The following is a 130,329-nucleotide window of genomic DNA, read 5'->3' on the forward strand; positions in this document are numbered from 1 at the left end:
TATTATATATAACTTATTTTTGCATAAACTCATTTATCATGCGAAATGATAAATTCTATTAACAACGAGCAAATAATCCAGATGTGAATGAAAAAATTAGGGTTTTTTTTCATATTGTTTTAAATTGCGTCGATTAACGGAAAGTAAAGATGAGGAATTTATTATTATTATATATATTTTTAATTATTCTGTAATACATTATATTACGTTTTTTATAATGAATCAGTTTAACTATTGAGATTATCCGTCAACTATTGAGAATTTAATCAAGAAGAAAACAGTTAAGTATCTCTGTATTTAAAAAAAATACTTACAAGCACACCGATATTTTTTCCTGTTGTATAATAAAATAAACTCAATAATCTTTCATAGCTTAAGATACAAGCACTTTTAATGGTTTTTAAGTATTTTATTTTTATAGTCACCAGTAGACGTATTAGTATTTTTTAAGGCTGTGGTTCTTCATGATGTAAATTATGTACTATTGTTAATATTTTTTATCTGTACCTCAATAATTTGGTTGTGATTGTTTATGGGTGGGATTATGGTTCAAAGCAAAGAAGATTTTGTTGGTACAATAAACAGAAAAAATTGTTAATATTTCACAAAGGCCTTCATAGACGTAACTAAGTTTAATGGGAAATTCTCACAACAAAAGTATTCATTACAGGGACCATAAGCACGCAGCATTTCCAATAAGAGACGGCCAAGCGTTTACAAGTCAGGTATAATTTGCGATGAAACGAAAACTTGCTAATGTCATTCTCAGCTGAACATACGTAATATAAACGCTTTGTTACTCGTAAAATAAATCTATTAGTTTTGATTAATAAACATCACTCCACTTTCACCTTTTAGAAAAACATTCATTGTATTTTCAACTTTGTTTGAAAGTTCTTTGTTATAGAAGCAGGTGATTTTTGACGTTAATTTATTTTTGTGTACAGTTTAGTCTTTCCCATTTCGGCAACCTCAGCGGGCGTTCTTTCATAAGTTTGACTAGTAACCAGTCTGTGTGCAGCGCATCACGACCTTGGTCTCGTGTGTCTAGAAGAAGGTTAGTGGAACATATATTCAAGTTATAACATTATCTATATATATTGATGATTTAATTTCCGTCGAACTTTCTACAATAGTTCACGTATATAGTAATTTATTATTAGTTTGAACTATAATTTTTTAAAATACTACAATAATTACAGGTGGAATGATTCAACACTAAACAACCATTTGGAAGCAAGCAAAACAGCTTGGCCTGTTACACACAAAGAGTCAATTTTTCTACCTGAATTTCCAATCACAACACACTTAAATAAAGATTTTCAAGTTATTAGTGCAATAGCTAAAGGTGCTTTTGGTGAAGTTTTAAAAGTTAGAAAAAACAGTAATGGAAAGGAATATGCATTGAAGGTGCTAAGTAAATCACAGGTAAAAACTGTAACATTGTCCTAACATTATATACTTATTTCATAATTATATTTAAATCTATCATACAAATGTGTACTCTATCTGCATATTTAATATAGAATTTAAAGAGTAATACTCTCTTTGTCATTAGAAGAAAAATTTGTAATTCCTAGTATTTATAAGCTAAAAGGACACATGAAATTTGTTATTTGTAAAGTAATTATATGTGATTTTATCTTCTTTCTTCCCCTGTCTTTTACTTTTGGTTTTACTATCTAGATTCAATATTTTTTGTGTTGCACCTTTGCTACTAGTTTATAACATAAAGTTAATAGATGATATGATGATGCACATTAAAATTTGATGGTTGTGTAACATTCTTATTTACTTAGTCACTTTTTGTTAATTATGATTGAATTGTGATATTTATAGTTACTGAAACTTATGCTGATAAAATTAAATGCTAGACCTAGGTAATAAGTTAATATGGCTTTTGAACTGAAAAAGGGATAAAATAAAAGAAGTATGATAAGAATCAAAATTTTAACAACAGGTTTTTTTGAACTGTTTGATGTCCTTTTTTATAAAAAAAATTTGATCTCAATATTGATAACAATTCCAAGCCTATTCTTAGAAAATTACTTTAAAAGTTTGTTTCATAAAAGTAGGAATAAGACAAAAGCAATATTTAAATAAATTTTTTTGATATTCTCCTTTTAGATTGAAAGTAGTTATTAAGAAAATTGGAGTGATTGGTAACAAATTGTATAGCAGTAAAGGCTCCAATGGATGAAAGAATTGCTCCTTTTTCATCAAAAGGCTAAACTTTTACATCTTTTTCCAATCAATCTGCATAAAGCGATTATGTTGAAAAATGTTACATTAATCAATATTTTCTATCGGAATGTGACAGGCCAATAACTTCAGGCAGGATAAAGTGTGCATGGACAGATGCTATTCAATAATTAATTTTATTATGTTATAATAATGAGAATTTTTGTTACTTATTTTATTTTCCACATTACATAAATTTATTATTTCTGAAAACACTGAATTTGGATAGGATGTACCACATTAATTGACAGCAAATTAGCTATACATCCGTATCTATACATCTTTTATAACCAGAGTAATAACCACACTCAATAAACTGCATCTGAATCCTGTGAATGAAATTGTATGGTTTGTGTTTTATTTAAGGCAAGATGTATGGATTAGTAAAGATAAAAATTTTAAGATTCGAGTTTTTGATGCTAGTCAAACAGTTATTGCATATTGGCTGAATGCAACAAGACAAAATATTGTGATGCCAATTTTATTAACTTAATTTACTCATTAGGTGGCCTGTCTGGTTAGCCAAATGGAATGTAAATAATGCTAAATGAACTCTAAATAGGGAAAAATAAAAACTTGAATGTGGTGGGCCTGAAAACTTAATTAACAATGTAAAAAACTACAAAAGTAATATATCAATGGAGGTATGCATATCAGAATGAAGAATGTGATGAATTAGTGCATAGAACTTGGATGTTATCTGGTAAAGTTAACAAATAAAGAGTGGGGTGTTTGTTCTTTGTAAGGAGGCTGAAAGACTATCTCATAAAAAAAAAATTATAGAGTTAATAAGGACATTGTGGAAGAAGGATGTTTATTTGGTGGTGATTATTATGTCAAGAAGTGTTACAAAAGCTGAATAAAAAGGGATGTTGAGAGATTTAAAGATGAGAATGGCATTTTCATGTGGTGTATTTTTAAAAATTGTGTATAAAAGTTAAGAAATCAGTGCTTGTTTATTTTAGGTCAAATTTTAAGCAAAGTTATAACCAAAGTAATTGTATCCCAATTGTTATACATTTCGATTCTATTACAGAATAACAACAACAACAGCTAATGTAAATCAATATACAGATATTGATTTACATTAGCTGTTGCTTTGTGAATAAATTTCCCTTTATCCCTCACAAGGGCAGGCATGGGGAACTTCTCAACAATTAACCTTAAGTTTGAACACTGCATTTGTGTAGTGGTTAATGGAAACATAATAAACATCTTACCAAAAATTACTTGGCCATTAACAAATATTATTAAACTGAAAAAATAATAAAGTTACAATTTCTCATTGCCGAAACAATTCTTTAACTTATTAATAGTATGGATTTGTGTTTTAGAAGAAGTGATCTATATAGTTCATAATTTTTTTTCTTGTCTTGAAATGTATCAATTATGGTATTTATATATGTTATAAATTGTGATATTTTTCCTTAAAAATATTTTGCCTCCTTGTATTTTTATTGTCAATTATTATAATGTTTATAGGAGTATTAGTCATTATAATAATGTTTATAGGAGTATTAAAAAAAGCATGACTTAATATAAACATAGAAAACAGAAAATAAAAATAATTCAGTCTTTGTCTAGTACAAGATATGTATTTGTTCCTACAAATATATTTCTTGTGTACAAATGTATTACATATCCTCAGCAATCTGAGAGTATATATTGTCCAGAAAAATAATTTTTATGTATCCTGGGAATACATCATTTTCTCCAATCCTGTTTATAAAATTTATGAGAATTTGAATAACAATTTGACCAGTTTAATGATTTTTCTCTGTTCTTCTGTTTAGTTGTCTGTAGTTTTTATGCATACATAAACAATTATGTGGTTTAATACAATAGCTTTAGCAAGAAACTCAAAACAAAACACATATGTGAAATTAACATTACCTCTATAAATTTTGGTTAATTAATAGTAGCAATTAATAAAACCTAACTTCTGGCATGAATCTCAATTGACCTCAGATTGATGTACTATCTTAAGGATATACTTGTGTTTAATAAGTTCATGGGACCTTAGTTAAGACGGTCAAAAATGTCTATGAGTCCTAATCCTTCAATATAAGTTAGGTTGCTTAGGTTGTATAAGTAAGTAAAATTACTTGTGACTTAAGTCCTAAAAAAAGCTAACTATAAGCATATTTTGTTTTTTTTCGGCTTTATTAGCTTTTACCGACTTCGTGGTCAGAGACAGCCCGGTAGGCCCTCAGCGTTGTAAAAGACTGCTATATTAAATAATTAAAGGTCGTCAGCAGTCTGCCTCTTCGAATCCGATAAACGTCAATGCCTCTACGAGGCATAGTCACCACCTGTAAAAAATGAAACCACTGGGCTATATAATTTTTAATTGTTCATTGTTAATAAGCACTACTCACAAAATAATGAATAGGAAAGCAATATACAGAATTTCTGTAACCCTTTGTTACCTATAGATTTATTAACTTTCTATAGAAAGAACAATTCTTATAGACACTAAGGTAAACAAATGTCAATCATAAGTCTTTGGAGATAGAATACAGTTTGCTGTTGAAGATGTAAAAATGTGTGAATTTAAAAATTGATTTCTACTTAAAAATCGTTTATTTTTAGGATTATTTTTATGCACATGTAATTTTATCAGTGTCTGTTTGTTGTGACTTTATAACATACTGCACATCACATACTAATAGGTGATCAACCCGCTCGACTTTTATTATCACAGACAAAAATAATATACAAGCAAATATGTTTATAATTTTGTACATTTTTAAATTTTTTACATGAACGAAACCATGTCGCATATAATAGATTTGCAAATTTTACGCTGTTTTTTTATGAACAAAAAGGAGAATGTTCTTTGTTTAAATTTTCAGGGACGTTTAGTTTGAAAATAATACCATGAAAGTTGTCTATGGTAAACAAAATGTACCAAAAAAAAGGGTGTGAGTTAACCATCTTTGTATTGTTTTTATTTCCAGGTAGTAGCAGAAAGGGCAGTAAACCAAGTGAAGGCAGAGGCGAGCATACAGTCTGCCTGTGGACATCATTCCTTTATCGTCGGAGCTGTGTCTCGCTGGCAAACAAAGAAAACATTGTACATTGGTAAGTTATATACTTTAGTATTATCTCTAATTATTTTTAATGAGGTGATATAAGTTGTTTTACAGTTTATTTAAAGTAAGTTAGTGCCTTTTACATCCTACAAACACCTTGCATCGAGATATCAAATATATTTTTAAAAGTATATGCACATAGATGTCAATAATCGCGTCTGTCTGTTGCTAGGCTCAAGTTTTGAAATTAATAACGTATTTTGATACGATGCAGTGTGTTAATATTGTTATACATTTGCAACAAAAAATCATTACAATCAAGGAGCGTGCTATAAAAATTCTCAGTTAAAATAAAAAAAATAAAGCTATTGTGTATATGTATATAGCGAATTAGCATTCAAACCATTCATTTAATAAGGTCGCTGACGTCTATAACAAAGACGACATATTAGAAATAAACATAATGTTAAATTAAATTTTAAATAAATCAAAAATAATAAAAAAAATATTCAATGTCTATAATTTATAATTTTCTGATAAAATTATACAACTAAAAGTTATTGTTTATTTTTGTTTTTGTACGAAAACGCATTCGTCGTTATCACAGCCTATAGTCGCATACATACAGTTGAATAGTCAAGTAACATGGGAACCCATTGAGTGAAAAATAATTACCTTTTGATTTCCAGAACGCTTGATAGTTAAATGAATAACCATTAGCGACTTTAACGTATTCAATAATATTTTTAACTTCGGATGTGGCTTTATCATTAAATAGTCATTTAGTGTTTATGTAACTATGTGTTTCTAAGGTGTAAAATGTTAATGTATATACGTAGATTTGTTAGAGGGACCGGAAAGTAATGTCGTTTCTGTCGACATATTTTACACAAAAACTGATTAAATTTTACCACTCCGGCATTAAAAACTCGTATACAAAATAGCAAAAGGTTGTTGATAACGAAGGTGGTAACGAAGGTAAATATTGTTGATTCGAAATAAAAACTTGTTACTTTCCGGTCCCTCTAATTTATACAAAATATACTCTTCTTTATATATATATATAAATGAGTCTTAATAACTTAACACAACAACGTATATTTCCGATGACACTTTTATTTACGGAAAACTCGCCGAGTTTGTGGTTGCATTGTACAGATCAAAGTCTTATATTTTTTATTACACAGATGTATATAAATAAAGAATTATTTAGCCCAGTTCACGTCTTCTATGGTACTTTAAATTAGGATTCCTAAATGCATAAAGAATGATAGTACAAGCTAAAATTCTCTCGGGATTTCTTGCACTTCGTCACTCATCAGAGCGACCGCTAAGGCACCGCTCATCTGGAGAAATATTATAAGACCCCTTAGTGCTATGACCTTAAGATTTGAAAGAAATGCTATTTATATTAACATAATTATATTCGCTGTAAGTATTAATACCATTACTATTGTAATGTAATTATCTCTTAAATTATTATTATTATAATTTTGACGGGCATTAATTCAAAGTTCAAAGTGAACACTTGGGGTAGCCGTGATAATCACTGGGACGCTCTGTGACTGCTATCTCGCTCTAAATATAGGCGTATCTGTATGGCTTACGTACATTATACATATATAGATAAGTTTGTTTATTTCTCAAAAAATAATGATCTTGTTAAAAACTTTTACTTAAAAATCACGGGAGAATCTATTATAGTGCATTTTATTATTGCACTGAATTAGCTCATACTAAATTAAAGTAAAAAATGAATATGTAATTTAGAAACGGTTAGATCTATTTTGTTAGAGATCTTTTTGTAAGGACAAAGGATGTATGATAGATAATCCACAATGAAGAGATTATGCAAAAAGCTTCGCTGCAAGATTAAGAGATGTCATTGATGAAGATCAAATCAAATAGTTGTCCGTCTAATGTGGTAGAGGGACATCGCTTGTGCAACCGGCTGCAGTTAGGGTCCAAAGGGTTTTTAGTGCGACCGGTAGCTAGTAGATATACCGTAGTTAGACCCCTGCGAGGTAGATCGTCGACATAGTCAAGGTCACTGTGGTGAATAGACGTGCCCACACCAACCCGATAATTAGATATGTTAGGCCTTATATTATCGTATATCTTTTTCGTTTAATGATAATAAAAAAAAAAACGCACGATACAATTTAAACGTTTTGAAGAAATAAATTATTAGTTTTATATCATGTACGTTATTTGTCTTATTTTATTAAAAAAATATTATTAAAATCAAAAGTATAATGTAAGATATTTATCTACGAATCACATGGCTAGATGAATCGAATCTTTAAACAAAATGGCGGCTGGCTATTCGTTGTGCTGCAAAACGTGCTAGGGCTGTGAGCATAGTTTTAATCCGGTTGAATCACTGAAGAACTCGCTGGGACGATTTTTAAATTACGCGTACTTGAGGCGACAGACGGACGAATTATGTCGACGAACCACAATTACGCGTTTTTACTCGTTACGTCTGGCACTGGGGTAATCGAAATAAGACTAGGGATAGAAATAGGAAACAATGAAACAAAATTTATTCTTCCGAAAAGGCTTTGTTACGCACTTTCGAAAAGTCAAGACATTGACACAAAGTACATTTAAATAGATCGAGCAGAACCTGTTCAAAAATCGATAGTTACTCTTTTAACGACAATTTAACATTATTTTTTTCATGTTATAAATCTATTTTTCTCGTGAAATTCAGCATGATTTTAGTACTATATAAATTTTAATACAATAAAATGGTTTATTGATCAACCTTTTCTTAAGATAACATACGTTTAGAACTTTTCCAAAAGCAACAGCTATAGTTCAGAAAAAGAAATATAACTTGACAGACAGACCTTCCGCTGGTGAGAATGGCCTATCACACATCCCCTATACCTTCACGTGAGGAGAGAAATCACTGTACTGTGAATAAAGGAAAGAGCTTATTATGTTAGGTCATTTCCTCACCTTCGGACGATAACGCTTGACTTGCCTTGAACTGTTCGAGTGTCCAGACCCGGACATGGACTTGCTATAATCACAGCCTACAAACATTTTGTTTTCATCATTATGTCAGCTGATAGAAACATTTAAAGACTTCTCTTAAAAGTCGTAATGACTGGACTGTCGCTATGTGTTCAGTCCTGGTGGGAGCCTACTTATATCGCCTCTTCAGATTCGTGGTTGCCACGCGAAAACCTGTCGGCCCCAACGGCCGAACGTTTCAAGAGCGGTACGCACCGCCCACCGCCACTGCCACTTCAGACGAGGTCTGAAGTGTCGGTGATATTGATAATATACTATGTAAAGTATATTATGTAAAAAGCATAGAAAATTAATCAATTTGTTTATATTATTGCGATGTTGATTAAATATTTAGTGATAAGGAGCGACCTAATAACAAAGGTGATTCCTTCATTCGATATACGGCTTGTTATCGATAGAGTTATTCATATACGTCTACAAAAAACGAGGTCAGACTTGATTTAATTGTGCCATTGGGTTATTTTGATAACAATGATGTGCCTTAATTACATAAAGGTCATTATCAACTGTTGATTCCTAGTGTTCTCTATCAACTTAATGTTTTGCAGTTACAGAATACGTTTCGGGCGGTGAACTGCTAGCTTTACTTGAAAGGTATAGGAAGTTGCCGGAAGAGATTGTGAAGGTGTTTGTCGCCGAGATTGCCATTGCTCTAGGTGAGTATTTGATAAGCCAGTATTAAATATACTGCGTTCAATGATAACGTTGTTAAAATGAAACAATTAACCGACCTGATTAAACTTGAAGCACCAAGGATATGATATTATTAAATTGACAATATGCAGGGTGATTTGTTACTTATATTTGTAGGAGTCACTATATCCAAAATTTAATAATTTCGGAAATTATAACGTTATGAAAATATAATAAGAAACGTCTTCATAATTCCGATGACTATATATTAAAATTAGCTATTGTTTACTTTCGGTCACTGCAAACTTATAAGCTTATATATATATGTATATGTTATATATATATATGTATATATTCAGATGATTAGTCACCTTTCTGGCATAATTTCTGTCCATTGTTTGAAAATTAACTTTATAACACTTTGAACAGCACTTTTTTAGTTTATTGTGTCTTTCTTATTAGTGACGTTACTGTTGGATATATTGGCTTTATAATATATTTTTTTCCTATGCTCCATATATGGACTCCATATTTTAGATTTCTTCGTTTCAGCCCGTAGACGCTTACTGCAAGGTATAGGCCTCCAAAAATATCTATGACAAAATATACCACAATCCTCACGCTTGGCAGGCGGTCACAGTGTGGTATTATGGCATGCAGATGACGATGTTCACATACTCTGGAAATTTTTTATGAACAGTAGCAATCTCATGTGTATATATATAATAATATATAAAACCATTACCAAAAAAAAATTGTTTTCAAAGTTATACTGCGACAGTTTAACTGTAAAAGTTGGAGCACAAATTGAACTACTAAAATGTTTTGATTTAAAAGAGGACGACAGTCTGAGATATGTTACAATTTAAGTTTATATTTGAGTTGAATGCTGTTATTGTCAACTTAAATTTGCTAAAATCGTTCCTTCTTATTTCTTTCGCAGATTAAAATTTATTCCCATTATTATTTTAATATAAGGTTATTTGTGTTCAATAGGAGACCACACAAAGACACAACACTTTTAAGAGCAAAGAGCTATAAAATGGTTTGGCGTGAGATTTAAATAATTTGACTACAATATATCGCTGTATGTATTTTATTTTATACATTGCTGTTTATCTATGTTATGTCCTTATTGTGGGCTAAATCAAGTCCAAATTCGTGAATAGATTCTTTTTACAAAACACAGTCATACTTGGGTTATTCTAAAACTTTAATCAACTAAACCGACTAAATACATTTGAAGGATTTATTTAAACAAAGGATATGTTTTAATGTAACAAGTACTATATATATAACATATAATTCATGTATATGTAATGTGAGGTTTATAATGATGGTGAAAAAATTTATTATGTTAAAATTGGCAGCTACATTCACTCCTTTTACTATGCCAGGAATTGTTTTTACCCATAAAGTTTTTAATTATGATGCTTCAACAGTCTCCTCTGATTTTCACCAGAGACAACCTCTTTTACAGTTTTAATGTGGTAAAGTTTAGTGTCTGAAGCTGACGGGCAAACTTTCAAAATTCTCAACAGGCAATGTTGCGAAATAGCTATGGACATAGTCTTGACTTTGATAACAAAAATATCAGAACATATCTCGATCAGTACGCGTGTAATGTGGTGACTTTGTCAAAACCTGTTGAGGAATGAAATTAGCATATGCCCTTGTGTCTATCAATGTTAATAGCACTCAATAAACTAATCACTGTGTAATTAAGTAATGTATTGTTACACCGTTAATTATTCCTTCTAAAGTCAATGTTAAATACCAGTAGTGGCTGTTTCATATATGAATACGTTTATTTTTGTTTTAGATTTTTTACACAATGCCGGCGTTATATACAGAGATCTGAAGCCGGAAAATATACTTATTGACGAAGAATTCCACTTAAAACTCATCGACTTCGGACTTTCAAAGTGGCTGTCTATCGGCGCGCGGACAACCACTATTTGTGGCACCTTGAAGTATATGGGTGAGTACGGTTTTTTGTATTTTTTTTTTAATATTGAAGGTGAGGCAGCGTAACTAAAACGGTCATTTTCCATTTTCAGTGTGGGATTTGACTCGTTACATTATTTAAACGTGAGATGGCTCAGGGTGCTGGATCTGTGACCTATTCGCTCCAGAGACCCTTCGCCACTGTGTAACGGCAAACGACACGGGTGATTATGTCAGTGGCGACGGTTCCGCGAGCGACTTGCCTGTGACGACGGCAAGATGAACGCCCGCAGCATAGCCTTCGAAATGTCCATGGAAGGAAGGCAAGTGGACGAGGTGGTAGCGAGCATCTTCCACACCGTGCTCTTCCACCGGTCAAGTGGCAAGTTCACGTACAATAATGAAGAGAGTTACTCTATACGTACCGTTAGTTATATCGACGTGGACTGTGATTTCATCGACTTCACTTATGTCTGCTGTGAGTCGGAGGCGCTAGGCCGGTGCGTCAAGAAGGAGATATCCGAGTTCTCCGACTTACTACGCACTGCCAACTCATCTCCCCCACGCGGCTCCATCAGCCTGGAGTTCTTCCAGAAGCGTCGCGCGCGCTGGCCCTTCCAACCCGAGTGCGTGCCATGGGAGGTTTGGACAGTATGCTGCGAGCTCACCGAGTCCCGCAACGAACACGACATGCACAGCCAGCACGAGACCGTCGTCGAGATGCTCCAGGACAAGATCGTTCACATAACCGAGATCATTAATCGTCACGAGTACGTTCCCAAGATGCCAAGCCGCTCCGACGCCGATTTAATATTCGACACCTCGTATGCGGACATACAGCCGTACCTGTTCAAAATACAATACAACCTATCCGGGGCTCCCCCGACCTCTGTAGGCAACACAGTGCGGAAATTGATTCGTGATACGTTGTCATTGTGATCAATATTGTGTCTATGTTTTAGTTTTTAATCTGTTCAAATCGCACCCGTGTTTATTACTTAGTGCTGTAAATAACATGTGTAACACAGTATCAGTTAATTTAAATTGTGTGTCCTTTTAATATTGTGTATTAACTTGCACGACATCGAATATTTCGACTTATTTTAAGTCGTAGGTTTGGTAGAGGGGAGAACACGTAGAAATTACGTGTGAGAGTGATAAATAAATATAGTACTTTTATGTTACTGGCCTATTATATTAATCGTTCTGTAACCGAACTGCAATGAGTGAATTATTTATTTTGCGTTTTTACAGTACTAATGTACTTATTTAGCACAGAGTTATGTATATTTGACTGACAGCGGGGTGTCCTAACCATGACTAGTCCAATTTTAACTCATATTGTTTTCCTTTTATCGCTCGTGTAATATTTTATTTACTAATCAATGTATTTGTTTCGTGATATATACGCTAATCGTTCTTCTCTTGTAACAATAGTAGTTAATCTAATGTAAATTAGTTGTAGCATTATGATTTCAGAGCAAAGACTCAAGGCTGGTTGATGTGTCCACTCATTTTTATTGTTTAAGGTTTTTGCGATTTCTTAGGTATTTTAAGTTTTTAGCGTTTTCTATAGTTTTCGTGTTAGATTATTAACAAATGTTCATTAATAATTTTTAACTAAATTTAGTTATAACATAATTTTTAAAGTATTTTTGCTGTAGGACTGAATGTACATATCTGTATATATAATGTTACTTCCTGCCATTACTATCTCTCACAAGCTGCTTAAAAGAGGATTATATTTGCTGATATCGTGATTTGAACACAAGGAAAGATGTGTGTTTGATGTACATAACATAGTGTTTCAATCGTTTCAATAGAATCTTATTTTGTGATATTGTCAATAGCATAGCGATAGTATGTCCGTAAGAAAGTTCATTTTAAAGTTATTTCATGTTAAAATTTTAGATTAGTTATTTAATGTTTGATTAAAGATTTTTAACAATATAGACGTATATTGTAGAAACTGTATATAATGTAAATATTTATAGAATTGTCTTTCCATTCAGGTTGAGGTATTTAAGAGCTTTACAAATTAAATGTTCAGCTATGAACTTTTTTGAACAGTTGGGAGACTATTAAGTGATTTTAGAATAATTAGAGGTCAGAGCTCTAACTTTAACGTAGAAAATGGTGCGTAGAGTATTGTGTGTAATTAGAAACTTGTACTTTATCAATAATACATAGCCGCCACCAACCTTGAATCAATTCTTTTTGACGACTTGATGTTGCTTTATACATTATAAAGATTTTGAAGAAAGTATTTCAAAGCATTATACTGATGTTTATCATTCTAAATTTATATCTTATATCCAGTTCGTACGTTTCTTATGGCACCTTGAGCAAATTTTCTATGATAAAAAGTCCATCCATAATTGAACTTCTAATTTACTTTCCTACCTCATTTTGTGACTAGACATAGTGTGCTGTGCATCTCGATTGGGAAATAATTTCCTATTTCCTAGATATATTTGTCAACTATATATTCATCACCAAAGAAGAGGCTGTACATAGATTGCAACTGCGGGAACATTCAAATTATAAATCTAAATGTCTTCTTATTTTATATCCATTCGTATTTTCTTATCAGCGAATACCTTATGAAGCGTAGTTTCGCATCGACTTGTATTCTTATGCGGTGAATCCGGTGATAGGACAATATTTTTTATTGTGTCGTAATGATTATATTACGTGGTCGTTTAAGTAAAGTCGTCGTGTATGTCGAGCACATTGTAAAATATTATATAATTGCACATCCTATGGCCTTATTTGAAAGATGATTCTGATATATCTTAAATGTGTCTAATAATGGCTGTTTTATATTAGAGTTTATGGTAAATGTGATGGGAGGTATCTGTTGTGATGTATGAGTTCAAATAATGAAAAAAATTTTAGTCTTGTGATAATTTATATTATAAATATGTGAATAAATAATGAAGTATTAAAACCAAGTGTTTTATTATAAACTTCATAGTTGCCTGCGGCCGCTTTGCGAACTTAGTGAATGCTCCTTCATCACGTCTTGTGGTTGGAACTTCGTTCTTAGCTGACCTCTTTTCGGCGTAAGGAGTTATTTCTTAAAAATTTTATTCTCTAAACCCATGAATCGGTTCATTAATCGAAATCTTCACAAACATGTTCATTCATATATGTTTTTTTCTAACACCAAAACTGAATACACGTGCTCGAAAATCGCAACAAAGTATCGCTTGAACTTACTCTGTTTTACTCTTGTGGCGGATAATCCTCCACAGCCCTCTCCTGCCGCGCTTACCTAAGACGTGGTACATTGTTTTCGGAACCACTATAATTAAATTTTGTATACATAATACCTAAAAATAGCTGAACGTGGGAAGAATAAACTATTTAAATCTGAATTTTAAATATTTTTATTTCGCTACCGAACTGGACACTACGAGACTTGTGCAGTCCTTTGTTGGTTCCGCTATTTTTGGTAGTTAAGGAATGATAACTTTTTACTATCAGCGTAACCTCTTGGCCTCCACGCTAAATGCCAATTTCACGAGCCGTAATTTTCGCAATAATCGGTCGCGCGCCGTGCACTTTAACTGTCCAGCCGTGTACCGGAACTGACGCAACATGTGTATTTTTCATAACAAGTATGTTCGTGTACAACGAAAAGAATTATTAAATAAACTGTGTTTAGGTACAAATTTTATTTTTAAGATGTCCAGTGTGCAATTACAATCAATTGTAATTCAGTAACGCAATTTCAAATTCAGTAACAAAAATAATTTATTTCAAAGTATAATATGAATATTTATATGAAAATTAGTCATCTCCCATTGTATGGTATCTTTTGAAACATGTAATGGGACACGACATTTCTTACATTCCAATGTAATTTTTTATCTATTTTTATGTTTCGTATATACTTTGCAAGCACTTGTTGGATTTTTTTTCATTAGCAATGAATTTATAAGCTTCGACTGACCTTAAAGTTGCGTCGGTAGCTTCATTATATTTTCAGTATATCACCGTTCGATGATGATTCGTGCCTGTTATAATTTTGTAATGGCGCGGTTTGGAAAAACTTCAATCGCTTGTTTAATAATACACGGGATTTTGTGTACCAATTCCTAACCACGAGTCTGACTCGTGGCATTTGTTTATGGCATAAATTCTGTACCACGAGTCTGACTCGTGGCATTTGTTTATGGCATAAATTCTGTACCACGAGTCTGACTTGTGGTTTCGCTTAGGGCACAATTTTTTTATCACGAGTCTGACTCGTGGTTATAGGCTAAAGAGTTAACAAGCATAGATCAGCGAAGCTGGACTGACACCTGGAGAGATTAGGATCCCAATAATATTTCCTTTCTTCAGTAATCATTGTAGACTTATGCTTACTCTTGCCAAAACTTTAATGTATGGAAGGTACAAATAATCGTCTTGGATAGTTAGTAATTAACAGGCGGCTTTTAATCGATTTCATTGAAAAACTATGAGAGAGGCCTATGTTATCAGTAGGTAATGAATTGAAATATTTTACCTTTAATTGTTAACACATATTCCACTTTTTTAATTTTTTAAACGATTTCTATATACAGCGAAAACACCAGAATTAACACTTAAATTTCTCTGGGCCATTGACATGTGCCCAAAGTTGTATATAGAGGCCCAACAAAAAGAACTGGTTCCGGAGTTGCATAAGAAGTGATTTCATGTCTTGCCCATGCATAGATTATTTTCAAAAGTGCTTTTTCATAACAAGCCTACTTTTATTCAAATATGCAACCATAATATATCTGGTCGTGAATAAAAACGAATGTTCCAAATTCAGAGGGCACTTAATATTAATGCAATGTAATTTTTTTTCTTAGTTATAAATGTTATTTATTTGATTTTCTTTCATAGTAAAGTTGGTAATCGCAAAATCAACTATTACACAGTCATGGGTACTTGTTGTCGAACAGGATGTACCACTTGTGAGACGATGCCAATTGAGACTGGCAGTTTTTATTCCCGCCAATACTTTAATGTCGCTTATGCAATATGGCGGTGTAAAAAAAAATAATGATGTGCTTATGCAATGTCACTATTTTATCGGTTTTCTATTACAAAAAAAACTTTATATGAATTAAATAAGATGGCAATGAATGCTTCCTTTTCACTTGCTTATAATATGTATTGTGTCACAAAGTTTTTGGTAAAATAACTATGTATTATTAATGTTCGAATTCGTTATGGTGTATATATTATTTAAATCATTGAGAATATGCGACTAAGTTAGAAATTATTAACCTTATTACCGTCGATATCCACACTGTCAAAATATGTTAATATACCTCGCTGCATTAGAAGATGTCTTTAAGCTCATGGACTGGAGCGAGCTCGGCATCGTCACACACTTTCGGTTCGCCGATGATATAACTATAATGACCGAGACCTCAGTACAGCCTTCGGACAAGCAGGTTTCAAAATAAATATGAACAAAACGTATTTGATATCCAATTCTACGCTCTAAGTGGTAGACGATTATTTATTCGAGTGACTAACCAACGCTGATGGGCAACGTTTCGGGAAGCTCCGAATCATCTCGTCCAAAATACCGAAATGTTTGAAGACGAAGGTCTTTAACCAATATGTATTGCCAGTGATGATGTACGGAACCGTGACGTTTTCGCTTACTATAGTTCTCATAAGAAGACTTAAGGTCACTAAGCGAGTAATAGAGAGGGCTATGTTGGGAGTATCGCTGCGACATCGAATCAGAAATGAGGAGATCTAAGATCATGCTTGCTTGCAGTGGTGGCAGGTGGGACAAATCGCACGTGCAACCGATGGCCGTTGAGGCAAAAAGGTACTCGAGTAGCAATCACGAGCCAGTAGACGCGGCGGGAGTCGACCCCCATTAGGTAGACTGACGGCAAAGTAAAGGTCGCGGGAAGTAGCTGGATGCTCGCAGCACAAGACTGGTGTTCGTGGCGGTCTTTCAGTGAGGCCTATGCTTTGTAATTGGAGTCTATCGGATCTAAAGATATCCAAATAGATCTAAAGATTCAGCTAAGAACAGATATTACGACGTTCTACCCATAAAGACGTTAGGGTCGTTCATAAAAAAATCCTGGTCTTTGGTGCAGCTTTGTAGTCAGACGTCATACATTGAAATGATTTGAGTTTCATATATAATAGTTATATTAGATTTTAATGTAAAAATCAATTTTAATTATGTAATGGAGGTTTAATTTTATAGTCATTAAGCTTGTTAATTTTCTATTGTCCGTAGCCCCTGAAATTCTTAGCCGAGAACCGTATGGTCACGCTGCGGATTGGTGGTCTTTGGGAGTTATCACTTGCAGGATGTTTACCGATGAGGTGAGTAAAACACTTCTTTATATTAACTACTTTGCAGAATTTTGTTGTACATTGAAAATTATTAACAGTCAGTTGTGGTTATCACATCGTGTCGCGATTTTTATGCTAAAATATACACTAAAAAATCGTTTGGAATATGTTTTTTTATTTCGTAATTAATGAAATGAAAAATTATATATGAGTAATATTTCAATTTCTAATTATGTGTACTACGGATCTAGTTTTTTAATAATAAATTCATTAAGGATCGATGAAAGTGTGTTATCGAGAATTTGGAAATTGAAGGGTGAAATAGTTAAATCAATATAGAAAAAGATTAATTAATCGTTTTGAACTACCTGTAAAACTTTGCGAATGTTTTCTGCTTTATTGTAAAAAGATTAATATTAAAACTGCATTGGTAATTAAAATTGAACATAACGGATACGCATTAACGTTTTTCACAGTTACAACATTGCTAAAATTATTTAAATATGGAATCTTGTCTGGCCATAAATATTATAATTAAAATTAAACTAAATATTACTTTTGAATTTCGAATATATATGTACATATATGACATTTTTACATGACTGTTCATTGCGTTTTCTTATTTTCGCGCTAATATATTTTAAAATATAATCTGATATTAAAATGGAGCGGATGATTAATGATAAAGAGAATCGAATTGCTGTGATTGCATTATATAAAGTAGGTATGGTGCCAAATACAATTTTTAAAATCCTCCATATGCTTGGTATACGTCAATTTTTTGTATACCACCGGGCTTTTGATAGGTACGATGAAATCTCCTCTGTTTGTCACAAAGACAAAAGATTCGGCCGTTCAGGTAGTGTTCGTACGACAATTAAGCAGTAAGGAAAATAATTCGGAGAAATCCTGTTCGCAAGCAACAGATTTTATCTCGGGAGATGAAGATAGTACATGGAAGCACGACGAGTATTTTAAAAGATGGCTTTGGACTTGCAGCAATAAGAAATGCACTGGTAATTTCTTAACATATAATTTAAAAAAGAATAGAATGGTAAAATCAAAACAACTACTTAAAAGGAACGCAAAAGAAAGTCTCAGAAAAATTTTATTTACGGATGAGAAAAGTTTTGTAATTTGCAATATTTTAAGAAACAAAATGACCGCATTTATGTAGAAAGTTTTGAAGAAGATTTTCAATTAATTAAGAGAGTATCAGGTGTTAGCTATGAAAAAGTGACCGAGACATATTTTTGTTAGGTATTAAAACATCGGCACAAGTATATCAAGATACCGTTCTTGAGAAGGTATTTAAGCCGATGGTCGATAACTATGTATGGTCCTTTCAGCAAGACTCAGCGCCTGGTCATAAAGCTCAATCCAAGTCCAAGATTAGATATCTTGGTTAGAAACGAACGTTTCGGACGTCATCAGAGCTGAAGACTGGCCGTCATTATGTCTCGATATTAATCAGCTGAATTATGATTTATGGCCGGTTTTAGAGAGTAAGGCTTGCTTTAAAAGCCATTATAATTTGGAGTCCCTAAAATAAACCATACGATTGACAGGACGAATAAGTTTATTAGGATTAAAACAGTAATTATTTGGTTATAATGCGAATTATTAGCTTGTGCAGTATAAGTTTACAGTAATCGATAGTTTCATCCTACCAGTATTACCTAATATTTTGTTAAGAACAATAATCTCTCTACTGATAATGTCCAATATATAAAAGTTTCAGCTTGAAAACAACATTCCATGAGAAATAGATTTAAAAAGACCTCGCTTACATATTCATTGCAAAATAAAAATATTCTTTGTTGCTTAATATAGATAGTTTTACGTAGATTGCTAATAAATTTATGATTCGTTACAAAATGTATTTATATTTTACGTGTTCAAACTTTATTTGAGTAATTTTTGTTTGTGGTTTAGTAATATTGTTTCATTACCTTTTGTATTGCTTATTCGATATAAAAGCAATACATTTCATATTTTAATTTAGTAAACAAAATAAAGTTAAATTTAATATTCTGTCTAAGCTATTTTATATTGACGTTAATTGCAACTAGAATTTATACGACCATAATAATGTGACATATATTTATGAAAAAAAAGTACTCATTATTATAAAAAACGTGTTTATTTCTTACATTACCGGAAATTCGATAATTTACTTCATGAAATAATAATTACAACGTAGGTAATTTTCGGCTTCGCTATTTAAATAAGTCTCTAGATCTAGTGCATAGTCGAGTGGTGTTCATACGAACGCCGGTCGGCGACCGTGAATCGCACTGTAGAATGCATCACAAACACTGCACAGCGGCGCGCCGCGGGCGGAACGCGCGTGTCGAGGCACTCTGTCGACACACGCCTACCGCCAAGTGCCTCTATACCACATATTTAAGATTTGGAAGCCTCGTTTCCCTTTTTGTCGGGAACCTCCTCCGACGATTCCACACTGTCGCCTTTCTTTTCGCTGCTCTCGGCACTTTCCTCCGAACTGTCAGCTGGCGCATCGCCTGCGGGTTTCTCCTCCTCCTTTATAGCTTTTGGTTCAGCCTCACTAATTTTCGGTGAATCTGCATCAACTTGGACGACCGGAGCTTCTTTTGCAGGCTCGCTAAGTACGACTGGTTCAACCGATTTCAAGTCTTTAGATTCTTGTTTCGTTTCAGGTTCGCTTTCTTTTGGGGTTTCAATTTCTGCAGTCGGTACAGACTTTGCTTCTATGACAGGCGTTTCAACAGCTGGCTTATCATCAACAGTGTCTCTAACTACTCGCAGAGGATCGTCAACAGGAACTGGGGCTTCAGCTGATTTAGGCTCTGCGGGTGCCTCTTTTAAAACGGGGGCTGGGGCTGGAGCTGGAACTTCTACTTTTTCAGGTTTCTCTTCGTTTTTGACTTCAATTGGCTTACTTTCTTCGGGTAAGCTGGATTTAGGAGCTGGGGCAGGAGATTCTTCTTTATCATCTGAGATTGGTTCGGCGCTTTTGACTGCTGCAACGGGTAATTCTGATTTTTCTGGCGGTGAAATAGCAACGGCGTCGACTATGTCAGCGACAGCAGCAGGAGTTTTAATAGCCGATACCACGTCAATCGGTTCCTCTGGTAAAGCGGACTTGGATGTTGGCACAGATGGCTCCTCTTTCACTTCTTCTACTTTAGCTTCGGAATCTTGTTTAACTTCATCAACCACAACGGATTTTAATTCAGGTTCGTCTTTTTTCTCTTCTGGTTTCGCTTCATCAGATTGGTTTTCTACTGGTTTAGACTCCGTCTCTGCCTCAAGTGGTAACGCAGATTTTGACTCAGGCACTTCATTTTTAACTTCGGGAGAGTTAACAGCTACAGCTGGTTCCGATTTTGCTTCTTCAGGCGTTGGTTCAACAGGTGCACTTTTGGGTTCAACTTCTTGGGTTTTTTCCGAATCTTTGCTTTCTACAGCTTGTTCAGGTTTTTTTTCTTCTACAAGTGGAGCATCAGATTTAACTTGAGGCTGTACTTCTTCGACTTTCGGGAGAGAGACTGGTTCGGTCGCAATTGGTGCTTCAGGTTTTTCTTCAGCGACCGGCATGGCCATTGTGACGGCCGCTAAGGCCAAGTATAGTATCACAACCTTCATCCTGTAAAGATAAATTATGCTATTAGTTTTAGGATAAAATGATCACATAGAAATAAGTTTGATTTATAGCTTGCTAGCAAACCGTGATCACCGTAAGGCCAATGTTACGCGCAACCGCTCGACTTCGACGTTTTATAGCAATTTTCCTATTAAGAGTGAATCATCTAAGGGCGCAGGAGCGTACTTCCATCTGTTCGCGTCAAATTGAAGGTAATTTATATAAATGGATTGCACTCTATTGTAACTGCATCTGTATGTATTTATATATAATTTGGTATTTATTTGAGATTTGATATTTGTTTCACGATAACAATGAGAAGTTATATGTCTTTGAAAACTAAAGATGGCATCGCGTCTAGCGTAATCTGTTTTTTTCCGTAACATACGAAGAACCCGATCGATCTATTTATAGCGCGTAAAGTATTTGTAGGGTATAAAGCGCTATTCCAGGTCCTGTTGGAATGCGGTCTGGCGCCGATCCATAAATAGACAAGTCCACGCTTATAGAAATAACCCTTTTTTCATACTTGACTATTAATCTTTACTGCTGCACGTACATTTATATACTATATATTTTATAAAATAATTTATTTTTTTAACAAAAGTATTTTTTCTGATTTATTGATAATAACTGTACATATAAAAGAAACAAGTTGTTGGTTAAACAGAGAAATCTTGTATAGTTTGCAAGTTTCACACAAGAGGGGCACTTCCTAAAGCGTGCTTGCATGGCAGGATGCAAAACGCGCGTCAGTAATATGGATGATCCGCCAGGGCGTCATCAGAATTTTAATGCCTCATTGAATAGAATCAGCAATTAGAATGCAATGGGTATCATCACATGTGTACTGTGATTCATACTTAGAGTCGTACATATTACGTTTCAAACTAATCCGCGTTTACATGCAGGTGGTTGAAATTTGTCCTGGCATAAATAATGTGTTTCGCTGTATGCTCCTTAAGCTTTTAAAATAAAAACCTCGACTAAGACCGTTATAATTTCAGCGGCTAAAATTATAATAATTTTTTATCCTACAAGTTCAGGGAAGTTCATTGAACCGCTGTGTCAGTTGGGTTGGAAACTATTATTGTCTTTATTTACTGCAATCAATTGCTCCAAATAAGTGCATAATGACTTTCGTAACCCTGGTCTCGCACGATTGTTACCTGTTATTACGTTCCATCTGTTTCTTTGCGTGGTAAACTTTTTTTTATCTACGGCACTACGCCAACAAAGGAAATGGGTAGCCCATAATACATCTACTTAATTAAAGTTCTTGTCTGTCTTTTCACAACGTCTTTAACATGTGCATTGATGTTTTGGTATTTTAGTGATCCTTTTTAAATGTTTTATGGATACATTAGATATATTCTCTATCTTTACCAACAAGCATATATTGTTTTGCAAAACGGATAAAGTTGATGATTTAAGAGATTGTTCGCGCTTCATTTTCTGGAAGGATATCCTCGGTGCGGTCTGAGGGCAAGGATTGTCGCCTTCCCACACGGCTCGGTAATTTTTCAATTGAAGCAGCGCATGCCCGGCTCATTGTGCCAATCAAAAAATATGCCGGCAAGCGACTGTTAATACTGATACGGTGCTTTTCCACGTGACGCCCCCTGCCAAGCGTATAGCTAGCTACATGCGCTCCCCTATCGTATCATATTAGTGATGTTAATGTCAAACAAAAGAATAACTATAATTTATAAACTTGCTTTACATAACGTTATGTACGATCGATTTTGTCTTCTGTAATTGAAATTAAATGCACCTTTTTTTTCTAAGTTGAGTTAGGTCACTTTTAGACCCAGTTTGCTCTCAGCGACAAGTTACGTGCTTATTTATTATGCAGACCTTGCAAAATTTGATTTCTATCAACGTTATTGCATCAATATTTCAGTGTTACGGTCCAGCGATTGTATTTACGAAACGTATAATATATTTGTCTCTTGATTTCGTTTGATCAAAACTGTATCGCACAATTTTTATTGCACCTGTCGTCTCAGAAAACGATAAAAACCTATTCGGATCAGGGTTAAAATGAAATCTTAAAAAAATTCTGAATGCAAACATCTTATTATAAATATTATTGAAGGTGAAGTATTTTTAAATGACTATTTAAATCCATGTAAAGTTTAAAATCCAAGAGGCATATTGCTATCGAGTAGTTTGGAGTATTTTAGCAATAGTATGGTTGATGAATTGAGCTACGAATGGGCCTTGTTGCCTTTTTCTTTTACCTTTTCCTGTCCTTAATTATTTATCTGTTCAATTTCCTAAAAAATAAACATATAACGCATAGAAGTAGGATATATTTTAAAGTGACTAACCGGAAAAAATAAAATATCGAAGATGATATAATAAGATATCTAACAAGTTAATAAAAATAAGTTAACTGCCATAGATTGTAATCTTGTTTGAAATTGACTCAATTACTTCGCGAACAATCAGCATCGACTTTTAGATTCAAGATACTCTTCCACGGTATAATGAAGGCAAGTCGTGACTTTAAGATGGTGCAATTACTTATTTACCATGTCTCGGGCAAAGTTATTCCAAGCAGCGTGTGCCAGAGAAGCAACGCCATAACTCGTGTTTACATTAGACTCACGTAGCATGAGACAATTTGTTCCCATATTTATTTGCAGTGTTTTAACAATCCTTTAAATCACATAATCACGATCCTCATTAGGTTGCACTTAAAGGAAGCTTTATTATTCTCTATGCAGTGCGTCGTGTCCAAATGTCATACGATAACGGGCATTCTTATCATTTACAATTTTTTTAGTTTTTATCATGTATATCTTATGTGTAAGTTTTGCCTACGTCAGTAATTTTACTAATTATGATTTATTACACCGATTTAATAATGCATTATTCAAATTTGTCGCACGTATAATACCGATTTATTCTTAACTTCAAATGACATTTAAAAGTTATAGATATGGCGCAACAGTGCATTGTGTCGTGTTTGAATTTACGACAGCGACCGTATAAGATTTATATTTTTTAAATTGATCTTTTCTTACGATGTTTATAAATGTTTTCGATTTAACCATGTACAATAAATTTTTAAATATTCATTGAGAACAGTTTAAAATATAAATAAAAAGGCTTCTGAAATGATGGCACTGGTGGAATACGTGCGTTTTTATTACAAAGTAATTTCCATCAAATTGGATACAACGTCGTATTAACATTCAGTATATCGCGCTGTCTCTGTTTCCTTAGGATGCGACGTCTAGATCTGTGACCCAGACGTTTTTTAATTCACGTTTGTACTTTTTACAATATAAAGTTAACTCTCTGTAACACTTATTTTAACTCCTATACATATAAACTAACTTGTTTTTATCAGCTATAATAGGTCCGTCTAGATATTTCACTATTTCCTTTGTGCAGAAACAGTGTACTTTATGCAGTCATACAAATGAAGGCGCGGCCCGTCCAGTTCGATAACGCTTTTATTATTCTACCAAAATGACCTGGAAACTCTAAGCAGCAAAACTATTGTAAATAACGCCCGGTAATTTGTTTTAAATACAAATTTTAACGGTCCATATGAATAAAATAAGAATGCTTTGGTTAACTATCGCTTCGGAGGATTTTGTCTCATGTAGTAACAAACATTAGAGTACAGCAGCTTTGGTGCTATATGCAATAACTTTCATTGCAATTTTAACAAAGTCATTCGTCTTTCTTGGAAGTCCTACTCTGCGCTTACCATTCCGTGGTTGTCGACATTCTACGAGCCACGTGAACTGCCAACTGCCACTTCAACTTGCCAATTCCCTGAGCTATGTTAGTTATTTATGTTCATCTTCGGATCTCCTCATCACCCCTCCTCCCTTTATCCTCATCCATTTATGATATCGTAGGTAAATCTCGACTAGTACGTAGTAACGTTTCAACGCCGAAAGTCGAATGGTGGTCAGCACTTATCATATATGGAATATATGATAAGTGATCATGTAAGTACTTTATTTTTTAAAATAATAAAAGGACAAATACATTTTTTAAGAAATGAAATTAAAATATTCAACGCACTGACAAACTATACGTTGTTCAGCGTTATGTGTGAACACTATTCTGTTATCCAACGAGATCTTTTCGTGTTGTCTGTGTGTGTCTGTTGAAACCCGTTATTCGATTGCTTGCAATTGTGCAACGTCCGACCCACGGTTCATTGTCGACGTATTGGGACCGCCAATCGATCCTATTATCTGGTTTTGAATAAATAAAACTACCCGACGGTGACAAGATGCTTTCATGCGACTCTTCTACATATACTGCCAATCACAAGGACAGTTTTATATCTGCTAATGTTACAAGGTATACTTGAATAAGACATGAAGTTTTTCGCTGTTATATTTCGCAACAGACCAACATCGTATTAGTTTAAAAATTTGACTATTTACTTACCACGCTGATACAAAAATGAATTTATCAATTAGTAATAAAATATTATTGGTTTGCTTGAATTTAATTTGAACTTAATATCAGTCATATAAAATTTAAGAATACTGCATATGAAAATTTATTAGCTACTATAAACTATGAAAAATGTATTGCGAGATTGAGAAATCCGTGCAATATAACAGCATGTATTATATTTTGTAAACTTTGCTTTTGAAATTAGCATCTATCAATATTTTATTGGAGCTTATCACATTATTTACAGTTTAAGTAATTTTTTGCTGCATACAGGTTGATTGGTTATAAATTAAAGGCTTTAAATGAGTGAAAGCTCATTTGTCAGTAAAAAAGCTTTAAGGTTTTTACACCTATTCCCAGTAATCCTATATAAAGTGATCACGTCGAAATATTTTATATAAATATTTTTTTATATTGAAATGCGACAAACTAATAACTTTATATTAATTCAGTTCAATTTTAAAATACTTTTTCTAACACCATTATCATCACGTTATTTTATTTACGGTGCCTTTAAAGCATTGAAACCTACAACCAATCGTCTTAAATGTAGAATTAACTAGAACAGACCACTGAACGATTGAAGAAAAAGAAGTAATGAACGAGACCTAGGTAGTAAAAGAGACTGATAACAGAATACTGGGTGCCTATCGCATTATTCTTATACTTTTAACCAATCAACCTGTATATAGAAAACACGACAGTAGTTACGCTACAAAAGTCATACTGAAAAGTGAGTGGGTAACCTTTTTAAAACTCCTGCAATTATAAATGGCGTAAATATACATTATATAATCCGATGCATTTCGAAATAAGTAAAGGTGAAGAATCAGTGAGCATCCATTTCTTTCGAGTAACTTAGGTCAATGCCAGCGGAAGAGCCGGCCGGTCGGTTTGTGTAACGGCACTAGCTCGCTTGGGCAAGTGCTAAATGTCAACAAATGTACTCGTTTCGAGCAGAACAACCTCGCCCGGGCTGACTTATATAAATATTGATACTGATTGAATAATATTCTCTGATTGCTCGCTGACATAACTATTAGGTTGTTGACTTCTACTTTTGATTGACGGGAAGGAAGTTTAGTTTTTTTCTTTTCTCACTAACTTACATTGTATTATAATTAAACTTTTTTTTTTAAATATCCTATATGAATGAAAAACTATAGTTCATATTAATGTAATTTTTACAATAATGTAGGCTTGAAGACAATAATAAATTTAAAAAACCTAACAATCTTCGATATGTACAAAAATAAATACACAAAGAATATATATAGTTTATAGACCTGGCCACCGAGTGTTCGACGAAGTTGTAAAAGTCTGAAAATGAATGATATTTAAATCCAATAGAATAGAACCTACGAAATAACAGACTGTAATACATTAAATTCAGATAGTTAATATAGTTGATATAGTGATCATATAATTAATTTATTTTCATTAAAATAAAACCCCGGTCGATGGTCTTCCGAAATTAGAAAAATTTATTGATGCTAGCCAAATAGCAAACACGCAATAATAATTCTAACATTCCTTAGTATAACGTGTTTGCTATTTCATAGTTTTATACAAAAATGTTAAAAAAATTCCTTCTTAATATCCGATAGCTTAAATTAATAATTTTATTTTATTTTACTATAGTTTTATTATCACCGATAAATGATTTATTTTAACCTTAACTCTTCAAGTACACGTCGTTTCTAATTAAATATTTTATATCTTGTTTTTTAATCCTTTGCCCGCCTTTATTTCGTGTTACATACGTATTGTATTCTGGTTTGTATATGGATTCCACCTTTTGTAAATTTAGACATTGTAAAAAATAACATTCCACCTTTATGTTATATTTAGCAAAGTTACAAAGGAATTGTTTGCTTGTTTGTCCTTGGATGTCGAACGTTTGTTGTGTGAATCTTAGTTACAAGCTTGACTAAATACCCGTGATCCGTAAAAACCGTAATAATGTCTCCGTTGTGAGGTTACCTTGAGTGTAGACAATTCTTAAGCCTTGTGTAGTACCAGTAGTTTATTACAAGAATATAATTTGAAATTCGAATATTTGTGCAATTTACTTTTAATGTTGTATTAGAATAAGTTAGACGAATCATGTATGCTTAAATACTTTTTGAAGTGAGCTAGTATGAATAATTCAGCTTTTTGATACGCGTACATTTTACATATCGGGAATGCAGTTTATGTCGCGGATTTGCAAATTGACAAACGCTTATTTAAATGTTTTAAATTGTAGATTCGTAATGTCTCAAATCTTTTTTTTTATCAAAATCTGAAAGTTCGTCATAACCTATTACTTACTATTATTCGATTTATAAATTAATTACTGCGTATTTGACTGTCTTAAATCGCAGAATTGAACTGTCTCAAATCTTTACTATTTGAAAATTAGAAATATTAACATAGCCATATATATATAGTTACTATGATTGGTTTTATAAAATTAGCGACCGCGATTGTTTTAAATATAGTAGATTATTTTTTTTAATTTTTTCTATGTCAGTCTAAAGTTGGGGCACACAGCCTATTAGTTATATTACCTGATTTTTAGGCTAGTTTGCAAACTTACTCAAAAATGGATAGTAGTTACTGCCATAAGCGGTTATAATTTTTTTGTTTTAATAGAGATATACGTAATAGAATTTTTGTTAGTTCTTCAAATATGTTTAATGACGCATGCGCAGGAAGAATACTGCGTAAATCTCATTGCACGTGTCTTGCATATTATTTATTGATGGAATATTTCTCGCGACAAATGTCTCTTTATTAGTGTAAATAAAGAAGAATAGAATAAAGTAAATTCTCATTTTAATTAAATTTATGAGCCATTTTAAACTTTTATGGCGTCACTTTATTCCGTTTTATGGTACATATAATGACGTTTATTTGATTACTTTTTTAATAGAGTCCGAAGATTTCAGTTACAAAAAGTAGTTAACTGGGCAATATTCGTGTCATGTGCGATGATTGATTTATACATTATGCGATGCTTTTATTCAATTTGACGGCGCGGCGTTTGGACGATCTGACGATTACGGCGTTATTTTGCAACAAAAGCTTCATTTTTTATTTGGATCCAAATTAGTTAGTTCAGGGCTGAGTCACGAACATAATTGGTTTTTCTTATCCTCGGCCGCCCGATAAACTGGAGTTCTATTAGCGATTTTTTACCTTTGTTTTTTTTTTTGCTATGATTCACTTGTAGAAGCTATATGTTTAAAAGAGAAGAAGAAGCTTCGCTATTTGTTTAAAAAGTAGCGTGATATTTATATAAACATATTTATATGAGTTACTACAGTAATTCAAAGAGTATTTAAAATTAAATGTTATCAATAAATTATAATTCGGTTTTTTATTATAACAAAATTAAGAATGCTATAATAATGTATATTATTCTAACATTCTTAATTTTGTTTGTAAATTATTAAAAATTTGTAGAGCATTTGCGTATGGTTCAGGATTTTTATATTTTAACCCTTTTTTTAAATAGGCTCAGTTATTTTAATTTACATACACTACCATGGAATTTAAATGTTTGAGTACAGTGAATGGTTAATATCAATAAACCTGTTGCTTCGCCTAGCTTTTAGGCCTTGACTAATAACGTTCATAGATTCTGTAATTGCCAATTATAGAAATATTTACTTTAATAACTATATCTTTGTTTAAGTAAGATCGCATCAACTCTATGTAGCAATTATTAATATACACGTATATTCAATTATAACTAATATGAATATAAAAAGATTTGTTTCAAAATTACTTCCACTACGTTTTACATTATTTTTAATAACTTTTTTCATTATTTTTTTTAAATATGTTGTTGTGGTCACCCCCTAAAAAAGTTTTTTTTTTTTATAAAAGACTTCCAATAGAACTATCTATAGACTTTCGTAAAGATGTAACTTCGAGGAATATTGAGTTTTCTTGGCAACATTTTGTTTAATTTGTTACTGTAGAATATTATCAGACTAGATTTAAATTATTGTATAAAATAAACGCGAACCAATGGACCGTAAGTGATGGCTGTCGAACCTATAGGCGGTGACTTCGTTATGAATGTAACTCCTTTGTCCTATGAACCAGAACCTGTTGACCGTCCTAGCGTGAAGGATACGTCTTTTATTAACCGTATGTATGGAGTATATGTACAACGAAAAAAATTCACAACCGAACGTATAGCAATGTTAAATATTTTTTAGCTATATACGTATTTTTTTCATGAAAGTAAAGGAAACATTACCTTGTTTAAAAAATCGAGAAATATGGCCAGAATTAATCTTTATATTATAGTCTAAATAATATTAGTAGCATTAGAAATAACTACACAATTACGTATTATATAAATTCTTTTGATTTTAAAATAAATTTTAAATAAATACTTAAAATACTTTAATAAACCTTACCTGAGATTAATATCCTGCAATTTCGACGCCTCAAAGGATCACTTACACAAGTTTAAAAAAAATAGTTATTCTTGGTTATTGTATATGCTGGCGCGGTGACTGTCGGCAATGTATTGGTAGCGATTTGATAATGCGCTGTGTTTATATAGCGGCTGCGTTTCGGAGTCGCGTCGGCTGCCAATGCAAGTGATCTGCGTGCGGCCATCTCTACATTACGAGCTTTGCTCCCTGGCTTCGTGTCCATCTTTGTTGTTTAGGGCTTTGTTCATAAAAACAATTTCATAGCAGGATTTTTATTTTTTTATTCCGCAAATTAACACACTGGTTTGTTCTTAAACTAAACGGCGAGTTTTTAATCACTATCCGAATGTGGTCGGTCGCTTCACAAATAAACGGGTCTACGTGAATCTTTAAAAGATTATGGTATTCTCTTATTTACAACGTAAATTATATACAAGTAATATTAATATTAACACTGGATCATATAAGAAATATTGTTTTGTTAATAAATGTTTACGTCTTTCAAAATTCGAAACATTTATTTTGGTTTTAATCATTATTCGTATGAGGTTGTCGATTCAAAAATTAATGTGCCTGTTATAAAAATTCTTTACGATCATCGTATTTATAATGCTATTTTTAAAATGAACGTTATTTAGTTAAATGATTAATGTTTTCATAGTAAATATTAAAATTCAAAACATTTATATTGGCTTATATATGTAACAATTAAATTAAATGTGTTTCAATAATTTAAATAAAAGCATCCATTTGTTAAAAGAGATAACGGTAAAGATATAAAATCTTTGATCTTTTCATTTACGGATTTATATATTCTTAAATGTGTTTTATTTTAGTATTCCCGTTACTAGTGAGGATGGAAAGTTCCCATGTTAAAATTCAAATGTTTCAAAATATTTACATTTGATCTTTAATGGCATGTGTTTAACCATTATGTGAGAGTCGTATACCGGTTAGTGGAGCGAGTAAGATATTATTTTACCTTAACTTGTTTCTGTACCGGCTATAAAAATAACATTATAAGGTATGCAGTGTTATCATATTTCTATAAAATATAAAACGCTTTATTAACATAACCATTATGTCAAGTATGCATTACATATCAAAACAATCTCTCCACGTATTTATTAAAACAATATACAATAGACACTAAATAGATCATATGTTAACATACTGTATTGGATAAATAGCTTATTGAAAGAATTTTTACATAACCTCAAAATTTCTTTGGAAATTTCCGATGTTAAAATTGTTGAGGTATTTACATCAACTTGTTAATATAATAATAGTAATATAGTTAATGTTTAATTAATCTAACAATTTGTCTTTTATTGATCAAATAAAACAATTCCGATGTAAGGTCAAAAAACTTATTATGTTTTACCGTTTCGGTTTGTAATAAAACCGTTTCGTATCACCGCTTTTTACATCACTGTTAAATGAAAAATCATCTGTTGGATGGATTTTTTTTTGACAGACTTATGATTTTCCTAATTGTTATCTAATCAATGGCACTATACTCTTAAATTTTATTTTATGAGTTAATGGAATTACTTTTATTGGTATAAAAGTTGAGATTACTACTTAAAACTTTAAGAACTCAGTGTCGTAAGTTGGGACATTAACAATAACATAAATATTTCCAACCTTGACCCGAGTCCATTGCACGAAAGTTAATTTAAATATTTTAAAATTTCAATCGTTATTATTTATAGTAACGCCGTGTGTTATCACTTCACATCTCAATTAAAAATAGTGTGCATAGTTTGCGCCGTGGCAGAATAGAAAATTATAGCAATGTAATATTATTTTATTAATTTACATTCATTACATTAACATAGCATAAATTGCACAACGAATTATAAACAAACATACAAGCCAAGAGTACAAGTACTTAATAAAAATAAGGTAAAAATGGGTTAAAACAAGTGCGTGGCAGAAGGATGTCACTGGTAAATTATTCCAATAGAATATTAGTGATAATAATGAAATAAAATCACGTAGATAATATTCAAAATTGCAACAAAAGCGATGAACAGAATCAGCGAATACATATGTATTACTACTGCATACGTTCGCAAATTTATTGTAATAATTATGACGCTGGTAAATTGATTTGTCAATTATATTTTGTATTCTCTTAAATAATCAACGTTTCAAATACCACATATAAAAACTTGTGATACATAACCTCAATCTTGGTCACAGTCGTCATGATATAATATATATGCTTAATTCAATACATCAATGTGTGTAATTAAATAGATAGTTCTGGATATTTCTTTATAGAATAACACAGTAAAATTTGTAATAACAACTTATATGTGAGATGCGGTATATTCCTGTCGTAGGGATCGACGCATCAAATTTTTAGTAGTTTCACTGTTCCTCAGCAGGAATTATTGTCGACATAATATTGGTAAGATTTGGCAATTTACATGACTGAAGCTCTGTATTTGTACTTTCATTGTAAAAACCATTTATAGAGAGAGGTGAATAAATTTAAAATAAAGTAATATAACGAGAAAAGCATTCACATACTTTAATAAGGAAGGTACTTAATATAAGTCAATAGAATTTAGACAACGTATTCTTCACAAAGTTCTATTTTTATATAATGTTGAGTAAGTATATATACATTTGTTGTCGATAATGTGAAATGTAACGTACTCCCCCATGTTCTTACGTATTATTATGCAGTTTATTAAATTACGCGTCAAGTTATTGAAGCCCTGCATTATAGTCGACGCTGAAAATAGAAGCAGCTTAAAGATCTAATCATAGACCAGACCGATGAACGTCTAGACCGGTAAATAGCTTTGACTAGGAAACTTCGCGTTGCTTCGCCGTAATGAGCACTGTCATAGGGGTATCAACTTGTTTCTCGTTAAATGAAGAGCGAAAACTTGTTTAGATAACTTCGTGTTTATTTATCAATGATTGCTAATTCAGGGTTGCATTTTCTATATCTATACACGAGAATTAATGAACATTATGATACTATGACAGCCTATTCATTATAGATTCGTTTTTAAGCCAAGTAGTCGCGGAAAGTATAGTAACAAGAGGATAAGTAGTTTTACCTCGAATCATAGATGAATTATGTCACGAATTGACGTCAAGGCTGGATGATTATGCTCTATTGTTACAGCGTGTGTGATCGGTTGCAATAAACATATAACTTAAAATGATGAGTTCGCTTAACAAATTGAGTTTTACCAATTTTTAATCTGAAAACAAGGAGAGCGCGTAAAAGTTAAATATTTCCAATTTCTTCTAAGTATAATAGTTTTTCACGCTCTAAAACTTGCTCACTTACTTTCCATTAACATATAATATTGGTTTACTTTTTTATCTCAAATATATGTAGTATAGCTTATACAGACTTAGTACAGAAAAGTAAGAGGGTCAAAAAATTGGGATAAACATACTAAATGTAAATTGTAAATAAGGAAAAAATAACGATAAAGTTCGTTTTTTATGAAACATATAATCGAAAACAATGTAAATCAAAATTACTTCAAAAATTTCCCTTGGCCATGCCGTAACTTGTAAGCAATTTTACTAAAACCATTCATCTTTTTATAAGTTTCATAATGCTACGTAGAAGGTTCTTGTGGAAAAGAATATAATTTTAAACAATGCTTGCATTACCAATGTGTATTAAATATCAAAGTTGTTTAGTGTTTGTGGTATCAGTCTGGAAGATCCAAGTTTTTCACATTGTCAATTTTATGTCAGAGCATTAGTAGCCGAGCTTTAGAGGACTTAGAGGTTTGTATCCCGGGGTACAATCTTAGATAATTCACATTTTTTTCATAAATTATATAGGATTGTCATTGCTAACAAATTCGCCTACAACTAACTTTGCAGAAGATGGCTAGTAGCGTCATCTGCGTACCATGATATCAAACTGCGATCAACAACCCGCCTTCCAAGTGTGGCGATTATGGTATATCCCCCCATAAAAATCTTTGGGGCATACCTTCACCTTGCAGTGGGCGTCTATGGGTTGAAACGATGTCGAATTTTATATCGCCTGTTTTTCTGTTGGAAAAGTATCAACTTCATTTATTTACGCAACACAAAAAAAAGACTCGATGAAACAATATTGTGCGTCAAAAACCATTACAATAAAAATTATGTTTGTAAAAACTTTTTCTTGTATATGAAGGTTCGAATTGATTATTCTTAGGTAAGACAAGACATCGTTTGCGTCAGTTGGATAAGCTATATAAAATAGTTTTTATTATGAGAGTGTGTGGCTTTGTATTCATCAAAAATTATTTAGTACATTATAGGAGTAAATTGTTATCACTGTCCCTATACATATGTAAAGACAGCTGCTAATTAACTATGGCAATTTTTTTGTACTTGACTCCTAATACACAGCCTTGCACTCCCTGACCTTTTGTGTTCACCGCTGACAAATATCCAATAACGTTTATACAATTTATAAATTTGTGAACTTTGTCTTTTTATTACAAAAGTAATTTGATTTTATTAATGTTTTTTTAAAAAATTCATGATTATAGCGCAACAAGGCGCACCCATAATTATACCTATCGGCAAAAATAGTCGTGTTTGCTTTGAAATGGGAAACACGTTAAAAATATCTTTATTTTTTTTCGTAATTATTTAATTAATAACCATTTGGTTTTTATAGAACGTGTAACATTTTTTTAACCAAACATGTTTATTTTTTAACAATGAATGGTATTAAAAATTAAAATATATACATGGTATTTTTAAAAATCTTTAATCCTAATCCATAACATACAGGGTATGGCCTACTGGAAAGGTGTGTTTCAATTTTAGGTACCATTTTCATTTTATAACTGAATAATTTTGGAGCATACACTAGCAGGACTTGATTCCAAAGATTGCCCAGCTTGTCCTGAAATATTAAGAGTGATGTGGTAGCGAGTTTTAACTAATTTGCGGTCTGTATTCGATTGATCTCGATGTCATTTAAAAAATCTCATGACATTTACCATATTTACGATATAAATTTTCGCTCTCATGCTTTGTAATTTTTTTCTTTAAGTTTTATGATTTTTTAAAATCCGCTCAATTTCATGACCAACTTTATATTATTCGTTTCAGCCAATAGAGGCCCACTACAAGACACGTCTCCCCTAAATATTTCAGTTACAGTTTCGCGATTGTAGTGTGATTACATAGTATGCAGAGAACGCTGCTGCTCATCCTCTGGTAGCTTGATAGTGAGCAATATATTCGAATATGTTATTGATGCAAGAATTGAACTCGCGACCCTCGATCGCATGTCTCAGTCCTTAACCGCTGTGCTACTACTACTTAAAATCGCTGCTCATTTTCTATTACAAAAAGCACTACATATTTAATGATTAAAAAAATTATTTATGCCCTTAGCTATGCGCTATCGTAACATGATTGTATGGTACGCGACCTTACTATTCAATATACTTATTGTCTTAAGATATATCTTCCGTGTATATAGTAAACATCTTGTATATGATTCGTTGTCATGCATTTATCTCATTTTAACATGGCTCCATTGACAAATTAAATACAATATACAATACATAGTCCGTATGTAAACTTAATTCTAATAATTTTATTCGCATTAATGTTAAGTAGGAGTAGAATGCAAAATGTTAGAGTAGGAGTAGGTAGTAGTTTTTAAATAAAGTCATGAAGAATTAAATAAGACTAATTCAAAGATGAACTTAACATAAATAGATATAACTCAAAAATTGTGAATATATTTCAGGCCGTGATCGTGAGTGTCGAATCCGCAATATGCAGTCGAGGCGGAGTTGTGCATCAGTTATAATGCAATCACTATGTAAGGTCAAAGTACATTTTGACAAACGATAATTTACAATAAACAATTCCGTTCTGAGAATACCAGTAAAACTTTTGCTTATGACACAAATCCGTAAAGTTATAAAACAGGAATCTCCATTAGTTACATAAAAAAGTTTATATGTTTTAAAAACGTTTAAAGAATTTAATATATTGCATATGAAGCTCAAGACAAAATAAAACCGAGACAATTGACAGGTACAGATTAATAAAACCATAAGCTAATTTATTTTTTGCAAACCTATCTCCAATGCAACGGTATTCGAAATTGGAATGAGCTCGAAGCTATAATAATTCTTGTCTAATTCGAAATATGTCGGCGGAATAAAGCGAGTGAAAATTTAGATTTGTTATCACCGTATGCAAAACATTGATTGTTGATATAAATTTAGTTTTGTGTTTTGTATTCGCAACACGTGAGTAATGGGTCTACGCGGAGTCGTTTTACTCATACGTTGACATTGTCACGGCCACTGAATGTACCAGCGGCGTGTATCAACGTGTCGTCAAATGAATAAGAAACGCGATTTCTTAGCGCTTTCAAATTTTAGTTTTTTTTTTCTTGAAACTTAAATCGATGCAGTTCGTTGATCTCTAGTATAAATTTAGCTATATTATACAAGCGACACGCAATAACTCATTACAGAATTATTGCGTCGAAATATTGAATTTTACGTAAACGTTAAAATAGGAATAAAATGTGTCTGAATATATATTTACCTAAATTTTGTAAAAGCTGTTCACGAGCCCTAACAATAGTTGACTATTTTAGGCATAACCTAAATCGCTTATGTGTACAAAACCGTAAAAGCCACCACCAGACACCGTATCTAGTGTCCTACTCTATAATCTATGTTTTAGATCGGCACTGCTTTCACGATCGTCCTCAATTCTCTAACGATTTTAGATCTGTAACCATTTAAGCGTTTGTTGCGGTACGTTTTTTCGACAATAGTGTTTTCATTTTCGTATTTGATATTAAATAAAGTTACAATTACTTTCCATTTCAGATAGTTGTTACTCCTTAGATCGCGACTAATTAAAAACGGTTTAAATATTTGTTTTACAAAATTATATTTATAGCTCCATTACTTCTGTGTATTCTTTTTTTTAAACAGTGTTATTGGCAATAACTAGATATTTATGTTTTTTACATCTAAGATATGAACTCTTCGTGGATTACCAAGGCAGGTCTGACTGCAGTGTGTTAGTAAACCGTCATTTAAATGATGGCAACAACTTTTTTTGCCAAAAGCGCTATTGTTTATTAGTACAGAGGTGAAACATATCATTGCGTTTAAATTTAAAAACTGGTAATGTTTATATCATAAGATAAAAGCTTTGCCCGCCTTGATTATATGTAAGAATTAAGTAAATTTAATCTCCTTCATTTCGCCCGAAACAGGAGATATGTTATTATTTTGCTTTGAAAAGATACAGATTTTTCGTTTAACCGATGTCTCGGAATATTATTTGTTTATCTTTACTCTTCGCACGTAAAACTTTGGATATGCTATAAATGCGAGCATAATGCGAAAAAAAAAACCAAAAGGACAGTAGAAATATTATTTCATAATTTTATGGAAATATCTTAAAACCTGAATCTAGCTCCCGGTGTCAAAACATTTCGAGTTATAACAAATATTTTTTTGCGTGACAAAAATTGTATTATTCGCTTTTACGAATGTTAGTAGGTTAGGTAGGTAGTTAGTAGGCAGTAAAAATTATATGCTTGACAAAGTTTTCTTATTTAAAAGTTATAATCATATCTGTTTATGTATAATCGGAAAATACGCAGAAGCAAACATTACTTTTTTTAGAATTACATCATTTAAAGACGTGCTGATTGTGTGATTAAGAAAAACAGAGGAAAATAGATTTTGATCGCAGGGTGACCTCACTTCTTACCAACCGGTTAATTGACCGTATCCCTAATATCCTTGTTTTTCAAACAACTAAAGATTTTTTACATATTAACTGTGTCGTACTGTCTTCGCTGATTTTAATGACAAAAAAGGTATCATTCACGGTCTGATGTCAGTCACATGGTCTGTTCGAGCGTCGAATTCTTCCATTGCATTTTGTTTGTTAGAATAAATGATGATTCATCAAAGTTTGAACCGTCATTTTTGCGTCGGAAATCAACATCTTTATTTTAATTGTAATGAAAACAAATGGCTTATAAACATAGATTGTAATAATAGAATTTCTTTATGTTTTCATTTTTCTTCAAATCATCATCGAAAGTGTAGTGAAAAACTATCGAATTAGTAAAACATAGGTTTCCAATGAGAACGGTTCTAGTCCCTGGTGGAAGCTTGACCTTTTTGTGGAAGTTATGAAATACCTCTATTTTCAAGATGGAATGTTATTAGCTAGAATCTAGTATATATTTTATTATTATTTAAAAAAGGCGTTGGATTTTTTTCCTGGTCTGTAAATAGTTGGAACCTATATTCTAATATAACAAAAACGATAAAATATTAAACCCGTTTGTTTTATGTAAGTTCTACTCGAATCAGGCCGCGTTTGGATCCATCATAGCTTCAATTTGCAGAATACTCTTATAGGGGATTAATTCTAGTTATTAACTGCGCTTTTCTAGTATATTTCTCATGACGTACCAGTGGACACTGTAAATGATTTAATAATAATATAAATACACAAATAAAATGATGAAAAAACATCATGTTTTTACTAGCGATTGCGTTTTAGCTCGGGATCTGAATATTATGAACGCTATTTTGATGTAAGCGCATTGCATTTCAGACTCATTTTGAACGAAGTTTTCATGTCTTTTTTTCTTCGGTCTAGTTTTCAACATTCATGGACTTTGCCCGTTATTAAGTAAATTATTTCTTGGTCAAAATTATCGCAGATTATTTGTGTAAAGTAATATTAGTAATAATTACAAGAAACTTGTGTATAATTGATGATAAAAATTTTAATTTAAATAAGATTTCTTTTTTTCTTTCTGTGTTCCAACAACTCTATGAGTTTTGGCATCGTTTTATAAACAAATTCACTTTACTTTTTGATCACAGTATTATGTATCACGACAATATCTTTTCAAATGATAATAAAAATACATCCATGCAATGTTTCTTGTGATCCAATATTAAATGAACATTTAATATTAACCTTTGTTAACGTATTTTTGGCATTATTCGTGACACTATTGTTCCGTGATGTATATTTATTATGTCAAACCACAAAAGTTTGTCGTTGTCTTTGGCATCGGACTTACTAATGAACGATAAAAACGCTAAACAATGGCCGCTACGTTTACCAACTAAAAAAACCTCATGACTTTTGAATGACATGTTGTTTACGAATCTGTCTTTTCCCGTAACGTTTTCATAAAGTAATTCAGCATAGTTAAATACAAGCGTACATGCCCATGTAATTAGAGAAACAGCTTTACAGCATATCTATTTGACCTTAACTTGTCGCCGGAGAAGGATGTCCAGTAGGTGGTTACAGGACGCAGTGTCCTTGCCATATGCGTATCATGATTTCCTTATCACTTTTTTATCACCAGCAGTCAACTTTGTCACTCATCCTATTCTTTATATTCACTCCGTTTACGCTGTCACTAAGCGTATGCGTATGTGATTATATTTTTTTTTATTAATTCATTCAATCGCCTAGTATATACACGGTATTTAAATATTAAAAAACTATTAGAACAATTCCAAATTTCTCTACATCAATAACATTAGTAAAATTGTGTTCCTTATTTAAACATAGAACATATATGAATTCTTTATAATTACATCACAAAATATATCACACCAGGAATTTTTACCTGAAACAAATTTAAATATCTTTATCCATAATACATTAGCGTTAACAGCCATAGAAAAACGATGTTATTTCAGCTTATTTTAGAATAAGGTTTCATTCATATTTGTAGTTTGAATACGGTTTTACGTTCAGTACTATGTCATAATTATTTTTCTTAAATATGTCGCTAGTTTTATGTTTAAACAATTTACGAAAATCACAGTAATATATTTAAAAAATACATTTGCAAAGAAAAAAGAGGTTTCTCTCGAAGTGAGCCTCGATGGTAAGTTCACAGTCGCTCAATGAGCCATGGAGAAGGCTATATCCGGGATTTCTATATAAGATTATATAGGGAATTGGGAGATCAGCAAGATCGACAAATTAGAAGATTGGTAATGGGCAACCGAGGAATTAAGGTTTTGGAATGGAACACGGGTGCGAAAGCGTAACGTAGGACGTCCACCTATAAAGCAGACAGAAAAGTGTGTGATAAGGCCATCGTAAGAAGCTGGGCGCAAGTCTTTGTCCAACTGTACACGTACTACGGCTTCAATGATAATGATGTTAGTAAAAAGTAACTTAAAGCAAAAATCGATGTCCCCTTCACTTTAAGAACATTGTATGTTACACACAATTGAAAGAAAATACTCGAGACATTTTCAGTACAATCGACATTTCAACTTGACAATGTAAGGATATAAAAATAGAATTTAATCATAAATCCGGATTGTGAGATGATCTGTTTAATTTTATGTTCACTTAACATTTAATTCCGAGGGCATCAACTTCAGACGTTGCAAACCTTTTCCATTTTAGTAAACAATATCACATGAAAGATAGTTTCTATGACATTTAGCCAAACCGGTGTAGGTGACGGTCGTTATTTTTTTATAATGAATGATTCTCATTCGAACATTAACAACGGGCATAATATGCGGATATATATCTACAAATGTACCAAATAAAATCACGAAAACACTATATATAACTTATAATCTCTTGGATTTTGAGTCCAGCATATTATTTTTTAAATTATATTTTTTTAAAATATAGAATTTATTTAACACAAACTACTTTAACTACGAATGCTTTTAATTTATAATTGATATTGGTTTAGAAGGCGGAGTGAGTAGATTCTTCACTAAATGAACAACGACTACAATCTAAGTCACGGTAAGACAGCGGGCATGCGGGCAGCGAAAGCCCGGTCACCGTGACGAACTTTGGGGGAGGCCTATAGTTTGCAGTGAGCGTCTATAGGCTGACATGATTATGAAGATTTATTATTATATTTATATTTATATATTTGCCTAATATCGTGACTTTTATATCACACTTTCTTATCTTTCTTTTATCACATACACCTGTAACAATTTTCAATGCATATATAAGCATAAAAGCGTTCTCAAGAACAATATGATTTGGAAATGTTTTCGCACAAGCGATGATATATGTGACTTAAACGTGTGATCGATGAGTCGTCTTAAAACATTTTTTAAGATGTAAATATACAGATTCGACATAGTATACGGTCGGGATGGATTTGTGTTTATAATAGCGAAGAGGACATCTTGCGCAAATATGTTTTCACAATCTAGTAATGAATATTTAAGGCCAATAATTATCGCAATCGTTAATATAAAATAGGCATCAGTAAATTATGTTAATTGTAAAAATACGTTGCATATTTTAATCTTGACCCATTATTTATATTGATCAAAACAATCTTATGACCTATAAATATTAATTAATTATTGTCTTTTTAAATATTTCTTTTGTTAATATAGTATTAAGTTAATATGGTAAAGCGTAAGTAAATATTGAGGGTGTTTCCAATTTATCTACCTATATAAATATATGAGATTTTCATTATGTTCTGACACATCGCGATATCTTTGGAACCGTAAAACTTAGAGACTTGACATTTGGTAGCAAAATTCCCTTCGCTGAGAAGAGGGCAATTAAAACTTTAAAATAAGAAAAGAATTTTGTAAAATTTTACCAGTAATGCATTTAAAAACCTACTTTAAAATTACAGCTCTCATATTCAATCGCAGCATCTATTTTTTTGGTACGCTAGAAGTTACTCGGTGGTCTCTTAATCCAGTAAAATTGCATACGATGTCCCGTAGCACCTCTGGAGTAAGTTACGTAAAAGAGGTTTAGATTGCCCACCTGCTAGCGAAATCTGTTATTTTTAGTAAGGTAGCAGTGGAATCTACACCGTGAGACTGAAAAAAAATCCACCATAAATAAGTGTAGAAAAAGTTTTCACCCTTAAAAAAAATTTCAGCAAAAAGTAGCTTATCCAATGATTTTTTGTATTTTTAAAAAAATAGAAATTTGATGTCACAATTAATTCGATTGTACTTCTAGATTAATCGAATGATTGACATAATGTGTTTTTATTTCGTTTTTGCCCATTGCTTAATTTTACAAGTTTCATGGCATCACTTATCTCGCCCTTTTATTTGATAAGACAACGCGGAAATACAATGCGGTAAGTCATGTTCGTGTCCGTTATTTATTCTTAAATTAAATTACGATAAATCGATAAAAAGTACTTGACACTAGCTCTTGCCGAAGAGCTGTACAGAATTTTTAAATTAAAACCCGGACTTTACCATCGTCTTTTTGTTATATAAGATGGTCTCTCATTATTCCTGTAATTTTACGAGCCCCGGCTCAAATCGTATGTTAATGACAGCATAATTAGACGCAGGTAACAAAGTTTTCCGTTCTCATATTAAAGAGTATCCTACCGCCATGTCAGTATTATACGACTGTCGAATTTTTTTTCACCGCGTCAAAAATATTTGAGTTCCTTTTTGGTGGATTAAAATATTTTTAATACCCTGTTAGTTATTAAACGATCAAATATCGCGAACTGTGCTTTTCATTATTGCGACGCAGATTATTACTTTAATTCGTCCCTAGATAAAAATGCATAGTACAGATAATAACAATGTCTATTATAACGAAATTGCTATCATGTGAAAATTTGCTCTGAATTCTATTTATATATTTCTAAAATCCTGCTGGCCCAGAAGTTTGGATTTATTTTTAAAAATACGTATTTTTGAAAAGAAGTTCAGAGGTCTGCGACGAAACTCAATGAGGTTTTCTAATTAAAATTCGTTCAACTTGTTTATTATAATGGGGCACGGGTCGAGTTGCACCGAATTTCAATGCATGAAATTTGCATGTGTCGCTAACCGGCGAATTGAAGTCAAAGTGAAACGTCGGACGGAATTATCGCATCTTGATACATTGTATTCGACTGACATAGTTAAAGTTGTGCGAGTAGCACGTAAAAAGCTAAAAGATAACATACACGCAAATAGAGATTGGCGGATGGCTTAATGTAGAAGATTCTAACTTAGGTTCGTAGTTCGCGGATTAGCGACCTATACCCCTAACCTAACTCGGCATAAATTGTGAAAGACAACTTGTATAGAATCTCGGCATATGTACAATCTAAAAGATAATTGGTTTTCTCCAATTGAAATTCTACCCTCTAGCTTAATTAGGATCTATCTCTCTTTAATAAGGCGCTCGAATCCCAACTGTGAGAAAATAATAGCTTTTTAATAATAAAGTATAAAAGCATAATGATTAGGTAATAGATGACGATATCGTCGTCGAAAGACGCAAGATGCAGGCATCCTATGGGGAAGGTCAATGTCCAGCAGTGGAAAGATGATGATGATCAGCTAGCGTCACGGAGATTAATAACAATACTGCATTATAACTCTATGAGAGATGGAAGTCAAAATTAATTTAAATATTCTGTATAAACTACAAAGTAAGGTAAGTTGTTCTTGTTACAATTTGTATTTATATTACTTACCCAGAGAAACTTTTCATTGTCAAAAGTTGCTTTTAATCGCTTAAAAATCGTGTAAAATATTTAAGATTTAATGACTTAATACTAAACAAAAATTACAAACGAAAATAAGTTTTCTATTTCCTAAACTGCAAGATTTAAATAATGTGATTTTGGTTTTGTTATGTTTTCTGGTTTTTTAACTCTTATGTTTTGGATTTTATTTCATATCTAATGTTTGTCAACTCTAGATGTACGTTTTAATTTACTCTATGGTTTGTATAAGAAAAAAGTATACCAAAATATTTCATTCCTTAAGAATCTTCCTTGTATCTTAACAAAGATTTGAAATTAAAATTGGCTGAGTTAGCCGATTCCATTCAAATTCGAACTTAGTTACATATTTGGCTATTATGTTTTATTTTTTTATAAAGCAATACATGGAGAAATCGATACCTAGATAAATATAAGATTATAACGTGTCGCGACGCCGAGACACGTATGCAAATGTTTTTCAAAATGTAGTATCAGTTGAGTATAACTGGAGAAGCTCCGACGGAATATACTGTCTGAGAATTATTCCCCACTCATTTTACAAAAAGAAATATTGTACGCTGTTATTTACTTGTTATCTCATAATTAATCATGAACTTAACTACAGATGTGGTTCTTTCCCTGTTTATAGTTTTTATTGCATCAACACTAGTTACGTCTTGGATAACTATCCAGTACACTAATCGTGAGAAAAAACTTGATAAAAAAGATCGATTCATGAAAAGTGCTTTTACGCTTCTAAAATGAGATAATGAAGTTGGTATTGTTTAACTACTTAAGAATTCAAATATTGTTTTTCAATCTACTCGTATATCTATGCAAAATGAATGTAAGGAAATAGTTTTAAAATAAATTTTAAAAACGTTTACCAACTTATGTTCCTTTAAATATAAAATTATTCACAAAGGTTGATGCACTTTTTATCATTATAGCAGCCCAAATAGAGACGTATACAGATCATTACTTTAATTGCACGAAATCGTACAACGGGATCGTCGTAAACGTTGAATTCGATTCTCAGAAAGACGTTGATGTAATACCAAATTTTTGTTTTCTTTACTCATTAAAACTTGTTCTGTTTTTTTATTTATGTAATCACATGACATTTTCTCCTGTTATTCCCAGTGACTTTCTCTTCGAGTTACCGTTAAATGATTATAGGAAAACAAAATGTAGCGATAAAGTTCCTCATTACAGCTTGTATAAATATGAAAAGTATTAAATACTTTCTAATTCGTAAGTTCTCTGTTATTTTATTCTCCTTCACTTTAGTTTTGCTATTAACAATTTCGTTTATGTTTCTGGCAATCAATATACTTAGTGTTAAAATTAACCGTTGAAGGTATTCGCGTCTGCACATTTGCAGAAATAACTTGATTAGTTTTTTCATGTTTAACTATGTGACCTTTACTTATTTATTCAAGGCTCTCATATATAACGTCTATAACTTATCCATAATAAACAAAGTAAAATTATTGTGCATTTAATACCAATGGAGGAAAGGTTATTTTACCGGACAGGAAATAACGTGTGTCATCAATTTTAACTTTAATGCAGCTGCTTCTGTTAAAGAACCGTTTACACTAGCGAAGGTGTGAAATGAAATTTCAAAGGTTTTTTAACAGACCTAGTTAAACTTTTTCATTCAGTGCCTTAGGGCGAAAGTCTACGATCAATGTGTGTTATCAGTGATGACTTAGATATCGTAACGTTGTCTCTCACTCCAGGTCTCGAATCAAATCGGGAATAAGTTATACATTCGTAAACGAACGAAAGTAACCGAAATAGTTCAGCGGATTGGCAAGTTGAAGCAGCAGCAGGCAGGCCTATATAGAGCGCTGAACAGAGCGAGGCCGCTAGAATCTTAAGGATATTACGAACGGCAAAAATGCAGGAAATCCACCCATAACGTGGATAGACTACCTGTTAAAGTCTTCGGAAGAGGCTGGATGCAGGCCTTTCAACCGTTACTATTGGTAATCTCTGTGGGAGGCCTATATACATATGTAAACCTGTGACGGCTGCAATGTGATGATGAAATGACTTTATCGCTCACTTTTCGAAAAATTCTCGATGGATGTTCTGTTTTTTACATTATTTCTAGTGGTATTTAAAAAGTGTAACAACGCCTTTAGACTAGTTGCGGAGCAATTACTTTGCCGTTCGTACACGCGGGCCACGGCGTCTAGCACTAAACCGTATGAATTAAACCCGCGTATAAACAACAAGGCGACATTAACTTGCAGGCTAAAGGCCCGCTTTCCGGTTCGAGAAAACCGTTACATATCGACGAGAAATGACTGGTCTGTAAATTATAATTCATAATATGTATTTTACTTGCAATAGTAAAGAGTAATTGGCTGAAAGACATAATACTATTACGTTTGTTTGGTCAACTATTGAAATTCGTTGAGAGTTATACATTAACTTTAAATTTAAAATTGTATCTCGTTCAACTTCGCAAATTCGTTCCGCTTAATAACTATTATTACGTCAATTATTGGTTATTAATCATCCCATTTCAGTTTCTGTATGGCAGGCATTACAAATATTAATAACGAGAAGCTTTAATAAAAACATTCTTCATAATCTAACTTTCTACCAATGGGTATTATACTGGGCGATAAGTTATAGTTATGAAAGGTTTAAGGGGTGAATACAAAGCTCATTTGTTAGAAAAAAGCTTTTACACCAATTTCCCTGTAAAAATTTATCAATCTGAAATAGGTTACATTAATTTATATTTCTTATTGAAATGCCACAGACTTATTACTTGTCTCTAAAAAGTCTGCATTGGAACGAATAGTAAGTAATAATTCAATTTAGTGTGTATTATACTACTGTAAATTTTGAAAATATTTTTCTCGCGATATTACCATTACGATATTTATTATTTGTAAAATCATTGATTTTTGAATTTCGTGTACCATACATGAATTTACAGCACTTTAAACCTTTCACACTTACAAGCAATAATCCAGTGTACAAGGATCAACAAATAAAAAAAATCGCAATTTAAATAATGAAGAGATTGATTACTATCCTCTATGTGCAATAAATTATCAATGCGATCATAAGCTGGAGAATTTTAAAAAAAAACTTAACAATGGTATCAGTTATCAGATCAATGGTTATAAAGCGTCCTGCAATTTTTTCATTATAAGATCGCATCCATTGTAACTGTCTTTCGTTCGAGTAAATTTTTAATGGATGAAAATCAAATTGTTGTATGAAACAAACAAAATTTTATACGAATTAAATGTAATTTTTGTTATTAAAATTAAAATATTCCTATAAAGTCTGTCACTGTATTTTAAAATCCAATTATAGTCATTAATTTCCTAATATAATTTTAAATTTAACATAAGTGTGATGTTAAATCATCAAATAATTTTCCAACAGGTTCTGTTAGAATTTTATCGCGAAGCTTTATTTTCTGCTGAGGATGCCCTATGGTCGAAATTATGATTGGAAATGTGTAGAGATATATATTTTTATCGATGTTAATATTATTATAGTCGAGCGAAAAGAAAAGCAAATATTTCTTCTAAATCTTAAAACAGTTAACAATTTTAAACGCAATATATACGTCCTATGAATAACCATTAATTTAACATAGCCCCATCATTTTAGCTGTAGGATACCCACTACTGGTCATAGGCCTCCTTCACAGTAGACAATGATAATATATGTTCAATGTTTATGGTTTTTGTCTGCGGTAAATATAATTTATGGTTTTAACTTGTCTACCCTACCACTACTATTTTATCTCTACGTGTTTACTCCGCGTAGCAATTTCTTACACCAGTCAAAGGCATCAAGAATGTTAAGGAAGTGCTATATTCGTCGCAGTTAATTCGAATGTTCACAGATAATATTGTTGTATAAATTATCCAAAGGAAACAGCATAGATGAGACAAAAAAAACAACATATACTCTATGTATGCTAAGGTTAGACGATGCACGTACTTCGTCAGGGTTTTTCTACTCGTTTCTCCGCCAATTTTGCCGACCTCTCCAATTATTTTTGACCCCGTCGCTTGATTCAAATAACGATTGTGTATTTATTTTGCTGTTGAACATCATTGTTAGTTTTATTTACAATTTACTCGTCTTACCTATTTGGTATACGCTTAATATAGAAAATACCAATTGGGATCTTTTCTTTGAGGTATTAGTACCAACAACTATTAACGTGAACTTCTTGAGGTTATTATTTAATAAAACCTATTTTAGAGTCTTTTTGGAACAAATGGAAAATCGCTGTTATATATATATATATATATATATATAACTCAATATAATATATATATATATATATATATATATATATATATATATATATATATATATATATATAACACGATCATTGAGAGAGAGGCACATTATTTAGAACCTTAAAAAGAAGCTTAAAGCTTATCTATATATCTTTGTAAACCGTATAAACAAATTAAATAAATGAAAATGAAATGATGGTGATAATTTAAATATAATTTTACAAAACTAGATAACAGTAAAATAGTACGTAACAATAGACTGGCAGAACAAACGAACATCCACAACTGCATAGCGACAGAAACTGCCAATATAAAAATAAGAGTAATTTATTGTTAAATTAAAAAAAATCCTTTTGTGTCATCTAATTTTTCAAAAATTTCCGACCCCAATAGTATACTATAAACACAATAAACACAAGTAGCAAATAGACGCAATAAGCAAGCGTTGGAAATCGCCGAGGATAGGTAAAAATAATCTTGTGAATAAATCCGTCCGAACTGAGCAACTGTGAACGGTATTACAATGCACTCCTTTGTCGTCGTCGTCGCTTCAGTCCATAGACGTTATAGCAAGCCATAGACCACCCCCAAAGACATCTATCTGAGGAGGTATAACATATTTACCACGTTTGGCAGGCGTGTTGGCGATTGGCGGTGTGGTATTATGGTACGCAGATGCCGCTATCCTCCTCTGCAAATTTATTAGTGGGCGGTGGTAATCGTATATAGTTAACGCGCTAAGTGTGATACATAAGGTTGTATTCTGGGATTCGAACCCACGACCTACGATCACAAGTCTCAGTTCTGCCGCTGGCAGTATGTCTATAAATAGTCTTGTAATAAATTTGAGAAGTTCATAAAACAAACTGCATAAATACTTTTATAGAGTGAAGGATAATAGAGCTTGGGAATGAATAGCTCTAACAACTTAATTAAAAATATTCGGCCACAAAATAACCCGTCTGACTTTTTTTCTTTGGCTTTAAGTGGAAGGTTGCCTTAATCTAACCGAAGTACTATTACAAGCAGATTGTATTACAAACCATAGTTAAAATATAGTAAATTACCTTTTAATGTATTTTTACTATGTTTGTCATGGTTTTAGCTATTGAATGTCAACTACATTACATAAGCCTCCCCATGGATTTCTATTAGTTCCGGTTAGAAGTGGCCTGTACCCAGCTTCTTTTAAGCACATTAATAAGTTCGATTTTCCACCTTGAGGGTGGATTTTCTACGCTGGGCTTGTTTGTGTGCCTATGCTCTCTCTCTCTCATCTGCTCATTCTGCGCGCTATGTGTTTTGCCTACTGTCACTACAGTCTGCCAATGAATGCCCGTATACGACGTGTGTATAAGAGGTGTTTCAATTTTTTTAGGTTTTGACTAAAATACTTAAAATACTAAAGTCGGAACCTAAAACTTGTTTTGTGTAGTCTAAATATTTTTAGAAAAAAAATTTCAGACCATTAGGCTGTTTTTCCCCTTTTCTATATTCGTCCATGACCTGTCGCTTTTTTTCATTATTTTAAAAGTTAATTAACTTTCTAGGCGGCTTGATGATTTTCGTCTATACTCTAAGTGAAGGGACTAATTACCTCTCACTGTTTTTTACTTATGTGACGGCCTTTAGTTCTTTGCCGCAATATGTTGGAAATTATTTAAGCCAATCTTACGATAAATTTGCTAAAGTATGGATTTTTTTTAAAATAACTTTATGCATTAGCAAATTTCATCCTAATATTTTTTTTAAATTCATCCTAATATTTTTTCCCATTCCCTAAAATTAGAAATAATTTTTATTACCTTTTTATGCTTTTTTGTCTTCCTATTTCGATTAATATTATATTTTTACCGTACTGTTATTATTTTGGTATTTGTAATTTTTCATTTGAAGTATACGTCTTACACAGAGTATAAATTATATTTATTTAACGTTTTACCTTAATTGTTTATGACAATCCGTGATTCAAATCGATGGTAATGGCTGTAATAATATAATATATTACCCGTATTAATATTCAAAATTACATCAGTGAGATACTTGTGGGACATCAAAAACAACTTGTTTTATTTAGTCTATTACAGTTTGATTATCTATGCTATACTTTCAATTGGTGAACTTGATTTAATTTTAGTTAAAACTAAGTCCAAAAATATATTTATGGATTAGTATTATTATTTAAATACGTCCGATGACCATGGCAATACGGCTTTAATAGGAAAAATATAAACAGCTACGGACACGTTTGAATAAACGACAATTTAATATGTAAATGTTAACGTATAGATAAATTGGTAATTTATTTTTGTTTACAAACTAATGTATGCATTTAATTTCATTAGTGATTAACGTACCTTCTTTGATATCACATGCCTTTGATACTCGTACACTAGTCAAAAACTGTACATAACTTAAGATTAAATATCACACAATTTTGTGCTTTATTCTATTAGTGTAACAGAACAGTTTTGTTTGAACTTTTGCAAATATTTCTGCTTTCAATATGTGGTTTATTGTACATGCTAGCTCGTTTCCAGGCGGCGCCCTGTCGCGGCTACGTAATGACAATCATTCATGCTCTAATGACTTCAGTCCCTACTACTATAATATTTTATGTATTCTAAGTTTTTAAATAAATTATATATTCTTATAATTAATTAAACGTTACATGAAAATAATTATGATAGTTAAAACCGATATCATCCTTTACTTATAAATAGCTCAAATTTGATAGTTATTTTGATTTGGTCGTCAATAGCTGTAATTATATAACTCGATGGACGCCTACTGAAACGCATAAGCTCCTTTCAAAAATAGCCATGTGGAACAGTCTTGCGTGCTCGCATCTAGCGAGACCACACTTCTCGAAACTTTAACTATATCACCAGTCCATCTAATTGGGGGGCCTTCCCACGCCGTATCTACCAGTTCGTGATCGCCACTCGAGATCCTTTCGGCCTCAACAGCCGTCAGCTGCACAAGCGTTGTGCCCCGCCCTCTGCTAATTCAACGCATCATTACTTTATATCTGTAATAATATCTGTAAAAAGACAGTAATGACTACAATGTAGATAAAAAAATGTCGTTCTTTGGGTTGCACTTATCAGTTGGACAACTTAGATATTTATATCTTAGGGAAAAGGCTTAGGAAAGGTGCAGTATCAGCCGCTTGCTGATTACTACTAAACGTTTTCTACATAACTATACCTAATAACAGGAAAGGTTATTTCCGCGTCGTTAAAATGTTTGCGAACGTCTAGACGCAGGGCCGTATTTAAGTTATTTTGAAAAATGCAATTATAGTATTCATCATCACTTCAGTCGAAGAACGTTCACTACTGGACGTTGGCTTTCATCATAGATTTTATACTGGTACGAAGCAGTCTGTATCCACCATCTTCCGACGACTTTTACTACGTCATCTGTCCCAACTTGTGGGTGGACGTGTTACGCTGATCTTGTCAGTTTGAGATCTCCACTCTGAAACCTTAAGAACTCAGTGCCCATTATTTTTGCGTGGTCTGTAGTCTGCCCACTGCCGCTACAACTTGGCAATCCGCTGTGATATGTCACTTACTTTCGTTTGTCTACGCTCTCCTCATTCGCGATTCGACCTCATAGAGAAATCCAGAAGATCTCTCTTATATCGTGACTAGCTAAGCAACTGTGAGCTTGATAATATGAATTGAATAATATATGTTGAATAAAAAAACAGTTAAAAGAATGATTTCATGTAATAAACACAATTTAAAACTAAGTTTATTAACATTGAAACCGAACACATTGTACAAATATCACTTATATCGCTAACCTTTTATCACTTCCAATTAATCAAAAATCATGAAATACTAACTTCTATAGTCTTTTGTTTACTGTTATAGAAAGCCGTGCTTTTTAAACTAAATCGAGGTTAATGGTAAGCGCCTTCTGCACCCTGCTCCATCTAACCTGCGGAATCCGTCAATGGAAGAACAGTGTTCACGTCACAAAGAAAATGCCTTTTATCCTTATTGGTATTAAGTTATCATTAATATATCTAATTAATTATTAATGTCTCAGTCGCTATAGATGGCAAGGCATCAGTATATTTTTTCTCAAATTCCATTATGCTTATTATATTTACCTATATGCAATTATGGAAATCTAATGTAATGTATATAGGGATGAATTACACTGAGAGGATCGTTGTTCACGTTTATTACTTTATCGGCAAAAAAACTCATCAGAATAGCTTCTTTTTATATTTCCATAAATAATAAACCGGTCCGGGTCCCCAGTCCGGCCCAGGTTCGACAATGTTTCAAGTACTCGTCATACCCCTAACGACCCTTTCTTTAAAATCTATTGTGTAATTGATTTAAAACACGTTGCACCGGCTTCCTCGTTAGGCACGCGATGACGTGTTTGCGGTCCTGGCAGACATTAGTTTTGAAGGCTTCGTAAATAATTAGTTGAAATACCTACGTTGCTTTATGTAGTTTTTCTATTCCATTGCTACATGTTTTTATTATAAATTTGTAATATTTAATTCGAATAACAATTACAGGAAGGTTCAAGAAATTTTTGGGGTCCACTTCACGTACCTATCTAGAAAGAAGATAGGATTCTTAGTTGTTGCGAGAGAAGTAAAATAACACGAAGAAAGGCTATGCTTATTCTTCCGCTATGTTAGATCTTTCTTATTGTCTTGTGTACTGTAATATCATTTTTATTAAAAACCACTGCTTTTTAAGAAGACCTTTTTAAGAGAGACCCAATAAATTGTCAATAACAAGGTGTTGGGTCTCTACCCATTACACAGAAATATATTATTTAATCAATCTCATTAAGTGAAATAAGTATTTTAGCAAAAGTTTCATCTTTGATATTTTTCGTTTATGTCTTAATTCGACCCTTCTGTTAGATACTCTTTTTTTCTATCTATGGGAATGTGCATAGACATATATTTTTACTTTTATCTTTACCTTTTATCACTGTATGCTTACCTAAAATAAATAAGACCTTGGTGATCAAGTCACGCACTTTGAGAAGTCCTTAAAGTTTCCATTGTATAGAAAGCCTATCGCATACATTAAAGGTAAGTCATACGTCAAACAGTCGCAAATTATTTTAAGGCTTATGTCACATTGTGTCTATCATGGTGCGTGGTAATTGTATAAAATTTAAATACAAAATTAGAGTCCTATAAATATTATTCCTATGTCGCATAAGGCACGGTAACCTACCTCGCATCGTTTCCTAACCCTACTATGTAATGGGTGAATCGTCTTAAGATTTTAATCAACCTCTTGTTTTTTACTTGGATTGTGATCAGATGTATTCACGGTCAGGGCCAGTCACGTTGCTGTATTTAAAGCTGCTTCATGTTTTTTTATATTTTTCCTTGTTTAGAAACATGCATAGAAGTAAACTCCGATTTTTTTTATTTTCCTTCCTTCAGTGTCCATCTCGGGAAAACAGATTATGAGGTTTGTATTCTATTTCGTTGTTCCTTTTTTTTGGTCGTTTAACTTCATTGCAGAAAGTCACGCCTTTCTTATAAAACTTTGGTCAAGAATTCGACGTGTTGCCTCCACAGCCTCCACAGTCCGTCTTTTGAATTTGGGATCGCCTGTTTGGTCTGTTTCTTTCCACTTTTCCTATGATAGCCAACTTATGGAGACTTTAGTCACCTCTGAACTTTTTGTTCGAAGGACAATTTTTTTTACATCATTTTATTTTTAGATCAGTTCCTCTTTTTGCACTGTACCAATTTCATTAAGGTATATATGAATTTTAAAATGATTTATTGAAATAGTAACTCTGTCAAAGATCGGCAACGCTGTTTTAGATATACTTATTTGCTTATCATCAGCCAAAAAGACGTAGTACGAAATTTTTTATTGTACTTATAGTTTCCGTGTTTACTTAAGAAATCAAACTTTTCCTTCTTCTGTTAACCAAAAATAACATTCAGGCCGTCTCGCAGTCGCGAACTGCGTAATGAATAAAGAACACATAACATAAATCTTCTGCTTTGGGCAACGTCATTTGGGAAGTACAGGAGTATTTTTTTTTTATTTCCTCATATCTGTAGATAGTTTATTATGTTTACAAGATTATATAATATTTAAAATGTAACAATTGGCAACGGTAATTATAGCTCAACAAAAGCACAATTAAAAGAACGATAGTTATTGTAGATGATATATTAGGGGGATCGGACAGTAATGTCGTGTCTATCGACATATATTTCAGAAAAACAGATTGATTTTTACCGCTCCGACGTTGAAAATTTGTATACTAGATGGCGATGGCATGGTTGTTGAAAAGCTAGGTAAAAATGTAGTCATGTGAATTTAACTTAAGAACTTACTTTCCGGTCCCCCTAATGTGATTTTTTTAAATAAATTTCGTAAATCATTTATCCGCGTTAAAATTTTCACAATTTTTTTTATTAATAATTATCTTTTATTTAACATTATTAAAAATGATAGAAAGAGCCTTTTGTTACTAAATAATGCAATATTTCGCATGGATTAATATATATACTACCAGAGTTGACATACATTTAAAAAAAATAACGAATTTTAAGTTAAAAGGTATTTAATAAAGAACGAATATTAATGGGAATAATTCAAAAGAAACAAGCATTTGTTTAGAGTGAAACTAGAAAGTCAAGGGTATAGGCATCAAATATTGTCATTTAGATTATTTAAGTAAGGCATACGTTTGTGTATAATGTTCTTTGGCGTCAATTATGTTTGTGTTTAACTGTGTCGCTGTTCTTTGTAAAATGATATTTGATTAAAAATTATATTTAAAAATTAATCAGTCTAAGTTTAGGTTGGTTTTTCTGTTAGTATTTGTTGGTAGTGTGTATAAAACATGACTTGTGTGCTGTGAAGTTAATGGAGAAGCGAGACGTGCCATCCTGCGTCTCAAGGTTGTCGTTAGTTGAACGCCCTGCTACCTCTACCTTATAATTTCATTTTTAATTATTTGTGTCATGCTAAACACAAAAGCAATTTTATTCACAAAACAACAGGACCCTGCACTAACGTCACCAATACTAATACCGAATTGTATATAATGTAAATATTTATTATAATAATAAATATCATATATTATATCTTAAAATAGTGTATCTTACTAGATAATTCAATATATTTAATTTAAAAAAATATATGATGTTCTCTTTTTAAACTTTGTATAATGCAATGTATTTTAATGACAAACTTAATTTTTTTTTTCAATAGTTATTTAATATTAAAGGTTGTTATGTTTGTTTAGTTGTGAATAGTCGAAAAATTCTAATTAAGAGAACATCTATTCTATTACATGAACTAATTATTACTAACATGTGTATAGTATTTAGCAATCAAAACAATTCATTTCAAAACGTTTGAAATGTTACTTAATGAAAACTAGTGAACTATTATTATTGGTAAAAAGTCATTATATTACAAATTAGTCTTGAAGAGAAATATATTTTTGAAAATGGATTTTTTATTTGACAATAAAGCTATATCTAAATCGTAAAGATTTTAAGAGTCGACGTTTTTTATATTTATTTCTTTTATTATTTATCACATTTAGTTGAACGTTAACACTTTAATGAATGCACTTTAAATTAAAGTTAAGAGAAAGACCGTAAAACGTAAACACAAAACTTGTACAATGTCAAGGCCATTGACCGCTGGCCGCGGCGGTGTTGGACCGCATTTCCCGCCAACGCAACGACGCTTCGGACCATTCCCTATTCACTAATTTTGCCTTTTTTATATGTATATAATATGTATTAAACAAATTGTTTAAAAAAAATTGGCACATTTAATACAAAATTAATTCTTCTTTTTAATTTATTCTATTTAAAAAGATACATACTTTATGTAGTACATTTGAATGTATTATTTAATTATTTCGTTACATAAGGAGAAGAATGCTGACAGCTGTTACACAATTTATAGCTAGTACAGCTGCTAACGATGTTCTAGAACTAAATATCCTGTAATTTTTAGTTCATGAAATTCTTTTTTTTTTAAATAAGGTTTTTTTCTACTAAAACATTTAAACTATAAACCTATCGTAAAAATAAAACCTATTGTTTTGTTACCTTATGTGATCGTTCATACGTTTGTGAAGTATCTGTCTTATATGATTCTTCATCATGATTTTCTAATGGAGAGGTACTCGTACTTCAGACATTTTTGGTATAATGATATTTGTTGTTAATATAAAATTATTTATATTAATCACGTTGGTATATAAAAAAAGTTGCATTGAAAATTTTACAATAACATTTACTGCCTTTTACGTTTTGATTGATTCGTACTTAATCCACCAAGTTAAATCGTCAACGAACTCGTTGCTCGGCACTTGAGACCAAAATTGTTGGAGTCCATTCAATCTCAGTGATAATGGCGGACATCCTTTTAAATCACTGATTGAGCACATGACGCATGCTTCGTCAATAGGATCGTTCTTGAAATCGAAATTAGACATATAAATAAATCGTTTATGTACACAAAAATTGTATTCTAATTTTACATATTTATTTCACTATCGGCTTTGTTTGTTTTAACTTATAAAATCCATATCAAAAAATTAACTAAAAAACTCATTGAAAGAAATAAAATGGTTTATCTATCTTCATTAGTAATACTTATATATTATTTATTTTGGTCAATATTGAATTTGGTCATCAACATTATGGAACGATTGTGTGTTGTCGAGAATGGTCGCGATTTCACTAAATATGTCCGTAAAAAAATCAGGTTCCATAATGTATTATTATGAAAGTAGTATTTAATAAATCAAATTCGTAATGTGAATCTATGTAAATATACATCACCATTACCCGCATGACAGTTTCCTGCAGTTTTCAAGTTGGACGGCGTTAGTCATTGTGGAATTCACAAGAACACTTGCTAATTGCAAGTGTTTAGCGTTCATTGTTTGTGATTCCATTCATTAGTGTTCTCACGGCAGAAAAATGCCAGCGCTTAGTGCTAGCTGAAATATTAATATAAACACTTTTCTATACATAAATACTATATTAACATTTGTCATAATCACTTCTGTTATTTATGCAAATATATACTTTATTACGATATATTATGACATGCAATATTTTTAATATTACAGTATACACTGTCAAAAAATTAGTTTTATAAAATGACAATGAATGAAATCTTTTGGATGTAATAATTTTTATCGAACTAAGCAAGACTAATAAACAAGAGTATGTATAATTTACTACTTATTGTATGATAGACCATAAATACCTTTTTTTTATTGTTAATAGCATCTCAACCCAGGTGTGATGATGTTTGTTTGATCGTTTGATGTCTTTTAATTCGTTGTTAATGAAAAAGATTATAAATTCTTCCTCTTTTATAAGATTTCATTTAAATAACACTGATAATATAAATCACAATATAAATTGACCATCTAAAAACGAATTTATATATATTTATTTCTGAGTTCATTGAACGAAGCCTTTACGTTAATCAATCATTTGATACTTTCAAAAGGGCTATGGAATGTTATGAATGTTATCCGACGATCATAAAACATTTAAGTTTGTGACAACTTTGTTTTGCAAGCTTTACAGTAAACAAAAAGCACATGGTTCATTATATGAAGTATATTTAGGATCAATCGTTATTATCTTATATGCACAACTTTTACGTTAAAGTATTTATTAGTTTAGCAAAAACAGGCATGTTCCAAAATTATTAAAGCTTTTTAACAGATTTCATACTCTAAAGTGCTATTGGACTGTTGTACCCAAATAGAAAAAAATGTATTTAGAGTGATTAATTCTAGGCTTTGTCTTAATAATAAAATCGATATAACACTTTCAAAAATTGGTTTTCTGAATTTTACTGAAGAGGATTACTGAATAATAAATATGTAGTTATGTTTCCATTATGCTTTATGATACTATTATTTGTTGGATGTTAGTACACCTATTTTTGTTTTGTGTTAAAGTTAAACGTTTGGCAGCTAGAAGGAAGTATTGCAATTAAGTTGTTTGCAGGAGAGAATAAAAATGTACTTTTACTAAATTCCCTCCAATTATATTTTTTCTTTTTTTCCCTAAAGGGTTGTTTCGCAACGAAAATATGGATAAGAACAATTATTAATCATATTGAAAATTATAATTTTTATAATTACGTTCTTACCACACATGCGTAAAGATATGTTCTTTTGTCATTAGCACGAACATTATTAAACAGCTTTTGGATTAATCCATTGTATTTTAATGTTTATTTTTTTCTGAAATTGCACAACACGAATGCCACTGCAGCGTCCATCGATCACAAGTCAAGGTTGACCTGAGATACGGCCAAGGTATCTTCTTAATAGGATAGCCACGTTTAAACAAACTTCTTTTTTATTAAATATAGTATTATTTCAATTTGAGTAGAATCTTACATTTGGTAGAGTATAAATTTTTGTAATATTCAGCGACATGAAATATATGTAGTAACTGATGACACGGGATAATATAAAAGGGCGGCCTATATCCATCATATACCTAAATCGATAGTGATGTTGAATTATTTCATGATCTGTATTAAGATGATGTCTCCAAGAGTGTGTACCGAATTTCTCATAAATAAAAGTCATCCAGAAATCAGGTATGCAGGGTATGCGGGCAGCTAACTCAAAATATATTCGACAAAATTTGTAGAGTAGTTGTAATAACTTTGAGTACATGATTTGACAAAAATTAATATTTACTTTCAAAATCAGACCACTTTTTATATTTACAGAAAACTTCAATTAAATTAAAAAAAGAATATTTCATGCATATGGTTAAGGAATATTTTCTTAACCTAAATTGATTATTCATTCATTTATTAACGAACCTTATCCAAGTTCAAGCTCTGATCTTACGTGTATAATACAGAATATTAAATAAAATTATGTTATATTTTTAATTTAAATTTTTAATTACAGATTGTCAATATTCATTTACTTTTACTTTTAAAAAATAAAAGTAGTATGTACCTTTGAAAAATTTTCTAGAAGTAACAGTAGGAACCCTATCTCCGGATATATTAGAATTATAGCAATATCATATGTACCTGTCTATATGGACATTTGAACATATAAAAAAAAATTTATCATTATTGTTTATCTACCAAAGCTTATAGATGCTTTAGTGCTATCTGAATAGACTGTATTTTTTACTAATCCACATCGTGCTATGTTTATGTATATATTGAAAAATAAAATATTACGTACGTCGTTACATGAAACAATGCTTATATCCAAAAAAGATTATCGCTTGTATTCGTGCGGACATGGTCACCCTAATTTTGGAGAAATAAAAGATTGACTGTCGCACAATAACATACGCAACCGTCAGTTAAATAGACGTTTAATTAGCTATCGTTGGGTCGTTGCGACATCAATACAAAGTTTCTTTTAATACCTCAAAATAAGTTTTTCAATGTCTCTGTGTATCTCTTAAAAAACTAACAAATTCTCACATATTGACTTACACATATCAATTGGTAATAAAAAAACAGACAGGAATGTTTCAAATATTAAAACATATAAGTTTTTTTAGAAAATAAGTTAAAGTATATAAAAAAATTACTGTTTTATTTATTTGTTTTTTAAATTTTAGACATTTTTGAATCAAATCTTTTATCTCGCGCTATACTAAATTATTTGACAGGACATTGGTATCCACATAGATTTCTAATAGGACCTGTAGGAAGCATAATGCATCCACCCTAACAAAGTCGTCTGTCGAATATGTGGTTGACCGTTCTACGCTACCGCTGTTCCTGCCCCCGCGATTTGTAGTCTCTTCTCCAGATCCTTAAAACCCTTGAAGCCATCGATTCTGCGCGCTGCAACTTCAACTTACCAATCCGCTTGACTGTGTCTTTTGTTTTCGTTCGTCTACGGATCTTCTCATTCAGGAGAAATCACGAGTATAGCCCTTTCCACAAGCTTACCAATGAGAGATAGAGACCACGTTTCTGTGCCGTAAGTCATAACTGCCACTTTCATTGGTGTATATAATTAACTAAGCCTACAAATATTTGAATAAAACTCACATATTTTTTATATAATTATATAATAAAAAATAATTCTGCGGTCGTCTGCAGATTCGTTACCAGCTCTTATGTTGATTGTGCCTATTTACCCTAAGATATGTGGATGGGTTTTTTGATCTGAATTCTACTCATTTAAAGTATAATTTGACAAGTTTTTTCATTGATTCGTTTTTAATCTATGGCTCTATGTAATTTTCCGACAATACGGCCTGTAGGCAACATAGAGATTGCTCTAAAATATTTTATCCACCCAGACGACGATAATTTGTCTTCCGTACAAATTAATTACATGTTATGATTAAATTACTACTCGTACAGTTTTTAAAATAGATACTCATTTAAATACATCTTTACATTTTTAAAATTGTTGATGCCCACTAACATCGAAAGTTTATTTACTTGCTTACAAAAGTACGGTAAAAAAACGATTATTCTATTCTGCGAATATATTTACCATAAATTTGCGCATGTGGTTACTGTATGGTATATTCTTATATCATAAAGTGACAACACGAGCGGTACGAGTAGTAATTTAGACTAGTAATTTTATAGCTTGTAAACATGCAATAAATTCGCTTGAATAACTGATTCACTGGTGGTAAAAGTACTCTCCAAGAGCGTTGATTTTAATAAAAATAATCTTATCACGTTATATATAACGTTAAATAAAAAAGCATTAGGTAATCTCTAAGTTAATTAATTTTTTGCAGGATTGAAAGTGCGTGTCCATATAATGCGTTGTGCAGAAGTCAGATGTACACGTTAATGAATTATCGCGATGTCGAATAGAGGTAAATGCCCTTATCAGGGTCCTCTGCGAGCGAGTTTATGGTAACGAAGTCAGGCATTTTGCATCACTGGCTGCCCGTCACACCCGTCTGGCAATTCAACTTTATCTAGGGGTGCTTCATGATACTAATAACCTAAATTGACTTTAATAATACTAAAGTTTTTTTTCATTATACAGGTTGGTTTAAAATATACTTTACAAATATTGATTCATTCGCATAACTGATTTTATAATGTATATATCAAACATTGTTAAATTTCATTTAAAAAGATCAATTGTTGAGTTTCTGGCCGGATTTTAAAAATAAATGTATCAAAATTTTTTTAATGTTTAAATATTTGAAATGAAACGACGAAACAAGTATTAAACCAATAATCACAGTTGCACCTTAATTGATAATAATATAATAGTAATTTAGGATGTTATACAGATTATATCCTTTTTTATCTGTTACGAAAATAATCGCTGGCTTTGCCATTCGTTGAAATGTGGCTTCGAAATTATATCTTCATGGCATACGTATTTAATGACTGAGTCGATCTTGAGATATATAAATGAGTTTTAAAGTTGAATGATCGACTCGCTACCCGTCATACGATGTCGTAAAGTATTTAGGGTTGCTGCAATGCTTCTAACTGGTAATACACATCACCTTATTATAAAAATTAAAAAAAAACCGAATTGATTCTGAATCGTAATCTACTATTTTGATTTTGATTTCATCTAACAAAGACTTGTTGTCATTTTTAATAAGTGTTTTCTTTTCACATCTTTATTAGCTGCCTCAACAGACTTTGTACTGTCAAATATTGTTTGACTTATGGGAGAGAAAAACAAACCCTTTATAAATTTAATATATTAATATAATGTCTTAATAGTAAACAACAGGTCCTTATAAAAATAAGTTTCTTTGCTATATATTATATACGCTTTTATTATGCATTATTTTTTGTTTAATTACATCTTAACTCGTTTGACGTTTTTCAAAAAAAATATATATGACTTGTATTAAAATGACCTTCAAAATTGTTATTATCAACAAGATACAATTTGATTAGAATAAAATAAACGAAATAAACAGGTTAATAATCTTCTAGTTTGAAATTCATGATAAAAGAAAAATAAAAACAAACTACGAATGTAAGTTAAAATAAAAAAACAAATAGGTTTCATTTGTTAACAGCTAGATAAATATATACTCTTATACTTTTACTTGGACTAAAATGAGTTCTACCGTTGACAATCTCAATTGAAATCATTAAATCAAAATACAAGAAACAATAAATTACGTATACATTAATGGTTTCCAAATTAAGACGGTTACAAATAATAATTGAAATAACAAAGTTTACATCTGTTTACAATATTATATTTTTTATCAATATATGTGATATAAAAAAGAATTCAGAGATAAAGCAATGGTAACTGAATTTATGTTGCAACATGCAACAAGAAGCAACAATAACATTACCAATAGTTAAGAAATTTTTCACCATCTTAAAACTCGTTACTCGATGTACATGTTATTAAGTGAATTCTATTTTTTACTTATTTTATTAAAAAAAAAAACTAATACATCTTATAGAATAGTGGTGGCAAACCTTGTTTGTAAGTAGCTTTGCCTTCTTGAATTAATGTCACATGAATACTACTGACAATACTACTATGGAATAGTAATAACGTTTTTTTACTTATAATAAATTTCTAATAGCGAAAATTTTATCGCAGAAGCTATTTAAGGTTACAATATTATGATTTTATGTTTTCTATAATAATATTTAATAAAAAAGTATAGTAATGAGCATAGTAACTTATGACACTGTGTGTCTTTCAAACTTCGAGTACTACACTTTTTTCACACTTATTATAGCTATTATAATAACAACAATACATACTTATCTGTTATACATTTTTTAATTTATATATTCAATCTCGAATAGTTTAACGAAGTCAATAAAAGTTTCTTTTAAAAATAAGTGTTACGTGCTTATAACAATGACTTGCGAGTTAGATTTTTAAATTCTGTAATCCTGTACGAATCACGTTTCAGTCTTTCATTGTTACACCTATGATGGAAAGTGCCATTTAATTTTTACCAGTTAAGTAATGGAGGGCCAGTAATTTGACGATCTAAATTATGGTGGGTCAGTAAATTTGTCTTAAATTTCAAGTGCTACTTTATGATGGGTCAGCTATGTAATGGTGGGTCAGTAATTTTAAGTGCTATGTTATGATTGGACAGTAATTTTATGTGGTTTTTAATGGTAAACAAGTGATTTTACGTGTATGGCCTAATGGCAGGCTATAAACTTTTCATTCTGTGTAGTGGTGGGTCAAAAATTTTACGTGTTACCACATGGTAGCCCAATAATTCCCGTTGCGTTATGATGCGACAATAATTTTACAAGCTTTGCAACAGGGGGTTTGTTAATTTACCATTTTCGTAATGAAGGGTTAGTAATTTTATGAGGTTTGTAATGGAGGGCAAGTAATTTTACGAGCTACGTAATGGTAAGTCAATTTTTTTATTAAGTATTGGCGGACTTTTAATTTTATGTACATAATAAAGAATTAATAATCTAATGAGTTACGTAATGGTAGACCAGTAGTTTTACAAGCTACGTTATGATAGATCAGTAGTTTTACGAGTTACGTAATGGTAGACCGGTAGATTTACGAGCTACGTTATGGTAGACCAGTAGTTTTACAAGATACGTGATGTTTGATCAATAGTTTTACGAGCTTCACAATGGTAGACTAGTAGTTTTACGAGCTACGTGGTGGTAGACCAGTAGATTACAAATTCGTAATGATTGGCCAGTGGTTTACTGCTCCACAATTAAGTAGCTCGTATTTATTTTTATAATATTTCGCGGAAGGTGTTATTGTGGCGAAATTCCACCTGGTTATACAATTCGAATTTACGACTAGTAAACTACTACCAGACGTAACCAAGATCAATGCAATGAAAGTAATTATTTATACTTTAATGGTTTCTAAATTAATATCGTTACAAATAATAATTGAAAGTTCACTGCTTACAACCGTTCACACAACTAACTTTTAACTGTATATAATAGGCAGATGGTAAATTGAAAGTTGCTTTCTAGGTGGGTACTACTCAGGTGCTTATTCATGTCGCAATATAAAGTGCGTTGATGGTTCTAAAAATTGACAATTGGCATGTAAAATCTTACGTGATCCTGGACAAAGTGACGAAAGCCTTAAGAGCCAAAGGTGAACACTTAGAGCTAGAATTACCTATAACAATGTCAAGGTCTTGCTCGTTATATATAAACGATATTATCAATTCATATTATGACTGATGAGTCGATCTATCTATATCTAAACGTTTTGTACATGAGACGTTAAAGAAATAGTTAAGCAAATGGCAACCCTGCGTAAGCTGCGACGGGTTCTGCGTGGAATGAACTCGAGCGGTTAAAGCTGCGGCGTGGCCTTCGTAAAAAAGTTAAATTACAAAATAAGTATAATACTGGCTCCAATAAAATCAATTGCAGGACCTTTAGTGTTCTTACGGGTGAATCATGCAATACCGGGAATTTATTTGTTGTTTGTTTTAGTATCTGTAATGCCTCTCCATATTCCTTGAGAACGGCGACGACTATTCGTAATTATAGACGTGAACCGACATAAAAAATATGAACAAAGTAGGTTTGATGTCGAAGTATTTCAAAAGAATCTTGTAATTAAACGGCTTTAAATTTTCGATCTAACTTTTTCACACCTCAAAATACTTTTTTCCCGCTTCTAAAAAAATAAGCGTTAAACAAAAAATATTTTTCGAAAAATCATTTTATTATCATTAATATACGAAATTACAATAAAATCACTGCTTAACTAATCTTTCTTCACTAAACACACCCTGTCTTGTATAGTTAGATACATTTGAAATAAAAATTTACACTTATATGCAGCGTTAGACAATATTGAATGTTTTGAAAAAAAAAGGAGAAAATTGACACGGACGCGATAATATAGTTAAATGAAACTTTACATAAAATTTACACTTTTTGAATAAGACCAATTTAAGAGTTCTTCTTTGATAGTACTTTTAGTAAAGTAATAGATAAGATTGTATGTTTTTTTTTAAATTTTAATTTTGTTGAATTTGTAGTTGTAAATAGAGTTTCATATAGAAATTGAAGCGCTGAGCGAATACTTATCGGAGCAGAGGCACATCTTTAATATATTGTTTTTATTTAATTTTATAATAACAATCATAATAATTTTTATGTTAGTCAAAATTATTCAAAACCTAATTTTCCGAAACCTCATTTGGCGTGAAATATTAAACATTTGAATCGATCATATTGTGTGTGTGTTTTACAAATTGTATAAAAATATAATCTTATTATTCTTATTTAATGTTGTTAGCTCCATTTTTCCATTATTCTCACAGTCGAAACATGTAATTAGCTATTTTTTTTTAAATTTCTTTTAAATCAGTCTGTATGTTTCCTTAAAATTAATACATTATTGTGTTCAGACTAAGAACACCGTATTTAGTTAAATTAATAGGCACTTGCTGATCAGCGAAGACGTAACGCTGCGCAGGACTTTGAAAAATGAAATTTTGTATAGGCTGAACACCCGGCACGCTGGTGGCAGATGATTTTTAAAATACTAATACAAAAATAACTGAACGATCCTTTTTTTTGTATAAAAATTATTATTGTATCAAATTTGTATATAACATACGAGTAAATTAATTTTGTATAAAAGTAATTTGTAGTCTTTGTGTAATAAGGCATTGCGTTATACATAAGCAGTCTTCCGGTTTACTTACATGTGTTTAAGGCTATTGGCTCACTTAAACTAAATTATTAAACTTAGCTTAATGGTGTTTCCACTAATGATGCTTTAACTGATGTTAATGTAACTAATGATTAAATTTACTCATTATTGTCACCGGTAAACAACTTAGGTCAGCTTAGCTGGACAAACTTACTTTGGAACCAAATAATCTTACTTGATAATCGCTCGTTCTATTTTTTCTTACTGACCAAGTCAATGCAATGGTTGTCTGAAATCGCCGTTGGCAATAAGACCACTCTTTGTATTAAATTTTTGTCTCGTCATCATCGTCGTAGGAGTCGTACAACCTTCGGTTCAAGGCATAGGCCTTCCCAAAAGATTGCTAAGATGACCGGTTTTAGGCTGGCAGTATCCAGTGACTTTCCACGACGTTTACTATGTCATCAGTCCACCTACAGAGGCTCCACGCCGCGTCTACCAGCCCGAGGTCGCAACTCGAGAACCTTTAGGCTTCAACGGCCACCAGTTACGCAACCGATGTGCTCTGATCACAGCCATTTTAGACAAGAAACTTTTCGAGCTGCGTCGGTTACCATAGTTCTTCTGTGGATGTTTTTGTCTATATCATCTGTTTTATTTTTGTGTCTTATTAATGTACAATATAGAGTAAAAAATTAAGCAAACCATTGCTACATACTAAACATACGTTTGTTTGTTTATTTTACATATAATATTTATTTTTACGTCAAGATAACTATATAAATATACAAACATTTTCTCTTTACAATATCAGTATTATACACCCGTCAACATCTCATGACACATAACGAAATTAATATTTACATTAATAGGCAAATAAACACTCCCGTCATCGTACATATCCACTTAAATACATTTGCTATAAATATATAAACGTTGTTGCCATCATGTTAACATAGCAACACTGGCATAGGTTAGACACAACATATAACGGTTAAATAGCAGCTGCTATTTCTTCCATGTCAATTTTAAATTAAATCTAATCGACTTCTCAAGTCTATGATTTGGCACACGAATAGCGTTAAGCTGTCGCTACTAATGTATAGCCTGTCACTAATCACAACTACGATAAACCAGGCTAAGCGTGGATGCATGTAAACCGTTAGTTAATACAGAGATCTATGCATAAAAATGAAAATATAACCTTTCATTAGTTCTTATCTGGAAACATAGCTGTATCTAATATCCAAATTTGTAATACGAATTCTCTGTTGTACAATTCATATTTTAATGTTGATGTGTTTATTAAATATATTATTTCTATTTTTATTAGTTATTGGATCGCCGAATCATATATTATTAATTCATCGGAGAGAGAAGCTTAATGAAAACACTAATCGCTTCCGTAGCTGATCATTTATAAAAAGATATCGCGGTGTAAATTCATAATCTAAACGGATATTAACAAATATGTAAAGGTGATTGGTGATAAGTCTAAAAGCTTTAAAGGGTTTTAGACGGTTTGACAGATCGTTTTTGGTGAGAGTCGCCAAGATTTGGACCTGCCTTGGTCTATTTTTCCTCAAAAAGTTGAACTCTGGAGCCTTTGTGAGTAGAGTGAACAGATTTCTTTTGGATGGTCGTGTACCACCTTCGTCTTCATCTACACTTTCCATTCTTTTCCAGCTGTTTAAAAAAAACCATTCATACCATATATCCAATCAATACAAAAGAAGTGATCAGTCTGAAATAATAATTTTTCAATTAGAATGCGACAGGCCGATAACTTCTCTCAGTACAACTTCAAGAATAGTTAAGATTATTATGTAATAATTTCAATTTTGTTAATGGTTTTTCTTACTATCTTATTATTTTTAAAACCATTAGTTTTTGGATAGGTTGTATTTATTGAAAAAAAAAACTATTTTATATTTACTCCAAAAAGCAATTACAATCTTATATATATTTATATGTGTAATATAGTCATCAGGCGTGGACGTCAAAAAAAAAAAACAGAAAAGAACAACAACTCCGCAGAAACTAATCAAATTGAGGTCTCCCTAAAATGATATTCTTTAATATCAAATAGAGTGACGGCGGTACCAACCTTGCCCGGATATAAAGAGCCTATTGCAAAATCCTTTCAATATCTTATTTTTATAATCACCAGTTTTCAAAGTGACAATACAGCTTTGACACAAAGACTGTTACAGATTCATTCATGTTTAATAATCACTTTAAAAATCCTTTGCTGTTGTTGAATTTTTTTACAAATTTAAAATAATATAATGAATTGAAAAATAAAGCTATCTGCATACAATTAGTCGACCTTTTAAAACCAAGGAAAATAATTACCGCAAATATTTATTATTATTTGTATAACCTTGCAAAGAACAAAGGTAAACCGCTCAAAGCATCCTTTTATACATTTTGATACGTTGTCTAGATAGACGTTTTGTCGGAAATAGCGGAAACATTTTGGTAAATCAATTCTTCTTATCCAAATGCTCTTTTCAATTGAAATTTACCCGCTTAATAAATAAAATATACATATATTTGACTATTTTACATTATTAACCGATTAGCTAGTTTAAAAAAAATACCAATAAGTTTATTATCGATCAAGATGCTTATTATGTTTGATGAAATGGGGATAAACGTTCTCGGAACTCGGAACGTATAGGGGAAAATCCAAGCGGAATTTATTTAATTGGTCTGGGATAGGTAGCCAGCCGTAAAACATAGCAAAATGTGAAATCATTTTATCTATGTCATTTTGTTTGTTTTAAATGTATTCAATTATATTTTAGAGAAATTAACCTCTGTTGATTCGAGTAATAAATTCGAGAATATTATTAAACAAAATCTTGTATTTGTATTAAGATTTTTAAGTAATAATACAATTTGTGAATGAATTGCTCTAGTACTGGATTAATAATAGTGTAAAGGTGACCACAAAAGCTAATTGATATATTAAAAAAAAAACCTTTTTGTGAGCTTCTCTCAGATAAGGGCGCATTTGAAATAGTTTTAGGTTTAAGTTGAAAGATCCCACTACAGGGGACCTCATTCTTAGTTATTTCTATAAAATTAGTATCTTCTAACATTACATACTTGTGTACGTCATTTGAAGATTGTGTTTGACATTTTCAGTGTCATACACATATGACGGTAAATAGTCCCTCAAGTACGCAATGAATAAACATTATGTATTATACTAAATACCATATATATATAATAAATATTATATATATGGTATTATGCCTCGTTACTGATAATTATTTATATTGTTCCTTACATTTGTCATAATTTTTTTAAATTGTATTTATTCACATAGTCAAAAATGTAAGTTTTAGATTAAAATTTTTTTTTTCGGCTTTATGCATAAAATTAAGTATTTATTTTTGCTGTGATTTTTGTGTTTCCACTCACAAGCCACCGGGGATATTTTTTTAGTTATTTAACATTATAAAGGAGTGTTACTTTTTTACGGAAGATAGCATTAGAAACTACATGTAATTATTTGTATTGTATGTATATAATATTACAAGTAAGCATCACTTCTACGCCAACATTCTTGTTTGATGAATTGATGTATACAGAGCATACATCAAAAGTTAATATCAGAAAACCTGTATCGTCGTAGGTAGTCTCGATAAAAATGTTTTCTTTTTCTTTTTTAATCTTGTGCACAAGATGCGACGCGTAGTTTTACTCAAACCTTTATTACGTTACTAACATAAACTAAAAAAAACGCTATGAATTTAAAAACGGAATTTGTCGTTTTATATCCATATCCATTTTTGCTTCGTGTAGTTTTTGGAGAGATTTTGATTTGACTGTTGGTTTCGGGTAATGTGCGTGTTGTTAACCTTTGTGGAGCAGTTATAACTTCTTCTTCAAGATTTCACGGATTTTAAATCCGCGAGCCAAGGAAAGAAGAATTTTTTTTACACAATTTTACTGTTATGATTTTACTACTCTAATATTCGTGTAAAAAGATGGCCGTATGACTCTAAGCTACAACGTGAACTGTGGTCACCAAAAATTTTCAATTTTATGTTCAATATCTCGAAGTCATAGTTTATTACACTAGCAGATATTAATTTTACAACTACGAATGTTTTTATCTTTATTTTTTTGTTTCGAATGGATATTCTCCTATTGGCATTTAAAAATGCCGCGGGTCTATAGGGACAGCGAAAACGGCGCGCTAACTAAACCTTCCTTTTTGGTATCAAAGCTCGAGGTCTGCTCCAAGAGTCTCAGCTGGGATTGCTGCATACCGCTTTAAGTACCAAATTAGAAGGTTGTCGAGATCTAATAACGCTTGGGCGGATGCTCCACGGAGTGACCTGACGCCCAGGCACCCAAGGGCGCAGTAAACCAAGCTGTCACTCGACACTAAATAAGAATTTAAATTAAAGGCGCCCTAGACCACTGAACCTCGATCTATTGGTTGCAATCATATAGGATAGCGCCACTTTTTCAATGTTTTCACCTAAAACTATAGCAGGTGGTCTTTTGTAGTATTCGAACCGTCCTCGCCGACGAGGGTGTCTTGTTTTTGACTGTTCAGGATTTATTTTAAATATTTCTATTTAAAATATATGATGCGTGCATTTTTTTCAGCACATTTTATTATTTATGCTTGTTTATAATAACAAGGTTAAAAACATCGATGTATATGTACTTTTTTGATTATAGGCTTTATAAAAGGAATTATTTTTGTTATTTAAATAATATGTTGTGAAGTAATTAAGGCACAAAATATTTGTGGTGAGATTAAGGCGCGTAAATTGCGGATCAAATTTTGACTTAGGTTAGTAATAATGACAGTAACAGTGACTTTATTGATTTTGTATTACAAAAGCTTATCTTAATTAATTCTTATTGCAGCTCTGTTACTCGTCTCTTAATAAAAATGCAATTGTTGTTTGCATTTTTGTATATATTCTGTTACAAAGCAAAGTTAGTTCGCATATTTAAAGACACGGTATGTCTGACAGAAGCAAATTGTCAAAGAGAAACCATAAAATTGCCATAATACATTCGTTGAGGCAGGTAGCAAAAGTAATTGAATTCTCATTACCAATGTTCACTTCTCGTTCACAAATGCGGTCGAATCGTGACCAGATCAAAATGTAAACATTTAAAGTAACCACTTGGTCAGTTTGATAAAGATAACAATTGATTAGTAGTCAGAGCGCTAATTCTAACGGTGCTACGTTCTTAATTTATCGATTGAGTGACCGCGCCTGTAAGCTAAGTGCCACATTGTTAGGTCTTCTGCAAATGAGAAAACATTCAGTGCGTACCAAAGCGGCGGGCGAATTACATATAAAATTAACATTTTATCGATTCCTCTTAAAATCGTATAATAAATGAACAATTCCTAACACAACACCAATGCAGTAAGAATGTTTCTCACTGCATTTTATTTAAACAATAAAAACGTCTGGAAGACATTTATATAAAAAAAGTGATTAGCTTGTTTCAAAAGTTAACTTTCCGAAGCTAGGCTAATCTAGATCTTGCCATTGAAGGCGTTCTAAATTCAAATGTATTTTTTGTGTTAAAATTCACAGTATAAGTGAAGCGCCTACGTGAGAGCAGACGTACCGTTTCGTATACATATTCGCGGCTATTTTAATATGTAATAGTAACAGACATCACAATCTTAGCAAAAGCATTACTCCGCCCTCGCGTTAAGTTTCATTTATCTTGATGTACTAACAATCGTTAAAACGTGCTGTAAATTCCAAGTGTGCAATTAAGGCGCAGGCTCCCTATTTTTAGCCGTACGAGTGAAGTTGAACTTTTTTCAACGGACGAGTCTGGCGGACGGGTTGTGGTGCCGCTGCTTATCTCAGGGTTGCTATTTCAAAAAAAAAATACGCTAAATTTTTGAATTTTTCCACAAAGAGTTTCTATAACAGTTTTATTTTTTTGTTCAATACATCTCGTGTTTATAGTTTTAAAAATAATTCCTCAATAGTTTTCGAATATGAGACCTTTACACAAAGCTGTTATAGCAACCCTGTTTGCAATACAAGCTTATTTAAAATTAGTGTGCATAATACGTAAGATCAGTACGCGTTTCTTATTATAAATTGAACCCCGTTCGAAGATAATGCGAGTTGGTGCGCGCATGTCCACCGGCTATTAAGTCAGACTTATTGTCTTATCTATATATTATTATATAAGTCAGACATTAAGTTATTTAATACCGGATCGCAGGCTTGCTTACTCTCATGTCGTTAACCTTTATTTTCTTTCTTTTACTTACCAGTTGTATTGTTTGAATTCAGCTTATGAGAAATATTCTTTTATATTTGAACACACAGGCTAAATTCAAAATGTTATAATACATCCAAAATCAATGTTTTCAGAAATGATAAATAACTTAATATAGTAAGAAAAAGCATTTTTAACATTCGGTTTACTACTTATAATTTTTTTTTGTTGTTCTCTGTCTGTCGTAGCTAACTTTGTACTGCCAGTAATTATTAACCTGTCGCTTTCCAATAGAAAAAAAAAAACATAATTTATAGTTATAACTTTATACAGCAAGATTGGAAATGGTTGTAGAAGGTTTAATGCATTTCGCTCACAGATGAGGTATATATAGTGAATATATTTAAAAGCTTTGTCCTTAAAGCTTTTACTCCTATGACTAATCACCCCGTATGTGTTTTAAAATTATCAACTTTAATAAAAAATATTTTGAAATGTGTTTTCGAGAATTATTAGAGAATTCCTCAAAACGTTTTTAAATAAGATTTATCTTATTCCCCCAAACCTGGTTTTTCTAATAAGTCGCGGTGGATTAATGCAGAAAGGCGTCCTGTCTTCACAGTGATTGTTAAATAGCTTCCATGTTCGATGTTTAAAACAGGATTGACATGTCCTAACAAGTATAAAGCCCCAATAAAATAAACAATAAAAAATCTGATCTGTCGTTTTATTGGAATGTGCGCTGGTAGGCTATTTGAGCAGGAATAGGGTTTGCAAGGACATTTTGTCTGTTCACGCTGTGGATGGAGTCGTAATAAAAAAAAATTAGCTACGCTTCCAAGTCAAAATTGCCCTCTATCCGGTGAAATAAATAATGTAACGGTTCAAAGGTTGTCCTTGACTTTAATAACTGTAAAGGGGACTAATTTCTTAGTGTAAATCACTTCGTTCAACATAAAGTCAAACAATATTTAAGTCATTGAACAATGTTAAACTATCGTTTAGAAAATGATTTATTACTTTTAAAAAAGTCCTCATAAGGAACACTTTTTTCCAAAATGGCTGCCGCTGTCAATATGTATATAACGTTTTAGCGCTCATTTAGAAATGCACTATACTTAGAGGCAAATATACTTTCATACTATATAGTAACAATATTAGGAAGTCATTCTATCTAGTAAGTGATATGGTAGGTCGCTTAATTTCTGTAGTGCGAGACTTTAATACAGATCATGGTGTCATCCTGTCTTGAAGTCTTCATAAATGTAATTGTAGAGAGAACTATATATTATTAAAATATGCATCCTTAATTCTTTATTACATATTATATGTAAATAAAAATATTGTACTTTAATGTGGCAACGTTAGTGTCAACATAGTATTAAAATTTTAATTATTATTTTATATTGATTAATTAGTTATTCGTTAAAATTATTTTGTTAACAGTATCCAGCTCCTGCGATAACTGAAAATCCAGCTGCTAGTAATGAAGTCGAAATCGCCAGAACTTCTAATGATGTTATCGCCAATGATATAGCAGATAACGGGCCTGGGTATGGTTTTTTACTAATATTTTCCTCTTCACTTTTAATTATTTCTAGTTATAACATAGCAGACGATTGTTGTAATTTAATTTAAAAGAAACAAATGCAGCATTTTATGTTTATAATATTGTATTTTTAAGTTGCAAAACATGTTTTTTCTTCAGATTTATAGATATTGCATCGTGCACAAAACTTATATTTTAGCTTTTTTGTTTTGTTGAACGTGGAGACTAAGATTTGGCGGTGTAATGTTTAATAATTGTTATGGCAGTTTTTGCTATAACAGCATAATTATATAATTATGTGTGAATGAAATATTTTTTTTCTTTATATATCATGTTTATTACGTCAGTTTAAGAGATGGAAGCCGCATTTATACACGCCCGTTACCCGGTACTTTGCCGGAAACTGCACAGCATTTATCAAAAGCATCTCGAGCGTTATTGTTGCGTCTACTGGAGCGTGATCCCAAAGTGCGCATGCGCAGTTTACGTCAACTGCAGCAGTCCGCGCTCTACATGGGTTTTAACTTCGAACACGTGAAGACTAAAAAGGTAAGCAATAATCACAAATCAACTGCACGTTCGTCTTGGTTTAGTTTTGCGAATTTTTTAGGATTCCGCAAGTATTTCGACAGTTGAAACAGACGGTTTTGACTTGAAGAACTTTCGATTAAAATCAGAAGAGCCTTAAACGTCCGAAATTCGGATAGCCCAGCGGGTCGGCGAGTTGAAGTGGTAGCGGGTACGCAATATATGATGCCGAACAGTTAACCGCTACGGCCTTAAAGTTCTGTTGTGCAGAACACGAATTGTAGAAGAAAACGAAGTGTAAATCCTCGACCCGATAAAAAGACGACCTTCTTAAAGTCCGATTATGGTCCTATTGGAAATTCTTGAGGAAAGAACGTGTCCAAAGTGGAAGTCCTATCGCTGAAATAAGGATGACGATCAAATAAAAACGAAACTCACATTATGTTGCTAAACGTAAAACTTAAAAACGGCCCATTGCTTCATATTTTAGGAATGTGGTAATCGAAACAAAATGGAAAAATGATGAGGAAAATAGCAAAAAAATACACTTTTTTTTTCAAACTACAGAGTAAATTAGAACGCCTGTCCCTAATTGCTAAACGTTTGACATTAACCGAAACAATAAAGGCGTGTTAGGATTATCTTTGGTGTGCCTTCAAGTTGATAACAATAACTTTTGACAGTCTGTCAAGGCAGCTAGTTGTTTTTTTTTATGTCAAGCTAAGCTGTCGTAGATTCCGGGGCCTTCTATTATCGTCATGCACCATTTCTATTAGAACCAAGACGTCGCGCGGGCACCTATTTCAAGTCGGTATCTATCACATGTTTAGACCATCATAAAGTGTAGTGTTCGTTGAAATAAGTATAAATATAAAATATTTGAAAACACTGTCGACACTGAGACATAGATGTAAAAAAACTTTAAAGGGATTGATGTATAGCTCATTTACTGTCAGTGATTGTGTGGTACCCCTTAGCCAAAAATCAATAGTTTCAGAGATATTAAATATCGTACTGATAATTCGTAATGAAAAACCGATTGCTACTTTTACATTTAATTATTGTTTACTATCTCTCCTTGCAGACTTTATACTGCCAGAGTTATTGACTTCTCACATTCTAATAGAAAAATTATAATAAGTAACATTTTTCATTTATATAATACAGAATGATTGGAAATATAGTTCTTATACCTATAACCAATCACTCTGTATATAACCATGCCATCAGTATATCGTTTGCAGTTATCATACTGTTTTTACTATGGTGATGTCTTTGACGTGAGCTCAAAAAAGCACGTAGATTTTTAATTATATTTATACGGAACCCTCCATCAACTTTAACTATTCATGCTTATCTTTTCACTTGGCATGCGCTCGCTACACGGTTTGGTCCGCGTCGGTGCCTCTCACAACCGAGACGCGGCGAGCATCCAGTCCTACAAAAAAAATTCTTAACCATATAAAATAAAGGTTTTTTTGTTTGTGAATTAAATTTGAATAGAACGCTTTAAGCAAAACCTTCTATTCAAATACCTTTGTCATGAACTTAAAGTTTTTGGTCGCAGTTACATCATTTATCTTAGTTAAGAATTTCATACGCTACATACATAGATCCCCCGTTAGGTGGACCGGCGATATAGGCAGGGTCGCGGAATCTCACTGAATGCGGGTCGCACAAAGCCTGTCATCTTGGCGATATTTCAGAAAGGCTTATACTTTGCATCGGCTTGCATGATGATGATATTTCTGTGTGAATATCATCATTCATCATTTTAGCCGTAAGAAGTCCACTGCTACCCTCCCATATACGTTTACAATAGGCAGTGTCTGCCAATAACCTTAACAAGATCGTCTGTCCATTATCTGTCTCTATCTGTCATAGCTCAAGTTGCGTTCTGTTCTATGCACTAAGCCTATCCACTGCCATTAAAGCTTCTTAATCTGTTGAACTAATATCGGTCACTTACGTTCGTCTATAAATCTCATTATTCCTGATAACAACTCGTTGAATAATCACAAGCATAGCCCTCGATGGCTCGTTAAGAGACTGCGCTTGCCAACAGAAAACCAATAATATACGGTGGCAATAAAAACTATATACCTTATACTAAGGATAAACAAATTAATGAGCAAGACGTTCACTGGCCAGTAAAATTATGCATAAATAAAAGATATCTCGTCTACTCCAGTAATTTGTCTAGCCACGGGGATCTATAAATCCAAACACGTTTATTTTTATACAGGATGATAATTTGTAAGTGAAAAAGTATTAAAGGGAAGAATGCAGCTCATTAGTCAGCAGAAATATTTAAAAGTTATAAATCTCTATAAAATTCCCCGTAAAAAGTGATCACTCTGAATCTCTATTGAAACGCAACATGAGGACATATAGTAAACAACAATTATAATTCGAAATTTGAAAATGCTTTTTCTTACTATATTACCATTATGTTATTTATACACTTATTGCCAGAAAATGAGCAATACATTTACCCCGTTAAAGTTTTTACACCTGTAACCGATATGTATGTATATATTTGCTTGTCGCCAGTTATCTTCCCGTCTGCAAGGGAAAATTTAAACTGATAAATTCTTAGTCTCTGCAGCTGGCCTTCCATCTTAATCCAAAAAAACAATTGTTGGTTTTAAACCATGTGTTCTCACACCCCTAAATTTTACTCAATAAAAATTACTAATACTTCCTTAAAACTATAATTATAATAGTTAAAAAATAAATAATTTACTATTTTATAAGATCTGCACAAAACTGAACCTATACCTTGTCTTTTGAGCTATGGATCGTTCACAGCTGGACAAAGGCCTTGCCCATAGATTTCTAGTTGTACCGAAGGGAAACCGCCTGCGTGCAGCGTCTTCCGAAAACACAAGATTGATTGTCTGTCTATTTTGTGGGAGGACGTTCTATGCTCCGCTTGCCGGTTCGTTGTCTCCACTTCAGAACCTTACAGATCCAGCCATTCGTTGGGCGCACTATGTGGCCGGTGCTTTTTTATTACTGTTTTATTATTTTTTTTAGATAACCATCTGCCATTAGTATTAGCATATACTAAGATTTTCCGTAATGTTTCTCAAATATTTATGTTTACGTTGTTGATGTGCCTTAAAATAAAAGACAATACATTATGATTTAGGTCCACTATTACAGGGTTTAGAAAGACTAATGCGAAGATAATTGACCTGGGGTTTCCTAGAAGTTCATCGCACAACTCTATTATTATCCTTTTTTATATGTACGGAATGTAGATTGATTTAACATATTTTTTTTTAAATATCTGGGTTTTGACATTGGATAAAAATTTTAATATATACAGGATGATTAGTTATAGGTGTTAAAGCTTTAAAGGTATGAGTGTATAGCTCATTTGCTCACAGTTAATGTATGCTACGCCATAACCATAATAATTTTTTTAAATCAACGTCCTAATGATAATGTAGTAAGAAAAATCTATACATTGGCCCGTTTAAACCTTTTGTATATACAACCAAATTGAATAACAGAATATACAGGTTGTACGTACAATATTTAACCTAACCTAAAATGTATTTTAGGTACAGGTATATAAAGTTAATATTTAATAATTCATTATTCTTCTTATCGTTCTGATAAATAAATATACTAATTTTAATTTAACATCAAAAGCTACGATCTACGCACAACGTATTACTAGTTGAAAAATAAAATTCTTTTAGAGAGACAAATACATTTAAAGTTGGAACTGTAACCAGAATTTGTGTTTTGTTTCTAACTTTTGATTTGGGATACGCGGTTAAGAAATGCCATCCTAGGATTTATTAAAGGAATGATTTTCTAACTCGCTCTTTTTGTTACACTAGTCAATTCATGCAACAAAACTTTTCATTTATAATTTATATTTGTTGTATGATTTTAAATTCAAACGTGCGTTTGAATTCCGCCTCTGGGGATTGATAAGCCGCCGTAATAATAGTGTCATATATTGTAAAACTCTCTGTTCAATACAGGCGAGATAAAAGTCAGTAATTATTTTATTCGTCATAACAAAATTTTATCAACGAATAAATACGTGCTAAGATGGTTTCTTACGGCCACGTTTAAAACATGACATCACATATAATATTGAGGTACAAATAGATAATGCCCCACGATTTTATAAATTCGCTGTATTGACGATTTCATTAACGTACTGGGTCATAGAAATATCTAATATATTTAAAATCGATAACCCTGAATTAATTACTTTTTATATTTATTTTTTATTACAGGTATCTCCGAGGTCATTATTTAAACGTTATTTCCTTAACGACGATTATCAAGTCGACAACGCCTCTAAAACCACTAGTCAAGATTTCGCATCGTTCGATGAACCAATAAAAGATTTGATGTAAAGATAATTTATTTTATGAGCGATACGTCGATTTGGCTGTTTAAAAAACATGGAAAGGACTTCATGTATTTCGAGCTCTAGAGCTAATTGAAAACATTAACGTTACATTCCATCATAATTTAGAAAATATAGAGTAATAAATTGAATAAAATAAACGAAATAGTATTTTAATTACTACCCTCAAACATTACCTGTCCTTCCTTATTCCCAATAATATTTTAGTGTAACATTATGACTGGTCTCGAGAGAAGTATTGCATTTTACCGTTAAATTAAACCTTAAAAAATTTCTTAACCTTAAATTTTAATTTGTCATTGACATTTAGTGTTTGGAAAAAAATATTAATTGCATTAATAAAGCACAAAAATTCTTAAGCAAAACTTAATGTTTGCGCCATCTATGTTTAAAAGCTTGACACATTTGAATGGCATGCATGTAACATGATAATTTTTAATAATGCAAATAATTCTTTTTTATATTTGTTTTTATTCGAACTGTTTTTGCCTATAAACAAATTTATTTAAAATTATAACGCAAATTATTAAAATGCTACCTATCCAAATACTAACATTTTCCTATTTTATATGAAAATTTGATAATTTCGTTCTAATAAATAACCTATTTTCCTTGATATCTGTTTTATAAACTTTTATTTAATTATGTATATTCACAGATTTTTCTCTCTTTCACATGTGATCTAACCTTTGATTTTTTAAAATTTATACATATGGCAGCATTAAATCGATAACTGACTAGAAAAATTTGACAAGTGAATTTACCTCAACAATCGCAGTAGATATTTGAATTCAGAAAAATGGCATCTATCTTGCAAAGAGCAGCGACTTTATATCTGAGAAACCAAGCACGAGGTGTTTCACACGCTGCTACTGCTGGCGGACATGGTGGTAAGTTATTCTAACAGTAAAACCTGTAAAATTATGTAATCACATAACCCAGGGCTTATCAGGGTTAACTTTGATTTTTACAGATATGTATATTATTTTGTATTAATTTGCTCAGGTGGCTATAAGCTGTGGAAGAAGCTCTCGTTCTTCGTAGCATTCCCGGCAGTAGGTTTAGGCATGTTGAATGCCTACCTTGCACACCAAGAAGAGCATCATGAACGTCCTCCGTTCGTCCCTTATGAATACATGCGCATCCGCACAAAGGTAAAATATGTTACAAAATTTGTTCCTGTGTTTTAAGTACACAATTCTCGCGCATGGAATGGTAGGATTAATATATGAATTTTCATTAGCTAGACTTCTGGATAAAGATGCTTAGAATAAAATTTTGTCCTATGTAATAGACGATAAAATATCAATTTAATACATGATATGATGGATTTTTAATAACCACGCAGGTTGGAAGTCTTGCGGGATCATTAAACAATGTTGCAGTTTTAATAATTTTTGTATTAGTAGCCTTTACAACATACTTCAACTTTACAATACTACACTACATATTAAACTTTATTTTTTTTTAAATAAATATGATGAAAAAGCATGTCTAGCTAGATGCGTCTTCATTTTTGTGGTCAAAAATATTGCTAAAATATTGGGCATAAACAAGAATTTAATATAATAATATATAAGTAAATATCACAGTAATATTTCTTAACATACCTATCTCTATGGCATGGGCGCCACATGGCGTGCAATTTTGAATAATAAGAAGTAAACATGAATATTCCTTTAAATTTAGATTTTTCATGTATTTCTTGTTTGAATTTAATTTCTCCCTGTATGTTTGAATTTTTATGATTTACAACATGGGAACCTCTTTTAAATCACCTTTCAAAAAAATCTAGTGGTTCTTTTACAAAAAAATTGTACAAATTTTTACTCATAAAATAATGACAAACCAAAAAATATTCTCCCTTTTTATCATGCTTCTCAGGCATAGGATACTGATTATAAATATATTAAAAATATCAAAACCAGTTTTAATGAATTTATTGAATTCAAACAAACACTAAACAGAGTGAACACAAAATTAAAATTTATTTTATAATGCATGCATTTGCCTTTGACTCGCTACTATATAGTAATCAAATTATTATCATTTAATAGGCCTGTAAATCAAAGGTACTGAATTATGCAATCATAAGAATTCTAAAAAAATATTCACATGGTAGAAAAAAAATATTAGGAAACAAATTAATTTCAAATCAAATTATTATCTGACTGTACTGCCCGAAGTTATTGTATCGTCTCATTCTAACAGAAAAAAATAATTAATATAACATATTTCATAGTGATTAGAAAAAGGTATAAAAATTGGCACCTTGCATAATAGTGGATTATCCTTATTATACCTGATGCATTAATTTATTTTTTTTATTTCAGAGATTCCCATGGGGCGATGGCCAGAAATCCCTGTTTCACAACCCCCATGTCAATGCTTTGCCTTCTGGATATGAAGATGAACACTAATTGTTTGCAGTATAAGTAATGCAGATAAAATTGCAGATATGACTTTAGATTTCAAAATTATGTATTATAAGTATTAAAAAATTTACAAAATGTAATATTTTTATTTTTTGTACCATTATTTCTTAATTCTGGTGCAAGAAACACCAAATTATGAAGGAAATTGTTATGTGGTGTAAGTGTCGCACATCTTTCAAGTAATTCATGAAAACTATATAAAAAATACTTTTAGTAAACCAATTTCCAACTTCCTTTAAATTACTGAGTGTTGTTCTTGCTCCATTAATGCAAAGACGTGATAAATGATGCCGCATCTGGGGAGAACAGCGGATGCGGCAAATGCTGATTCAGGCGATTTCAATTGTTGTGTAACAAAATAATTTTTTCATATTTTCTGGTTCAATTGCTTCAGTTTTGTTAAATACTTGGCTTAAAATAGTCATTTTACTGGGTAATAGGACCGGATTCATAACTTCATAATACTGCTCTCGTCACACCGAACGCAAAGTATGGTCTTGGTAATTTTAATTACTTAGATTTAAAATTTGTTTTTGGTTCTAAATATGTTAACCTGATGTACGTCATGCATATTGTCTACATGAAAGTGGTTTATTTCTAAACAAAAATAAATGTTTCTTAGTGCTTTATGAAGTGAATAGCTGCTGTCTAATTCTGGCTTTTTCGTCATAATAGAAGTTCTATAATAATGTATACAAAAGTAAATTTTGATGTCTTGTGTGGTAGTAAAAATGTGCATTTTATCCACCTTACGAATTAAAAATAATAAGTATTTTGTTTTTATTTAGAATAATAACAGTTTATTATTCTAATCGAAATCCAAGAGAAACATTTAGGCAGACAATATTGGGATTAAATAATGTTGAAAATCTCCATGATTTTCTTAAAATTAAAAAAGTACAGAACGTAACATTAGTTTCCCAGTACGTACACAGACATATGTCAGTGTCAAATATGTCACTGTCTACTTAAATGATTACTTATTGATTTCATTCAAGCAATTATGAAATTTAGCTATAAAACACTTTTCAAATTTTTGTATTCCAATTATTAAAAGTAGAAAGAATGTGAAGGAAATTCTCATATCTCACTAATATATATCACTTATTTCTAATATACTTATTAATAATATATATCATTTGCGATATTAAAGTTGCAATATAAAGTTTGAACAATGATGTCCGGTTCGCCAAAGGAATTTGGGGAAGTTTGGTGGGCAGAAGTGTACAATAGAATTATTGGTGCCGTAGTATTTTTAGATGACTATAGTGCAGAGTGTCTGCATTGGGATGGAGGTTTGTTTAATCTTCTAACAAATGGAGCCATTGAAGTGAAAAGTCTGTCCCCCTTTGAGGTAAGATTTAATATTATCAATAAGGCGTTTAAGATAACGAATTAATTGTCTCATAAGTTACAATATTTCAATATAATATTAAATTGGCTTTGTAGGTTGCCCAAAGTGAAAATAAAAAAGCAGTTTTCATAACTCAAACAACACAAACTCAACTACAAACAATTCGTGAAATAATACGCAACTGCGACTTCACGCACTGTATTTTAATATCTTCTGTAAGCTTAGATGTGGTTTATTTAGAGCTCAATGAAGGAAAGGATGTCACAGATGTGGTAACAGCTGGTAAAGCATCTTCTGAAGCTAGAAAGCAACTGCAGGAAATGCTTGTTGAGTGGATTGGTAAAAAGGTAATTTTTTTAAAATATTCGGATTTTGTACTAGGTCAGCCATGTCTAAGTCAATAATGGGTTAAAAGCAAGCAGTCCAAGTGAAACAATAACTCATTCTTTAATAAGACTTAATGCTGAAAGTGTTGTAAATAATTCTGATTAAAATTAAATATATAACAACAGACAACTTTTTGAAAATATCTTGGTTTTTGTCTCATGACCGATGTTGTGGCCAATCATGTCAGCATCTGTTAAAAAAAATTCTGGGCTTTTCTGTTTTCTGAAATCTTTATGAAGCACATTGTTTTCACATGACTATCCTCTGGTCCTTTTTTGCCTTCTACATTGTCAATAACTACAAGTCCCCAAATTTTTTGAGCTTGTCCATGCAATGTAGCCGAAGTACTTAAAGATTTCTAATCAAGGAAACTTCAGAGACAAGTTCTTTTTCTTAGCTCTTTTAGGACAGATTCTTTACTTTTGGTGCACACACCTTATCCCAAATGTTTTTAATCTTTGCCTTGTGCACAACTTGTCTGTTCATGTTTAACACTACTACAGAAATATTGAGAAGCAAGTGTAAGTTTTAGTTTTTCATATTGACACATAAATAAAATTATTGATACAGAATGTTTGGCTTTATTTTATGTCTGGATAACCCAAATTCTTTTTTTAATTAATAATGATTTAAATAATCCAGTTTTATCTGCAAAGTATCCTCAGCTGCAAAAGTTTTAAATTTCATTTTATTTCCAGCAATCTGCAACTGACGTGGTACACATTCCTTTGTTCACTGTTTCACCAACAAGTATTATTTTTCTCACACCACCATTCCAAAATTTATACCCATCATTTGAAGGTAACTTAATTCCTGAATCTAGTTCAATTGACTTGTACACTTTAGGCAGTGAGGAAAGATCACTAGTGAGAAGGTTGGCAAGTGGTCTTAATAGTTTGTTTGAGTCAATGAACTATAAAGAAGATATATTTTATATAGGGGCTTATAGTTCATTAGTAGCTGGTGTGTTGGAAAATTCACCAGTTTACCTTAATAGACGAAAGGTATGTGTAGTATTTTTTATTTATACATAAACTAAAAACATTTTATTGTACATTTAAAATAGAAGGAAATGATTTTTTGGATAAGTGTATGCATTTAAGCATTGAAAACCATGTTGAGCCAAAATCTTTAATGTATTTTTCTAACAGCATTAATATTATAATTAAATTTAAAAATAGTGTACTTTGCAAGTAATGGCTAATGCATCATACAGTCTAGAGGTAAAAAGGTAAGGTTTTTTTCAACCTAGTGATGAGTAAATATTTGCCACAAATATATTTAAAAGAGAATCAATTTTAATTATAGATTAAAATACTGAGATTTTAAATATTTATTTAAAAAAGCTATGAAATATGTACACTTTTAGATAATTGTTGTATATTTCAGAATTGCACTAATCCAGTGTCACTGATAATAGTAGACCGAACTTTAGACCTTTGTGGTGTGACCAGTCATTCCATGGAATCTATATTAGATAAAGTAATGTCAGTGCTGCCAAGATTCCCAGGACATTCAAATGATGTTGCTGTTGACATGTCAGTGTTATGTGCTGCTAATGTGTAAGTAACTATTAAAAGATTTAAAATAATAGTTATTGAGTGTTACCATGAATTTTTAAATTTATACTGGCCTGTAGCTAATACATTAATGATGTTTATAATCTGTATTAAATGGAGTTTTTTCATGTTTCTCTGACAAATAGCTTTATATTTATTTCTGCACTTTTATAGTGTATCATCTAAATCACTTTTCTTATTTTGCTGTTCTACAAAATTTGCGATCGAAAAAATTAATCATTGATGTCCTAAAACAGTACAGTCAAAATTGTGTTGTCATTCTAGTAAATGTATAGGAACAATGGCATAAAGATAACTGATCTCTTTGTGCATTTCTCTTTTCAAAGGATAGGCTGCAGAATCCTACCCACACCTGCCAAGTTTTGAGATTATGGTATATCCCCCATAGATATCTTTGGGAGGGGCCTATGTAGTCTTAGTAACTGGCATCTATGGTCTGAAACGACGAGTGTAGTAATCATGACGGTCTTCAGGAGAAGCGGATGAGGCTTTGCAATGAGCGTCTATCGGTTGATATGATGATGATGATTATTTACCAGCAGTCCCTCTGACTTTGTACTGCTTGAAGTTATTGGACTGTTGCATTAAAAGAGAAAAGTAAATTAATGTAACATCTAGAGTGATCAATTTAAACCGGGCAATTGTAAATAAGAGTAAAGGCTTTAAACATTTTTGCTTACAATTGAGCTAAACATTCACCCTTTATAAAAATATAAAGGTCTGCTTTATTACAAATACATATAGCATTTCAAATAAACATCTTTAAATGTTTTCAGTATATCACACCCTGATGACATACAAATAAGTCCAGGATGTCTTTTCCATGCAGATGATGATGCATGTTTACAGACATTTGATTATATGATCAATAAATCTCAAAAGGAAGTAATGTTTGATTTGTACAATAAATTATCTAAAATTGATGTTCAAAAGTCACCAGGGCCAAAAACATTGTTGAAAGTGACACCACAGAGTGTAGAGAAAATTATTACTGCCTGTAAAGGTATATGTGATTTATTGTTAAAAGTATTTTTTTTATCTAGTGTTTATTTTATTCATACTTATTATCTTTTTATTTTTCTTAACTAGTTTTTACAATGCAGGTATACTTTGGTGTTTTTTAAAGTAGTAGTGTAATTATAGTATAGGAAAATAAATTGTGTATTTTCAGGAAATTACGATATAATTACTGAACATATAGGAACAATCCAACAAGCTTTAGGCGTGGTACAAACATTAAAGTCGCCAAAGCGTAATGAAATCGAACTTGTTATGGGCTTAGAGCGTCAGGTACAACAGAATTTAGCCGCTAGCAGAGAATCTACAAGTGTGTTGCTTCAGGTATGTGGATTTCTCACCTATAAGTCTCTAAAATAACTATGAGATTAGGTTAGTACTTTACCTTTACTATCTTACCTTTGCTGTACTTTTTTAAAGCTTTTACTACCTATTTCCAATTACCCTATATAGAATGAGCTCGATGTAATATTTTACATAAAAAAATATGTTAATGAAATGTTAAAAAATTATGCGATAAATTTTTTACAGATAAGCCAACTGATAAAAGCACGCAAAGAGAAAAACCTCTCCCTGGAGAGTCTGTTAGCTTTACTAACACACATTTACTCCCTTGTTGGAACTGAAGTTACCTTTATGAAGCAGCATGAAGAGAACCTAGCTGAGACGCTTAGTGTTGCCATATTTGAAGACCATAAGAATTTATTCGACAATCAAGACAATTGTCTAGCAACACCGGAAGAATGCGATGAAGTAGCAAAAAAAATTGTAATTAAGTTAAAAGATGTGTCACAGATGAGGAAAAGTTTGCAAAAGTAAGCTATCATATTATAACAATATGAAAGACAAAAACATATATTAATGATACTTTTAATGACATATAATTTCAGATATGGCTCAGTATTAAAGCCATGCGACAGTGGATCTGGTCATGAATATCGTGGAGTTTTGCAGCAACTGGTTGATGATATTGTAGACTCAAAACGACCTGAACTCACTGATCTAAGGCACAGGAATGATGATGGTATTAAAGACCTACTCCGCTCTGGATTGAAGTGAGTATAGCTATAAAGGATGATTGGTGATAAATGTAAAAACTTTAAATCATCAACTTCTAACCGATATTCGATGAAAAGGCAGATAATGGTTGTCTAGGAAATTAATTTAAAAAATATTATTTGCAGCATTCTCACCAGCAAAAAAACCCGAAGCACAAAACATCCAGTGGATAATTCAATAATTATACTCTATGTGGTCGGAGGAATAACAGCTGAGGAGTGCAAGCAATTGCATCGCAGTGTAATAACAAGTGGCATAGACAACACTCTTATCATTGGATCAACAAAATTTGTAAATCCCATAGAAGCCATGCGAGATGCTTTAGACTTATAGATGTTTGTAAAGAAGAACTCAAATAATATTAGGAATAAGAGTAATTGTTTCTCAACTTTTAAAGTATGTAAAAAAAACAAATATGTTCTTCTGCCATTTCTTAATAAATATATTGAAAATTGATTATAACAAAAATTCCCTAATAAATGTCTATTTAATTCTATAATACAATATTTAAATTCTGTCTAATAATCACATAATTGTTAATGTTTGTATGTAGTTATTGTAATAAATGCTTCAAGTATTGATTTAACATTTTTTTATATCTGTTTGTCTTAATTATAACGCTAATATAAAGTTAGGTATTCCAAAGTGATAATAATTATACATGCATCATGTTTAATGAACAAAGAAATATAAATAAATGCTCAGTGTGTACATATACATCAATTTGTTCCTGACATAGAACATTAAAATGGCGCTTTACTAATATTTAATAGTTTGTTGACTAATAATATCTATGTGGAATTTTAATCCATCCCTGCCACGTCACCTCCTTTTCTGAAGTCCGCGTTAGCGTAAATTCCGGTATTATTCCGGAACAAGGCACAAACAATCGACCCCCGTCCGCTGTACCGTACTATGCCGTGACCTTTGGCTCGTAGACCCTGTATTATGTCCTGCAAGGATCAAGTGTCATTATCATAAGTTAAGTAGGTTGTCCAATGCTTTAACGCTGATAAGATCCGTTTGGAAGCGGTTAATATGTATATACGAATAAGTAACACATAATTTTAATATTATACCATATAAGGTTCTACATTAGATGTAAAGTTTACTACCATAAGTTGGATAATGAATATGTCCAATAAGAAATAGCATAAGGTAGCTGCCTATTATATATATATTTAAACGATGATTTTAAGAATGAAGTTAGACATAATTAATTCATTACACCATCATCATCATTTCAGCGATAGGACATCCACCACTGGACAAGGGCCTCCCGTATAAATTCCATATAAGATAGGTAGGAAGTGGCTTGCATCTAGGGTCTTGTCACGACATCAATAATGTCACCTATTCACCATGTGGATGAACGACCTACGCTGCACTTTCCGGTTCGTGATCTCCAGAACCTTAAGGTCCGAGCAGCTATCTGTTCTGCTCGTTGTGTGTCATATCATACAAGATACCACATCACAGATTGTTTTTCCTTTTTAACCTGGACATCGGTACCCAAGTGGGAACTGCTGATTCGGAAGCCAGGTACAGAGGGCGCTTATTCTAAAACCTTTGTTAAAATAGCTAATCTCGAGGGGTCGGGCCATTATAGACAGTTATATCGGATTGTGAGACTGTAAAGCTCTTAGATCGCTAAAACGGATGCTCTTTGAAGTGACTATGCTTATGGGTGCTCAAGAGGGCCGAACGTTGTCTTGGTCGGTTGTTATTACCTGGCCAACATTACCACTTGAAGTGGTGGAAACTCCAACAACGCTTCTATCTATGAGTAGAATAATCAAAGGGTTGGTGATTTCAATTATTCATGAGCTGACCTTCGGTCGTCTATAAGTGACAGTGGACATTTTTTTCTCAGCCACTTTTTTTTTAAGTAACTTTTTGTCAATTTATAATTATTACATGAAGTTAATGATGGATTTATTAACTTAGCATGGAACTACAGTCGGATCGCGTTAAGAATGCAGTGAATAATCATTGTCCGCTGGCTTGGCCGTTATTCTAATCCAATCGTTCATAAATAGCTGATATCTTGAAAATTATAATTTTGTTGTGACTCTTTGGAATCGTACGAACTGTAGTTTCAATTTTGTCTGGTATTCCTGTAGTTTATATACATAAATACTAACCGCGGGAAACAAGTTAAGAAGTTATAATGTATGTACAATCACATACATCACGCGATATATGAATATTGCCATCTGGCCCTGGTACAATTCTTGCTTGTTTTAACTGGTCCAACAACATAATGACACGTTTTTTCTCTTCCTCGAAGTACTTATCAACATTGCTGATAATCTCTCGAGCTCGCCGATGTAAAACACTACCTCTTTTGCTCATTGTAGAACAAATTAAACAATCAACAAAAACAATTATTTTTTTTTTATTTTATATATTTAATGCTGGCCGTACTTATATGAGTGAAGTTAGCCGAGAGCCCGGCCTATTCTTATTTTATTCGCATTGTACATGCTTTCCGGTACACAATTTGCCATTTTAACATTTTCTTTTCAATTTCATTATTAGCCTCTTTTAGCTAGTTGGTCTAAAAATTACCTCAATAGGAATTTTTCTTTTTCGTGAAGTAATTAATTTTTTAAATCTTATTTTTAGTTAAATAAAAAATCACCTGTGTAATTCCGTATTCGTATTGAACTTGCATAGGGAATATTTGATGATGCAGCCGCGCTTCGTCTACTGCCTCCTTTATAGACTGGCCGAACCATAGCTTGCGAATTATCGTCTGTAAAAATGGTAATTAATGAGGCAGAAGTAGGTGATAAAAGTTTTCAATATCAAGTTTTACAGAAAGACACTTTGATACAGGAATGAGTTTGAAAAACTATTCAAATTATTTAAATAAAATATCCCTAAAATGTCGTACCAAAGCAACAGCGGTTGTTATTTTCGTACCACCAGAGGCGCCAATGACCATCTTCGGATTACCGGCCTTGTCTACAATTATGCTGGGGCTCATGGAAGACAAGGGCCTTTTCCCCGGAGCTATGAAGTTAGCTGGTGAGGGTTTCACTCCGAAAAAGTTGGTGATTCCGGGAGAGGAGAAGTCGTCCATCACGTTGTTCATAACGATGCCCGTGTTGAGCGTTGTAGCGCCAATTCCGAAGCTGAAAAACAACATTTTTATGTCATCATTTAATGTTTTCCGCGTGCGGCTGGCTGTATGTGGCTCTTACTTACTAGTAGTTGATAGAGCTGGTCGCGGAGACAGCATCCCCGTTGCTAGCGATGACCGAGATGTGCGCGGTGCCCGCGTCCGGCTGGCTGTACTCCGCGGCGCCGTAGGTGACGGTGTCGTTGCTCGTGTAAGAGTCGTTTATCCTCGCACGTACTTCTGTCCCGTATTTTGGTGTGGTAACATTGTGTATCAGCTGTGGAGTGAACGGGTCTTTATTTCTTTGTTGAGATTAAAACAATCAAAATAAAGACCCAATCACGAGAACGATTTCAATTGATTTCGGTGTTGCAATTTGTTCGTATATGTAGGTCTTTATAGACCACCGTGACTTCATATCAAATGGATAGTGATTTATTATTGCAAGCTTTTCACTTAAGCATTACTTAAAAGAAAATATTACTATTTTTATTGCCTTTGGCGGAATAAAAAAACGGTACTAAAATTTTTATAATCAGACTTGCCATCTTTTGACACACTCCATACCTTTAGACTGTGGAAAAGAACCAGCACGAGTTGATTCGCTTTACTATGATATAGATTTGCTGATAGAAAGCTTTCTAGCTCTCTTGCTAGCCTCCTTGTTAGGTTTTGAGCTAAAAATTGTTACGCACAAATAAACTCTGGCTCAAACAAATTAAATTGTTACTAAAAAAAATAGTAGCACTGCCATCGTAGCTATAAGATTGCCAAGAAGATTTTGCAAATCGCAAATCATTAATATTTTTTCGAGTCTTACATCATTCAAATTCAGGAAATCAATGTCGCCGAGCTTGGTCCTGGTAGCGTACGCGTATTTAAAGGCTTCTATGATCCGATGGTAGGTGAGTATCTTGTCGTCTGTGGAGTCAATGCTATGTGACGTGAAGTTGTAGCCGGTGAGGATGTTAAGTATGTTGATGAGTATAACGCCGCTGCTCGGAGGAGGCGCACTGAGGAGAATGTCGCCGTCGCTGAGAGGCACCGCGAGGGGTTCTACAATCTTAGCCCTAAAATCGTAACATTTTATTATCACATAAGTTGCGATATTACATTCTAAAATATATATACAGGGTGTAACACGACCAGTATAGCAAACGTGTATCAGAGGGAGAGTTCTTAAAATTTTTTTTAATGATTTTATGTTTATCAGCAGTTTTTAATCGATCGGCTGATATTTAAGAGTTTTTGTTTTTTTTTTGTAAATATTCTTCAGAGTATTTAAGAATTATAGAAAATTTCATATAACTAACAGCATGTTAAAAATGTAAAACAGTGAAGAAGCAGCGAAATTTCAATCATTTTAAAAAAGTTAAATTGCCGACTTCCAAAGTGTTAAGCAATGCTTACTTAGGGTTACCGTTACCTTGTATCATAAAGTTTTATGAACGAATCATATTTTATTAAAAATCGCAAATTCTTCAAGATCGGCTAAAGCGGGAAATTGCTGAACATGAATAGGGAGACCCATCGAGGAGTTGGGTTAGCTTGATTAAGGCCAACTCCGACGCAAAATGAGCGCAGTGCCGCTTGGTTACGAAAACCAGCCCGCTGAGACAAGACAAGACAAGAACCTGGCAACGCTTGATCCACCGCTCCTGTTACACTCTGTATGTTAATAAAATGAGGTAAATTTGCAGCAATTACATAAGTATTAAAATGCTACCAAAATCGCTGTACCGTGGCGAGACGTTGGTAGTAGTTGAACGGCTGACCGTTCCGTTTTATCTACCTGCCGTCAGCGCACCGGGCAGCAACCATACTCTTTTTCCTCGGCCCCCATCTCGCCGCGTTCCTAAGGTTCGTTACATGTTTCGATGCTACTATAACTTACTCATAGTTCCTTAAGTCGTCAGCTGTGATGATGCTTCCCATTCGTTGCAGATCATCGAGAAAATCCATAGCAAGGGTTCCGTTGTACAATTCGTCTCCACCTTTTGCAGCGATTTGCTTCAGTGTCCTGCAGAACGCCTCGCTCGGCTTTACCACTGTCCCCGGTCCGTGAAACTGACCTTTGGGTGGATTGAAGTAAGTTTTTCTAAAAATATATTTGTGTAGGGTGAGTAGAGAACGCAAATTATCCAATAAAGAACTGGATTCCATTTCAGCACAAAACTTATGCTACGTTGTTATAAATAACTGTGGTGTCCACATATACCCAAAAACAGAATACAAGTATATTTTTTTTAAATTTTACTCGTATTTTTTATAAGCCGATTGTCGTAAGGCGCACAAGTTTTGCAGCTCTATAAGGTTGGTTCCAATAAATAACAGTATACGTTACTATAATGCCGTTATTGCCAAACGGTGATTTACACACTGTACCAAAATAAAATTCACTTCGCTTTCATCGTTAATTGTTTTTCAAGATCATTTGGCAGACGGAACTCAATATCTAAATAAAGACGCTCATAATTAAAAATATGCGCTGCCTGAATAATAAGTTACATAATCTTTGCACTTAGCTTGAATGAATTTATATATTTTATATGAATTATCGTCATCATCATATCCGCCATTGTTCATCCATTGTGAGATACAGGCCTCCCGCATAGATTTCCAATAGGACCACTTAGAGGTGGCCTGAATCCAGCATATCCAGGATGAGTGGCCGCCTATCCAGGTCGAGTGGACATTCTACGCTGCGCTATCAATGTGCCCCGAAAATTTGTCAAAATTCTAATAATGTTTTTATAACTAATTGAAATTTTAAGTAAGAAGTACAATGCATCCTTGTAATTTCAACACCGTGCATTAAGATCTAGACACTTAGAACACATCTCTTGGACATCATTTATCAACTTTTCAGATGAAGAGTTAGATCCACACTTAATCTGTGTCAACATTACATAGGCATATGATATAGCTCAATGGCACAATTACAAGAACAATGCTTAGTGGAAGCATTATACATGAACCCCGCATAGCGTCTATTCTGCAGGAAAAGATTACTTGGCAATTATTAGGAACTTTTTTTAACCAACTTACCTTAAATGAGGATCCTTTTTAATGTAAGGGGCATTTTCGAAGCCGTCAAACAGCACTTTTGATATAACGTAGCCATTTTCACAAAGCTCCAGCGTCGGAGCAATTAAACTCTCCCAGGGAAGTTTGCCCCATTTCTTATATGCTGCCCATAGTCCTCGCAATTCACCGGGGACACCAATTGCAAGAGGACCTGTTGTAAATTTATTAATATGTATATAATTAATTGTATGAATATGCATTAACCGACAACTGTAAGAAACTTATTATCACATTAGTGGTACGTCCTTCTTATTAAAGCGCTACCGGAACCGTTATACAACGCCTTAGGTATATGACGGTGAGACGGGGGGAATATCGACCGCTCCGTTCCGTCAGTCCGTTGTCAACGGTGGCGGTGCTCATGATTTTTTTTGACCACTGCCTAGTTTCGTTTTCCTAAGACGCAGTACAGCGGTTCCGGTAGCACTATTGCAAAGCAAGTGATAAAATTTAAACTATTTGTACCACATATGATTTTTTTCTTACAGAAAGAAAATACAAGGGTTTATACAGAAGCGCGTGATAGAATTTTTCACTAAAACGCAATATTTATAAGAGAGGTTGTACAAAAAATATATGAAGTTATTTAGTTTTTTGATGTTACTATGACTTTTATGAAACGATCAGTGTTCAAGTGTACAAATATCATTTAATAGCAACATTTAAAACAACTCTTTATCCGTAAATTTTATGGAGAAAGTATACTTTACATGCAAACTCTCAGCTGCTGTTGTCACTTTGTTTATGAAGAAAATCAGTTCGAATAATCACGTTAAATTATTATACACCTTTAATTTGTAATTTTTTATAAAATCTGAAGATACCCCATGTTTTAGTGTGAAATATTTAAACAAACGCTTTGTGACAACGGAAGAATAAACGAGTGCTAAACCTACATAGTTTACGATGTACACTGTTATTTGAAACCTATATACTGTTAAAATGTAATTTTGTTATTAAAGACAACAAAGATGTAAAAATGGTTGGATGCCGGCCATTTTCTACCAGTCCTATTAGAAATCTCTGGGGCAGAACATATGCCCAGCAGTAAACCTCTTACGACTGAAATGATGAAAATGATGAGTGTATTTATTTTCGTGAAATATCCGAACAAAGTTTGAATACAAATCATAAGCAATGCTGTTTATATCGCTCGCTTAAGTCATCTAAAAGCTTGGCTTCCCAATCCGAGTCGAGGTCCCCCAAAGAAGCCTTCAAGCTAAGTTACTTTACCGAGGTTTTGGCTAAACGCCTTCCGCGAACTACTGTCATAAACCCGCGGAATCTTTAAATGCTAATAAGACAAAGTGTAAGTAAGAAAAAAACCAATATTTAGCTACTTCCGCACAGAGACTCTGTGTGTGCACTAATCGGTGTAACATAACTCCTGAAGATGCCCCGTGGAGAGGTGGAACACGTGTTGAGTGATTTAACGGTGGTAGTTGTGTAATTCGCATTGTTTGCCGCATGCGCATTTATCAGCGGGCTGGCGGGCGGTGCACTTTGTTGCACGACTACCACTGCATGTGCGGAAGTGACTCAATATTGGTTCTTTTCTTACTTATGATGGACTTCCGCAAAATAACGCCTGATTCCATTAAATACAACAGTATAGATACGAACTGAAAAAGATAGTGAATTATATCTTGAATTATGTCGCATTTCAATGGAAAAAAATATTAATTTTACATATTGTAGATCACAAGGTGATTAAATTGGTGTAAAATATTATGAACTTTTTGCTGACAAATCAATCTGTATAATATATATTAATATACATATATTATACAAGGATTGTGTTTATATCTAATCTCAATATTTATGATGACGTTTTTATTAATAATTAGTGTAATCTCGCTTATAATATTTTACCTTTTGATGACTTTACTTTGTCACCGTGAAACATATCTTCAGTGGCTGCACCGGGTGCGGTCTCCCTCGCTATCACAGCATATGCCTTCTCCTCTTCTTTGATGTACACCGTCATGAAGAATCCTCCACCAAGCCCCATACTCTGCTGATTGAGGACTCCGTTGCAGAACATAGCTGCAATCGCCGCGTCCACTGCCGACCCATTTGCAGCTAGGATTTCTCTAAATAATATTTCTAATCATTTAGGCTGTTTTTGATAGGAGTTTTGTATTTTTTAATTATTTATCTATTGATGCTATTACTCCCTAGACTTCACTACTCGAGACAGGTTTTTCACGTTGATTTAGAGTAAGATCGTTTGAAGGCTGATAGCATCTTGTTAACGCCGTCTGCCCACTTTGTGGAAGTTAACTCTGTTTATGCCATCGAAGTTTTTGTTTTCCGCAGAACAGTAATGTCAAAATTACTGTATTCCAGCTTGCAAGGATCATAGAATCCAAAATGGCCGTACTGATAGGTGTACTAACCTATGCTTTTTTAGATCTCATTTAAAAACTGCTATAATAAAATATTTTTATTAATAAAATTTAGGCATCCAGTAATAAATAATTTTGTTACGAATAAGAACGTGAATTTTCCTGTTTTTTTTCCCAAATATAAACTTTTTTCTTAACTATTATAAATATACATTTATTAACGTATCTCACCTTCCTACTTTTGAACAATGTGGAGCGTCAGTGCATACGGCTGCTTTTCGAAACACGTGAAGAACTGAAGGTGAGGGTTGAAGAGCATACACGGGGTCGGGAGATTCTAAACCTTTCCTCCCTGTGTATTCCGCTCTGCCAATGAGGAATCCACTCAGCGCCAAAATAAATACGAGGAACACCAAACCAGCGACCAGAATTTTTGTTCTTAGCTTGTAAGGCCTGGAAGTAAAATAAGGTTTTACAGTCCTTTAATTTACATTAGAAAAAATTAAAAATATATCAATACACTCCTTTCTAATTTTCTTACCTATAAAATATATTTAAAATAATAATATAAAGAATGTTATATACGAACAGAATAAAATTGAATGATTATGTAGATATTTACTCTCTTTAAATTTAAGTAATAAATTCAGAACACCTGACTTTTTAACGTTTAATGTGGTAATTTTCAATCCTTTATATGGGTCAATAGCTTCACCTCCACATAATATATATTAGGATTCTGTTATGTTACAATCTAAGATAACACAATAAATGAAGAGATCCATATACGAAGGAATAGTAGAAGTGATGCGATAGCTAATGCAGTGGTCAGGCTTCATAGAACCCACTATCAGTTCCGAGTGCTGGAGTCTCAGACCCTTACGCCCTAAGGCGCAGTCATATCGCGATGGGGAGAGAACGTAAATAACTGAATCTTGACTGAATCGTAATGAGGGTACAAAGTTAGCGACCGCTTCTCGCTGTAAGCTGTAAAAGGTGTTCTTCGCACCTTCTGCAACCCGTTATATAGATGTTACAATAATTCGTGTTATGCGAGGTGAAACGACAGATGGATCGGATATGGCCGGCATGTGCCGATTAGAGAAAAACGTGAAGAGATAATATTGATTACTTCTTCTGAAAATGCTAACGAAAATGTATTGTATGTTTTCTCTGGAAAATATATACACCAGGGACGCTAAACGAGACTCTCGGGCCGCTTGCGGCCCGTAATCAAGTTCATGTGATCAGTCATGCATTTCTAAAATTAGATTTATTTTATCGACTTTCTTTCAAGAAAATATTGTTATAAAAATAATTATAAGAAAATGCATACATACAACGCATTTACTAATAATAATTAAACTGATTAATTTTATCACCTTTCGCAGAAAAATGTGTCTCACTTTTTACAATTAGAAATCCTTACTACTTCTCAAAAATATGCACAATATATAAACATTTTAATCAACGAATTACAATTACGTTCTCATATGTTCAATGCTAAGAAAACAGGAGCATGAAATGTTTTTATAGCATTCCAAGAAAATGTTTTCCTCGGCATTTTTTATCAATATTAATACAGTTTCCGAAGACTTTCAATCATCACACCACATTTAAATTCAAATAATATTAATTTAAAAATGTGTTTTTCTCAGTAAAAATGGAATTTTTTTATAAATCTTATGTGAAACCTTAGAAATTTTCAAAGAAACGAAAAATGAAAAGCAAATGCAGTCTGTTCTGAAATATGTATGTTTGCGAACAATTACTTTCAACCAAAAAATTAAACAAAAAGTCCACAAACGAATAGTGAGTAACGTATGATTACACTGTGTACGTGTAGCTATCTCATCAATTGCAGCTGATATCTATCAACTTGTATTGAATAACAGTGCCAAATTTCTCATTAAAAATTTGAAGTAAACATATTTTTCTGTTAATTTCTTAGTCGTTTCTATTTTGAATTACAATTTGTGTATGTAATCTTCATATTTTTATATATATTTTTTTAAAGTCTATTATGTATAAACTTTTGTAAATTATAAGGAAATGTTACTTTAAGTGCGGCCCGCCAAAAAATTAAAAATTTGAATTAGCGTATTAATTTAAAAAGGCTACTCACCCCAGATATACACAATGCAAATACTAGAAGCAATGTATATCAAGACACGACCATCAGGACATCGAGTTAGAAAGTCTTTTTACGTGTCATGTATACGTTTTTACTAAAGAATCACAGATGAAATTAAAAAGCTTCTATTGACAAATTAAAAAAAATAATTTATACGTGCTAAAGTTTATGATATATCTATTTTATTATGCTATTTTTTTAAAGACATGTAATTCCGCTATATTTCTTTGGCCTGTCCTTTACAGCTGTGAGGAATTTATCATCCGAATAGGTAGACTAAACTTGACGTCGATGAGAAATATAATTCATGGTATGTTGAGTAAATTTCGAAAATTTTAATCTGAATTACATTTGATAATAAATTTTAATATGAGATAAAACGAGAATCATCCGACGATGGAATCAGTGAGTCTTTAAAAATTGACATAAAGTGCCTTCAAGAGAAAAGTACTTAAACATTGATTATCGCAATCTACCAACGAAATCTGTATACTTTAAATTGATTATGTAATAATTACATGGCTTGATAATTTAAAATTATTGACGATTCAAAAGAGTGTGTAAGTGCCTTGAATAATAATATTTTAAATTTATGTAAAAATGTAGTCGTTTGCGTTAGTTGCGGGTTCTTCCAAAATCAACGGGCATTTGTAACCCTCGTAGCTTTATGTTGCAGGATGCCATTACGGAGTAGCCCAATCTGATTATAGTAACTTTTCCCATGACGTAGACAAGTATTTATTACGAATCTCAGTGAATAATAACATAAATAAATAAACAATAAGCGATAGAAAAACACTTCTGCGAATTGATATCCAGCGTAAAGTGGTATGATTGTACTTAATAAAAAATCCGCGAATCACAAGACGACCTCGTAGTAGCAATGGCGTTTTCACGCCAACGCAGAGTTAGCTTGTTTAAAAAAATATCAAGACAGTATACATTTTGACTACGTTATAAAAATCCAATAGATTATAATATTCATGTATTGTATTAAATGATTGCAAATAAAAATGGTTCATATAAGTAGTTTTTTTGGTTTTGGTTACGATATTTATCTGTTCTAATAACACCTTGAAACGTTATAGTTATTTATGTAAATAACTGTGTTTCAAAACTTGTACCAAAGCATAATCATCCTTATTTCATCCATAGGACACGTCCACAGCTAAGCATAGCCTAAGCCTCCCTAAGCGATATCTAATAAGACCGAAGTAAAGCGTTCTGCACCCAGCGTTTTTCGACAACCTTAATAAGGTTGTCTATCCATCTTGTGAGAGGACTGGCTCTCGCAGCCATTAGTTCTGTGCGCTTAAAAGCATAATAAAGAAAAACAATTTCATTATTTCATATAAGCAATGATAAAATTTCCGAACACGGGTTAAGTTCAATAACTTTTGAATAATCGATTCATCATTTTTGATAAAATAGCTTCATAATTATTTTAACCAAATAATATATTAATTTTACGATGACTATACACTTTTGTAATTTCTTACATGACAGTTTTTAAATTACATTTCGCGATTGAAATTATAGGTTTTTATTACGTGTACTGCGTGGAATTTTTTCCGCTGTAAAATATGACAATAGATAATTTTTATAAGTACTTTTTTCCAATGACATGATAGAATCTTTATTTCAATAATAAGTAAATACAACATTTGTTAATCGTCAAAATTTTCCGATACTTTTTAGAAAAGATATATACGACGGAGATTGAAAACTGTCATAAATTGGTAGCAAGGTTTATTTAAGCGGATGTCTTCTCTAGTAACCACTACTTCAACGCCCATTTGTGCCTTAACGCAACTGTTACGGTGTACCGGATTAAAATAATAAACAATAAATGACGAATGCAAATATGTTGCTGAGCGTTTTATTTTTTCAAAAGCCTTTGTGAACCGTTTTGTCATGCTTTATTGGACATCATGAAAGTGTGAGAGATCAACTGACCAATTCATTTGATTTCTGTATTATAATTACTGTAAGGTAAATTTTTCGGTTAAAATTTTTTAACTTGTTTTTATTTTCGATAATGTCTAAGTATTTGACATTGCTTTCAAAGCTGAGTACTGCTTGTTAACTATATAAAAGATTAGTTGTTTATTATAATAAGAACGGTGACATGAACAGTTTCATTGGTTCCTTCGAGCTAACTTACTGTTACATGTTAAAGTTAGCCATCATCAGCGTTGTCTCAATCCTGGTGGAGGTATAGAGGCTAACGTGCAATCTACATTTTTCAGCGGATATGTCATATTGAATTTATAATTACTTTATATTTTTACTTGTGCATGTCGTAAATATTTGCGACATACACGTACCTGATACAGATAACTAAAGTATGTGACTATGCTATGCTTGTAAAAATAACGAGTAAAGTAAGTTTGTCATCACAAAATTTGCTGAGTGATCATAAAAGTTTTTAATTTTTTTCTATTGAACTTAAATCCCTCTTTTTACTTATTTTTTCTATTAAATTTGGTAAACTAATTTTAATGATTAGTTATTAATAGATAATCAATGCAACGCATAAATACGTCTTACGTAATTGGCGACGTGATTTGTGCAATAGACTGTTCGTTTATAAAATGTCAAATGTGTGACATTTTAGTATAATAACATGTTTTTGACTTCAAGTAATGAATGTTACGAAAACATACATGACAAATTATAAGTACGTAAAAATAAAATAAAAAAATTAATTTATTTATTTTACGATTACTCCGGCGTTATTCATTTTGCGAATAACTAGATTTTATGCAAGTGAATATTATTAGGAATCAATGTAAATATAGTGTTGCACCGATTCTTATACAGCATTCTTTAGTTTAAGGAAATTTGAATGTCATGTTCGTCGGTAGATGCTATATGCAGAGCGCTTCCAATCGGTCTGGCTATCGGTTATTGAAAATCTTTGGGGGATTAATGCAGCAGTAAACTCTTTACGGTTGAAATGATGGCGATGATGATGATGAATAAAGTATTTTCTATTATTATTAATGAACTTTAAGCAATGTGTTGATAAAGCATTCCGTTTTAATCCATAAACTTTCTAACTAAACAACTGAAATTATGATGATTGATAATGGTTATGGTAAGGCTTTCAACACGTATCACACTTCAATCTGTGATATATATTATGACACTATAGGATTATTTGAAAACATTGTTATATTTTTATTACATGAAAATACTATTATACACACTTAAAATCATAACGATGGTCAATACGCCAAGAGTTACGGTCACGTAATATGCATGTATGAAAGTGAATAACATGTGGAAACATAATCAACAACGCATACTAAATCTTGTGATATTTATGCGCTTCTCTGTATAACTAGAGACTAAATTAGCCAATTGTTCCACTACTCGTCGTGTGCCTGTCTAGCATCGTTAAAGAGCATTTCGCTCTGTCCCCAGTCTGGATGAAACTTTAACAAGGAGTAACGACAGATTTTTTTATCGGATACATCCATCATTCTCCCGCAGAGAGATCGTGTCACTTCATTGTACAAGGCGCTTACATTCGCTCATAAATCTATATTAAAGTGCAATAGGCAAACGAGTCAGGGTTACAAGGTGATGTTTCGTTTTATTATTAAATGTTTCATTAATTTTATGAACTTATTAACTCCACAGATCTAAAATTACATCTGTTACACTGACTTTGAGATTTTAGGTTTACGATAATATTTTCCAAATTTCAAAAACAAATAGTATATTTGTTTTTATTTAAATATTGTAAATAAATAAAGATATACTTTATTTATATACGAAAATCTCTTACTGGTTACCTTGTACTAAGGAATTCTAGTCTTTTTCTAACGACTCTTAGTAACATAAGTAGTAAATGAACGTTTAATGAATAGAATAGATAAAATTATATATATTTCAATAAAAATCGTTGTAAAAAATATGTTAAATAATTTAATTTTAAATATCGATGTATTATTAGCTATTTTGGTCTGTTTTGCGCGGAAATCAACGTGTGTTGTTTATCTGCAATTAGTTACGTGTAAGTTATAAAGGCTCACTTTAGCTAATAAGTTGAATACTATACGAAGTTGTTCTAAATATTTGTGTACTGCGCTACTGATCGGTTTTACCTTGACTAGTGTCAACATGTTGATATCTGAAACGTATTTAAAAAAAAACACCACACCTGTTGTGATCAGGTTCTGGAACTTTAATAAGAACATGTAGATTTTTTCTGTTGCCACTGCTCGGGTGTCCAGGTTTTTTTAAGGAACTTTGCCTGAGTAACTGCCTATCGCACATCACTATAATTTTTACACTCGAACACTTTTTAAGGAAATATTTCATTTACAAACATTTAGATTACAGATATGTGCAGAGTAACACCTCTGCGAATGGAAACTGGACACATAGTGGTATGTTATAGCGCCTAACATGAAAAGAACTGCCGACAAATACGTAACCGGCGACCTCGGACCGTACGTCATAAAAAAGGGTCGGTGTATACTGTGTACAGGTTTGGTTATTAACATTTATGTAACATTTTTTTATTATTATGTGGCTGTCTTGACAAGGTTACGCAGTTCGAAAGTTTAAGGATTTTTTGAATCGGTAAGCAAATTGTCAAAGAATTGAAATACAGTGATAATAATATTTTTCGTTTATTTTTTATTATTCATTGCTACTTTCTAGAAGTATTATTAATTAAGTTGCTAAGATATTTCATAATGCAATATTATATTTTGAGGTAATCGGAAGAGGGTGGTTGCAAGGCACACCCAACTGCTTTTATTGGAAATCTATGCAGGAGGACTGTACCCAGCAGCAGATGGCTGTAATGATAATGATAGTTTAAAAATGTTTCTTTAAAATTTCATGTTCAATCATTCACAGATATACGATACAGGTTGTCTTCATTTCAATACCTTACCACTTGAATAAATCTTTTTTAATCTATGTTAACAATTTTTCTCATCTGCTCGTTACATATACTATATTTTAGTATTACTATATTCAAAACCCAAATATGATCTTGCAATTTAGTCTCACGCAGCTTTTCAATTTGACCGCTCATCTTCTAGAATATTTATAAGTCAAAAGTACAAAGGATATCTATTACAAGTGTGTACACCGCCTTAGATAGGCACAACTATGAAGTGACTCGGCTTTTATTAAAAGCCAGGATGAAAGAGATAAAGTGCTAGATAATGTAATATATGCACTGTGATTATCTATCTTAATAATGACATTATTTATGTAGGTAAGGTTAAGACTGACGTTACTTCCTCTACTTAAGTTTTTCTGTGTTGAATATTGTTTTACATAAAACTCAAGTGAAAAATTAAACAAAATAGGTATAATTGTAGTCCAGGTTCGATGACATTTTTACTAATGTTAGTAGGTAGTTTACTTTTAAGTACCTTCAGACGAATGCTTACGATCAATGAGTGTTACCAGTGACGACATACGGCACAAAAATGTGGTGTCTAACTTCAGACATACATTTGCTTAAAAAGCCATGGAGCAATTTCGCTCGAGAGTTCTCTACGAGTACTTATTCCGGTATTTCATAGACGTACGGAAGTAACCATCATAGCCGACCGGATTAGCAAGTTTAAAATTACAATGGTCAGCCTATACAGCGCGGAGGTCAGATGGCTGGAGTGGTTTTCAGGAATTGGAGACCGGCAAGCGCAACTTACGACGTTTACCCCCTGAGGTGGACAGACAACCTTTTTAAGGTCTTTGAAAGATGCTGTGTGCAAACCTTGTACAGCCCGTCCTATTCAAGCAAATAAAATTCAGACCTATACAAGGGACCTCTGTCCAGCAGTGTATGTCTTTCAGCTGAAATTATTACAATGATTAGAATTCCTCCATTGTGGACTCTGATTTTAGATCATTTCAACTGAACTAGTATCGCTCATACTGTCAGAAAACACAAAAATATGCATTATCACAGTATCACGAATAGTTATCAAGTGTATCATAGAACGGTCTTCACTTTTTATAATGGAAGGTCATTGTTTACCTGAGTAGCATCAGTTTCCATGGATTGCAGGTAGCAGAGCTCTAAGACCGGTTAGCCTTAACCTCATTTATAGTAACTAAGCTATCTTTTCATAGACTATTTTACCAGTTTAACCACCGTCTCTAGCATTGGTATGAGTAAACAAAACATACGTATTACAAAGAAACCGACATAACTCAGCAGGTTGGCAAAATTGGCAATGCGCAGGCCACACAGCGCATAGAACAGATATCCGATGCAGTCTTGATGCACTGAAACGGAGAACTAATACCGAAAAGCGCAGCGTCGGGCATCTACCAACATGTGGACAAATAACGTCATTAAGGACGTCGGAAGACGCCTTCACAAGACTTTTTGTAGATTCAGATGATCTTGTGAAGGCATGTGACGTTTTGATCGTTCATGAAAAACGTTAAGGATGAAAGATTCTCGAGTGGCTACCATGAGCCGGTAGATGCGACGTGGGTAGGTTCTCCACCGAGTGCAATGACGATATAAATAAGGTTCCGGTAGGTTGCTGTATGCGAGCAGCGCAGTACCTGTCATCGTGGCGATCTTTGTCGAAGTTCTATGTCTTGCAGTCGGTGATTTATCGCAAATATGATGGATGGAGTTTAGTAGGAGGATTGCAGTTTAGTAGGTCGCCATGGAACAAGAGTGTTATTCCCACTTAAATTCACGTGAAATTTCTATATTAAAAACTGATGGTAGTTTGTATCAATGATTTTTTTACATTAGCGACTTATTCGTTTAGTTTTAAGTTTGGGAGATAATAGTCATAATTTAGAAAAAAAAACAATTTTTTTCGTGGTCAGTGAAAGGTGGTTCTGCAATATTAATCGTATATACAGACAATCGTCAATTTTATATTGGACATGGAGCTATTGACATTTATTTTATTATTTTAGAGACATTTATTAATATTGTTTAATTATTATACATAAATTATCATACTATGTGGTCATTAAATGTTTATTTTTTATTTTTAATAATTACAACTTTGACAAATCTACGTTTCAAATTATATTTATAAACAAAAAATGATTCGCCAAATTAGTCGTTAAGCGTTTAAGAACTGCTTGACCAATTCAGTATAAAATTGATTCATGCATTTTTTATAGTACGAAAAATTTTTGAATAATTGCAAACATAATAAAAAAACATCTTTATTTTTACATAAAAATTTGGGTGTAAATTAATATATCTACATTTGGATGAAAAAACTTTAACCCAAGTAATATAAATCATACCTCAATCATACATACCACATATAGTATTAAACAGGAATACATGTACAAGCTTGCGTTGGTCATACAGATAAATATTGTAAAATGAAAGCTAAATGTAAAAATTATTTACCCTGTATGAAAGGTCTCTGATATTTGGCGACAGAGTATTTCAAGCAGCTTAAAAAAATATACAAAAAATATAAAAATATACAACATACACAGCCTTGCATCGTACGAAATATAAAACTTATTTTAATTAATGTATGTAATAGCTTAAGTAAAAGTAATCATTTTTAATTATTAGGACATTAAATTAATGAATAAAGTGATCACTTTGAAATACGGATGATAAAATTTTTTTACATTACGAAGTCCGTCAGTATCAAATCTGCCAGTCCCCACGCAATACTAATTTCAATCAGTTAAGAATTAACCATGTAATGTTGTTCGTAAGGGTTGTCGAATTGATTAAAGTACCAAGATGCATGATATAAAATGTTAGGAGGACCGGAAAGTAATGTCGTGTTATTTTAATCTTGTATTGTTCCCATTATTTCAGACAAAACTTCGAATTTCTTATTGGGAATCGGTAAATATCGTATATTCACCGGTTTGCGCATCAAACAAATTATTTTAATATTGGTTTGTAATGTTAATACACCAAACAGAATTCAGCAGGAGTTCGAACTCGCTTATTACAATTGCAAATTATAATCCTTGATCGCTAAGCTCCCACAGATAAAAAATTATTTTAGCCCTAAGACGTCCACAGCTGGACAAAGGCTTCCCTTGAAGATTTCCAATAGGAACAGTTGAAAGCAGCCTGCATTGAGCGTCTTTCAACGACTGTAACAAGGACGTCTTTTGTTGCGCTTGGCAGCCCATAGCGTCCGTTCTATACTTTTGGCGTTAATGACCGTCAGCTCTGCGTGACACGTGGTCTATCCACTGTTACTTCAAGTTACCAAGCCACGCCACCATACAGATTATTATATTGAGGAGCACAGATTTTTAATATTAAGAAGTGTGTAGTAGAAGGTTTATTCTTTAATTTTCTATATACGAAAGAATAATGACGCAGTCGTTTTAGAGACATCGTAACTAATACAAGTCACAAGACGTCAATTGATTAGTTGAGCATAGACGTAATTCTAAGCAAAACTTTATTATAGCTTTAAAATTTTATTTTGTGCCGTACTGGTAAGAAAATAGTAGCATTTGTCATAAAACACCTCTTCCGTCCCGTCAATTTTTGATATAAAATGTACTAAGAAACTATAGGGAACCGATATTAGGAAAACTTCGATTCTTGTTCAGAATTGTGTAATAGATTGTTTTTATTACACAAAGTACTTACAATAACTTCTCGTTACTGTTGTATTTTTTATTCATATTATACCATTTTTGTCGTGTATATAAATAAAAATAGATCTTTTAATTTACGTTTACTTACGTAAATCGGTATTGCGTAAATGAACAAATTTTATTAATTAGTGCTAAAAATTTATAATTACATGTACTTACCCTTTCCAAAACTTTTTAGTGCTGCCCCTTGTATCCGTAACTCTCATGCTTTGGATAGTCATTATGAAAAGTGGTTTAACCTGGAACAAATAATAAACACTAAATGTTTCAGAATGTATATGTATCAGTTCTTGCCGTTCAACTTCTCCGAAACTTCCGAGTTCTTTCAGTCGAAAACAAATTTCATGAGCTGATTAAGAAAATGTTCACGACGGAATACCTTTCTTGCCGTATAAGTAACAGGAGTGTAACGCGCAAGCCAGACCATTGTTTCACCATATTCAACACGAAAGTGGCAGACTCTTTGCAGAACAGAAAACACCATAAGACAAGAAATTTGAAAATTTTCTTACTTAATTGAACCTAAAAAACTTCTCCCTAAACCACAATGATGAGATCATATCACGCAGTGTTAAGTAATCCCATTAATGAGAGATTGGACTTGTTTAAATGTTTATACTAAGTTATTGATTACTAACTACAGTTATACTTTTTTGGTGGAGGCATGGGGATGTATGGCCTCAAGGAAGCAGACGCAGTTTTTATAAATGTAGCTTGTTTTGTACTCCAAATATATTTGTAACTCGCAATTCCGCGATCTGCCGTATCGTTTACTAACAGGTGGACGTCCTGCTTATTCCTACTTTAGAGAAATTTAATCTAACATTTAAAAAAAGCATTCATACTGCACCAACATAGTATATGGTAACAAGTAACGGTATAAAAATAATTTATGCAATTAAACTCGCGGTACGTTAACAAAACGATTAAGTTGGCAGTGAAAGCATTTCATCATCATCATAACAGCCGATAGGAGCTCACTGCAAGGTATATTCTTCTCCCAAAAATCTCCACTGTTACCTTTCGCTGCTCATGTTCAGCGACTTCCTGCGACCTTGAATATGTCGCCAGACCACCTAGTGGACTCTCTACGAGTTTATATATATAGATAATTATATTTACAGGGATGTCATATTATATTTACAGAGTTGATGTTGTCTATTTACAGAGATATTGTTATCTAAATAATTTTATTGTATTTATTCTAATTAATAAAAACGGTTGCAATAAATAATAAAAGTCACAAATATGTAACACATTCGGATTCAAGAGAAAAGGTATATTTTTGTTATATAATAATGCATGCCTTTTAAGTTTACTAATAGTAGATTATAACGTTCCAAAAGTAACGGTATAGAATCACTTTAAAGGACACTATCAACACTATGGTGTCGGAACATAAAAAGAAATTTGAGGAAAGCCAACAAACTCAGCGACATTTTTACTGGGTTCTCGTAAATGGAATGACCTCAAAACAAAATAATGTGGCAATAATACCGCACAAACGACAAGTAATAAGTAAAAACAATTGAGTCATAATTGAGTCGTAATTTTAATTCAACAATTATTTCTAAGATTTCGTTTAAATATTATACGAAAAACGTGCCAAGCAACTGCTATTAGTTTTATTATAAAATAAAATTACAATTATGTCGTGATGTAGGATAAGTTGTAAAAATTTAAATAGCGTTAAATAATTTACTATACACCATCAACCATACCTCTAGTAAAATTGACGATTCGGTAAAGTATATATGTGATGACTTCATACTTCTGCGAATAACTGGCATTGAATTCTTTTTCATTACGTTATTTATATAGGAAAAAAAATTATGGATATGTACCGAATTCGGAACGAGAACTTTGACAGATGTATTTTAACATATTCAAATTTAATAATAGCAAACTAACGTTACGATAACGGTGTCTCACTAACTAGGAAGTAAAGTAAAGAGATCTGCTGAAGAATGGGTTTTAATTTATTATTGATACGTGGAATATATGAAATCAAATATAACTATAAGGTGGTCGTCTGACGTCAGACGTTGAATGCAGACCGCTTCCAGACGGTCCTATTGGAAATCAACGGCTAAAATGATGATAATGTTTAGAAAAAATAAAACATTTTTGAGTAAATGCAGGTACTTTAAAAATGTATTTTAATTAACACTCACTGAAGAGACATTAGAGGTATTAAAATAATTTGAAACTTGCAGTTATTAGTTTACGTAAATATAAAATGCATTTAATGCATATTATGCGAGTAAGTATTTTTGGTATATACAGTATATCATGCCATTTAGTTTGTTGCTGGCTGAGTATAATAGTGGGTGTGTTTTTGTCCTGATATTACATAATTCTACACGTTCAACAAACCGATCGTGCATCGTAAAACGTTCGATATTTTTTACGACAGCATTTTTAAAATTGTTTTAGTGATTAAAAGGTTTTTAAAACCCAACTTCTGTCATTATTCTGTGTCTGTATAAATCTCTATATTTGAGTTATCACCGCAGGATATAAGTAACGGATTGACACGTCTACGTAATGTAATTAATCTTACAAGACCGTGTTTAATGTCCGTGATGCAGAAACCGGTTTCATTTCGAATGCCATTCATATGCCCGCAGTGTTTCTTATAAGTAATCCGATTAACCGATACGTTTGCGATGATACACTGGGAATATATTGATGTGAAAGATCGTTGAAACAATGGTTACACTGTTTGTACTATCTATATATTTCCTGAGATTAGTCTAGAATATTCTTTTACTGAATTGACACAAATGATTTGATTCATGGCGAATTGATATATTTTGGAGTGATAAAAAGTACACTATAATAAACTACACATATCATATAAAGCATATATTAATATAAATATATACCCACGTACAAATAGATTGATTTGTAAACAAAATGTAAACAATATTTGACATAAATCGTATAATATTAAAAAGTTAAAAATTATTTTTACACACACGATTTTAAAATATTAATGTACCTGACATAAATATTTTGAGTAATAATGTAATATTTTAATACATTTCACACAGAATTTTATTGTAATTAGCCCGTATAAATAATTTGATTTAATATTATTATCTTTCCAACATGTTACCAAAAGAAAAAAAATACACGAAAATCTGTTGTATTAAATAAATTTGATGTAAAAATCTATAAGAATTCTATAAAAAATAAAAAAAGATATTTTAAAGGACATAAACCAGTAATCATAAAAATTAAGCTAGTTAAAATTTATTGGCCAAAATATTAGGGCACGAATAAAGGTACTTACTATATATTTAAGATCGTAAACAAAAAATCACATCAAACTAATATTAAATCACTCAACTCCAACTATAAAACATTCGAGGTATTATATCATTGGCCTTGACCACACTTTCACTGGAAACAACCTGATGCACTGGGCTCTAATTCCGTGTTAACAATTCAATGCAATTTGGTTCACGTTATAATAAATAATCAAACGCGTTATATGATTTTTATTTGTAAGAAATTATTAAACTTTCTATAATTATTAAATCAATTGAGGAATGAATGATTCGTTTTCACTTGATGAATCGTTGGACGCAAGAATGCACGCCCGCACGGAGACCGAATGTCGAGTGATGCGAAGTCAACTTCGTTCGGAATTACGTCGACGTTTTTTGTTTATCCTTTTGTAATATTCTAGGTCTAACTTTTTAGGGTTCCTTTGTATCCAACCGAGTTCCATTATATATTATAAAATATTTTCAAAGTTGACAATTTTATTTAACGTTTCTATGTGAATTATGTATTTAAAACAATATTAATAACAGTGTAATTGATTTATATATATGGTTATATATAATTAAATTCAATAGTCAAATTTAATGAAATGAGTTAAAAATAAACAGCTTATATAAATAAGTTAAGTAATTTAAGACCGTCGAACCATTTAATGACTGATGATTTAATGATTATGACATATTTAGAATTTCCTGTGGTGTTTACATACGTCGAATAGATTTTGTTTACTAATATTATTATACTAGCTGATCCCGCAAACGTTGTTTTGCAAAAAAAATTAAAGTTTTTAATTAACAAATGTAAGATAAGGGTTGATCGTAGAGGGGTGAAAATTTAGGTTTGTATGTATTTTTGTATGCTGTATCATAATAAAATAAAAATCAAAAAAATTGTCTAAAAAATTAAAAATAAAATTTAGGGGTGTACCACCCTTATCACTTAGGGGTATGGAAAATAGATAGTAGCCGATTCTCAGACATACTGAATACGCATGTGAAATTTGGTAAAAATCGGTCAAGCCGTTTCGGAGGAGTTCAAGTTCGAACACCGTGACACGAGAATTTTATATATTAGATATTAATAATAAAATAGATGTAGCTACTTTGAGTAAATTTTAATTAAACATAAATCGTATTTAGAATTAAAACAAGATCGCATGGAATAAATGGTAGTTTAAAATAAATAATGCCACGTACACATGCTTGTCAAGCCTCAACAAACCAATCACATTAAAAGTGTGGATAGTACGTTGATTTGTTTTATGTTGGTTTGTAAGCGTTTGTTTACGTATCGGTCGATCAATTGTTTGCTTCTTCAGAAAATACTACACACTCGCATGTGCGCGAAAGACGTTGTTTGATTTGTAAAATCAAGCCAAACGCTCCTTAGGAGTTTAAATTTTGTAAAGAATTTCGTAAAGATTGTCAGTTGTTGAGTTCTTGGAATTTTCCTTTATAATAACATTAGAATTAAATTGAAAGTATCTGTTAATATTTTATAACAGTAATTCTCACACGGTAGGCAGATATGATGGCGTAAGACTGACAGTGTGGTTTATTATATATATATATATTTCCTTATAAAACCCAATTTATTTTATACCCAAACATCACGGAGTATATGAGATAGAAATTATCTCATATATTCCGTGATGCTTCATAAAAATTGACATTAAAAGTGTAGTGAATAGTCTCTAATTAAATAAATCAAGCGTCTTAACGCTAAGATCTACGACCAATGTGTGTGTTTTTTTTTATTAAGCCACCCATAATCAGAGATCATTTATATTGGTTGCATTTATTATCATTTCTACTTTGTGGAGTTACATATTCCTTCCTTATTATTTACCTAGATTGCTTATTGGTAAATGTCAATTCATTTATATTGTTAATTTTCTATTTACTGCCTTTTTATAATATCCATTTCCTACGCAATATTTGTCTTAAATTATATACTAAATTTATTATCTATGCCTTCTATATACAACAAATAGGCACACTATTTATTTCTAATTTTTATATATATACTAATCTTGACTTTTTTTACGTTCTAATCTAATTCTTAACTAACTCATTATTTTTAATCTCAGATTGTGTGCATGCTGTCTTACTTATGTGTGTTAATAATGACGACGTAAAACACTGAAACGTATCTCAAATTTTAGGGCTCGTTGACCAGCTACGAACGAATGGAACCGACATCCAGCGAATTGGCAAGTTATGCCGCATGGTTTTGGGCTGGAGACTACGGACCAAGAAGTACAGCGTAGAACATCCACCCACCCATAAGATGGACAGACGACCTTGTTAAGTGATGCTGGATGCAGATCGTTTCCAATTATAGTTTATTATCTGTACGGATATAGAATTCATAAAGATACTCATAACATTCCAAGCGCAAACCACTCAGCAATATCAGCAACCACTGCACCTGCAACACTTTACACAGGTCGCCGCGTTCTACACAAAAAAACAAAATATCACCCACCACGCTACAACACCTGTTTTTAGTGAGCGGCCGCCCGCTCCCTAACCAGGAACAGCATGAGCGGACCGTGGTGGGATTCGGATCCCTTTTCGGCTAGTCTGTGGTCCACGCTGCCGTCCTAACCCGCAAGCACACTCCAGCAACACACCCCGTCAAAGCTCTACCTTGAAGAGCCTTAGCAACGTGCGAGCGTCTCCGTGCAACTGGTAGGCGTCCCACCAGCTTTAGTTTTTAGTTTTTAAATCTAGTTCACGGACCCTTCCGCTCCGTGAACTCAGTACCGATGAAGCTGTAAAAGCCTTAAGGCTAACAGCATTAACACCACCAGAGAAAAAGCAAGCCATAGGCACGAACTTAGAGAAAAGTGAACTTTACTGTAAAATTATTACAAAATGCTTAAGGAAATAAAAAAAGTCATCTCATTAACAAATACATTATTCTAAATGAAGTGGGATTCTAATTCACAGAATAAAATCGTAGTCACTAGTATGTGTAGTATGTGAATCTGATTATCGTAGTATTTGAGCTATATGTGGTTTGACCTGCAGCAATCAAGAACTATCACAGTAACAATGCACTTGTGCATTCATTGGAAATTCTCAGGAAGTGTTCAATCTAAACCTATTATACTTCTTAGTGTTTTCTTGGTATTGCTTGCATTCTTGCAAATATGTTTAGTTTTGGAAATTTGATTAATACACTGTGTATAGCTTTACCGGGTATAAGTATAAAGAGCTTAGTTTTGATCTCTTCAACGTAACTAAGCGCAAGTTCACTTGGGTACTTCGGCGAAGACTATTACGTTAGATATAATCATCATCATTCCAGCCCTAGGACGTCTGTACTGGATATAGGTCTTTATCATTGATTTATAACAGGACTGGTAGAAAGTAGCTTCCCTTGAACCTTTTTCAACGACTTTAACAAGGTTGTCTGTTGATCTTGTGAGAGGATGTTTGCAGTTGCCGATCGATGGTCTCCCCAATGCCCCTACGGCCAACAGTTCTGCACGCTATTTGGTCTGACCACTGCCACTTAAAATTGCCAATTCGCTAAATTTTGTTGGTTACTTTCGTTTGTCTACGCATCGCCTCATTACCGATTCGGTCTCAGAGAAAAATTCCGAGCATACTCTATTCATAGCTCGTTTTGTGAATGAGCTTGCCTATGGTTCCTAGAGTAAGCGATCACATTTCAATGCTGGAAGTCCTCACTGGTAAAACATAGTGGTTAAAGATTTTCGCTTTACGACACATTGCACATGCTTCTGGATTACTATGTAGCTAAGTTCTAAGGTCTCATAGAAGGACGTTTCATGCGTTAGGACCATCCGATACGCATTCCTGTGGTCCTGTAGGCTAAACCACTCGGATGGAATTGAACCATTATATAGTAGTGGATTAGCAGGAAAAATAGATAACATTGCATCACTTTTTCACACGAACATAGTTAACGCTGATAGAAGAAGCGTTATTATACATTCTATTCAATCACTATTCTGTCATTAATAATGACACAGAATGTATATTATATGACTTTATTTAAACGTGGAAAATATTACGTCTATAGCGTAACTTATTATTAGCGAGTGTTCAGTTCCATTCATGTTCCTTATTTGGAATGGATTGTTACGAGGAAAATAGCTTCGTTTTTTTTTAAATATGATGCAATCTCTTGTTATCTTAACGTGAGTCTCAAGTTTTATTTTTTTATTTTAAGAATAAAGTTAAACCATATTTAATAGCTTTTGAACTTATTACAATAATCAATGATGCGATGGATTTTTCATTATGTAACTGATTCAAAGAAACGTACGAAAAGTAGCAATAAATTATGACATCATCATTATTTGAGCGGTAAGATGTTCAATGCTGAACATATGGTTCCCCCATAAAAATGTAAAAAAATCTGATGTCACTAACATAAAATTTATGATTAGTCACGAACAATCTGTTCCATACCATGTACGACTAACACCTTAATCTACGAGAAATAATTTTTAGAGTTACTTATCAAATTTTCACTTATTTCTAAATGCTCGCATATTATTTTTAAACAGCTAAATACTTATTCTTAACACTTTCCGTTACAACATTTGAATATTCTGTTTCTTTTCCTTATTACTTATACGTCGTCTGTCTTATGAAACATACCACTGTTCAATCTCTATGGCGTGGGTAAGAAATGGCTTGATTTGCAATTAGCGCTCTTTATAAGCAGAATATTTTGATTCCCGTAATTAGCTGGATACCTTTTTGTTTTTCTATGGCATTATGTGTGGCATTTTTTTATCATCTGGCTAAAAGTCTATGTCTTACTTGAATAACGCCTCAGTTATCTTATAACAGTACATCTTTCTTTTAAATTGAAGACATTTTAGTGTAAAATATTAGCTTCAAAGATGCGCAAATGTGTTAATTGCTTTAATAATGGATGTTTGAATCTCGTTCAGTTTATTAAGATAGACAGCAATTCAAAATCGTATTGTACGTTTGTTTAATTAATTTGTTTATGGTTCAGTGGAAATGTAAAAAACTTATACGTAATTGCAAATACCACAGTTATCTTGGTAAAGTATAAATTTATAATAATAGCGTGGTTGCGCATTGTGGTTTAAATGTTTACAATGTTCTGCTTACGTTTTACTGTTACGTGATATTTCACAAATTCTAAAAATAGATTGAATTAATAAAAATAAATTCTTCGTCTCTGAAAAAATAAAATATCTAAAATTGAAATTCAATTTTTGATTTTGTTTAGAAAAGAACGAAATAATTAAAAAAATTATTACAGTACAGCTGTAATTAAAATGAATGAGCTTGCTTCATGTATGCTAAAAGAAATAATGTTGGTATTAAATAAGTTTAGTTTACGTACGTACTCGGCACAATACTGGTTCAAAGTTAATGTTAACTATGTTTATATGTAGCCCGAGAACAATCTATTGAATCGTAGACAAATGCTTTTTCCTATTTCCATTAAAGAATTTATGAATGTAGTTTACTTTACGACCGTCCATTGTTTTAGCTCAAAATAAATAACAAAAACATACTTCGTTAATTATGATAATATGTACCATATACGTACATAGATTTATATGTAACTGTAAAGTTATATCTTTATGTGCAATGATAAATATTTAGATACTTTTCTTCTCTGCGATATATCTGCGATATATTAAGTTGAATTATTATTTACTATCCTTCACATGTATAACTCATATATAACAGTTACACATATGTATAACAAATGCACTTACCTATTTTCTCCAAAGAAAAAGAAGAAGGGCAGTTCACGTGTCGAGGTAAGCTGATAACAAATGGACACAAAGAGTTATAAAATGGACGGGACCGCGAGGCATCAGAGCTAGAGGCAGATCTAATGCCCGTTGGGTTAACGAGATTGTGCTTACAGCAGGTCACAGGTGCTTCCAAGTTGACAAAGATATAAATGGAAAGGTTTGGAGGAGGCTTTTATCTTATATTAAATTTGTATGGACCCCACAAATTTAACATAAATTATTAAAGCTATTATCTATAATTTTAAATTATTTGTATGAAATGAAATAAAGCTTTAATAGTATTATAATTATTATCTCTCATAGCAGGCTATACTGCCAAAGTTAAAAACTATATATATTTTCCAAAGCGTTTACTTTATACCTGTACTATAAGGTTTTAAAATAAGTATAATGTTTTTTCCAGACAATTTAAAGTTTAACCGATCAGCATGTAAAAAATCCTTCTCTAAACCATGTGGTTTAGTGACTTAAATTTTGATCGGAATATTCATTTTGCCAAGTGCAGGTCTACTAAAAATGGAATTGAATTTGCCAGAATATGTTTATTATGAATAATAATAAAAAATATATATTGGGTGTCTTATAACAAGATTCAAGGTCACGCAAAGGGCAGCGGAGAAAGCAATGCAGAAGAAAGCGACATAGTCAAGAGGAAGACGTTGTATGCAGACTATGCAAGACCGGTTATGGCAATTTTTGGAGGAGTTCTTTGTCTTACAGTGATCATCTATCGGTTGACAAGTAGAAAAAAATATAATCATGCAGCTAGATAATAAAGTTTATTATTTCTATTTTTATTTTACCAGTATTTTACGCCACATGAAATGAGCAGGCAAATTATAATTTAAATGCATTTTTAAATGATAGATGGGAGAAAATAAAACTCTCTTTACTTATATATTAGTCATTCATTGATTGATCTTAATCTACAATTACATTACATCACTTCAATTAAGGTCGATCTATTTATTCCAAAATTATAATTGGTTATAGCGTTACATCAAATCGGTCAATAGGTTCACTAAACTTGTTATTGTAGCCAATATAAATTGGTTATAAATATCTAGATGTCATAGGTTGTAGGTAAGTTAAAATTGCTGTGACTTCACACACTAATCGGTACTAATCAGTAGCGGTCAGTTAGTGGAGGAAAATTCATGTTTTAGAACAGAATTAATAAACAAAGTTATCAAAGTGCCATCAATTGCTAATTAGGTTTTTTTTCATCTCATAGATTATTTTCGTAGTCAGTCAGTAAATTTGCGGTGTTTGCGAAAATGAACTGGTGACATCAGTCATAACCAGACTGAGAATTGTAAAATATATTTTACGACTGTTGCGACATAAGGCCGAGCGTTGTCAAGCTGAAAAATAATTTCGTCATTTATTTGCTTGTATTGTGTTTTTCTTTGTCTCAATCGCCTGCAATAGAATCGTAAGATTGAGAACATTGTAACTTTGCTTTTGACGTTGAGTTTAATGGAAATTATTGATCAAGCAAGTTTGTTCGAGATAAAATAACAGATATTTCGTAAAATTTCACTTAAAATCCATTTCATGCGGCCTTTTATCCCGATTCTCGCATGAAAAAAATCACTTTTGTTCATTCATCTGTTGGGTTCGTTTTCTAGATATTTCAATGTAATTTAATGAAGGAATATTTGCCTAAAATACTGCCTTAAAAACCTTACCGAAGACACTAAAATCTTTTTTTTTTTAAATAAAGAACTCATCCGACTTGAATTATCTGTAAAAATTCTGTCAATGTCCAACACATTTTGTTTTATGTCCACACACTTTTCTAAAAACTAAAATTAGCTTCCAGCATAAAACCAGCCAGAAGTCTTTGGAAGATGAATCGTCCAACATAAAAAAAAAACGTTCAACTTACGATGCGGATGGTATATAATTCGCCGTGTGGTACATTAGTTCTTGTGTGCTTACTGTTCTTTATCTAGAGATGCTTCTGTTACTTTAGATTTATTAATTCATTAATGGTGCCCTATAAAACAGTAACGCCTGTAGATTACATTTGATAAATATGTAACCGTGTAGATGTAGTCTATAGTTGTTGACTACAGTGCCATCATAAAAGTATAGCATAAATTTAAAAATCGGTCTTTATACTGAACTAATTGAAATCTTGTGATCAATTATAACTAAAACTTTGAATACAAATATTAAACAGTTTATATAACGCCCAAAAAGTGTATTAAAACTTTATCTAAAGATAAACTTAGGGAGTAGATAGGGTTCTCTATCGTAAATGAAATAAAACACTGTTGTGTAAAGCAAACCGAATGGCAGTTCCGACCGGAATGCTTTATGCAATGCTTGTATTGACAAAGTTATATGGCTCTTTATACACCTGCTGAAATGATATCATTAAGGGTTCCTACAGTAGTCTGACTGTGCGGTTACGGCGTTACTTAAAGTCCGTCGTCTGCCAACGAAACTATTATTCTCTCTTCGCTTGAAGTATGTTGTCGGTCGCGACTCGCAGATTATGAATTTGGCAATTACATAACGAGGTTCAAGTGTGGCATTACAGATTTAATAACTAATTAAAAATAAATGAATAATGATATAATTTATTGATTCAATAGAAACACTTAGGATGATCAGATTTATTCATTTTGCGAAAGATAAATATTTTAATAAGTGATTGTCCGTCTTCGATGACAGCCAGACAGACAACAATTTTTGAAAGGAAAAAATTTCTCTTCACGGCAATTTATAGTTTTCTGCGAATTGTTATGATGCAAGTCCCAGTAACATGGAATTTTGACGTTTGCTTGCCTGTAAAAAAATTGTCATGTTAAGAATTTTTTTAAGCACGTCCTTCTGACGCGTCTAGCCGACATCGATATATCACTGTTTAACTGAACACTTGTGTTAGAAGTACATTTGAATCTATTTGAAATCTTTATATTTTAATATTAATTATACTTTGATCTTGGTTAATTAAGTTTTATAAGTACAGGTCTGTGGAAGCCGACGTTGTTTAAAGATGAAAGGTTCTCGTATGGCGACAACCAGCCGGTAAACGCGGCGTAGGTTGGTGCTCTACTAGGACCGATGATAAAGTCAAGGTTGCGGGAAGTCACCGGACGCAGGCAGTGCAAAACATCGCGGCGATCTTTGAATAAGGCTTTTGCCTAGCAGTGGGCGTCTATCGGCTATCAGAAGAGTGTACGGACGTGCACATGCCGGTTTCTTTACGATGTTTGCCACAAATGGATCAGTTTTTTCGTTAGTAGCACTTAGTTACATGATCTTCAAAACTATATTCGTGTACATACCACAACGTAGCAGTGTAGGTAGGCTATTAAAATTCCCACCGCAACTGAAAGTAGCATTAACAGTAGTAATCCCAAAGTTGTCAGTGCGCATAATAGCCATCGAGGTTTTCTGCAATATTAAATATAAAATTGTTCCTGAACATGACCTTTACTTAAGATTTTACGTAAAATCAACTGCGTAATTGCATAAAAACGAATGTTTTACATATATTTCTTGGTCTTAGATTTTTTAATGTCTGAGTTATTTAAATGAGCCTTATAGTTTGCTTGAGGGCATTAGGCAACCGTAAAAAAGGTGCTTTTCCTATTTTTGTGTAATCTTTAAACGTTGGTAAAGTCTTTAAGAGTAGAGATATTCTGACATGGTTATGGTGGCTGAAGAAAAACTGTTGGGGGTGATGGGATAAAGAAAGCCTCATCACGACTATTCCATACAGAAAGCTTGTATTGGCAAAATTACATGGGCACAATACATCCGCGGTGAAAATATCTGAAAGCGTTCCGAAAAATACGCTACGTATCAAATGGTACGCCGTTTTTATGGCGACATTTGTCAAAGCACGTTGTCCTATTGAAGCGACGTTCCTTAAAGCGCCTCGTCTGTTGCAGTAGTGTTTTTGAAGACGAGTCGAATGTCAAACAAGACGGTTGTTCAAAGTGAGTCGAATTCGCTCTAAACGTACCGTCCATAGGGGCCCGCGGGTTAACATTTGTTCGATAGGCGTATATTTTCTAATATAACAGCTACATGTCATAAACAAAATATCTACTTACTTCTTATACACTTCTGGAAGATACAAATTTTCAAGAATATTATAACTATCAATATTGTAAGCGCATTCAGACATAATAGTTTATAACTCCTGTATTAAATTATGCTTTAGATTCTATCTCATTGGAAAACATTGACAATTTTTTTTCAGAAATGTCATTAAAAAATTTAAATTACATAAATAGTAAATACTTTCAAACCAAAAAGTTATAATTTGTAAAAATACCCTTACAATTTTTTTTTCTGACCTCATGTTAAATCTATTAAACTCCAATAAATATCTCTGTTCTTATTTAGTTTAATTTCTGTAAAGATTTTTCATTATCTTCATCACCATTATCATTTTACCCGTAGGAAATAGGCCTCCCACAAAAATTTTTCATACAACCGGTAGGAAGCGGCCTGGATCAAGCGTTTTCCGACGACCTTTTTCATGATCATCCACGTTGTTGGCGGTCGCCCCACACTGCGCTTACAGATTTTTCTTTTAAAGAGATATTGGTTATTATTTATATACATGTTCCGCGTTAGTTAATATTGCGGCATTATTGATGCCATTATTGTTGAAAGAAAAAGTACGTCTGACATTGACACAGCAGTCCGAGAGAACTGACAAGAATTAGTATTCTTGACTGTTCTTGATCTGGCGAGGACATCCTAGTAACTCGACAATATAAAGTTTAACTTATATTTATTAATATTTCTTTTCTAGGATAATGTTTGCCTGTTGACCGGAGGGCAATTGGTGGAGTTAACACGATGTGAATACAACGGTACCGCTTCAGACACCAGATCGTAACTTTGAATCACGTCCGAATCACTAATTGTCGGTTCACCACGAATAATTCGCAATATTCTCGTAAGAGATAATCGTAGCGCCAATACTCTTTACGTATAACATAATTTCTCCTCAAATATTATTTAATATAACGTTATAAGGTTTTGGATTCTGATGCTATTATCTGTTACCTAAAAGGCTTTATACTTGTTACTTTCGTGTTTATTTTATGAAATAGTGTACCTTTCTTAGTTTAGATTATACTTTATAATATTAAATATCATTCGGCGATTGCTGGTACAATGTCGATAACAGTTTTATTATTTCCTAAAATTACACTAAAGATGTGCTTGTATTATTTCTTATAAGCTAAGCTTTGTTGAGTTTATGAAATGAAACAAAGTTGATAATAATATAAGACGTAAATAAAATTACAAATAAATACACAGTGAAAATCTAAATTAGTACAAAAATAAACGTATCACAATACTTCATATGTAAATAGCTCACAATTAAAATATAACCACTTGTATTAAAATTCTATGGTGACAGTATTTCTAAGCTGATGTTCTTTTTTGCTTCTTTTATTCTTGATATTAACTGTATTAAATCAAATTTGCTATTTAAAGGGACTACCATCGTCGGTTTTATGTTGTTCACATCAAATTCTTCTATAACAGGTTTCTCGTTTTCAATTGATTTTCTTTTTCTTATCAATAAATCTCTAGGATAGGTGCTCTCTGTAATATAATTCATATTTAAATAACAATCATAATAATAATAAATTGCGAATGTTTTCATAGCTGTCATGATTTAATTACTTATATGTAACAAAAACTCGAATTAATGAGTGTGGAAACTTTGCTTTTATTTCCACCGGTAGGCAAGAGGATTTTGTTTTGAACAAAATAAACGGTTATACCTTATCTGGAAGATCTAATACTATGATGGGTTTATTTCACAAACAATGGTGATTTTTAACTTTAAAATATTTCCTTTTTTAAGAAACAGTTTTGTTGTTAAACGTTATAAACGTTTTTATATAATGGCTTTATAATTTTACACAAAGTATGAGCCTTTTCGGGGTAAACCTCATCACTAAAGAAACATGCTCGGTAATGTTAGAAAAAAGTCTATGATTGAGACAAAAATGCTTCTAATAAGACTACAGTTTAAAGGCGAAATTTTTATTTGGGCATTAAAATGGACTCTGCTTTTGGCACTAATCGGTGTAACATAACTCCAGAAGATGCCCCGTGGAGGGGTGAAACACGTGTTGAGTGATTTGGCGGTGGAAGTTGTGTGATTCGCATTGTTTGCCGCACATGCATTTATCAGCGGGCTCGTGGGCGGTGCACTATGTTGCACGACTAACTGAACGTGCGGAAGTGGCTAAATATTGATCCTTTTCTTACATAGGATGGACTTCCGCAAGGTAACGTCTAATTCCATTAAACATTAAAATGGAAGCATTCAACGAATTAATTTTTACATTCGTTGATTTCTATAGATTGCAAAAGATATTGATAATTTTTATTCTCAATTTAAAATTAGATTTTCATCATCATTATCATTTAAGCCGTAGTACATCGATTGCTGGACATAAGCAACCCTCACGGATATTAAATACGACCAGTTGGAAGCGATCTGCATACACTGTCTCCTTCAGCGTCCATCCTATGCTGCACTGCGCTAGCCGTTACAGACTTTATAACAAAAAATCATTGCGTACCGTGAAGATTTCTTGCTTTGAAGTCCACGAAACAGTAATTGTAGCCCAAGCCGATACCCAACGAGAGCATGGTTATCGTTGTCACCATAATACAGCAGATAGTCACTATAAGAGCCAATGATGTTCCAAACCTGAAATACGTAATAATCGATCATCTCAGATTTCTATTACCAAACATTCGTCTAGATTTACCCGAACCGATCATTTGAAGTTGTTCATTAAGTCATGCAATTTTTATGCTATGCCACCAAGCTCCGAATACCTGCTCGGTTTTTCCCATAGATTTCTAACATGACCGGTCGCAAGCGGCCTGCATTTATCGTCTTCTGATGGCTTTAACAGGGTCGTCTAACCACCTTGGAACTCCTGCTTTGCGGTTGCCGGTCCGTGATTACCACTCTAGATCCTTAGGGCCCTTGCGGCTATCTATTCTCTGCACTATGTGGCCACACGCTGCCATTAAACTATCCAATTCGTTAAGTTGTGTTGGTATTCTTGTAAAAATCTCGAAAATAAACCTCTCGGTTCGTAGACCGATCGTTGCCAATGACGCCCAAAATGAGGGACAACATTTCTGTGATGTAAGTTATCATTTGTCAAGCAATAATAAACAGAATTTGTCAAATAGTAATGCGCGACTGACTCTATTCTTCCTAGGGATGATGATGGGATTAGTATACCGATATAGAGTATATCTTATTAAACTGAGACGTACCGGCCGTTATATTTGATGTCTGGATTGGGTCACTATAAAATTCTTTGGATATTTATGCGGATGCTTTATAGAGTGATTTGGTGCATGGTCCATTGCGAGACAATCTCGATGTAAATTTCCAATAAAAACGCGTTTAGTTCGAGAGGTTCTGGTCTCAAACCTTTAGCGTATCCATTTTATATTAAAAAAGAGGTTTATTTTTGAATTTAATTTATACTAAATTCACATAGGTACCGGCGTCCGTAGAAAGGCACCTACAGAACTGTCATCGAAAGGAAGTATTACCGTAATAATAATCTATAACAAGAATTTAAATACAGTTTTTATTGTATGTATAATTTTACATCCCTTGAAATAACGACATTAAGTCTGTTATTTCACGGAATTATAATCTATAACAATCCATACCTCTAAGCCATGCCTGTCTAAGAAAAGAGAACTAACCTCTCAAACATGAAAAGCACGCTGGCAATGGAGCGTCCTTCGGAAGAACAACCACAGCCCATGTTTAAAAGAAATTAATTATAACGATACCATGTCATAATAACACAATAAGTCAATATGTCAGCTTATGATTATTTTGTGTTTCATTCAAAAGACAAAACATAAAGTTTTCTTTTAAATATTTTATGTCTTTCTCTGTATAACTGGGTACTATATAAATATAAAATATAAATAAGTAGTAATGTTATACGGGCAGCGCAAGATCAAAGATCGTGGCGATGTTTGGGGAGGTCTATGCCGTGTAGCTGGCGTCCATCGACTGATGGCTTGGCTGAAGATAAAAACATGGAAATAATATTTCAATGCAAACTTAGATATATAAATGAAGAAACTTTTGTGGTCAAATTAGCGTAGAAATTTAAATGTAAAGTATTGAAAGAAGTTATAGATATTTGCTGCTTCAATAATTCCTTCATATTAAGGCTTCGTAGATTTGACATAGTCTAACTTTAAATACTATTAATTTTCCTACCTAAAAGAAATGTTTATGCATAATATGAATAACAAAACCTTTACTTCAATTAGCTTCAGAAAGCACCTTTTATCTATACAATTAAAAGGACCTCTTTAAGTTTTGTTTACGCTTTTTAAGTTGTGGATATGTTTACATAATTAATAAATGCCAGTAATATCTATGTTTCATTATTATTACACTAGACTTTATGGGATTTACGATATTCATTTGCAAAATATCAATGACAGGAATACTTTTCAATGAATAAAAAATATGTAGGATATTTGTTATCTGTTATGGCGTTTTTAAATAAAAGATAAATGTCAAATATTGTCAATCTATGTATTTTAGCTAATAGCAACGGGAGAGTTTAAGTGGCAATTGTAACTGAAATTTGGTAAAAATGAATTTCAAGACTAATGTGGTATGATTATAAATTAAATATTATTTGTACCCGATAACACTTTGATTGACTTCTTTTCGATAAGTAGGTATCAAAAAAATATGCATTAAAGTTTTAGAATGCATGTTTGTTTAAAATTAAGGCATTTTTGTATCTTTGTTTATTTATTTATTTTGTAAATATCTTCGGTCAAATGTAAATATTTTATGGTCAAGCTGCAAAATACCTTCGGCATATGTATTGTAACTTTTCCTGCAAAATAACAATCGTATTAATTAACTCGATTTTTTTCTGTTGTCTAAAATATAATTTAAATATATATTTTATTACATGTGCATGTTATGCAATGGAATATTCAATAAATAAATCTTAATGTATAGAATATAAATATGTTTATCCAGTATCAGAAAACGTCACTTGCGAAGAATTTATAATACAATAAGAGACACTGCACAGTTGCTGACGACCGTATTGCTTGTTGTGATTGTGGTTATTATCGTTTGGTTCCTTGTTACATTCGATGTTTTCTGTGAGTAATTAATTTTAATCAACATATGCCTATGTCTATGCTGTTGTTGTTTTTATTATACTCTTCAATTATTAGAATGACTTGCGTCTTTCTAGAATAACATTGGTAAATAAAAGATAATGCGTGTCCCTGATTTTGATAGATTTTACACATGGACAAGATTTTCACACCACTTTTTGTCAGTAAAAGAAATCTAAAACAATATTCGTAGCTAAATAAAAGTAGTGTTATCATCATCATGCCAGCCGATAGACGCCCACTGCTAGGCTTAGGCCTCGCCCAAATATGACCACAATGGTCTAGCGTTGCCCGCATCTACCAACTTATCGCTTGATTATGCTCTAACATGTGCTATCTAGTGGATTGAGATCGAGATAAAGAAGAATAAAGTGTAAGGAACATTATATACTCGCATTTAAACACATTACAGCGAAACCGGTAGGTCCACCAAACCAATGGAGTGAAGGTATAAAATTTTCACCAATTCTTAACAGCCTTGCTTGATGGAATATGTTATACAAACTTTCTCCATAACGTGATCCCATTGTCCCAACAATGGGTTCGATAACAGGCTAATGGCTGTGTTCATTACAACGAGACAATTTTAATACAAAAGTCAAAGCAGAGACCTAGTGACAAACAATTAATTTTAATCAAAAAATGTAAATTAAAATTTTTAAAATTTTTCAGAGCACAAAAAAATTCAAAGAAATCGAACACCTGAGAAATGAAATATTAGCAGAAATGGTATTGTTAAATAAATTCAAAAACAGTTTATGTAGTATTATTAAATCTAATTTAACACACTATGATATATGCTCCTTTCTAGAACATTAAGCAATTTTTTTTTCATTATACAATTACCTATGAAAGTGCGCTACGCACTTTTATGTCTTGATATATAATTCTTGTAACAATGTTTTTCCTACTTTCACCATAAAATAATATCAAAAGTCTTATTGAGGTGCTCTTGTACCATTTGTACTTCAAAATCCTACACAGACGTAAAAATAAACTATAAATTATATTATTATTTTAAATAGATAAAACATTTAGATGAAATTCAGGTAGCCGGGCACATTATCAAGCATACAAACTTTTTTTTTTGTTACGGGGGGAAACTTCACCCAATATACAGGGTATACTGCTTCTGAGGCGAGGAGAGGGTAATATGGGATTCCTCACTAAAACCCCTTCTGCGCTTTGTAATGCTATTCTAGATAGCCCCTCCTGGAATATGCCTGGTTGACGCTACCTTCGAAACCTTCCTGCAGCTATCACGTTGGTTCGATACCACGTCGATCCGTCGTCGGCCGAATCACAGAAGTTAGTGGTAGTTTAGGATGTCCACCCTGGCTGCCACACCGAATATTCCGCAAAGCTATTGGAGGAGCAATCCTGGTCCGCCCCACCGGTGTACAACAAGCCTAATCTATCCTACCCAAATTAGGTTGCTCTAATTATTCAACGATATCAATTAATTTTAGTAGTTACTTGATTATACAAATGTAAGCAAATCTTTTGTTTGTGTATATCGTGAAAGATTTTTAATTTGCACCGACTTATTGAAAACTACCAATATTTATTATCTATATTATAATAAAAAATCATATCACGGCGCTTTTTAAGCATATTTTTTTCGAAGTTCTGTAGCTAACATTTTTGCTTTAACGTCATCTGTTATTGTGTCGTGACAATCAGTTTTCAACATGTTCTGTCAATGAAGAAGAAAATACGTATTATATATTTAAAACAGTTTTGTTTATTTTTAAGAAATGTGGTAATTATATATATTTTTGTCTATCTTTAATATCCTTATAAATTTATTATCGTTTTCAGTATAGTTAAACTTTAAACAGACAGACGTCCAAAGAAAAACATTGGATGTTGTAGTTTGTGTTGTTATCTTTACATATAAAGTAATATTAAAATAATTATGTCGGTCAAAAGATAAGTTTTGTTTAGTTCAGCTGTAAAACAGAGACGTCAACCTGAGTCACTATTGCCTTTAATGCGCTTTTGTGTGTTGAGCAATATTAGTTAAAATCTGTTTGAAGTATTCGGTTACAAATTATCGATGCGGTTTCAATAAGTACTAGTAAAAAATTAACAAAATTAACTATTTACGGAGACTACTTGCGCATCTCCTTACATCATATCCTACACTATTGAGGATAAAATCCTTTATCTTTATTGGAAAGTTTGTCACGCTCTATGTCACGCTCTTTGGCGGTGTTTGTGCTTCGGCTACTGTGGTACATACCGTGGTTCGGACTAGCGCACGGGGTTGCAGCCTGGTTGTCATCGATCCACTTTTCCGGTGATCAAAATTTTCCCAATTAGTCACTCAAACACACTCAGGTGTAAGTTGTGGTCTGAGTCGCACTAACAAGTAATTCAATTATCTGTCTCACTTGCCTCTTCGAAGACTAGTGTGCCCATTACTAAAGTTTGATTAGTGGGTAGAACTGATGTTCATTTCATTCTAGAGTATTTATGTTTTATGATCCAAAATTTGTTACATAAGTGATTTAGATATCTATTACCAGAAGACATGTTTATATATATATATATATATATATATATATATATATATATATATATATATATATATATATATATAAATGTACAACGTTTTATGTATATAATGTTTTGTTTTGTACACGTTAACTACATTATATATACTTCTACCTTTTCCTTACTATGGATGTCTGGAAGAGATTGCCTTATGCGATAACATAGTCCATTGTACTTTTTGTTAATTATTATAAAACTATTTTAATGTACCCTTACGTGTACAATAAAGAATATTAAATAAATAAATCTACGACATTGCTGTACTTTTTGTAACAAATTTCATTTTCTTACGTTCATAATTAAAAAAGTTATCTGTGTATTTGATGTTTTAGTTTCGTTTTATGCAACATATTCAAGATGGTGTTTTTATGTATACCTCTGATCGTCGCTGTAATAATTGGTGTGGCAATATACCATGCGATTAAAGGGTCCATTTGATGGATTTAATTCATCGGGTAAGATCTGTAAGTAGTTATGCGTAATAATGTCTTTTTCCAAAAAAAATTTTTTTACTATACCTTAAATTAGAGAGAAATCAAAGATAATAAGTATTAACAATATAAAATGGTGTGGGAAAGACCACGTGTTTGTTTTCTGTGTACTTATGACGTAGATGTTAATAAAGAAAGAAGAATAGATTACAATGAATAGTCTAGTGCGCGTGTAACATAACGTGAGACGATAGGCAAGCGCTGGTCTGTATTTAAGCGGAAAGACTGAAATAAGGATGCAGAATGCATCAAATTATGTCACCATAATTATCAGAAAGATATTTGAAAACTGCCATCGGTCCTCACTGCAGCCTTCTGCTCCCAACGGCCTTAATTCCATGACTTTATTTATTCACTTCTCATAAATACGTTCTATCTCACGATAACGATGACAGATGAAATGATTTTATATCTAAATTGGAATTTTACATTCGCGTCGTGATAATAAATTTGTTTTAGTACAACTAGTTTTGTCTAATTCATCATTCCTCCTACATAAAATAACATTGCAAGCATAAAAAATTTTCATGGCAAATTATCAACACATAATTAACGAATTCTTATCCATGACATCCAACGAAAATTTTGTTTACCAGTATAAATTAATAATATTTTATTATGTCCGTTTGTTGAAATTTTTTTTACCTGTACTTAACTATAGTGATTGCTATGATATTTTATTGTAAATATGCCTTCGTATCATTTATTAATTAATTATCAGTAAATGGTTTTTTTTATTTTCAGATACTGATTATTTTATAGTACGAATTTGTTTTACGAGAAGATGTAAGCCATCATTCAATAATTTTACAATGGAAAAATATATAAAGAAATATAAATATAAAAATGTAATTGAATATAGCTGTAACAAAAAAATTAAAATGTTCACATGAAGTGTCTTTTAATTATTCATTTTTTTAATGAAATACAATAGTTGTGAGAGTTAGGAGTTGTCTAGATTAACTAGAATATATATGAATTGTCGCTAAAATTAAATTTTTAAGGAATTTACTTTTAAACAAAAAATATATGTATTTGTATAGCTATATTTTTTTATATTGTTTAGATAGAGCTAATAGGAATGCGGCTGTTTATTTCTTTTTTTATATCTAATTTTGAAAATCTTTATCTGACCGTATAATTACGAAGCAAATTTTTGGCTTATTACCATGTTATATTCACGTTAGGTCAGGTCATACGTTGAGCAGCGGTAGTCTAGGATCATAGGTCGCGGGTTCCTTTCCCGAGATTATTATCCTATATAAATCACACTTTGGGCATTAATTATATAGGCCTAGTATCATAAAATACCACACTGCGATCTCAACCCGTCTACCAAGCGTGGCGTTTGCGGTATATCCCCCCATTGACAAAGACTTATTTGCATATGTCTTGCAATGGGCGTCGCCAACCATATTTTTAAACTGTGACAGTTTTCACAAAATACTATAAAATTGTTATTGCCTAAAAATTTCTAGCAATAACTGTGCGGTTTCCTTTATAATTAAATGATTAATACGAGTCTCTGCATAGACTCGCACTTGACTTGCTAAGATCGTCAATAGACGTTGGATGCAGGCCGCTTCCAATAGATCTTTGTTTTGATCTATTGAGGAGGTCAATAAATAATATCGGACGTCCTATGGTTTAAATTACGACGAAGACGATTAAAACATCAAATTAATAAAATTTGCGAGCCAAACACAACACCTCACACTCAAGTCTCGGCTGGACTAAATTCAAACTCTATTATTAGAGCTATCAACATGACATTTACGTGTTAAACACTAATGAAATCGTTATAAATAGTTTAACCAAGTCATAAAATACTAAAATTGTCTAGTGATACTTAATCTTTTATACTTACCGGTAAAAAGACTGAAGCGTAATAATTTAAAAATGTAGCGTTAGCGATTATGTCATTCATGTTTCATTCTTATTTCTTGCAAGTTCTCGTCAGAAAATAACAAATTTGCCTTTACGAATTGAAATGAAAAGATGAGACATAAATAGTACATGTTTTATTTTAAAGAAGTAATAATAACATTATATTGCACTATGTAAATGTAGGAAAACATTAAATGAACCAAATTACAGATTCCATGGATCCGGAGATTTGACAGCGATGAGTGGGCATGCAGCGGCGAAGATGTTACGATCTAGTGGTAATCGCACTGCGATGTGAGCACTGGAGCATCAAATTCTGAAACAAAAAAATTGTTCTGCAATACAAGCCACAAAAACTTATTACAGACGAGCAGTATACTAAATAGGCTTATAAACATAAATTTCTTAAAGTACCCACTGGAAGCGGTCTGCATCTCGCATCTTCCTTGACTAGATCCAACGTTGCGGTTGCCGGTACGGAGTCTCACCTTTATGCTCCGACGGTTATTTTTTCTATAAGCTATGTGGTCTGCCTGTGCTGGTGACCACTTCAACTTGCTAAGCCCCTAGTGTATATCTAGATACTTTTGTAAATCTTCAGTCATCGCCATAATTCGATCTCGTCGCGTCCTTCATTGGGGACGTCAAATGTCGCCCTGTATTCCAAGAATTCTCCACAAAATTAGTATAATACAAATACAACAGAAAAGAATACGACTCGGAAGTAAGCGACTCTAAAGTCGAGCAATATCCTAAAACAGTCATGAAGAAATCCTAACAGATTTTAATGTGAAGAAAGATAGAGATTGTGAAGGACCGAAAGGAAATTGTAACAAAAGAGATTGTGAAAGATGAAAGTAAAGTGAAATAAAAGAAATAAATAAAAATACTTTACGCAACCTTGTGTGGGGTAATACATGGCGGGGGAACGAGATGTCTCAAAAAAAGAGGACCGTGAAAAAATAAATTGGCTCTCGTAGAGAATCCTGAATATTGCCCTCTCCGTAGCTCATTGAGTGAGAGTTGTATGTGTGGAATTATAAAAATAGCATGTCGATAGCTTTGTAATGTTCTCTGTTAAGACAAATGTCTTATCACACATGGAAGTCTCATAAGTAATGCAAGAGCTCGACAGCCTCACAATCTAGTAATAATAATTGTGATTTCACGGCCCAAGTAAAGTTTCCCGTTGGAGCTTTTGAGTTAAGTTACGTATACGAGGTTAAAGTTAAGCGCTTTTGGCGCTCTCAGTCCTCTAGACCGTGGAATCTGTTCATTCCAATTAGTTAATAGTGTAGATCCAAACCACAAAAAATAAATGTACAGAAAGACATTACCAGTGCTCAGCGTAGATTTAAGGATGTCAAATATTTTATTGGTTCTGAAATTTGCCAATTTCCTTAACACTTTATTAATCGTTCGTAATTAATGGCAATAGCAATTTTACGTCATTCTTATTAAAACCAACACAACAAACTCTTACTTCAGCGATAAAGATGTAATTTCTTATAATTTATTAATTACTTATTGTTAGTTTATTCAGATATTATATTTGGTTAACTATAGTACTGCCAAAGTTGCCGTACCGCGTCTTATGTGTGCGCGGGGCGAGACGGGAGGGAGTATAGGCCGTCCTCGCGGCGGTTACGCTCATGCTATTTTACCTCGACTCCCACCTCCCCGCATTCACCTAAGGCGCAGCACAATGGTTTCGGTAGCTCTGTACTTCGTATTACAAAGTATACGTTGTATAGTACACCTTAGTTTCGTGATGTTTGGGTATATTAGTTTTCCAGAAAATAGTAACTTCTATTACACCTATATTTATGGGAAAAGGGTATTACTTACATAAATAGTATTACATTGTTTATCTAAGAACATAGAATCTTTGACCTTTAGGAAACATATTAACTGATAAACAGATGTACATATTTCCTACTACTTATTTCAGATGGGATTACCCTGCACTGATAATCACTATGATTCTCTCAAACGTTAGATATTAAATATTTATTATATGTTATCTTTATCTCAGACCCCGTTTATTTATACGTTTCTACATGACGTAAACTATAATTTTGCCATCTGATGGCCATATGGGATTTACCGTAATGTTACGA

General features: G+C 32.4%; 6 protein-coding genes across 8 annotated transcripts; 4 read left to right on the plus strand and 2 right to left on the minus strand.

Annotated features, from left to right (window-relative positions):
* The first annotated feature begins 533 nt into the window (after positions 1–533).
* On the plus strand, positions 534–77,961 carry S6KL (S6 Kinase Like). 2 transcript variants are annotated; one of them, XM_068777487.1, is made up of 10 exons: positions 534–725; positions 948–1,057; positions 1,203–1,428; positions 5,202–5,325; positions 8,870–8,977; positions 10,777–10,935; positions 17,155–17,243; positions 72,813–72,919; positions 73,263–73,464; positions 77,709–77,961. In XM_068777487.1, exons 1-10 carry the CDS (start codon positions 636–638, stop codon positions 77,829–77,831), a joined length of 1,338 nt encoding a protein of 445 aa, XP_068633588.1. In that variant the 5' UTR covers positions 534–635; the 3' UTR covers positions 77,832–77,961. The 2 variants fall into 2 exon arrangements, with proteins under 2 accessions (XP_068633588.1, XP_068633589.1); XM_068777488.1 differs by having other exon boundaries at positions 73,269–73,464.
* Positions 11,041–14,504, plus strand: Atg101 (autophagy-related protein 101). Its single transcript, XM_068777491.1, has one exon. The coding sequence runs from the start codon at positions 11,181–11,183 to the stop codon at positions 11,838–11,840; it is 660 nt and encodes a 219-aa protein (XP_068633592.1). The 5' UTR covers positions 11,041–11,180; the 3' UTR covers positions 11,841–14,504.
* Positions 19,323–29,823, minus strand: bnb (bangles and beads). Its single transcript, XM_068777489.1, has 2 exons — positions 29,697–29,823; positions 19,323–20,844 (listed from the first exon to the last, which is right to left on the minus strand). Exon 2 carries the CDS (start codon positions 20,841–20,843, stop codon positions 19,620–19,622), a length of 1,224 nt encoding a protein of 407 aa, XP_068633590.1. The 5' UTR covers position 20,844; positions 29,697–29,823; the 3' UTR covers positions 19,323–19,619.
* A 603-nt stretch (positions 77,962–78,564) lies between the features above and the next one.
* Positions 78,565–80,340, plus strand: levy. The gene is made up of 3 exons (XM_068777364.1): positions 78,565–78,735; positions 78,851–78,999; positions 80,179–80,340. The coding sequence occupies exons 1-3, from the start codon at positions 78,645–78,647 to the stop codon at positions 80,263–80,265; spliced, it is 327 nt and encodes a 108-aa protein (XP_068633465.1). The 5' UTR covers positions 78,565–78,644; the 3' UTR covers positions 80,266–80,340.
* A 926-nt stretch (positions 80,341–81,266) lies between these two features.
* On the plus strand, positions 81,267–86,229 carry LOC137933229 (sec1 family domain-containing protein 2-like). The gene is made up of 9 exons (XM_068777088.1): positions 81,267–81,634; positions 81,730–81,981; positions 82,720–83,025; positions 83,411–83,583; positions 84,378–84,604; positions 84,773–84,942; positions 85,150–85,433; positions 85,509–85,673; positions 85,803–86,229. The coding sequence occupies exons 1-9, from the start codon at positions 81,455–81,457 to the stop codon at positions 86,008–86,010; spliced, it is 1,965 nt and encodes a 654-aa protein (XP_068633189.1). The 5' UTR covers positions 81,267–81,454; the 3' UTR covers positions 86,011–86,229.
* Positions 86,137–108,591, minus strand: LOC137933230 (glutathione hydrolase 1 proenzyme-like). 2 transcript variants are annotated; one of them, XM_068777090.1, is made up of 11 exons: positions 108,282–108,591; positions 105,143–105,222; positions 94,471–94,692; positions 93,764–93,984; positions 91,853–92,042; positions 90,699–90,902; positions 89,625–89,874; positions 88,891–89,081; positions 88,577–88,817; positions 88,322–88,435; positions 86,137–86,630 (listed from the first exon to the last, which is right to left on the minus strand). In XM_068777090.1, the coding sequence occupies exons 2-11, from the start codon at positions 105,202–105,204 to the stop codon at positions 86,481–86,483; spliced, it is 1,845 nt and encodes a 614-aa protein (XP_068633191.1). In that variant the 5' UTR covers positions 105,205–105,222; positions 108,282–108,591; the 3' UTR covers positions 86,137–86,480. The 2 variants fall into 2 exon arrangements, with proteins under 2 accessions (XP_068633191.1, XP_068633190.1); XM_068777089.1 differs by lacking the exons at positions 105,143–105,222; positions 108,282–108,591 and adding an exon at positions 100,545–100,776.
* Positions 108,592–130,329: the final 21,738 nt, after the last annotated feature.

Source organism: Battus philenor, unplaced genomic scaffold, assembly GCF_028537555.1.
Source record: "Battus philenor isolate CCGP_79_NKW_IND1 unplaced genomic scaffold, ilBatPhil1.0.hap1 SCAF_13, whole genome shotgun sequence".
Lineage (NCBI taxonomy): Eukaryota > Metazoa > Arthropoda > Insecta > Lepidoptera > Papilionidae > Battus > Battus philenor.

Excerpts from the sequence above, each read along its gene's own strand:
- bnb (XM_068777489.1), bottom strand. The coding sequence starts at position 20,843 with ATGAAGGTTGTGATACTATACTTGGCCTTAGCGGCCGTCACAATGGCC.
- LOC137933230 (XM_068777089.1), bottom strand. The coding sequence starts at position 100,705 with ATGAAATATTTCCTTAAAAAGTGTTCGAGTGTAAAAATTATAGTGATG. Across the intron at positions 94,693-100,544 it reads CCAGAACCTGATCACAACAG|GCCTTACAAGCTAAGAACAA; the intron begins GTGTGGTGTTTT and ends TTTTACTTCCAG. Across the intron at positions 88,818-88,890 it reads ACCAGCTCTATCAACTACTA|CTTCGGAATTGGCGCTACAA; the intron begins GTAAGTAAGAGC and ends GTTGTTTTTCAG.
- Atg101 (XM_068777491.1), top strand. The coding sequence starts at position 11,181 with ATGAACGCCCGCAGCATAGCCTTCGAAATGTCCATGGAAGGAAGGCAA.
- levy (XM_068777364.1), top strand. The coding sequence starts at position 78,645 with ATGGCATCTATCTTGCAAAGAGCAGCGACTTTATATCTGAGAAACCAA. Across the intron at positions 78,736-78,850 it reads TACTGCTGGCGGACATGGTG|GTGGCTATAAGCTGTGGAAG; the intron begins GTAAGTTATTCT and ends TAATTTGCTCAG. Across the intron at positions 79,000-80,178 it reads ACATGCGCATCCGCACAAAG|AGATTCCCATGGGGCGATGG; the intron begins GTAAAATATGTT and ends TTTTTATTTCAG.
- LOC137933229 (XM_068777088.1), top strand. The coding sequence starts at position 81,455 with ATGATGTCCGGTTCGCCAAAGGAATTTGGGGAAGTTTGGTGGGCAGAA. Across the intron at positions 83,584-84,377 it reads GTGTTATGTGCTGCTAATGT|TATATCACACCCTGATGACA; the intron begins GTAAGTAACTAT and ends AAATGTTTTCAG. Across the intron at positions 85,674-85,802 it reads CTACTCCGCTCTGGATTGAA|CATTCTCACCAGCAAAAAAA; the intron begins GTGAGTATAGCT and ends TATTATTTGCAG.
- S6KL (XM_068777487.1), top strand. The coding sequence starts at position 636 with ATGGGAAATTCTCACAACAAAAGTATTCATTACAGGGACCATAAGCAC. Across the intron at positions 8,978-10,776 it reads CGAGATTGCCATTGCTCTAG|ATTTTTTACACAATGCCGGC; the intron begins GTGAGTATTTGA and ends TTTTTGTTTTAG. Across the intron at positions 72,920-73,262 it reads ATAGCAGATAACGGGCCTGG|TTTAAGAGATGGAAGCCGCA; the intron begins GTATGGTTTTTT and ends TTATTACGTCAG.